The 111,745-nt window shown below is 55.9% G+C and overlaps 10 protein-coding genes, 1 long non-coding RNA gene and 1 other non-coding gene across 59 annotated transcripts; 5 read left to right on the top strand and 7 right to left on the bottom strand.

Annotated features, from left to right (window-relative positions):
• Positions 1–11,121: 11,121 nt before the first annotated feature.
• On the top strand, positions 11,122–14,446 carry SLC10A3 (solute carrier family 10 member 3). Of its 6 annotated transcripts, none has more exons than XM_016944591.3 (4): positions 11,150–11,215; positions 11,451–11,502; positions 12,675–13,173; positions 13,261–14,446. In XM_016944591.3, the coding sequence occupies exons 3-4, from the start codon at positions 12,817–12,819 to the stop codon at positions 14,248–14,250; spliced, it is 1,347 nt and encodes a 448-aa protein (XP_016800080.1). In that variant the 5' UTR covers positions 11,150–11,215; positions 11,451–11,502; positions 12,675–12,816; the 3' UTR covers positions 14,251–14,446. The 6 variants fall into 6 exon arrangements, with proteins under 6 accessions (XP_016800079.1, XP_016800080.1, XP_016800078.1 ...); XM_016944589.3 differs by having other exon boundaries at positions 11,170–11,215; positions 11,451–11,867; XM_016944590.3 differs by having other exon boundaries at positions 11,122–11,215; positions 12,675–14,446.
• A 640-nt stretch (positions 14,447–15,086) lies between these two features.
• UBL4A (ubiquitin like 4A) lies at positions 15,087–16,677 on the top strand. The gene is given in 4 exon segments (NM_001242421.2): positions 15,087–15,220; positions 15,424–15,529; positions 15,778–15,986; positions 16,108–16,677. Coding segments are annotated over 4 exon segments (474 nt in total). The 5' UTR covers positions 15,087–15,172; the 3' UTR covers positions 16,219–16,677.
• Positions 16,678–22,471: 5,794 nt separating this feature from the next.
• LAGE3 (L antigen family member 3) lies at positions 22,472–24,011 on the top strand. The gene is made up of 3 exons (XM_009439851.3): positions 22,472–23,055; positions 23,375–23,503; positions 23,728–24,011. The coding sequence occupies exons 1-3, from the start codon at positions 22,868–22,870 to the stop codon at positions 23,840–23,842; spliced, it is 432 nt and encodes a 143-aa protein (XP_009438126.2). The 5' UTR covers positions 22,472–22,867; the 3' UTR covers positions 23,843–24,011.
• A 4,144-nt stretch (positions 24,012–28,155) lies between these two features.
• PLXNA3 (plexin A3) lies at positions 28,156–43,564 on the bottom strand. 5 transcript variants are annotated; one of them, XM_016944582.3, is made up of 34 exons: positions 43,398–43,527; positions 41,019–41,639; positions 40,158–40,697; positions 39,490–39,672; positions 38,261–38,389; positions 38,090–38,190; positions 37,706–37,829; positions 37,467–37,623; positions 37,279–37,378; positions 36,911–37,025; positions 36,561–36,761; positions 36,258–36,354; positions 35,931–36,121; positions 35,698–35,843; positions 35,508–35,628; positions 35,266–35,402; positions 34,985–35,155; positions 34,628–34,721; positions 34,307–34,546; positions 34,090–34,233; positions 33,777–34,011; positions 33,554–33,696; positions 33,219–33,475; positions 33,049–33,115; positions 32,809–32,955; positions 32,563–32,722; positions 32,296–32,399; positions 31,994–32,090; positions 31,611–31,801; positions 31,186–31,355; positions 30,480–30,692; positions 30,159–30,309; positions 29,099–29,207; positions 28,156–28,740 (listed from the first exon to the last, which is right to left on the bottom strand). In XM_016944582.3, the coding sequence occupies exons 2-33, from the start codon at positions 41,610–41,612 to the stop codon at positions 29,112–29,114; spliced, it is 5,616 nt and encodes a 1,871-aa protein (XP_016800071.1). In that variant the 5' UTR covers positions 41,613–41,639; positions 43,398–43,527; the 3' UTR covers positions 28,156–28,740; positions 29,099–29,111. The 5 variants fall into 5 exon arrangements, with proteins under 5 accessions (XP_016800071.1, XP_016800073.1, XP_016800069.1 ...); XM_016944584.4 differs by having other exon boundaries at positions 28,156–29,207; positions 41,019–41,367; positions 43,398–43,564; XM_016944580.3 differs by having other exon boundaries at positions 28,156–29,207; positions 43,398–43,542.
• A 7,591-nt stretch (positions 43,565–51,155) lies between these two features.
• Positions 51,156–57,728, bottom strand: FAM50A (family with sequence similarity 50 member A). 4 transcript variants are annotated; one of them, XM_054676949.2, is made up of 13 exons: positions 57,475–57,728; positions 56,099–56,183; positions 55,905–56,004; positions 55,260–55,405; positions 53,252–53,328; positions 53,056–53,122; positions 52,858–52,919; positions 52,515–52,591; positions 52,075–52,129; positions 51,879–51,927; positions 51,711–51,781; positions 51,491–51,601; positions 51,156–51,386 (listed from the first exon to the last, which is right to left on the bottom strand). In XM_054676949.2, exons 1-13 carry the CDS (start codon positions 57,583–57,585, stop codon positions 51,378–51,380), a joined length of 1,020 nt encoding a protein of 339 aa, XP_054532924.1. In that variant the 5' UTR covers positions 57,586–57,728; the 3' UTR covers positions 51,156–51,377. The 4 variants fall into 4 exon arrangements, with proteins under 4 accessions (XP_054532924.1, XP_063660321.1, XP_054532922.1 ...); XM_063804251.1 differs by having other exon boundaries at positions 56,907–57,678; XM_054676947.2 differs by having other exon boundaries at positions 51,879–52,129; positions 57,475–57,712.
• Positions 57,729–59,155: 1,427 nt separating this feature from the next.
• On the bottom strand, positions 59,156–64,611 carry GDI1 (GDP dissociation inhibitor 1). Its single transcript, NM_001009061.1, has 11 exons — positions 64,567–64,611; positions 63,236–63,343; positions 63,002–63,101; positions 62,726–62,860; positions 61,725–61,923; positions 61,358–61,489; positions 60,669–60,768; positions 60,032–60,203; positions 59,572–59,716; positions 59,399–59,453; positions 59,156–59,308 (listed from the first exon to the last, which is right to left on the bottom strand). Exons 1-11 carry the CDS (start codon positions 64,609–64,611, stop codon positions 59,156–59,158), a joined length of 1,344 nt encoding a protein of 447 aa, NP_001009061.1.
• A 739-nt stretch (positions 64,612–65,350) lies between these two features.
• On the bottom strand, positions 65,351–73,198 carry ATP6AP1 (ATPase H+ transporting accessory protein 1). The gene is given in 10 exon segments (NM_001280373.1): positions 65,351–66,188; positions 66,365–66,596; positions 66,684–66,731; positions 67,424–67,662; positions 68,150–68,235; positions 68,899–68,939; positions 69,411–69,604; positions 69,966–70,040; positions 72,693–72,819; positions 73,014–73,198. Coding segments are annotated over 10 exon segments (1,401 nt in total). The 5' UTR covers positions 73,163–73,198; the 3' UTR covers positions 65,351–65,978.
• Positions 73,199–73,387: 189 nt separating this feature from the next.
• LOC101058714 (uncharacterized) lies at positions 73,388–77,486 on the top strand. Its single transcript, XR_676849.3, has 2 exons — positions 73,388–73,739; positions 77,245–77,486. It is a non-coding gene; the product is annotated as an uncharacterized LOC101058714 (long non-coding RNA).
• A 2,665-nt stretch (positions 77,487–80,151) lies between these two features.
• Positions 80,152–90,382, bottom strand: TAFAZZIN (tafazzin, phospholipid-lysophospholipid transacylase). Of its 28 annotated transcripts, XR_001713906.4 has the most exons (14): positions 89,927–90,359; positions 89,629–89,793; positions 88,626–88,671; positions 88,311–88,396; positions 87,688–87,777; positions 83,262–83,318; positions 82,241–82,321; positions 82,118–82,159; positions 81,771–81,833; positions 81,601–81,653; positions 81,130–81,207; positions 80,742–80,975; positions 80,576–80,621; positions 80,152–80,396 (listed from the first exon to the last, which is right to left on the bottom strand). XR_001713906.4 is itself a non-coding variant. In XM_024352951.3 (12 exons), the coding sequence occupies exons 1-12, from the start codon at positions 90,033–90,035 to the stop codon at positions 80,874–80,876; spliced, it is 972 nt and encodes a 323-aa protein (XP_024208719.1). In that variant the 5' UTR covers positions 90,036–90,359; the 3' UTR covers positions 80,152–80,873. The 28 variants fall into 28 exon arrangements, 13 of the variants coding, with proteins under 13 accessions (XP_024208719.1, XP_024208720.1, XP_024208722.1 ...); XR_001713904.4 differs by having other exon boundaries at positions 80,576–80,975; XR_001713905.4 differs by having other exon boundaries at positions 80,152–80,621.
• DNASE1L1 (deoxyribonuclease 1 like 1) lies at positions 89,765–100,172 on the top strand. Of its 6 annotated transcripts, none has more exons than XM_063804649.1 (11): positions 89,765–89,988; positions 90,523–90,762; positions 91,942–92,447; positions 92,743–92,827; positions 96,280–96,501; positions 96,852–96,940; positions 97,021–97,107; positions 98,310–98,410; positions 98,551–98,663; positions 98,742–98,990; positions 99,091–100,172. In XM_063804649.1, exons 5-11 carry the CDS (start codon positions 96,367–96,369, stop codon positions 99,223–99,225), a joined length of 909 nt encoding a protein of 302 aa, XP_063660719.1. In that variant the 5' UTR covers positions 89,765–89,988; positions 90,523–90,762; positions 91,942–92,447; positions 92,743–92,827; positions 96,280–96,366; the 3' UTR covers positions 99,226–100,172. The 6 variants fall into 6 exon arrangements, with proteins under 6 accessions (XP_063660719.1, XP_054532934.1, XP_016800067.1 ...); XM_063804650.1 differs by having other exon boundaries at positions 89,778–89,988; positions 90,523–90,698; XM_054676959.2 differs by lacking the exon at positions 90,523–90,762 and having other exon boundaries at positions 89,767–89,988; positions 91,009–92,447.
• Positions 100,173–100,890: 718 nt separating this feature from the next.
• Positions 100,891–103,569, bottom strand: RPL10 (ribosomal protein L10). Of its 4 annotated transcripts, NM_001279944.1 has the most exons (7): positions 103,550–103,567; positions 103,402–103,447; positions 102,548–102,606; positions 102,350–102,457; positions 102,002–102,140; positions 101,307–101,469; positions 101,016–101,227 (listed from the first exon to the last, which is right to left on the bottom strand). In NM_001279944.1, the coding sequence occupies exons 2-7, from the start codon at positions 103,422–103,424 to the stop codon at positions 101,075–101,077; spliced, it is 645 nt and encodes a 214-aa protein (NP_001266873.1). In that variant the 5' UTR covers positions 103,425–103,447; positions 103,550–103,567; the 3' UTR covers positions 101,016–101,074. The 4 variants fall into 4 exon arrangements, with proteins under 4 accessions (XP_009438122.2, NP_001266873.1, XP_009438119.2 ...); XM_009439844.5 differs by having other exon boundaries at positions 103,402–103,564; XM_009439847.5 differs by lacking the exon at positions 101,307–101,469 and having other exon boundaries at positions 100,891–101,227; positions 103,402–103,569.
• On the bottom strand, positions 101,518–101,652 carry LOC112207190 (small nucleolar RNA SNORA70). Its single transcript, XR_002941646.1, has one exon. It is a non-coding gene; the product is annotated as a small nucleolar RNA SNORA70 (small nucleolar RNA).
• Positions 103,570–111,745: the final 8,176 nt, after the last annotated feature.

Genomic DNA, 111,745 nt, shown 5'->3' with positions numbered 1-111,745 from the left:
TGGGATCACAGGCATGCGCTACCACGCCTGGCTCATTTTTGTGTTTTTAGTAGAGACAGGGTTTTACCTTGTTGGCCAGGCTGCTCTTGAACTCCTGACCTCAGGTGATCCACCCGCCTCAGCCTCCCAAAGTGCTAGGATTATAGGCGTGAGCCACCGCACCCAGCTGAGCAACTTAACCCTAACCCTGTCCAATCTCATACTGAGGTCACCCTTGTTATCGATCCTTGTAGCCAAGGAGAATTCTCTCAAAACAATTAGGTGATCCTCTTCACTTTTCCTTGAAAAACCTTTGCCTTCTTTTGCCTCCCTGTATATGCACACAGTTTACCATACAGTTTAGCATGGCACATGCATTCCCACTGCAACGCATTCCAGAATAAATATCATTTTCTCTCAGAGAGCCTGTCTGTTATTTAGGATGACATAACTAGAGTCAGAAGTGGGACCTACAGCTGGGCGTGGTGGCTCACACCTGTCATCCCAGCACTTGAGAGTCCAAGGCAGGAGGATCACTTGAGCGCAGGAATTTGACACCATCCTGGGCAACACAGCAAGACCCTGTCTCTAAAAAAAAAAAAAAAAAATTAATTAGCCAGGTGTGGTGGTGCACACCTGTAGTCCCAGCTACTAGGGAGGCTGAGGTGGGAGGATGGCTTGAGCCCAGGGGTCAAGGCTATCTCAGAAAAAAAAAAAAAAGAAAGAAAGAAAGAAAAAAGAAAAGAAAAGAAAAAAAAATAAGTGAGACCTGAAACAAAATCACCTTCAAAAGGAATTGGGGCTGGGCACGGTGGCTCATGCCTGTTATCCCAGCACTTTTGGAGGCCAAGACAGGAGGATTATTTGAGCCCAGGAATTCAAGGCCAGCCTGGGAAACAGAGTGAGACCCTGTTTCAAAAAAATAAAATTAAAATAAAAAATAAAATTAAATAAATAAAACTAAAACACTGGTATGTAGAGGCGCCTAACTTCTCCATCTGCTTTTCTTTTCTTCCTCCTCTCTGCTGACTCTGTTGGCTTTTTCTTCTTCTTCTTCTTCTTTTTTTTTTTTGAGGCGGAGTCTTGCTCTGTCACCAGGCTGGCACGATCTCGGCAACCTCTGCCTCCCGGGTTCAAGGAATTCCGCTGCCTTAGCGTCCCGAGTAGCTGGGACTACAGGCATGCGCCACCATGCCTGGCTAATTTTTTGTATTTTATCATGTTGGCCAGGATGGTCTCGATCTCCCGACCTCATGATCTGCCTGCCTCGGCCTCCCAAAGTGCTGGGATTACAGGTGTGAGCCACCGCACCTGGCCTTCTTCTTTTTTTTTTTTTTTTTTTTTTTTTTTGAGACAGGGTCTCACTCTGCCACCCAGGCTGGAGTGCAGTGGTGCAGTCTCAGCTCACTGCAGCCTCAACCTCCTGGGCTCAAGCGATCCTCCCACCTCAGCCTCCCAAGGAGTTGGGAACACAGGCACCTGCCACCACGCCTGGCTAATTTTTGTAGAGATGGGGTTTCATCATGTTGTTCAGGCTGGTCTCTATCTCCTGAGCTCACATGATCCACTCATCTTGGCCTCTCAAAGTGCTAGAATTACAGGCGTGGCCACCGTGCCCAGCCAGCTTCTTCACTTGTATTAAGATAATTGTATTAAGATAATTTCACCCTGGGCAACCTGATCAGACCTCAACCCTACATTAAAAATACAAAAAGGTAGCTAGCGTGAAGGCACACACCTGTGGTCCCAGCTATTCAGGAGGCTGAGGTGGGAGGATCACTTGAGCCTGGAAGTTCAAGGCTGCGTTGAGCCGTGACACACTACTGCACTCTAGCCTGGGCGATGGAGTGAGATCTTGTCTCAAAAAAATAAAAATAAAAAAAGATAATCTAACATTGGTGATTTCAAAAGCTGTTTATAACTTTTCCTTAGGGCATTTCAGCCAAGAAAAAGAAAAAAAAAGGGTGCTTTCAAATTACAACAGCTCCATGGCAACCAAAAACCTAGCCTTGTACACTTAGGAGTCATTCCTTTCAGAAACATCTATGGAGGTTTGCCTAGCTGACAATTGCTTAGGGTGACGGAACAGTTAATTAAAAGATTGATAGTCTAAAAAGGAAAGAACTAGATCAATGTTTGCGAAAGTTAGGTTCTCAGATCAAACAGGTCAAACTCTTGAGCACACAGCAATCACATAAGGTATCTCTGTCCAGCATAAAAATTTGGCTTTGTCTGTCATGTACAATCCAGAAAAAGCTGAGGAAAAAAAACAACTGTAAATATCTTTTTGAAAAGTGCCTCTCCACCTGTGCTGACTAATCAAGCAAACCAGATTGGCCACTGGAAATTCTGTTTTTCTCATACAATTCAGCCAGTCCTAACTGAAATGTGAACATTTGAATATTTAACCTCTAAACTCATTTGATACGGAATAAAAGGATTTTTAAAAGATATTTTAAATCAAACTGCTGTAGACACTGCTTTACCCAAAATTTTGATCTTCAGCCTTCATAAGATTACCTATGGGGTCAAATAATGCTCAGCCACACGAACAGGTCTCATTTTGTCAGAAATTGGATCCAACTGTCCTTTTATAAACTGGCAAGCGTATATTACTATATTGTACTGTCTCATGACAAAAATTTCAAAATGAAAGCTAGGGAATCTGTTTATATGTAATCATGTGTCCGTACGTTTTCACATTCTGTGTAATATTTTCTACCAAAATATATGAAAAATATCTAATTAATTAAAGGGAAAAATTAAAAGCATTAATTATTTTATCAAAAATACAGTAATTAGGTGGGCATGGTGAGTCACGCCTGTAATCTCAGCACTTTAGAAGGCTGAGACAGGTGATGACTTAAGCCCAGGAGTTCTAAAACTAGCCTGGGCAGGCAGGGCGCGGTGCTTCACGCCTGTAATCCCAGCACTTTGGGAGGCCAAGGCGGGCGGATCACGAGGTCAGGAGTTTGAGACCAGCCTGCCCAACATGGTGAAACCCCATCTCTACTAAAAATACAAAAATTAGTCTCTACTAAAAATACAAAAGGTACAAAAGTTAAAAAAAAAAAAACTAGCCTGGGCAACATAAGGAGACCCCCATCTCTACAAAAAAAAAATAGCCAGTGTGGTAGTGCGCACCTGTATGCCCAGCTACTCAGGGAGCTCATGTAGGAGGAGAGGATTGCTTGAGCCCAGGAGGTTGAGACTGTAGTGAGCCATGATGGCACCACTGCACTCCAGCCTGGGCGACAGAGTGAGACCCTGTCTCAAAAACAGTGGCTCATGCTTGTAATCCCAGCTACTTGGGAGGTGGAAGCATGAGAATTGCTTTAACCTGGGAGGTGGGGGTTGCAGTGAGCTGAGATTGCACCACTGCACTCCAGCCTGGGCAACAGAGCGAGACTCTGTCTCAAAAAAAATCTGTAGCTGGGACTACAGGTGTGCGCCACCATGCCTGGCTATTTTTTTTTTTTTTTTTTTTTTTTTTTTTGTATTTTTAGTAGAGACGGGGTTTCACCGTGTTAGCCAGGATGGTCTCGATCTCCTGACCTCGTGATCCGCCCGTCTTGGCCTCCCAGAAAAAGTTGTTTCTAAAGGAAAAACACTAAAATATGCCTGCTATTAGATTGCAGCCCTTTGCATTGTTTCTTATCTACATGAAGACGGGACTAGACCCCAAATCCTCCTAATTTCCTCTAATATTTGGCTAAAACTCTCCAACTAAGAAAAAAACCTGTTATGTTGCTAAAGGCCTTGAAGCTGAAGCTGGAAAACTTGGTATAAATATCCAGGGACAAGTCTCATGCCTGATGTATGGGTCACACAGGAAGTTCTCCAAACCACCTGATGCCATAACCAGAGACATTCAAACTGCAAACCAGAACAAGAAGTTGAGCGCTTCGGCTGGGCGCGGTGGCTTCAGGCCTGTCATCCCAGCACTTTGGGAGGCCGAGGTGGGCAGATCACTTGGGGTCAGGAGTTCAAGACCAGTCTGGCCAACATGGTGAAACCCCATCTCTACCAAAAATATTTTTTAAAAATTAGCTGGCTGTGGTGGCACGCACCTGTAATCCCGGCTACTCGGGAGGCTGAGGCAGGAGAATTGCTTGAACCTGGGAGTTGGAGGTTGCAGTAAGCCAAGATCATGCTGCTGCACTCCAGCCTGGGCGACAGAGCGAGACTCCATCTCAAAAAAAAAAGAAGTTGAGAGCTTCACCCATCAAAATGAAAATCTTGTCACTCTTAATTTTTCCTTTCTTATGTCTGCCTTTTCGTTGACAGGATAATGGTGTAATTGAAATTGCACAATCAATAGCTTCTGTCAGTAACCTCACAGAACCTGACCTAAGAGATCCTTCAGCATCTATTGGTTAAATCAGGAAATATCTGTTCTATTGCTAATAGCACATGCTGAACCTGGATAAATTCCCCTGGGGAACTTGAGGCCCCATATACACGAAATTACAAAACATAGGTTATAACAGGTCACATAGGTTATAATGGGTCTCAGCTAATTCCCCATGGTCATTTGATTTATTCACTTGATTGCCTTTAAGCCTAGGTTCATAGCTCAAAACTATTATGAAAACTGAGGGTATCATATTACTACTAATATTAATTTGTATTTTCCTTTTAACAATTTGTACTTGTTACTTGTGAAACTTCTGCAGAAGTACAGCTGCTAACAGAGTATGCTGGCACGGGGCTTCCAGATGATGGCCAAAAGACCACAGAACAGAAAAAATAGAATTTAACGATGGACTTCAGGTAGACTTAGTCTGAGTGCAACTCTCTCCAAATTTCCATTGTTGCTCAGATGTGCCTAAAGGGGTTGTGACACTGACTCTTAGTTGTCAATCACTCCCTCTTATCTGGAACCAGACCAACAACCCAGGACAGGTCCATCCCAGCACTGAGGGACAATCCAAACCTACTGCTTTTGAAGAAAGATCACGATCAAAAAGGGGAAATGTGAAAGTTGCCAGAAGCAAAATGGAGTCACTTGTATTAAAAACAAAACAGGTGCAGTGGCTCACGCCTGTAATCCCAGCACTTTGGGAGGCTGAGGTGGGTGGATCACTTGAGGTCAGGAGTTTGAGACCATCCTGGCCAACATGGTAAAACCCTGTCTCTAGTAAAAATACAAAAATTAGCCAGGCATGGTGATGCAGGCCTGTAGTCCCAGCTACTCAGGAGGTTGAGGTGGGAGAATTGCTGGAACCTGGGAGACGGAGGTTGCAGTGAGCCAAGATCGCACCACTGCACTCCAGCCTGGGTGACAAAGTGAGACTCTGTCTCATTAAAAAAAAACAAAAACAAAAACAAAAAAAACCCTGCCAGGTGTGGTGGCACATGCCTGTAGTCCTAGCTACTCAGGAGGCTGCAGCAGGAGAATTGCTTGAGCCCAGGAGTTCTGGGCTGTAGTATGCCAGGCCGATCAGGTGTCCACAAAAAGCTCAGCATCAGTATCCTGGGAATGGAGGACCACTAGGTTGTCTAGGGAGGAATGAACCAGCCCAGGCTGGAAATGGAGCAGGTTAAAACTTCCATGCTAGGCCAGGTGCGGTGGCTCACCCCTGTAGTCTAGCACTTTGGGAGGCTGTCATGGGAGGATCCCTTGAGCCTAGGAGTTCAAGATGAGCCTGAGCAACATAGGGAGACCCTGTCTCTACGAAAAATTTTTAAAAATTAGCCAGGCATGGTAGTACACACCTGTATTCCTAGCTACTGGGGAGGCTGAGGCAGGAGGACCACTTGAGCCCAGGATTTCTGGGCTGTGGTATGCTATTCTGATCTGGTGTCTTCACTAAACTCAGCATCAATATGGTAATCTCCTGGGAGCAGGAGACCACCAGGTTTCCTAAGGAAGAGTGAACCAGCCCAGCTCAGAAACAGAGCAAATAAAAACTCCCATGCTGATCAGTAGTAGGATCGCTCCGTGAAAAGCCACTGCACTTCCAGCCAGGGTCACATAGCAAGACCCCACCTTAAAAAAAAAAAAAAAAAAAAACCTGAAAACCGGAGCTGGGGAAGGCCATGAAGGGAAGGTTCTCATGTGTGATGCCTGATAGCAAAACCCATCATGAGACTGCAAAAACTATAACCCTGTACAACGGCTATCATCACCATAGTGATATAGTTTTTGCAGTCTCATCACCTTACACACAGAAAATACTTCTGTGAACACATCTACCCAGCAACTGCCTGTCAAAATTTGGACTGATGCCACCTTTGTTATTAATCCTTGTAGCCAAGAATAATTACCTGAAAACAATTATGTAATTCTAATTTTTTCTTTAAAAACTTTTCTCAGCCGGGCACGGTGGTTCACACCTGTAATCCCAGCACTTTGGGAGGCTGAGGAAGGCGGATCACCTGAGGTCGGGAGTTCAAGACCAGTCTGACCAACATAGTGAAACCCCGTCTCTACTAAAAATACAAAATCAGCCGGGCGTGGTGGCGGGCGCCTGTAATCCCAGCTACTCAGGAGGCTGAGGCAGGAGAATCGCTTGAATCCAGGAGGCGGAGGTTGCAGTGAGCTGAGATCACGCCATTGCACTCCAGCCTGGGCAACAAGAGCCAAACTCCATCTCAAAAACAAACAAACAAACAAACAAACAAAAAACACCTTTGTCAGCCTGCTGCAATGGCTCATGTTTGTAATCCCAGCACTTTGGAAGGCCGAGACAGGAGAATTGCTTAAGCCCAGGAGTTTGGGACCAGTGTAAGGCAACATGGTTAAACCCCATCTCTACAAAAAATGCAAAAAAAATTAGCCAGGCATGGTGGCACATGCCTGTAGTCCCAGCTACTCGAGGGGGCTGAAGTGGAAGGGTCACCTGAGTCCAGGAGGTGAAGGCTGCAGTTAGCCAGTATCACACCACTGCACTCCACCCTGGGCAACAGAGTGAGACCCTACCTTAAAAAACAACAACAAAACCCTTTTTCTCCCTTCGCCTCCCTGAATATACACAGTTTACTATGGCACACACATTCCCATTGCAGTACCCATTCCAAATAAATACCATTTTCTTTTAGTCTCCCTCTCTGTGACTTAGGATGGCATTCCCAATACTTCAGTACAAGTTCCTGGGGACTAACCCTCACTGGTCCAGACTGGATTATGGCATGATGTCTGCCCACTCTGAGTGGCTGGCTGGTTATACCTGGTTATGTGCCCACTCCAGGGCCCAGCGTTGGGGTCATCCACATGCAAACCATGTGTACTGAGAGTGGAGGAGGGATGGTTCCCCCAAAGAAAACTAAGGTGCTGCAACCTGATGCTGGGCAGGCAAAAGTGACAGGTGTCATTACACTTCCCTGTGGATACTCAATGTACCTCATACTTACACTAGCATATGCCTTCCATGCCTTTTTAAATTTTTTTAAAAATCTGTTTATGTAGAAATAGGGTCTTCCCATGATGCCCGGGCTGGTCTCAAACTCCTGGGCTCAAGCAATCTTCCCTCCTCAGCCTCCCAAAATGCTGGGATTACAGGTATGAGCCACCTCACCTGGCCTCTTTATTTATCAAATACTGTTTCTGGGCCAGGCACGGTGGCTTATGCCTGTAATCCCAGCACTTTGGGAGGCCGAGGTGGGTGGATCACCTGAGGTCAGGAGTTTGAGACCAGCCTGGCCAACATGGTGAAACCCCACCTCTACTAAAAATACAAAAATTAGCTGGGTGTGGTGGTACATACCTGTAATCCCAGCTACTTGGGAGGCTGAGGTAGGAGAATCACTTGAACCCGGGAGGCAGAGGTTGCAGTGAGCCAAGACTGTGCCACTGCATTCCAGCCCGGGCAATAGAGTGAGACTCTGTCTCAAAAAAAAAAAAAAAAAAATCCTGTTTCTAGAGGTCCCTGCCTCAAGAGCAGAGGTAGGCATGCCTCTCAGGGTCACCACTGTGACCTTATTACATAATACCTGGCAGGCCTCCCATCTGAAATGTGTTGATGTTGTTTCAGCTGTTGCTATCATTTGTTCCATCTGTTTTTTCGGTCCAGATGACTTCTCTTTGGGCACTAGATAACCTCACCTCTTCCTCCTTCTCTTCTAGGGTAAATTATTATTATTATTACTATTATTATTATTATTATTATTTTGAGTCAAGGTCTCACTTTGTTGCCCAGGCTGGAGTGCAGTGGTGCCATCTCAGCTCACTGCAGCCTCCATCTCCCGGGGTTCAAGCGACCCTCCCACATCAGCCTTCCGAGTAGCTGGGAGTACAGGTACATGCCACCATGCCAGGCTAATTTTTGTATTTTTTGTAGAGACGGGGTTTTGCCATGTTGCCCAGGCTGGTCTTGAACTCCTGAGCTCAAGTGATCCACCCGCCTCGGTCTCCCAAAGTGCTGAGATAACAGGCGTGAGCCACCCGCACCCTAGGGTAAATTACTGATTCCCTAAACCAACTAGGAACATTGTCTTGCCTTTAATTTTGCTATTCCCTTTTCCTGCAGACAAAGCCACCAAATTCTTCATGTCAGATATCCCACCTGCCCACTTGGGCTTTTCAGGGAAGGCTGAAGTGATTGACAATAACAGACAGCAGTCTTCTGACTGCATTTGCTCTCATTGACACCTGGCAAAAACAAGAATTGGTGGCTGCCAAGTGGCTAGTTCCAGGTGAATTTTACTGACAGCGTCAGGCAGGCCCAACAGCACAGGCAAGTGGAATACAAAAATTCCCTTTTCCTTCAAGAAGGACACAACGTTTTGGTTTTCCTTCTTTGGCTTTTCCAGCTGACTCCTTTCTCCCTCTGGCCAATTTTACCCCATCCTCAGACAATCCCTACCCTTACTGCCGTTTTCCAAATTGCAATCTTCAGCCCCAGCATGTGCCTAGTCCAGCCCTTTCACCTGTCCTAGTCTAAATACTGTCTACTTCCATCAGGACCCTTCAACCCCATTTGAAAGGGACAGAACAACCTTTCCAGAACACCAAGTACAAACACACAAATCGCTTCTGCCTTAGTGATCCCTGGAGGCTAAACAATGGCTGAGAGCTATGGCTGCAAATGTTTTTGATCATCCACACATCAAACCCTTGGAGCAACCCTCAGCATATGTATATTTGCTCATATTATGCACACATACTAACTTGAACTTTGTAAAACACACACAAAAATCAATTTTTTTTTTTTTGAGATGGGAGTCTCACTCTGTTGCCCAGGCTGGAGGAGAGTGGCGCGATCTCGGCTCACTGCAACCTCCCCCCACCCGGGGTTCAAGAGATTGTCCTGCCTCAGCCTCCCAGATAGCTGGGACTACAGACACCCACCACCACGCCCGGCTAATTTGTTTGTATTTTTAGTAGAGATGGGGTCTCACCGTGTTAGCCAGGATGGTCTCAATCTCCTGACCTCGTGATCCGCCTGCCTCGGCCTCCCAAAGTGCTGGGATTACAGGCATTAGCCACCGCACCCGGCCAAAAAAACTTTTTAAGCTGGGCATGGTGGCATGCTCCTGTAGTCCCAGCTACTTGGGATACTGAGGTGGGAAGATCGCTTGAGCCCAGGGGTTCGAGGCTGCAGTGATTATGATGGCACTACTGCATTCCAGCCTGGGTAACAGAGCGAGACCCTGTCTCTAAATAAATAAATAAAGTTTTAAAATAAATTTAAATGTCAATAAATTTATTAAAAGTATATTATTTGGCTGGGCACGGTGGCTCACACCTGTAATCCCAGCACTTAGGGAGGCTGAGGCGGGTGGATCGTTTGAGGTCACGAATTTGAGACCAGCCTGGCCAACATGGCAAACCCTGTCTCTACTAAAAAATATAAAAATTAGCCGGGTGGTAGTGGCGCACGCCTGTAATCCCAGCTACTCAGGAGGCTGAGGCAGGAGAATCGCTTGAATCCGGGAGGCGGAGGTTGCAGTCAGCCGAGCTTGTGCCACTGCACTCCAGCCTAGGCGACAGAGCGAGACCCTGTCTCAAAAATAAATAAATAAATAATAAAAACAAATGTATATCATTCATTTGAAACATTAGAGACGTGGATGGTTTTGTTCTGTTCTGTTTCCACATCTGCAACCATGCGTCTTGTGCACCTACCCGGGGCAAATACCTCCGACTCCATCACAGTCTTGACAAGAGGTTGAAGTGTGCAGATTGATTCCAGTTGCACCAATAAGCTTTGGGAACATATGATCCCCCCCCACTCTGTACTGTCTTCTGTACTGCCTTCCGACCTTCTTTCTACACATTCCCATCATATTTTTCCCCAACTTTCTGCCTTCTTTCTCTTCCTTTACCACAAAGCCTCTGCACCTTGCTAGTGGCGCCAAAGTTTGGAAAAGCAGACAAGTCCACTTAATGTTCCACAGTATAGAAATTGGCGTACGCCGGGCGCAGTGGCTCACGCCTGTAATCCCAGAACTTTGCGAGGCCGAGGCGGGTGGCTCACGAGGTCAGGAGTTCGAGACCAACCTGGCCAACATGGTGAAACCCCGTCTCTACTAAAAATACAAAAATTAGCCGGGCGCGGGGGCGGGCGCCTGTAATCTTAGCTACGCGGGAGGCTTAGAGAGGAGAATGGCTTGAACCCGGGAGGCGGAGGTTGCAGGGAGGCGGAGGTTGCAGTGAGCCGAGATCGCGCCACTGCACTCCGGGCTGGGTGACAGAGCAAGACTCAGTCTCAGAAAATAAATACATAAAATAGAAATAGGCGCTCGGTCAATACTTGAACGAAAGGAGGAACTCCGCACAGAGCCTGGCGTCCAGGTCGGTCAAACTCAACCCTGGGGCCCCAGGGCTGGGCACCTTGAGCGGCAACGTGGCCAAAACCCTAACCCCGGGCTCCCAGCCCTAGCAGCAGCCCACGGGCGTCCCAGCCCTGCTAACGTCTAACCCTCTGTCCCATTGCCTTTAGAGGTCGCAGCGTAATCGGGAATGCCTGGGGCTCCCTCCCAGAGCGGGTCGCCCCAGCGATCATAACAGGTTCAGATGCGCTGCCAAGCGATTGGTCCAGGCAGCGCCAAGGGCCGACCAGCTCACCCGCACCGCGCCCGCGCCGGCGCGTCACTCCCAGAGACGTCACAACCGGTCGGAGCCCGGCGAGCAGCCGGAGTTGAGCCGGACGCTGAGGGGGGGGGGCGGGGCCCTGACGCGCGGGGCGGGGAAGGGAGGGGCTTCGGTGGGGCGGGGCCCTGACAGGCCGAGCTCGCGGGCGTCTGCCGGCCAGGCAGACGCTGCAGCTAAGCTGCGCGGTGGCTGTGGCAGGTGAGAGCCTCCGGAAGGGAGGCGGCCTCTGGCCCCGACCCTGCTCCGCGATCGCCCACTCGGGCGCCCGGCCGGGCCTGGCAGGGAAGGGCCGCCGCCGCCGCCGCGCGTTTGCGAGGCCTGGCGGGGCCGCGGGGCCCAGGAATGGCGTAAGGGGCCCCCCGAGACTCCGAGACGGCCCGAGCGGGTCGCCGGCTGTGGGACGGCGGCGTGCCCTTCCTTTCCTCCCTCCCAGGTTCGCGCCCGAGCTCTGCTAGCCACCCGTCCGACAACTTCCGGACTCCCAGGTAGGGAGGAGCCCCTGTTAGCACTGCCAGTTACCCCGAACACTTGGCCGTTTTGGAAGGGCCGGGACTCCCTCCCCTGCCTTGTGGGTGCATCTGCTCAAACTCTGTCGGCCCCTCAAGCAGAAATGGTGTGGGATCTGGGCCAAACCCTTCTTGGAGTGACTCAGAGCCGCCAGCCCTACTGGAGGGATGGGGCATGGGGTGGATGGCCCCTAGCCTTTCCCTTCTGAACTGGTTTGTATCACCCCGGTGGCTTCAGTCCTGGTGCCTTCATCTTAGCTCCTGTACTTTGCCTCTCCCACCCCACTGGTTTTCCTGCCTCCCTCTTCAGAGGTAAGACACATGGCTGGACCAAGGCCTCCAGGGTAAGTGACCCGAACTTCAAGCCAGCAGAGGCCATGTCATCCTAAGCTAGGGATAGGGGAGGCTCGCCGGGATGAACCTTTGGCTTAACCTAACCTCTGCTCCCTACTTCAGCCTCACCCCAGTCTCAGATGACGGGAGGCCAATGCCAAAGACGGATAGGATCTATAGAGGCAGCCTCTTCTAGGACTGGGACACAACAGTGCATGAGGCAACTGACAGGGGTGATGTAAAGCTGTTGTGTCTCCATCCTGGTTGCCCCAGTTCTAGGAGGTGACGTGACACTACGGTGGTCGCTGCCCAGATTGAGAAGTGGAAGGGGGTGTTGCTGGCCGCTAGAAACGCTCATAATTCCACTGAGTTTGAGGCTCTGGTAGGGGCGCATGTGGGCATGGGAAGGAGCCCTGCACTCTGAGCACAGCCTCTCAGATGTAACGCAGTGGCTCTGGGAGCTCAAAGTCTCAGCCCAGTGGGAGCTCTGACAAAAGGAGGAGAAACCCCCCCAGTAGACATGTGGCTCTGTCTGATCCACTCCTGCTGCCCCTTCTGGCAACTTCCCTGGGGAGGGAGGACCTGCTTCCCAGCAGGACCTTCATCGAGTCACTGTAGGGGCAGGTAGAGCGGGCCAGGGAGCCACAGCTGAATGGCACTCAAGGGCCATCACTAGGCATTGCCTCTCCCTTCCTGAGTGTGGGGCAAGGGTCCCTGCTGAGTTTTACTCTTAGCAGTGGGCTTCCAGATCCCCATGCTCCTGGGTTCTTGACTGCACACCCTCACCAGCTGCCTCTCTGTGTCCCTTACCTCCTCAGGGAGAGCCCTGCCATCAAGGAAGACAGCACAGGACTGGGACCCACCCATGAACCCTTCTCAGGACAACCCAACAGCACCAGTGGGGATGTTCTCCTAAGCCGCAGAGGGCCTGGGCACGCCATCCGTCCTCCAGGAAGAGCCATGGTGTTAATGCAGGACAAGGGCAGCTCTCAGCAGTGGCCTGGTCTGGGGGGCGAGGGTGGTGGCACAGGTCCCTTAAGCATGCTCAGGGCTGCCCTGCTGCTCATCAGCCTGCCGTGGGGGGCCCGAGGGACAGCCAGCACCAGCCTCAGCACTGCTGGGGGTCACACCGTGCCACCGACTGGGGGCCGCTACTTGAGCATTGGAGATGGCTCTGTGATGGAGTTTGAGTTTCCTGAGGAGAGTGAGGGCATCATCGTGATCTCCAGCCAGTACCCAGGCCAGGCCAACAGGACGGCGCCTGGCCCCATGCTCAGGGTCACCTCCCTGGACACAGAGGTGCTGACCATCAAGAACGTGAGTGCTATAACCTGGGGAGGCGGGGGTGGCTTTGTGGTGAGCATCCACTCAGGCCTGGCTGGGCTGGCCCCACTCCACATCCAGCTCGTGGACGCCCATGAGGCCCCACCCACACTGATTGAGGAGCGGAGAGACTTCTGCATCAAGGTCTCACCTGCTGAAGACACCCCTGCCACCCTCAGCGCCGACCTGGCCCACTTCTCGGAAAACCCAATCCTCTACCTGCTCCTGCCTCTTATCTTTGTCAACAAGTGTTCGTTTGGGTGCAAAGTGGAACTCCAGGTTCTGAAGGGGCTCATGCAGAGCCCCCAGCCCATGCTGCTGGGCCTCCTGGGCCAGTTTCTGGTCATGCCCTTGTACGCTTTCCTCATGGCCAAGGTCTTCATGCTGCCCAAGGTCCTGGCTCTGGGCCTCATCATCACCTGCTCGTCGCCTGGCGGCGGGGGGAGCTACCTCTTCAGCCTCCTTCTTGGAGGGGACGTCACCCTGGCCATCTCCATGACTTTCATCTCTACGGTGGCTGCCACTGGCTTCTTGCCTCTGTCTTCGGCCATCTACAGCCGCCTGCTCAGCATCCATGAGACACTCCACGTGCCCATCTCCAAGATCCTGGGGACCCTGCTGTTCATCGCCATCCCCATAGCCGTGGGCGTGCTGATCAAGTCCAAGCTCCCCAAGTTCTCCCAGCTGCTGCTGCAGGTCATCAAGCCCTTCAGCTTTGTGCTCCTCCTGGGCGGCCTCTTCCTGGCCTATCGCATGGGGGTCTTCATCCTGGCAGGCATCCGGCTACCCATCGTACTGGTGGGTATCACGGTGCCCCTGGTTGGCCTGTTGGTGGGCTACTGCCTAGCCACGTGTCTGAAGCTGCCAGTGGCCCAGCGGCGGACGGTCAGCATTGAGGTAGGGGTGCAGAACAGCCTGCTGGCCTTGGCCATGCTGCAGCTATCCCTCCGCCGCCTTCAAGCTGACTATGCCTCCCAGGCCCCCTTCATTGTGGCGCTGAGCGGCACCTCCGAGATGCTGGCCTTGGTCATCGGCCACTTCATCTACAGCAGCCTGTTCCCAGTTCCCTGAGGCCTCTGGGTCAAGCTTTCATGAGCCCCAGCCCCCATACTCCACCAAAGTTCTCACGCACTATGCACTCAGAAAAATCCAGGCTTATTTTTTTTACTGATTTTTTATTCTCCAGCTTTCAGTGCCAAAGAGGCCATGCTGAGTTAGGTAGGTGGGCGCTGCCCAGAAAATATATTTCAATAAAAGAGAGAAGCAAGCTTGGGTCCCTTCTACTCTTTGCCCTTTGGGGCCTGGGCGTGGGGGTAGAAAGAGTGTGCTGGGTAAGTGTGGACCAGGGTGGAGGGCCAGCTTGGGTGACACGGTGACCCCTGCATAGGCTTTCCCTATCAGCCCTCCCCGGGGGTGTCCCCACTCTGGGAGAGGTGGGAGGATGAGGGCAGAGGCGTAGCCCCCCTGCCCCCTCTCAAGCTCAGTGGAGCGTTTCGCAGCCAGACCAGAAAGGAGGAGGTAGAAAGCCACCAGACAGGGGGCGGGGGCGGGCCGTCTGTGGGTATGCAGGGCCAGGCGCCGCCAGCAGTCCTGGCGCGTGGGGTGGTCCAGGCAGTCCGCGGGGGCGAGCGTACCTTCTGGCCCTCCCTTCTCCATGTCCCAGCTCCCAGATGACGCCAACCTGGCCCGACTGGTTCCTGCTCCCAACTCCCCCGCGTCGTTGCTTTGGGAGGGGTCCGCCGGCCAGGGCGGTCGATGCGCGCGTGCTAGGCGGGACCCCGGGGGGACTCCTCCCGGGGCGCAATTGGGCCGGGGGGCGGGGCCGGGGCGTGGACGGGGCAGGAGGGCGGGGCCGGGAAGCGCGGGCGGCGGGCGCGCCCCTCTCGCTGCTTCCGGCGGCGGCGGGCGGTTCCAGCGCGCGCCCGGGGCGGCGGCGCGCGGCGGGGGGTGGTTGGGGTGCGCGCCGGCCCGAGTGGACGCCGTCGCGACCGCCATGCAGCTGACGGTGAAGGCGCTGCAGGGCCGCGAGTGCAGCCTGCAGGTAGGGTCCCCGGGCCGGGCCGCCGGGTCCGGCGCGCTCTCTCGCCCGCTCCTGGCAGGGGGACCGGCAGGGCCGAGGGCGGGCACGGGGCGGCCGGGCCGAGGGCTGGGAGCCGGGAGAACTGCCCTCGGGAGCGGACGCGTGGGCTTCGCCGTATGGGGGCCGCGGGCTCAACCCTTGCCTCCCACCCTCCGCGCGGCCAGGTGCCAGAGGACGAGCTGGTGTCCACGCTGAAGCAGCTGGTCTCCGAGAAGCTGAACGTCCCAGTGCGCCAGCAGCGGCTGCTGTTCAAGGGCAAGGCCCTGGCAGGTACCCAGGGAGAGGAGACGCCCGGGGAGCCCCGCAGGAAGCGGGACCGGGGTGCGCGGGCCGAGGCCAGCAGCCGTGTGTCGGGTCGGGGTGCGGGCGCCAAGCGCCACATGACCCCAAGGGAGGCGGCCGCATGCCTCACAGCCGGATGCCGCAGCGCTCCGCTCCCGCCGCCCGAGGCGGCCTCGCGTCCCGGGCCACCCCCACGGCGGTGGAGGAGGAGGAACCCATCGATCTGTCTTTGGCAGATGGGAAACGACTCTCGGATTATAGCATCGGGCCCAACTCCAAGCTCAACCTAGTGGTCAAACCCCTGGAGAAGGTGCTACTAGAAGAAGGCGAGGCCCAGAGGCTGGCCGACTCCCCACCCCCGCAGGTCTGGCAGCTGATCTCCAAAGTCTTGGCCCGCCACTTCAGTGCGGCAGATGCCAGCAGGGTCCTGGAACAGCTACAGAGGGTGAGAAGGGTAACCCTGGGCATCCTCTTCAGGCCCAGTTGCTCCCAGCCCCTACCTCTGTTGCAGTGTATGGCCCCCCCGCACTGGCAGCCCCTGAATCTTCCTGCCCTTCTCTCTCCAGGATTACGAGAGGTCCCTGAGTCGCCTGACGCTGGACGACATCGAACGGTTGGCCAGCCGCTTCCTGCACCCTGAAGTGACTGAGACAATGGAGAAGGGCTTCTCCAAATAGAATTCTCGGAGCATGGGGAGGTGCCCAACGCCAGGCTACCGCTGCATGTCGCACTAAGTGTGTTCTCCTGTTGCGGTTGGGCTCATCATCATCGTAGCTGGCATGTACCTGGCTCTGGCCAGGTGCTAGGCACTCCTCACAGCTTGACCTGGGTTTGCTTCCACACCCTCAGAAGAGGAGAGCCGGCACAGCAGAGGCACCGGCGATGAAGTGGCACAGCCCCAGTCGGAATCCAGCGGCTTCTGAAAGTGCCTTGGTGTGAGAAGGAGGAAGGGGCCGCTTGGAGAGCTGGGCTCTCGCGTGTCATGTTTAGCCCACTGAGAATATACCCTCAGGTGACTCCCTCCCGATCCTGAAAGGGAAAGCAGCTGTCACCTGACTTCTGGCGGGTCCAACATAGCCCTCAGCTTACCTCTGCAGGAGGCCAAGTGACAGCCAGCCCTGGAACCCCCCGACCCCCGCAGCTGCTGCAGCCAGTGTGCCAGTGTGCGTTCGACAAATGGAAAAGCAGATTGGGGCCAGGGAGTCAGCAAGGCACCCCAGCTCTGTGATGTGACTTTGGGCGAGTCTCAGTGCCACTTGGTCCCCAGCCATGGACTCTATACAGTGAGGGCCACTCACCGACCTGAGTCAGTGTCCTCTGTCTCACAGGGCCCCTCTCCCTTCTGTTCAGTAAACAAACTGAAGCCAAAAATGAAGCCGTGGCCAAGTGTGACCCAGAGATGGGGTGTCCTGGCCCTTAGTGACACAGCTCCTCTCTGGGGCACCCTATCTGCTTGTCTCGTCCAGGAAGCGTTAGGGCTGATGGGTGACTCAGCAAGGCAGTGTCAGAGCTGGGACTGGGCGTAGGCCTTTGTCCTCGTCCCCAGCACTGGCCTCCCCGTGGAAGATGAACACATCCCAGCCACCTGTGTACAGGGGCTCACTTTGTGTGCTCCTTGTTGCCTGAGAGGAAACCTTGGGGTGCCAGGGTGGGGGCAGAAGCATGGGCTGGGTTCCGGTTCATCCTCCTCCACCCTGCCGTGTGTGCGGGCACAAGAGGACATCTAACCACCTGCTCCTTGGAGGAGGCCCCCAGGGGTGGTAGAGGCTGGAAGGAAGCCACATCAGGAGGACGCCACTCCGGCCCTTCACCCTTGCCAAGTGAGCTGCTCACAGTGTGGTCAGGGCTGCTCATGCTGGAGGCCCTCCTGCCTGGGCCTTGTGGGGCAAATATTGGGTCCCCAGGCTGGAAAGATGGACAGAGGCCCAATGGGTGAAGGCTTTGAAGAGCACACAGAAGCCCCTGGCCCCCCACGAGAGCTGGAGAGCCATGTATATGGCTTCAAAGCCACCTACGGCAGGGACACACTTGTGAGCATGTGTGGCCTGCAGTTCAGGTGATACATTTACCAGTGTTCTTGTTTGTGTGGTGCCAGGAGATTGATTTTGGAAAAAGTGAAATAACATTAAAGGTGAATGTGAGGCTTCTACTTTTATCCAAAAGGAGCTATATTAGCTAGGCTGTTTCTGATATCCAATCATTGGTTTAACAATAAAGGCAATTTGTTTAATCAGTTAACGGAAATTTCTTGGCTTATGAAAGTGAAAGTCCAGTGGTATTGGCATTGGCAGCAGGTGAGCGATTTCATCCAGTGTCTTCTGCCTCCCTCTGCGTTGGTATCTGCTACATCCCAGGCCACCACCTCCGAGGATGAAAAGATGGCTGCCTGCAGCTTCCACGGAATCCCTCCCTCACTGCCAGAGCAGCATCTTCTCTGTGTACCACCTCTGCTGTCTCAGATGCCCCCAGCAAATAAACACTCTTCTCGTTGGTCAGAACTGGATTGTGCGTCCAATCATTTTGGTTGGGGTAGGGGGTAATTCTCCGTCAGGGCTGGCTCCCTGGAGCTAGGCATGGGGCCACTTCCCTGGACACACATGGGCTATGCAAGGGACAGAAGGCTCTGGGGGAGGGCTGGATGAATGGATATCCTCAATGGTGGCCGCAAATGGCAGCTGTCCACTACAGGGGCCATGCATGTGTCAGATCAGAGCCACCTTGCAGGTAGTGGAGGAGAGGGCTGGAGGCATCAAGATCACACAGGGAAAGCGTTTTCTGAGGCTTGGGTTAGGGAAAGCACCAGAGAGAGGAAACACTGCAGGGATGGGAGACAGGAAGTGGGGGGATCGTTAGAGGACACTGGGGATTCTGCATGAAGATGGAGCAGCCACAGGCTGCAGCCCCCCCAATGCTGAGATCCTTTAACAGGGGTCAGAATGTTTACTGCAGGTGCTGCGCCCCTCTGAGCCAATTGTCCGCCCTGAGAGGTAGCACCGAGTCATCCACTGCCCCCTGCCCGGTGAAGGGCCCTGAGACCCACCACCTGCCCCTCAGGGAGGGGCCTCGGGACAGTATCTGAGTCCTGCGGCCATGGTGTGACTACAATGACATCAGGAGATAGCAGCATGAGTGAAGGGCCCAGCTGGGATGAGGTGCTTTTGGTGTCGTTTCCCAAGGGCCCACGGGAGGAAGAGCGGCCTCAGAGGACAGCAGCATTTGCCTTGGGGTGGGGAGGTTCCCTGGCAATGGATTAGCTGTGCCCACAGTTTGCTGGCACTTTGCAGGTGTCCCATGTGAGCCTCACCAGCTCCAATAGATCTGCCCGGGCCTGGTACTCCCAGGAGTAGATGCAGCAGAGGTGGCCAGCCTTGAGCCTCCCAGCCCTGAAAAGCCTTCAGGAGAGATGAGAGACACACAGCAACTGCCCTGTCCTCCTCCAGGGCCCAGCTGGAGCGGCCTGCATACACCTTCAGGGCCCCACTGAATGGCCGGCAGTCCTCATTCCTCACCCTCTTCTGCCTTTGCTCTCCCGCTGTTTCCACCGCTTGCTCCTTCTCAGGCTCTCTTGCTGGTTCTTCACACACACCCCACCCCTCAATGTTGGTGCCCCAGGGCTCTGTCCCTGAGCCCCTTCTCTTCCCTCTGTATCACTCCTCGGGGAGCTCATCCAGCTTGCTTTCTATTTCTGTGCCTCACTGCCATGTCTATGTCTCATCCCGGCCCTCTCTCCTGAGCTCCAGCCCATGTCTTCCAGACAGCGCCTGACTTTGCTGCAGACGACACCCTGCTCATCACTGAGTGCCCCCCTGTGTCCCAGGTGCTGGCAACCCTGAGACTGGAAGACACAGTCCCTTCCCTCTTGGCACTCACGTCCAGCACTGGCCGGCTCCTCAGCACACACGTGTTCTCCATGGCCCGGCTGGAGGACTGGCAATGCCACTCAGCCAGGCTTCTGAGGGAGCAGGAGGCCATCTTTGCCTCTCCCAACTAGCCATTCTCCATAGGCAATCAGGCAAGAATATTTTTGGAAGCATCCAGGGCAGCTGCTACTGTATCCTTTCCTCCTCTGACCACACTCACCCCCAGCCCCTCATCAGGCAGCTGGCAGGGTCAGGCTGCCCCACTGTTGAGGACGCTCAGTTTGATCACGTGATCCGGGTGGCTGCTGCCAGATCTCTCCCCTGTAAAGACGCAGTTTCCCTTCCTGATTCACAAGTAATTTGGGGTAATATTTGGGGACTTTGTGAATATCCTGTCCCCAACAACCTTTCAGCTAATGCTTTTGCCATCCAGTGACAATCCTTGCCTGAATCGATTTTTTTTTTTTTTTGTGAGACGGAGCCTCACTCTGTCACCCAGGCTGGAGTGCAATGGCGTGGTCTCGGCTCACTGCAATCTCCGCCTCCTGGGTTCAAGAGATTCTCCCGCCTCAGCCTCCTGAGTAGCTGAGACTACAGATGCGTGCCACCACAGCCGGCTAATTTTTTTTGTACTTTTAGTAGAGATGGGATTTCACTGTGTTGGCCAGGCTGGTCTCGAACTCCTGACCTCGCAATCCACTCGCCTCGGCCTCCCAAAGTGCTGGAATTACAGGCGTGAGCCACTGCACCTGGCCATCCTGAATCAATTATTAAGTTAATAACAATTAATTATTACATTGGTGGTTGCAAAAATGGTAATTTTCTGATAGTTTTTTCTACAGCTATTACTTGCCATTTCCCTATAAAAACCTTTCCTTTATCTCTGCTTTCTTTCCTGAATATCATGGACTTTTTTGTTTGTTTGTTTGATTGAGACAGAGTCTCAATCTGTTACTTGTGCAGAGTGCAGTGGCTAGATCATAGCTCACTGTAGCCTTGACTTCCTGGGCTCAAGCAATCCTCCTGCGTCAGCCTCTCTGGTAGCTGGGACCGCAGGCACACACTGTCACAGCCGGCTAATTTTTTTTTTTTTTTTTTTTGAGACAGAGTTTTGCTCTTGTTGCCCAGGCTGGAGTGCAGTGGTGCGATCTGGGCTCACCACAACCTCCACCTCCCGGGTTCAAGCCATTCTCCTGTCTCAGCCTCCCAAATAGCTGGGATAACAAGCTCCTGCCACCACAACTGGCTAATTTTTGTATTTTTAGTAGAGATGGGGTTTCACCATGTTGGTCAGGCTGGTCTGGAACTCCTGACCTCAAGTGATCTGCCTGCCTTGGCCTCCCAAAGTGCTGGGATTACAGGCATGAGCCACTGCGCCCAGCCCCATGCAATTTAAATTAGAAATTAAAAAGTCATTCTGCGGTGTGGTGAATAGGTTGTAGAGGGGAAAGTGTAAAAGAGAATCAGCCAGGAAGCTGTTGAGGGAGGTCAAGGAAAGATGCTGGCTTCCACGGCAGACTAGCAGTGGAGAGCGAGAAGTGGGCTGATGTGGAACCTATTTCAGAGGGAAACCCAACAGGATTTGCTGATACAGTTCAGTGTTTAATCCTTCCTTATGACTGCAAAGGAGGAAAATAGGTTGTCCAAACATGACAAACACTGTTGGAAATTTTATGTCACTTTATTTATTCATTTTTTATTTTTATTATTTTTCTTTTTGAGACAGTCTCCCTCTGTCGCCCAGGCTGGAGTGCAGTGGCGTGATGTCGGCTCACCACAACCTCCACCTCCCGGGTTCAAGTGATTCTTCTGTCCCAGCCTCCCGAATAGCTGGGACTACAGGCGCACACCACGACACGCAGCTAATTTTTGTTATTTTTAGTACGGCCGGGGGTTTCACCATGTTGGCCAGGATGATGTTGAACTCCTGACTTCAAGTGATCCACCCGCCTCGGCCTCCCAAAGTGCTGGGATTATAGGCGTGAGCCACCGTGCCCGGACTGCTGTCACTTTAAATACTTTTTTTTTAATTGTAAATGTCATAAAAGACCACTTCGGAAAAATTGGAGGGAAAACACAAAAAGGAAATTAAAGTCACCCACCATACTATTAGCAGAGATCATGAGGATTTACCTGACGCTGTATTGTTCTAGGATTTCTCTACATATGTAGAGTAAGAGACTAAGTTGGCATTTTCTTTTATTTTTTGAGGCGGGGTCTGGCTCTATCAACCAGGCTGGAGTGCGGTGGGGCGATCACGGCTAACTGCAGCCTCTGCCTCCCGGGCTCAGGCTGTCCTCCCATCTCAGCCTCCCTAGTAGCTGGGACCACAGGTGTGCACCATCACACCCAGCTAATTTTTGTATTTTTTGTAGAGGCAGGGTTTCACTATGTTGCCCAGGCTGGTGTCGAACTCCCGGGCTCAAGCAATCAACCCTCCTCAGCCTGCAAGAAGCTATGACTACAGGCACGCTCCACCACTCCCAGCTAACTTTTAAAATTTATTTTTGTATTTTTTGTAGAGACGGGGTCTCACTATGTTGCCCATGTTTGTCTTGAACTCCTGGGCTCAAGTGATCCTCCTCCCTTGGCCTTCCAAAGTGCTGGGATTCCAAGCGGGGGCCACTTTGCCTGGCCTAAACTGGCATTTTCATACTCATAGTTGTGCAGTCTGAGTTTTCACGTTATATTAGACCTAGACCCACGGCCAGTACTTTTCATTCAAGGCCCTGGCATTTTTCGCCTCCGTGCAGGCCTTCTGCTGACAGGCTCCCCGCTCTGCACAGCCCACCCGCTCTAAAATGCTTCCTCTAAAATGCACATCCGATGCTTCACAGTCCATGGTGAAGCCCCGTTGGCTGGGCACTGGGCTTGAGGGCAAGAGCAGTATCCTTGGGGGTTACCCGACCCTGCCACCCTCCCTCTGCGCATCGCAACATGGACGTTGTGCCACATCTCCTGGGGATCTCGGGTCCAGGTAAGAAACGGGGCGGGAAGCCGTCCAGGCACCGCAGGGCCTCACTGGGGCCTCCAGGGACAAGGGGGAAGGCCCCGCCAGCGCAGGCGCGCTAAGGTCACAAGGCGCGCTTAGGGGCGGAGCCTCGCGGGGTGCGCCTCTGGGATAGGCGACCACGGTGTCTTCAAAAGCCCCGTCAGGGCTGGCTTCCTGGGGCCGGACCGACTGTGGGTCAGTTTGCACCAGCGCTCTGGAATCGAGTTACGCGCGAAGGGGCAGAGTTTCTGGAGGAAACCGCAGCCTCTCAACCGCTGACCGGGCCTCAGAAGGCCCCCGGCAGGGCCGCTTGGCGGGAACTGACCACGCGCCAGTCAGGCTCTCCAGGGACCTGCGCAGGCGCGTGTGGGCGGAGTCGTGCGCAGGGGGCGGGGCTTCGGGAAGGAGCCACAGAGAGGGCGGGGCGTAGGACCTGCGCTTCCGGGGTGGAGTCGGAGCGGCGCGGCGGCGGTCATGCGGGACGCGGATGCAGACGCAGGCGGAGGCGCTGACGGCGGGGATGGCCGGGGTGGCCACAGCTGCCGCGGGGGTGTGGACACAGCTGCAGCTCCGGCCGGTGGAGCTCCCCCAGCGCACGCGCCAGGTCCGGGCAGAGACGCCGCGTCTGCGGCCAGGGGGTCACGAATGCGGCCGCACATATTGTATCCTTTCCGAGCTGGGGGCTGCTTGCGGCGGAGCGAGGGCTGGACTCGGGGAGAAGGAAAGGAGGGCGGGCGGGCGGGGGGCCGACGGAAAGGGTAGCAGGGGGGACCGGGGCTGGCGTATACGGTCAGAGGTGGTCGGAGGAGGGGAAGAAATTGAAATGGAGGGAGAAGCTCTGCTAACGGTGGCCTGGGCGAGGTAAGGAGTGAAGGGGGTGACGCTAGGCAGGGTGACCTGAGAGGGGGCTTCAGAGGAGCAAGAAGGCCTGAGACATAGGCAAAATCGGATCAGATGGCACCTTAACCGAATGACCGCCAGCACCCTCAGCGTGCCTTTCCCGACCCCCTTGGAGGCGGAAATCGCCCATGGGTCCCTGGCACCAGATGCCGAGCCCCACCAAAGGGTGGTTGGGAAGGATCTCACAGTGAGTGGCAGGATCCTGGTCGTGTAAGTTCTGAAAGGGACGGGGTTGGGGGAGGCGGCCGATGGAGACATGGGGGACATCCAAGGATGAGCCCTAAGGAGCGCCAGGTGCGCTGGGCCGGTCTCTGCCTGAGGGGCTGTGTAATGGCAGGGCTCCCAAGGGTTTGCTATATTGGGTGCCTGAGGGGCAGAGCGAGGGACCAGGAGTTGCCACCTCCAATTTGATTTTCTTTTCCCCTCACTTTTAGCCGCTGGAAAGCTGAAGACTGTCGCCTGCTCCGAATTTCCGTCATCAACTTTCTTGACCAGCTTTCCCTGGTGGTGCGGACCATGCAGCGCTTTGGGCCCCCCGTTTCCCGCTAAGCCTGGCCTGGGCAAATGGAGCGAGGTCCCACTTTGCGTCTCCTTGTAGGCAGTGCGTCCATCCTTCCCTAGGGCAGGAATTCCCACAGTTGCTACTTTCCTGGGAGGGCCTCATGTTTTATCTGGTTCTTAAATGTTTGTTACTACAGAAAATAAAACTGCGCTACTATTCCAAGTCTGAGTTTATTTGCAGCTGAGGCACCTCCCAATATTCTTGTTGTGCTTGGGTTGCTGGGGTGGGGGTGGGGGGGTTCTAGAATTCAGATATTCAAGGATTACGAGGAAATTGAAGACAATTTAGGAAATGGAAGAAAATGAAAATCAATTGGGTTCTGTCATTCAGGATTAACTACTGTCAACATTTTGGAATACTTCCTCAGTTTTACAGTTGCACTTACATAGTAAATGTGTAACTGTAATATACACCACAAAATATTTGCAAGTTTAGTGTTAAATTTTTTTCCTGATTTTTAAATCTAACAAACATGAGCTTTTTTCCTCTAACGATCAGTGAAGAAAGTGCTGGGGCAATTGACTAGTGTCTGGGGCAAGGAGTTGGCTCCCTGGAAAATACAGTGTCTCCAGCCTTAGGGCTCTTTTATAGATTCTGTCAGATTTTCTGAGAGTGAAAAGGAAGAGGTACAACTGCTTTTATTCTCAGAAAACAAGGAAATGGTTTGATCCTTTTGAGTCTTGCTTTGAAGATGTGCGTGTGGGACCAGAGCAGCTCTTAACTGTAGGCTTGTTTCCCTCTATGGAAGCAACAAACACCATTCTGGGCACCCTGGCCAGTGCTGCCTAGGTGAACATGAGCTTCTCTATCCTGGTGGGTGGGGACAGCTGCTAGTCCCTGTCCTGCTTGCACACTGGAGTTACCGTTCATCCTCTCCTGCTGGGGTGATGGCCTTCCCTGGTCTTGGGTAGCTTCCTCACACGCCTGTGCTCACCAGTAGTCGTAGTCCGCTGCACACTGGAACGGGAGCCTCTGTGGATATCCAGGGTTCTTTCCCTGTGCAGCTCTCTTCTCTCTGGTTCTCCGCCCTGCAAACTCCAGCTGCTGGGACGCTCTGAATCAGTTTCAACTCCTAAAGTCCGGGTGTCTGCCAGGCTCCACCAGGAAACTCCACACAGGACACTGGGCCAGTCGCATGGCTTCCCTTGTTTCCCAGCTCCCACACGTCGCTGTCCCTCACTGGCCCACAGCCAGTTTTTTTATACTCTGCATTCCATATATTTTGTCTGGTTTGGCGTGTTCTTTCATTTGGCATGACATATCCAGTCCCTATTACTCCATATGGAGGAACAGTTTCCCTTTGTAGAATCTGGGGAGCTCTGCCAGTGGTGACGGTGGCACTGGCCTTCAGCTTATGAAGATGACACTTTCCTCTCTCCCTCTCTTTTGCTCTCAATTCCTTTCTTCCTTTCTTAATATTTTTTAGACATTAATTATTGACGAATAGTTGACAACTTAGATCTTTCACTTTTTTTTTTTTTTTTTTTTTTGAGACAGAGTTTCACTCTTCTTGCCCAGGCTGGAGTGCAATGGTGCGATCTTGGCTCACCGCAACCTCCACTTCCCGGGTTCAAGCGAATTCTCCTGCCTCAGCCTCCCAAGTAGCTAGAATTACAGGCATGCACCACCACGCCCAGCTAATTTTGTATTTTTAGTAGACACGGGGTTTCTCCATGTTGGTGAGGCTGGTCTCGAACTCCCGACCTCAGGTGGTCCACCCGCCTCAGCCTCCCAAAGTGCTGGGATTACAGGCATGAGCCACCGCGCCCAGCCGATCTTTTATTTTTTAATTATTTTTTTTTTGATACAGGGTCTGGCTCTGTCACCTAGGCTGGCACAATCACAGCTCACTGCAGCCTTGTTCCCCAGCACCTCAGCCTCCTGAGTAACTGGGACCACAGGCATGCACCACCATGCCTGGCTAGTTTTTTATTTTTTGTAGAGAGGGGATCTCGCTTTGTTGCCCAGGCTGGTCCTGAACTCCTGGGCTCAAGTGATCTTCCCGCCTGGGCCTCCAAAAGTGCTGGGATGACAAGTGCGAGCCACCACACCTGGCCCCAATTTAGCTCTGTTTCCCTTCCTCTTCCTCTCATGATGCTTCTGGTAGATTCCATCCATTTCTGAGGGATTTCCCCTGAGGTTAAAACTGCCTTGTTTTCCTGTGGCTTAGCTGTCATTATCATATGATGGTAGTATTTTCAACCATCTCCCTTATCGTCTGTCCTCTGTCCAGATGGTTCTGTCTGGGCCGACGGCACAGCTGTCATCCCGCAACTTCTCTTTATCCTGGGCTACAATCCAGTCCTGCCTCACACGTCCTTCTCTTTATTATTTTACTCCTTATTTGTGCAGTTGGTTGTTATGTGGACTTGTCTAGTTTTGGTAAACACCTACGGTCCTATAACCACCACCACTGTCTGGCACCGTGGCCCCACAGCTGGACGGCTGGAGCTGGCAGCTTTTAAACCCAACTCAGGTGGCTGTCCAAGCCACCCTATTTAAAATTGCATCTCAAAAAAAAAACAAAAACAAAAAAAGAAGAAAGGCCAGGAACAGTGGCTCATGCCTGTAATCCCAGCACTTTGGGAGGCTGAGGCGGGTGGATCACCTGAGGTCGGGAGCTCGAGACCAGCCTGACCAACATGGAGAAACCCTGTCTCTACTAAAAATACAAAATTAGCTGGGCGTGGTGGCACATGCCTGTAATCCCAGCTACTCAGGAGGCTGAGGCAGGAGAATCACTTGAACCCGGGAGGCGGAGGTTGCGGTGAGCCAAGATTGTACCATTGTACTCCAGCCTGGGCAACGAGAGTGAAACTCTGTCTCAAAAAAAAAAAAAAAAAAAAAATTGCATCTCACTTGGCTGGGCACAGTGGCTCACAACTGTAATCCCAGAATTTTGGGAGGCCAAAACAGGAGGATCACTTGAGCCCAGGAGGTTCAAAACCAGCAAGACTCCATCTCTACTAAAGAAAAAAAAAAACAAAAAAAACAGCTGGGTATGGTGGCAAGCACTTGTAATCCTAGCTACTCAGAAGGCTGAGGCAGGAAGATCACTTGAGCCCAGGACATCAAGGCTGCAGTGAGTTGATTTTGCCACTGCACTCCAGCGTGGGCAACAGGGCAAGATCCCGTCTCCAAAAAAAAAAAAAAAAAAAAGGCCAGGCATGGTGGCTCACGCCTGTAATCCCAGCACTTTGGGAGGCTGAGGCAGGTGGATCACGAGGTCAGGAGATCGAGACCATCCTGGCTAACACAGTAAAACCCCGTCTCTACTAAAAATACAAAAAATTAGCCGGGCGTGGTGGTGGGCGCCTGTAGTTCCAGCTATTCGGGAGGCTGAGGCAGGAGAATGGCGTGAACCTGGGAGGCGGAGCTTGCAGTGAGCCGAGATCATGCCACTGCACTCCAGCCTGGGTGACAGAGCGACACTCCGTCAAAGAAAAAAAAAAAACATAAAAAGTAAAAATAAGATTCCATCTCACCTGGCCGGGCACAGTGGCTCATGCCTGTAATCCCAATACTTTGGGAGGCTGAGGGGTGAGGATCACTTGAGACCAGGAATTCAAGACCAGCCTGAACAACATAGCGGCAACCTATCTCAAAAAAAAAAAAAAAAAAAAAAAAAAGCCTGGCATAGTAGAGTGCACTAATACACCCAGCTATTCAGGAGGCTGAGGTGGGAGGATCACTTGAGCCCAGGAGTTTGAGACTGCACTGAGCTGTGATCTTGCCACTGCACTCCAGCCTGGGCAACACAGCTACACTCTGTCTCAAAAAAAAATAAATAAATAAATTGCATGTCACCTTCTCCCCACCTGCATTACTTAACAGGCCTGGGAGTAAGACTTTGGTAGGTGCACCATGATGGGTGCCACAACCTCGACAGTATGCAACTGTCAGGTTTTGAAGGAGCTGGCTGCAGCTGAAACCGCCGGAGGGTTCTAAACAGTGAGGCAACATGATCCACCTTATATCATAACAGGATCTCTCTGCCTCCCACGCTGAGAACAGGCTGAAGAGAGCCAGGGCAGAAGCAGGGAGACTGGCATCCAGGCAGAGATAGACGATGGCACGGGAGAGCTGGGTGGGGGTGGTGGAAGGGAGGAGAATCTATCTACCTTGAATCTGTCTTGAAGATAGAGCCACCGGGGTTTGCTGATGGGTCGGGCATGGCCCTGAACCTCCCCAAACCCTCTGGGACCCTGCAAGGAGTGGTCCTTTCTCCCATAATGGGGCTCCAGCTCATGCAGCATCCACAGGTCTACTGACCTGCCCCAAGGACAGAGCCCCACATGGATGGCATTTCCCCAACATTTAATCAGGAAAAAACATTCCATGAACAAAGAAAAACTCATGCAACCAAAGAGGAGAGAACGGGGGGTCTGGGACTGTGAGACAGGGCCAGATTCCTCAGAGGAGGCAGAAGACACAGAGTAGTAAGGCACGGCCGCCTTGGCCCCACAGGGCGTGCACTGGACGGAGCGGGCGCTGAATGGGGCGGCTGAAGGAGTCGGAGCAGGTGCAGACAACACTGAGGACGTTTGGCAGTAGGCTCAGGAGGAGGAGTGTTCTAGGGCCCCCAGGCCCAAGTCAGGCCCTGGCACAAGCCTGAGTCCAGCCCTCCAGGTGCTCAGAGAGAATAGGGCCCCGAGATGCTTGAGGGGGACCCTGTGGTCCAGCGTGGCACAGCCACAATTCTGAGGAAGCTTTGGAGGCCTCACCCCAAGTGCTGCTGGTACCGTGACCCCGCCTTGGAATGGGTGGGGTCAGCCATGGCAAGGGTGAGGTGCCAGAGGCCAGACCGAGGCTGATAATGCTACACAAAGGAGCCCAGACGGGTGGCAGGGCCCAGGACAGCTCAAGAAGAGGCAGGTGAGTGAGGCTGGCGACATCCGGTGGGGGACACATATTTACAGATGGAGACAGAGGCGAAGTTCGATTCAATAAATAGGCAGAGGGATATAAATAGCAGGGAGGGTGGGACTGTCCCAACACCTGGGCACAGGGCAGGAGGGTGGGGGTATTGCTGCTGCTGGGGTGGGGGCTCGCCCTGTCACCCCTCCCCCTGCAGGGCCCAAAGCAAGGCACTAATGAAGGGGGCCTGGGTGTGCCGGGGGCATCGTGGCCAGGGTGACCTGCCCCACGATACCCAATCCAGGGCTCAGCCCGGGGACCCAGGCTTGAGCCAGCCATTCCCCTGGATGGGAGGACGGCACAGGACTAAGAAGCCCCCTCCTCACCGATTCCACCACCTTAGCTGTCGCTGGACACGAGGCTGATGATCTGTTCCAGTTTCTGCCGCAACTTATGCTTCCGACAAGAGGCATCTCGGTCCAGAGCCGTGAGAATCTGGGGGAGAGGAGTCCCCTGGAGCTGGGCTCTGTAGGGGGCGCAGCTCCTGCCATGCAAAGTCCCCACTTCCCAGCTGGGCTCCTCCCTCCCACACGCCTCATCCCTCCGTCCTCCCCCGCAGCCCCTGTACAAACCCACCAGCTCTCCCCAGCCCCAAATGCCCCTCCGACGACAGCACTTTCTCCTCCTCCTCTCCACAGCTAGGGTGCGGCCTGTCCCTAGAGTGACCTGGACTCTGGATTCGCCGTGCTGGATTCCCCCTCCCATTACCTCCTAGCCCAAGCCTCCCTCGCGCCAGGACCCCGTGACCCTCGCCAGACCCAGTGAGTGTTCTGCAGGTCACCATCCTTCACCAGCAGCAGCACTGGAAGATGGAGCCGGCCACTGCCACTCCCTGACCTGTGAGGGGTCCTCACTGGCTCAGGTTGCCAGACCCCACCAGGCGCTCTCAGGCATCCTCCCCGCTGGCTGCTGCACCTCCCCTCCCCTCCCCTCTTTGTGTCCTGGGGCCCTGGGCTCAGTGCTTGGGCCGCTTCTCCCTCCACACCCACTTGTGGCTTCCCTGTGAGCTCATCCAGGCTCAGGGCTTTAAATGCCATCCACAGGCTCGCAAATGTGTCCAGCCCAGACTCCATCCTAAAGTCCACACCTCTATGTCCTCCTGCCTCTGGCTATTTCTCATCACAAAGCCTGACCCATCCCTTCCAGTGCTCAGGCCCTTTAACTTTTGCCCAGTGGCCACTTTGTACCCAGCCAGTGGCTTATCTCCTGGGTCCCTCAAATTCCAGCATCTACCTGTGATCCCAGAGAGCATCACCTGTGCCGGCCCCAGGCCCTGGTCAGGGGAGAGACCGTGAACAATCCCCAACCCCCACCAACCCTCCTGCCTTTGTCACTGGCTGCACCTTCAGGACCAAGTAACTGGGAGTCTGTGGGGATGACACACACCTCCTGGCGGTACTTGGTGACGTAGAAATACAGCTCGCTGAGCGCACTCAGGACGCTGAAGTCGCTGGCGTGGAGGCGGGACTGCTCCACCAGGTAGGCATCCATGTCCTGGTCGCTGATGGATGCCATCTTTGCAATGTCTCGATAATACCTGTTGGGACCCTGAGTATGTCACTCAGGCGATATCACAAAAACTAGAACCCCTGCCCTCACTGCCCGGCCAGCCCCCGGGCTTCCTGCCTGTAGCTGGCCTGCCTCGCACAGGCAGCCCAGGGAGGGGCAGGTCCTGCCCTCTGCCACCCACAGCAGGGTGGAGCCCACCTCTCCACCCAGCTCTTGTAGTTGGGGATGTCCTTGGCGTAGAGCAGTTTGTTGGAGGGCGAGTCCTTCCCCAGGCGGTGCTCGGATGTAGAGCAGGAGTCCATGAAGGTCTGGGCTACCACCGACAGGCAGGCATCCGTGATGCTGTTCTTGTGGATGTCGAACACGAACTGTGGGTTCTTGATCACATTCACCCAGAAGCGCAGCGGCAGGCTGTGGACAACAGAGGGACGTGCGCCTGAGGCTCCCTAGTTAGCCCCAAGGGGCCCCTCCCATGTGCACATCTCTTTCCTGTCAGGCCGGCTCACATCTTGTCCAGAGGTGGTGAGAGCAACACATTTAGGGTGAACGGCCTTTCCTCTAAGTCTCTGCTGAACTTCTGTTCTCAATAGGGCTCAACCCCCTCCGCAGCTTCTCCTGTCACCGCTCTCACCACCTGTGACCGACCACCAGCATCTCTACCTGGTGCAAGACCCCAGAGGACAAAGGCCTCACCACCACCATCCCACCCACCCAGGCAGTCCAGCTCCAGAACTGGACGCAACAGGCCCCTTGGCTTGATGGCACCATCAGTGTCAACCCCAGGCCAGGCCTCATTCCCTCCTGCCTGGATGCTACTCCAGGCCCTGGGTCTCAGCAGAGCCACCAGCGTCTTCCGCCCACCAGTCTCCAGACAGGCTGCTGGCAGCCCAGCACGGGGTGATACCAGTTGCTCTTCCAGGTGTGGCGCACGTCGGGGTCGCTGATCTGGCGCTGGTCCGCCTGCTCATCCAGGAAGTCGAACATGTACTTGATGGCCAGGGGCAGGGCCGAGCCCCGGTGGGCTGTGCTGAACACTGTCTCAAAGAGGTCATCCACGAACTTCTGCAGTGTGCCCTGTGTGGGGCAGAGAGGTCACAGGCTATGAGGGAGCCAGGTCGGGATGTCCCCAGAGCAGGACAGATGGAGGCAGAAAGGCTTGGCAAAGAGAGGGGCTTCCCTACAGGGCCAGTGGCCTCTCAGACAGACATGGCCTTTATCTAAGGCTCAGAGTTCCCACAGCAAAGACCCGAAGAAAGGCCCACTGGAAGCAAATGATCCATGGCCCCCTCCCCTGTAAGGCCGGGACAACCTCTGGGCTGAGGCCCACACCTTGGTGGCCAGCAGCCGTGTCAGGTAGATCTCGGAGACCATCTTGCTGCCACGGTCCCCCTCGCGATGGTCGGCATGGTCGTGGTTTTTCACCAGGTGCCACAATTTGGTGCCCGTCTCCTGGTCAGGCGTAATCATGGGTGCCCGTGAGCGGAGGCTATCAGGGCTGCTGGCCGTGCGGAGCAAGCTCTCTGGAGCAGAGAATGCATGTGACCCTTAGGCCACCACCTGGCCCCTGCCCCACTCTCCCGGGAGCTCAGCAGCATGTGGGGACCCATCTGCCCTCGCTGGCCGACCCTCCGTCTACACTCCACAGAATCGATGGCACTTGGAAGTGGGGGTTCCCTCGAAGGGCACACGGCCACCACACTGAGGACACCTACCGTAGCGGCTGAGGGAGCGGGTGAAGGTGAAGGAGTTGGCCATGTTATAGGCAGACACTTGTTTGGGCACCAATGCCACCAAGGAACCGTCTGTCACCTGGAGGCCCCAGAGACAGAGGGGGGCAGTGCAGGAAGCTGAGAAGCCAAGGCGCCCCCACCCACCCACACCCAGGAGGGGAGCCCACGAGCCCAGGGAGAAGGGCGAGGGGAGCCAGGGCCACTGCTCCCGTGTCCTGCTGCAGCTCAAGGCAGGGTCCTGGCTCCCAGGTGGCCCTGGGGAGGAATGGGCCCCAACCCCTCACCTGGTAGTGGGCCAGTGAGTTGAGCCTCTTCCAGTCACACTCGATCTTGGTGGTGACATCCTCATCCTGGAGGATGATGCGAGTCATGCGGCCCTGGCGCCACTCTGTGGGCCACAGACAGCCCTTAAGATTATGCTGGCAGCCCCCAAGTGCCTGGCCCACTCCTCTTAGGAAACAGGGTTCAGGTGGGGAGCGGGAGAGCCCACGGAGGTCACACGGCACAGGAGGGTATGAGTGGGAGCCAGGAGGAGAGGGTGGGGACCTCACCCAGGTCCATGTCCTCAGCTTTGGGACGCTGGGAGTACGGAATGCCCTTGTACACAGTGTCCAGCAGCTTATCTTTGGCCTGGGTGATGCTGTCACAGTTGAGAACCTTCACTGGGACCTGGGCGCTGCCCTCGTTCTCCGGACACACGCAGTGAAGGGTCTGAGGGGAAAGCGGACTCCAGTGTCAGTCTGGGGCGAGGCCTCTCTCTGCGCCCCCACCTCTGGCCCGCCTAGCCCTGCGCTCACCAGTGTCTTGTAGTCGATCTGCTGACGGATGAGCTTGTCCTCGCTCAGGGAGTATCGTGCCTCGCCCGTGATGGCATCAATGGGGCCCTTCTCCATCTGCTGCTTGATGGCACAGTAAAGCAGGAAGAGAGGCTCCCCAGCACACTCCTGCAGCCAGGGACAGGTGCACAGCTGGCTGCCTGCCTGACCACTGGCCGGTCCTCTGCCACCACCTCCCTGCCGCCCGCCCACCTGGCGCACCTTCAGAAACTTATGCAGCAGGAACGTGAACCAGTTGGTAAGCATCTTCTCAGCCACTGACTCTGTCCTAGGGCAAGAGAAGGGGGCTCGGGCCTGGCAGGGGTGGGGCTTGGACAGGGGGCAGGCCCAGGCAGGACAAAGGTGTGGCCTGGATAGAGCGAGGCAGGTACCTGCGTAGCAGCAGCTTGGGGTGGTTCTTGCTCTCGAGGTTCTTCTCGATGAGGTCGGCCAGCAGTTGCTTGAGCAGCCCCGTGGCATAGTCGAGCCGGCTCTGCAGGGCCACCATGGTGAGCGAGGCCACGGTGCCGCGGTCGCGCATGGAGAAGCTGCTCTGGGCCTCCAGCGTGTGGATGAAGGTAAGCACGAACGCGCGGCTGTGCAGCAGCTGCCCGAAGAGGCGCAGGGCCTTCTCCACGTTGGGTGGCGTCTGTGGGGAGCAGGAGGTCTCAGAGGGTGGGGGCGGCCCTGAAGGGAATGGTGGGGGGCAGGCCAGGCAGAGGCTCACATCCAGCTCCTTGAGCACCGGGTGGGCCTCGATGCCCGGGAAGAGCACGCGCACGGCGTAAGTCCGGTAGTCCAGGAAGGGGATCTGCACCTCGTCCATGTGGTTAGTCAGCTCATTGATGTCCGTCTGCAGCTCTGCAAAAGCTGGGGGGTGGAGAGAGGGAATGAGTGGGCAGGAGGGAGGTCCCCAGCTTCCACACCACATCCCGCCCCGCCTCAGGCACCTTCCTTGCACTCCAGGGCCACACGGGACTCCAGGTTGTCCATCTGCAGCTGCAGACGCTTGAGGGTACGGTCCGCGTCCTGAGTCTTGCGCTTGTAGGCCACCAGCACGGCCGTGATGGCCAGCAGCAGGAGCCCGCCCCCCGCCGCCAGCCCCATCATGGCCGGTAGGGTCAGCGCCCGCTCTGCCGAGATGTGCAGGGTGCCCAGCCAGAACTCCAGGCCACCCACCAGCACCTGTGGGGACAGGCCTGAGGTGAGCTGACCACCACGCCCACCCTGGGCTGCCCAGGGGGTCTCCCCATCCCCACCTACCATGACAGGCTGCCGGCCAGTCTGGCTGGGTGAGTCGCACAGGAGTTGTGTGTCCGAGACAGTGAGTGAACACGGCTGGCCTCCTATCAGCACAGTGTAGTTGAGGCGGGAGCTGCCGGCTGCCGCGGGAATCAGGTTCTTGCCCTGGGGGTGGAGGATAGCTTCAGCCCAGGACTCTCCACTTTCCCGCCCCTCCCCGCCCCCACCCCGCCCGCACCTTCAGCACCACGTGGGAGCCCGGTTTGACGTCCAGCACGCCAGAGGGCCCCAGCGGCTCAAAGCTGGGATCAGGGTAGTAGGTAAAGGAGGAGCGGTTGAGGGAGCGGGCCGTTTGCACGTGGTCCAGCAGGAAGCCAAACTCATCAGGGTGCTCGCCTTGCGCCCGAGGCTGGGGCCGCCCAAGAAAGATGCCGGGGGCCTTACACAGCATGGCAGTGTCGTTGATCACTTGGCATGTCTGTGGGGACAAAGGTGGACAGCCAGGCACGTGAAGCCATGGGCTGCAGGGTCGGGGTGGGGCGGGGCAGCTGGTACTCACATTGGTGGTCTCAATGCCGCGGTACTTGGCACGGACCCGGGGCTCCTGGACCGTCAGCAGGTGGGTCCCACTCACAGTGATGGCAGTGCTTCCACTAGGGACAGGGCAGGGGCCTCAGGCTCCCTCCTCCAGTGCACCCACCCAGCCCTGGAGAGTGATCAAGGCTGCCATGGCAGCCCAGGCCTTCCCTGACCCTGGATCGCCTAGTGGGTGCCGGGTACTGTGCAGCCAGGACAGTTCCACCCCCTCCACCAATGAGGGCCTAGGCTCCAGGAGGGGCCCCACTGGAGCTCAGAGACCACCCAGTCCCTGAGCCCTCTGGACACTGCCAGGCTCCCCAGTCCCCCAGGGTCTTACTTGATGATGCTCCAGGTGGGCTCAAGGCGGGTGACGGTGGGGTCCTGAGTGTAGGTGTAGATGACCCCGGGGCTGGAGATGTTAGCCCGGTCAATGGCAAGTGTGATGGGGGCCTGGCTGGGGCCCAGGGTGGAGACAGGTGAGATGCACACGATCGCCTTGGCATCTCTCCTACATTGGCAAGCAGGGTGCTTGGAGCGGGTGGCCCAGGGCCCTCAGCCACCCGTCCCCACGGCCCCCCACACGATGCCCAACCCAAAGCTGGCAGGGCCCCGGCCCACCTTACAAACTGGCACTCGCTGTCCCTCACAGTCACTGTGACCCTGCTGCCAGCATCCAGAGAGCTGCCTGAGATGGTAAGCCGTGTGCCCCCGGACGCCGGGCCACGGCTGGGACTCACTTGGTCAAACGTTGGGGTCTGCGGGAGAAGCTGCCCTGAGGGGAGGAGCCGGGCCCGGCTGCTCCACACGCCCCTTGCGGGAGAGAGAAGGGACGGGAAGGGGTAGGGCCGGCAGCCACGCACCACAAAGCTGTAGACCTGCTCCGACTGCGTGCGGAAGTCGGCTGAACAGTCACCCACACACAGCTCCACGGGCCCCGGCGGCGGGCTGGGCACCAGCGACTCCTCCATCTCACACACGATCCTAGGGCTCAGAGAGCGTCAGGGCCGGCCAGGCCACATACGGCCCGGGCACCCACACAGCCGCACTCACCTCTCAGCACTGATGTACTCGGCTGGAATGGAGTTGCAACGCACGCCAGCCACCCGCAGGCCCACCTCTCGGGACAAGAGGCCCAGGTTCTCACCCACGATGGTGACCCGGGTGCCTCCTTCCTTGGGCCCCACGAGAGGGTGGATCTGTGGAGCAGGATGGGCAGTGAGAGAGTTGGCTCAGACTCCCAGGGGCCCTGTTGGCAGTGGGCAGGGGCGGTGAGGGAGGCTGACCTGCGTGATGCGGGGGTGGCTGCACCGGGTGCCCTTCTGGCTCAGGTGCATCCAGTTGGTCTTCGGGGCCGGGCAGTGGGTCCGCAGCTGGCACCTGTGCTCTGAGATGCACCAGCCACAGTTGAAGCGGGGATCAGCCTTGAGGCAGAGGCCACAGCTGGGCCGCTGCGCCCAGCACTTGTACAGGAGGGCTGCAGGCACAGAAGGCACTGCTGACGGAGCAGGCAGCGGCAGAAAAGTGGAAAGTGGGGAGCACTAGGGCCCCCAGACCCGACCCCAGCAGTGCCGATTGCCTTAGGAGGGAAGCTCCCTGGCCCATGCCTTCACCTCGGAAGCTGGGAGGCTTGTCTATGGGGAAGTCTCCATCCCAGACCACGGAGAAGTCCAGCTCGGTGTCACCATGCTCATCACCTTCATAGGAGTACTGGAGAAAAGGAACCCATGGGACCCCAGATAAGATGTGCAGAACCCCTACCCAAGATTTTTGCCAGCTGCCCCCCTCCTCCAGGTACAGGAATCCCTAGCAGGAGACTCAGACAGTTCCCTGCCAGGGAGCTGGGCATAGACAAGAACGATCCACACCACGCCACAGCCCAGACCCCGAAGGGGAGGCAGCGGGTGGGACCTCACCGAGGCGTTCTGGCACTGCACACTGCTGCTGTTGAAGCGCACGGCAGGCACCCGCTGCTGCCGCCCCTGCACCCGCACCACGCACTCATAGTTCTTCTGGCCCGACTGCGGCTGAGGTAGGTTCTTAGCCCGCAAGGTAAGAGGCTGCATGACCCCAACGGGGATCAGGAGGTCCCCACTGGGCAGGATCTCAGGGCAGCCCTGCGGGGAAAGCGCCTGTCAGCTGCACACAGGGCCACCCTTCTCCAGGCCCAGCCTGGAGAAGGCTCAAAGAAACCGAGAACGCATAGAAGCCGGTGGCCCCGCCCGCACCGCAGAGCCCAGCCCCTCACATGCGGCGCCCGCCTCACCTCAGGGCTGTGGACCCTGCCCTCCTGGAAGGAGCACTCGTGGGGGCGGCTGGTACACGTGTGGCGGTACTTACACCAGTGGCAGGGGTAAGGGCTGCCAACACAGGACATGCACCTGGGGGGGGAAGTGGCTTCAGAAATAACAGAGGAGGCTGCACTGCCCCTCACTGCTCCCCAGTAGGACACATCGGGAACTGAAGGAAGAAGGCAGCCATATCAGGGGACAGAGAGATGTGGGGATGTCAGGGGCTATCAGGGCCTGACAGTTAGCCCCTGATGCCCCAGAAACAGCTGCCCTGAAGGTGTCGCCTGTCCCAGAGGTCCCCTCTATCCCCAGGGGTAGGGACGGGTGCTGGCCAGGTACTCACGACTGGAGAACGCTGCAGTTGTAGAAGACAAAGTCAGCACCGGCAAACCTCACGCCTGTCTCCTTGGAGAGAAGCTGCAGCCGCACGGTGCGGGTGGCCCCTGCAGCAGTCCCGGGTTGGCCGTGAACTCGCTGGGGGTAGGGAGAGGCCCCACCCTGCCCCATCCTGGGCAGCCCCAACCCACTGACCATGCCCCCTGGTAAGAGCTCGGAGCTCCTGGAGGGAGGGTGAGGGGCAGAGCAGTTCACCGGAGGGCAGCAGGACCGCCTCGTTCTCCGCCGCCGCCTCGAAGGCGCAGCTCACGCCCGCGCTGAGGTCTGGTACGTTGTGCAGGGTGACGGTCAGCTGGGGGAAGCAGAGGGCTCAGGGCAGGGCGGACTCCCAGCACACATGTGCACACCCAGCCGGGCACCCCCAAGCTGCTCACCTGCACCCCAGGTGACGTCACTGACACATTGTTGGGCCGGACCCGCACCTGGACACACTTGCTCAGCTCCTCAGCAAAGCCGTGTGGGGCAGAGGCGCCCAGACAGGCCCCTTCGCGGCAGCACCTGCACGGGGTCGGGCCAGAGCCTGTCCCGCCACTGCCCCGGGAGGGCCCAGGCCTGTCCAGCTCATAGTGCCAGGCAACAGCGAGCCTTGGCCGCGTCCCCTGGGGCCCGAGGGACGTCACTCGGGGTGGAGGTTCCACTCATTAGCTGGAGACAGTGGAGGAGGGCGGGGGGAGGCCGCAAGGGCACGGCTGGGTGTGGCTGGCTCCCCCTGGCCAGTGAGGCCCTCCAACTCCCCGAGCAGGGGCCCCTGCCCTCACCTGTGTCGCAGCACACACCAACCACAGTGCGGGTCCCCGGAGCCCAGGCAGGCTGCGCAGCTCTGGTACTGCTCACAGGTCTCCACCGGGAGCTGGCTCACCTGGGGACAGCCACATCAGCACCCAGCCCACCCCCGCCCCACCACCCACCGCCACCCACCACAGGCCCACCTGCTTCTCACTCAGGAGATAGATGTGCCGGTGGTCCGGGCTGAAGAGCAGGTCTCGGAGGATGGGGCTGCCATCCACCACGGGGACTGTCTCATACAGGTGGGCATCCTGGAAGCCATCGACCCGCACCTGAGCCACAAGACCAGCCTGATGCCACCACAGCCTCCTGCACCTGGAACACTGTCTTCTCCAGCCAAAGACTTTGGAGGTTGTGGCTGAGCTGACGTCAGGACCTGGTGGGGTTCAACACTCACACCCACAGCCCAAAGGCCAAAAAAAGGAGGGTGCAGACGCCAGAAAATGCCCTCAGCAAACAGAAGGACAGAGTGATTCGTGTTGCCCAAGGTCAGGGGATGCAGGGGAGGGGAAGAGCTAGAAGATGGCATTGATTAGGAGAATGAGGTAGTGGCGATGGTTGTGCCACTCTGCAGCTCCACAGAAACCCACTGAACTGTGCACTTTAAAATGGGTGAATTGGATAGTACGCGTTCAACAAAGCTGCTACAAAGGAAAAGAGGGTCCCAGGAACAGAGCACGTGGGCCAGAAGAGTTCATCATCCTTCTCCACAAACCCTTCCCTGCGCCCCCAGACCAACTCTTGCCCTCCTGGGGGATGGCACTGCATCTACGAGGCAAGCAGGATGAGAGCACTGCAGTCCCCCGACTCCTACCTATTCAACACGTACCTGAGTGCCCAGAAGTTCATCTCCCCCTTCATGCCAAGCTACCCCCAGATCCCCAATGGAAGTAGCTGCAGCCCCAGGGCCCATGGGTAGGAGGGGAAGGATGGGAAGTAGTGAGCCAAGGAGAGGGCAGGGGCAAGTGGGTCTGTCTCAGGCATAGGGAGACTCGAGGGGCAAGGCATTTGCTCCCTTGTTCATTCAACAGAGGACCCAGCAATGCCGGCTCAGCCCCAGGCCTGCTCTCGTGGCAGGCAGACTCCACAATAGGTCTGTTCTCTGTCCCCAGAGCCATACGAAGCTGGCAATTCAGTCCACAGTGGGAACTGGCAATGGTGAGGGTGGGCGGCCGAGGGGCCACCCGAGGAGCGGGGCCACCCGAGGAGCAGGGCCAGGCGCCTGGGACCCAGCCAGGGAAATCTCCCTCCCTGCACCAGCCGTGTCCTCTCCTGTCCTGTCCTCAGAGCTCTGCCGTGTGTTCCCACCACCAGCCTTGTCCCATATCTGAGACTGTCCCCACCCCTACATGCCCAGGGCTCTGGGGGCCACCTTCTTCAAGCTGCCGCTGCGCGTGCCAATGAAGACCACAGAGTGCTGGCGGTAGGTGTAGGCGGCCACGCTGGCCATGCCGTCGGTGCTGTCGGCCAGCAGGGGCAGCCCCTCGATCACATGCAGGCCTCCCAGAGGCTGGTTCAACACCAGCCCACAGAAGTTGCCGTTGATCTGCATGGGCTGGTGAAACAGAGGAGGAACCCGTGAGAGTCAAAGCTCCCAGGCGCAAGATGGAGGCCGGCAGTTCCTGTGTCCCAGAAGAGAGCGGGATCTAGAACCCGGTCCCCTCCAGCCAGGACTGACTGCTCGCCCTAGGGTGCTCCAGGAAATTGGTGGCTGCGGAGGGAGACAGAGGAGGGACAGCAGGGAACGAGGAGCGAAGCCTGGGCCCACAAGAGTCTTGTTGGCTCACGACAAGGGGCAACCGGGAGACGGAGCAAGGAGGAACGAGCTGGGAACGGAAGCAGAAGTGGGGCACTGGGCAGGCCAGAGAGAGGCAAGGAGAGGGCAGGGACCCCTGGGAGGGAGAAACAGATGGGAGGGCAAAGGTGCCACTCCCAGGGCCATGGCAAAGCCTGGGACAGGATGACTGGCCGTGAGCCCACGCTGGGCATGGTAGACCTGGGACAGGGCAGAGGACCAGTGTGGGGTGATGAGGGGCTCACGGTGTTGATGCAGGGCAGCTCCTTGTTCAGCAGCCAGGGCAGAGCCAGAGTGCCCTCCCCACGATAGCAGGACTGGATGCGGCGCCGGATGTGGGCATTGATGTTGCTGAGGGTGAAGAGGCAGAGGATGGTCTGCCGGGGTGGGCTGGCCCGGTTCTTCTGGCCCTGAGAGAAGATCGTGAAGAGGATGTCCTCATCAGCCGGCACGCCCAGGGCCTGGGCCAGCAGCAGGCCAGGCTTGGCCAGGTGGGCGCTCTGCACCAAGCGGTACTCCATGCCGCGCCAGGAGCAGCCGATGGGGAATTCCACGTATGAGTAGAACTCTGAGTCTCCCGCGCACATGCGCACGATCTTGGACGTGAAAAATTTCTCGCCCGCTGTGTCCAGCAGCGTCTGCTGGGTGTCCAGCTGCAGCGTCAGGAAGTACACGAAGGAGGCGCTGACGAAGCCGTAGATGTAGTAGATGTCAAAGGCAGGGTACAAGGACAGCGTGTCTGAGGGGATCTTGATCTGGGAGGAGACAAACTCATCCTGGTACACCTGGGGAGCAGGGGGAGGAGACAGCATCGGGTGAGGCCCTGGGCCAACATCACGGGCCACCGCCAGCTTCCCTCTGCATCCCCCTCCCGCCTGGATGATCACAGAGGTCCAGGCCAGAAAGGCTGCAGAGGGCAGGGTGACCAGCCTCCCTGCACACAGGGGACCCCCGCAACCTGGGTTCAGGCTGTCATCCCACCCTCCGCAACCTGTCTGCATCCCAGACACTGAGGAGCCGAAAGTCCCCTCTCAGAAAGAACAGGGCTCTTCTGGGAGGCAGAGCCAGGACTGGGTGGAGGAAGGAGAGAAGGAAGGCTCACGCACGAGACTGAACATGTCCGCGCTGTCTTCATCACTGATGAGCTTGCGGGAGCTCAAGGTGGGGAAGTACTCCGACTTGCCGTCGACAGCAGTGCCCACAAACAGCTTGCTGGGCCCCTGGCCCTGCTCCACAATGACACCAGCCATGGAGTCGGGCTCCTGGGCCCCCGACAGGTAGTGCTCCTTGCGGTGGTGCGGCTCACCCAGCTTGAAGAGGTCGTCCAGACGCAGGAACTGGCAGATGCCCTGCCAGATGCTGCCGCAGGCCACCAGGCGGCGGGCCGCATAGTCTATGAGCAGCAGCTTGTTGATGTTGTCCACGGGGGCCAGGCGGTGGGCACACACGCGCATGCTGGGGGGCGGGTAGCAGCGAGCGTTGTCCTCGACGGGCCCCGTGACATGGGCCCGCAGCTCAGTCAGGTTGGGGGCCAGCTTAAAGACTCGGTTCACTGCGCCCACGAACACCTCCCCAGTCACCCGGTGCACAGCCAGGTGGGTAAGCGTGGTGTCTGTCACCACGAAGGCACGGAAGGGCCTGTTGCCCAGGGCCCCCCCCACGGCAAGGAAGAGCAGCAGGAGGAGGCAGACAGAGGGCATGGCCGGCAGCCGCGCCTGGGGACAGGCCTAGGGAGAGACGGTGTGTGGGAGTCAGAGGCCTCGAGCCACAGAGGGCTGGGCCATTCACCCACCACCCCGCCAAAGCCCCAGATGGCCACCGTGACAGGGAGAGAGGAGGGGCCTCCGCCAGGGCGCATGAGTGAGCAGCCAGCGAGGGCAGGCTTGGGGGCCATCAATCGTCCCTCAGCCCCCATGCTGGAAAGGAGCCAGGAGGCCTCGCCTCAGCTGGGCCACACCCAAGGGGGTAGCAGAGCAGATGCTGGGAAAGGCCAGGCAGGAGGCCCTCTGGAACTGAGACCCCAGATGCCACATCTCAGAGCCCGGGGCAACCAACAGCAAAGAACAGCAAGCCCCAGGCCTCTGGGCTGCCCCCAACGCCTGAGCTGAGGGGAGAGGGAGGCAGGCACAGAATAATCGCAAGCTGGGGGAGAGGGGCAGGGCCAGGAACACCACCTGGAGTGGCACTGCCACCAGGAGCCCTGGGACAGAGGTCTGGGGAATGGAGGCCTGATGCAGGATCCAGCACCACCATGTCCCCTGCAGGGGCCCCAGCTGCCTCCCCGACAAGGGCCTCAGCTGGCCATCCAGGAGCCCGCTGTCTGGCCTCCCCGATGCAACACAAAGCCAAGTCGCGCCTGCCCCTCAGCCACGCACCCAGACACACATCAGTCAAGCTCTGCTCAGCCACAGCCTGCATGGCTCCCCCTCCAGACCCAGGGGTTCACTGGAGAAGGGAATGTACAGGGGGCCCTACCTGCCGTTTGGAGTCCCAGGAGCCTTACAAAAGGAGGAGCAATGTCCCCAAATACAGTCAAGGCCTTGGAGAGACAGGGCAGGAGCCACAGGGACAGTGCTGGGACTGGCACTTAGCCCCCAGGCCACACCCAGTCAGCCCCAGGCTGCTAAGACAGCAGAGCAGTGTCGTGGCAGCCAACAGGGCAGGGCTCAGCGCTACCCTCTCAGTGCCAGAGCCCCCGGGGGAGATAGGAGGTACCCAGCTTGAGGGCGGGAGGCGGGGGGGGGGGAGCGGGGGGCGGTGCAGGGAACCAAACCAAGGAGGCACAGGAGAGAGAAAGGAAAAATAAGGCATTTGCCAGGAACAAGCAGCAGGCCCAGCTTGAAACTGCAAAGTTTCAGCTCAGATTGATCACCTCTCCAGAGCTCTTTTGTCAGCTGGACCCCTCATGCAACAGCCGGAGAAGAAAGGAAGGCCAAAGAAAAGAGAGGCCACATCCTGTCTTCACCTCCTCTACACCCCGGGAACACAAGCCTAGGAACAGGCTGGGGACAGGTCGGGAGGGAGACCTGGGGAGGCAGTTTCAGGCCCAGCCCCCACCTGTAAGTGGCAACCTCGGGCATCACAGGTACAGCTGGGCCAGCAGAGAGCCTGAGGAAGGGGCAGCCCCACGCAGAGACGGGGGTCCAGCGGCCGCCCCCCCACACCCCCCACCGTGCTGCTGGTCCAGTTTGCCCGGGCCCCATCAGGGCACCCCTCGGCGGACTCGCGGAGCCCTTAGCGGGAGGGAAGTACAGCGTTGATCCTCCGAGGGGCCGCTCCCCTGCGACAAAGGGTCCTCTTTGGGCAGGGTGTTGGTCTTGGGTAGGCGTCCCCACCACGCGGGGCACAAGGAGTCGGGCAGGCCGGCGCCGACGGGCAGGGATAGGGCCTGACCCCCACAGGCCGAGCCGGACCCCCGGGCTGCCGGAGCCCCGGGCCCCGAGCTATTTGGCCCCGCACGGACGGCGAAGATGACGGCCACCTACCTGTCCCTCCGCTGGCTCCGGGTGGCCGCCCTCTGGCCACGTGGACGCGCCCCCGAGCCCCACCGCGGCCCCGCTCGCACGTCCCCACGGCCTCGCCCCGCGCCCCGGGCCCCACGCGCGCAGCCGCCGCCGCCGCCCACACACTGGGCTGGCCCGGGGGCCGCCGGAGCCTTTTAAACCCGGACCGTACCACCGCGCGGGGCGGGGGCGCCCGGGGACGCCCGGCCGAGGGGGACGCGGCGGCAGGGGACGCAGGCGGGGCCGCTGCTCCCCGGGGCCAGGGACCTCGCGCGCAGCCCTGACCCCCGCGACCTGAAGGGGGACCCGCCCGGCCAGCCGACCCCCTTCGCTCGATGGCCGCGTCCGCGGCGCGCGCCTCCCCCGCGCCCCGGCTCCCCGCCCGCCGCCTCGGGCGACCCCGGAACCCGCGCGCGCCCGCGCCACACCCCCTCGGGCCTGGGGCGCGCGTCCGCCTCGCCCCACCCTGGCGCTCGGAGACGCGCCCGGGGTCACCTGCCACCGGGGCGCGGCCTCGCTGGTCCCGGCCTCTCAGGTGCACCCCCGCCGAGGAGTCGCGTCCCCAGCTCAAGACACGCCCCCGACGGTCTCTAACCCGGAGGGCCTGCGGGACAGCCGTCCAAACCAGCCCCTTCCCCGGCGACCCTGAACCAAGGGCTTTCTTCCTTCCCTTGCTTTCTTTTTCCTTTTCTTTTTTTGTTTTGTTTTGACACAGGGTCTCGCTCTGTCACCCGGGCTGGAGTGCAGTGGTGAGATCATAGCTCACTGCAGCCTCGACCGCCCCAGGCTCAAACGATGCTCCCGCCTCAGCCTCCCAAAGTGCTGGGACTACAGGTGTGAGCCACCGCGCCCCGCTAAGGTTTTCTTTTTCATTTCCCTGATGACTAATGGTGTTCAGCATCTTTTCATGTGCTTGCTGGCCTTTTGTATATGATCTCTGAAGAAATGTCTATTCAAGTCATTTGCCCACTTTTATTAAACACATATATGGAGAGATAGATAGATAGACAGATTTTTCCCCCCAAGTTGAGGTCGCGCTCTATCACCCAGACTGCAGTGTAGCGGCATTGGATCATGGCTCACTGCAGCCTCGACTTCCTGGGCTCAAGGGATCCTCCTGCCTCAGCCTCCCAGGTAGCTGGGACCACAGGCAAGTGCCACCACGCCTGGCTAACTTTTCCTATTCTTGTAGAGAGAGACAGGGTCTTGCTACACTGCCCAGGCTAGTCTTGAACTCCTGGGCTTAAGTAATCCTCCTGCCTCAGCCTTCCAAAGTACTGGGATATGCTGGGTGCAGTGACTCAAGCCTGTAATCCCAGCATTTTGGAAGGCTGAAGTGAGCGGATCACCTGAGGTCAGGAGTTCGAGACCAGCCTGGCCAACATGGCGAAACCCCATCTCTACAAAAAATACAAAAATTAGCCTGACATGGTGTCATATGCCTGTAGTCCCAGCTACCCAGGAGGCTGAGGCAGGAGAATTTTTTTTTTTTTTTTTTTTGAGACAAAGTCTTGCTCTGTCGCCCAGGCTGGAGTGCAGTGGCGTGGCCTCGGCTCACTGCAAGCTCCGCCTCCCGGGTTCACGCCATTCTCCTGTCTCAGCCTCCCAAGTAGCTGGGACTACAGGCACTCGCCACCATGCCCGGCTAATTTTTTTGTATTTTTGGTAGAGACTAGGTTTCACCGTGTTAGCCAGGATGGTCTCGATCTCCTGACCTTGTGATCCGCCCATCTCGGCCTCCCAAAGTGCTGGGATTACAGGCGTGAGCCACCGCGCCCGGCCGAGAATCTCTTGAACCTGGGAGGGGGAGGTTGCAGTGAGCCAAGATCGTGCCATTGCACTCCAGCCTGGGAGATAGAGCAAGACTCTGTCTAAAAAAAAAAAAAAGCACTGAGATTATAGGCATGAGCCACCATGCCTGGCCCTCAACTGACTTTAAGTAAAAGAGATCACCCTTGATAATGTGTGTGGGCCTCATCCATTTAGTTGGATGGCTTTAAGAGCAAAACCCGAGGTTTCCTGGAGAAGCAGAAATTCTGCCTCAAGACTGTAACACAGGCCAGGCGCGGTGGCTCATGTCTGTCATCCCAGCACTTTGGGAGGCCAAGGCAGGCGGATCGCCTGAGGTCAGGAGTGCGAGACCAGCCTGACCAACATGATGAAACCCCGTCTCTACTAAAAATACAAAAATTAGTTGGGCATGGTGGCGGGCATCTGTAATCCCAGCTACTCGGGAAGCTGAGGCAGGAGAATCGCTTGAACCCAGGAGGCAGTGGTTGCAGTGAGCTGATATCATGCCACTGCACCCCAGCCTGGGCGACAAGAGTGAGACTCCATCTCAACAACAACAACAACAACAAGACTGTAACACAGAAATTCTCCGAGTTTCCAGCCCGTCAGTCTGTCCTACAAATTTCACGCCAACTTGTCAGCCCCGACAATTGTGTGAACCAAATCCTTAAAATAAACTGTGTGTGTGTGTCCTGTTGGTTGTTTCTCTGGAGAACCATGACTAATACAGATGTCTTTCCATTTTTTAGGTCTTCTTGAATTTCTTTCAATGATGTTTTGTAGTTTTCAGTGTACAAATCTCATGCTTCTTTAAAAAAAATCTATTAATAAGTATTTTATTCTTTTTTGACACTGTTATAAATGGAATTATTTTCTTAATTTCATTTTGGATTGTGTATAGAAATACAATTGATTGGCCAGGTGTGGTGGCTCATGCCTGCAATTCAAGCACTTTGGGAGGCAGAGGTGGGCGGATCACTTGAGATCAGGAATTCGAGACCAGCCTGGCCAAGATGACAAAACCCCATCTCTACTAAAAATACGAAAATTGGCCAGGCATGGTGGCGGGCACCTGTAATCCCAGTTACTCGGGAGGCTGAGGAGGGGGGCAATCGCTTGAACCCAAGAGGCAGAGGTTGCAGTGAGCCAAGATCATGCCATTGCACTCCAGCCTAGGCAACAGAGAGCAAGACTCTATCTCAAAAAACTTAAAAAAATTGATTTTTGTATAATGATCTTTTTGGAGACAATGTCTCACTTTGTCACCCAGGCTGGAGTGCAGTGGTATGAACACCACTCACTGCAGCCTCGCCTTCCCAGGCTCAAGCAATCTTCCCACCTCAGCCTCCCAAGTAGCTAGGACTACAGGTGCATGCCACCACGCCAGGCTAATTTTTGAATTTTTTGTAGAGACAGGGTTTCACCATGTTGCCCAGGCTGGTCTCCACCTCCTGGGCTCAAGTGATCCGCCCACCTCAGCCTCCCAAGTAGCTGGGACTACAGGCGTGTGCCACCACACCCAGCTAATCTTTGTATTTGCTATACACACAGAGTCTCACTATGTTGCCCAGCTGGTCTCGAACTCCTGGGCTCAAACAATCCACCTGCCTAGGCCTCCCAAAGTGCTGGGATTACAGGCGTGAGCCACTGTGCCTGGCCTTAGTCCCATCTTTGTCATCTCATCCATTGGCTTGACCGGACGAGCAGGTGTTACCCTTTGATTCCCTTGGTGATCTTTCTAGTTCCAGAGCATCAGCCATGTCTGTCTTGACAGCTCTGCAATTTCTCACTCCATCCTCTCAAGCTCTCCTGTGAACTCCAGGCTCCAGGTTCATAGATCCAAATCTCTGCTTGGATCTAATAGGCATCTCAACATACCATTTCCACAAGCGAAGCCTTCATTGTTCACCCCAGACTTGCTTCTCTTCCCATGCCCCGCATCTTAGTAAAGTTTCTTCCTCTTGCTCAGGCCAAAGTGGAGTTCTTGACTCCTCTCTTTCTCTCAAACTCCATGTCCTATTCGTCAGCAAATCTTGTTGGCTTTCCCCCCAAAATCTATCCAGAAGCTGATATTCTGTCCCCACCCTGGTCCAAGCCACCAGCCTCTCATCAGGATGGCTGTGGTGGCCTCCTCACTGGCCTCCCATGCTTGCCCTCCCCCAGTCCCTTTGCCACACTGCTACAAGAGTGACTGGAAAACTTAAGTCAAGATTATGTCTTGCTCCTGGTAAAAGCCTCCAATCACTTCCTTTATAACACTGACTTCCAGAAGACCTTCTAACTACGACCTCAAACCCAGAAGGCATAGAAGACAAAAGAGTCCAGCTAGCTAAAAATAAACTTCTCGTGTCTAAAAAACACCATCAAATTAATGAAAAACGAGGAAAAGTATTTGCACTGTATAACACAAAGGGGTACTCTCTCTCATACATGGAAGGTACCTAGGATTCTACATATTATTTATTTATTTATTTGAGACAGAGTTTCGCTCTGTCACCCAGGCTGGAGTACAGTGGTACGATCTCGGCTCACTGCAACCTCCGCCTCCTGAGTTCACGCTATTCTCCTGCCTCAGCTTCCTGAGCAGCTGAGATTACAGGCGCCCACCACCACGCCCAGCTAATTTTTGTATTTTTAGTAGAGACGGGGTGTCACCATGTTGGCCAGGCTGGTCTCGAACTCCTGACCTCAGGTGATCTGCCCGCCTCGGCCTCCCAAAGTGCTGGGATTACAGGCGGGAGCCACTGCACCTGACCGATTTCTAGATAAAAAAAGACCAACAAGAGGCCAAGGCAGGAGGATCGCTTGAGCCCAAGATTTCAAAACCAGCCTGGGCAACATAGTGAGATCCTGTCTCTATTAAAAAAAAAAAAACAAAAAACAAAGAAGACCAACAATACAATTAATGGGCAAATGCCAGGAATAGACAGTTTGCAGGAGAAATAAAATGCACATAGTTTTGAAACATGTGAAAAGAGAAATACAAATTAAAAACCACACTAAGGTCAAACAAAAACTTGTACGCGAATGTTCATAGCAGCATTATTTACAATAATAGCCGAAAGGTAGGAACACCTGAAATGCCCATCCACGGATGAATAGATAAACAAGATGTGGTGTACACAGATAATGGACTACGACTCAGTTAGTTATAAAAAGTAAGCCATGAACCTCAAAAACATGATGCTAAGAAAAACAAGCCAGACACAAAAGGTCATGTATTGTATGATTCCATTGATGTGAAGCTTCCAGAACAGTCCAATCCATTGAAATGGTAGATTAGCAGCTGCCAGGGCCTGGGGAGTGGGGGAATGGGGAGAGACTGCTGAATAACCAACCACGGGGTCTCCTTTTGGGGATGAAAATGTTCCAGTAGAGAGAGGCAATGGTCACACAACAATGTGAATGTACCAAATGCCACCAAATTGTAAACTTTAAAATGGTTAATGGCTACTTTTCTGTTATGTGAATTTTTCCTCAGTTGAAAAAATTAAAAACACAAAGAAGAAACAAAACCCCATGCTGAGAAACCATGTCTCCATCTCAGCTTGGCATGCGTCTCCTGGCGGCGAGTGAGGGCACTGTGTGGGCAAGGCTGGGGGAGCCGGCCCTCATCCTGCCCATGAGGCTGCCAAGTGGGCAGGCCCTAAGGAGTGGAGCTGGCCAATATCTGCCATGCCGACTCTGCAGCTGAAGAGAGAATGAGGGTCTCTATGCACCCATGTGGAAAGATGCCGAGTATTGGGATATATCGCTAATGGACACTATATCACACGGTGTCGAACAGCATGCAAGCGCAATACCTTTCATGCGAGAAAGGTGAGGGCCAGGAGGGGCAGCCGTAGGAGCTTGTCTTTGTCTAGAGAAAGAGAACAGGTAAGCAGGCAGTGAAGAAAAGCACATCTCTGTTGGGGACATTGCAGGAACTGGCTTCCATGCTGACATGGGAACCGCCTGAATACATGACTTCTGCTGGACAGTGAAGATGAGGGAAAAAGGTAGCTTCCCCTTGTTCCAGCCCAGCTCACCTTTTTTCTTTTTTCTTTTTTTTTTTTGAGACGGCGTTTCACTCTTGTCATCCAGGCTGGAATGTGGTGCCGTGATTTCGGCCCACTGCAACATCCGCCTCCCGGGTTCAAGCGATTCTCCTGCTTCAGCCTCCTGAGTAGCTGAGATAACAGGCACCTGCCACCACGCCCAGCTAATTTTTGTATTTTTAGTAGAGACGGGGTTTCACCATGTTGGTCAGGCTGGTCTCGAACTCACGACCTCAAGTGATCCACCCGCCTCAGCCTCCCAAAGTGCTGGCATTACAGGCATGAGCCACTGCACCCGGCCTCCAGCTCACTTTTGACCCAGACTTGGTGTTCCCTCTGCCTGGAACACTCCCTCCCGCATCGGAATGGCTGACTTCTTGTCATTTGGATGTCAGCTTAAATGTCTCCACGCCACAAAGGCCAGTTCATGTTGTTCTACATTTTGTTTTGTTTGTTTCCCTCTCTGTTTTCTACACACACAGCCCCCAGGAACGAGGCCCGGGTGAGCAAAGTGGGTGACCACCCCTGGCACACACTGATCCTTGGTGACCTTATCTGGTTCCAGAGCATCAAATAGCCTACTCAGCCAAACACAGTGGCTCACACCTGCAATCCCAGCAATTTGGGAGGCTGAGGTGGCAGGATCACTTGAGCCCAGCAGTTCGAGACCAGCCTGGGCAACAGAGCAAGATCCCATGTCTACAAAAAAAAATTTTTTTTAATTCTGTTCCAATTTTCACGTACATAAAAATAAAAATAGCTGGGCATTGTGGTGCACACCTGTAGTCCCAGCTACTCAGGAGGCTGAGGCGGGAGGATCACTTGAGCCCAGGAGGTGGGGGCTGCAGCGAGCTGAGATTGCACCACTGCACTCCAGCCTGGGAGACAGAGCAAGACCCAGTCTCAAAAAAAAAAAAAGAAAGAGGAAAGGAAGGAGAGGAGAGGAGAGGGGAGGGGAGGGGAGGGGAGGGGAGGGGAGGGGAGGGGAGAAAGAAGGAAGGAAGGAAGGAAGAAGGAAGGAAGGAAGGAAGGAGGGAAGGAAAAGAAAAGAAAGAAAACATTAGTCTACTCTCATCTCTATTCCTAGTGACGCCAGGTGGCTACTTCCCGGCCACGCTGAATGAGACACTGGGCCTCTGCACTATCGGGCACCATCATCAGATCTCCACATTTGCCAGGGCTATCCCCTGCCCTTTCTTCTTGGCTTCAGGCCAGGGGAGGAAACAGGGAGCTGTCAGCTGGCCTTCCTCAGCCTCCTGGAGCCAGGCCTGCCTGCCTCAGCTTAGCCAAGTGGAACTTGGGGAACCAGCTACTGAGGTGGCAGAGTAGGGGTCCTGGACCTACCCCCGATCTGGATCCTGCCCCAAGGGCTGTCTGAGCAGGGCTAGCTAGGGCAGGGCAGGCAAGTGTCGAGCACAGGGCACCACAGCAGAACGACTGTGCTGGGACGGCCCACAGCAAGGAAGGCAGGATGGGTTTTCGTGGCCACAGGACGGCCACGTCCCCTACGGGAAACTCAACAGGAGCCCAAGGGCCTGGGAGAGAGGCCTGGGGAGGAACCCCCTTCCCACCCACCAGAGCCACCACTGCCCAAGAACAGGTGCCCACGGTCAAGAAGCACAGTGCCACAAAGACACCTCAGGGATGGTGGGGCTGCCACGGTGACAGACTCCCCAGGCACGTATGACACGTCCAGAACAGGTCAATCCATGGAGACAGAAAGCACATGAGAGCCTGGTGGGGGGATGTGAGGGGAGGAGCCTGCCCATGGCCACAGGGCCTTTGGAGGGATGAGAATGTCCTGGAAGCAGACCAGGGTGATGACTACACAACATGGCAAATGTGCTAAATGCCACCAAATTGTACAGTTTTAAATGGTCAAAATGACAAATGAATTTGGTCCGAACACAAATGGTTTCTCACGATGCAGGCGCTCCAGCTCTGACACGTGCACTTCTTTATTGGAAAAGAATAAAGCAGTCACTGATGTGGCAGGGGCAGGACACGAGCAGCTGCCGTCCTCCTCCCAGCGTGCCTGGCATGGTCGCAGGGGAGCGGGTGCCTGGAGTCCCGGTGACACCACGGGGCACACTGAGGGAGCTGAGGAGCCAGGGCCGCGCAGCCTCCTGGATGCTCAGCGGATCTGGTGTGAGGACAAGGTGGGCAGAGGAGACAAGGAAGGCGAGGGGTGAGCAGGGGCTGGCTGCCATCCCCAACTTGGAGGGGTCCCTGCCAGCCCCTCCTCACCGTGTACTTGTCCCACTTCTTTTCAGGGTCATAGGGTTCCCAGCGGCTGGCGGGAAAGATGTGCTTGTTCTTCTCGTACCAGCTCCTCAGCACCACCTTGCCTGCGTGGGACTAAGGGAGGAAGAGGGCACAGGGCCGCCTGCTGACCTCCCCTTCCCTTGGCTTCTCCTCCATAGCCCAGGGACACCCGTTCCCCCTCACATGGCCCCCTACGCTGTACCTCATCCTTCTCCACAGTGGCGTCACTGAGCAACCGCACATCGTCATGAACATCAAAGTTGAAGAGTGGTCCTGCAGGGGAGAAGTGACAGCCCAATGTCCCGCTGCTGCCCCAGTGACAACATCGGCGGCAAGGTGCTATGGGGGCGGCTGGGTCGGCGGCACTCACCACTCTTCCCCCGTGCCTTGGTGACGATGAAGTCGTAGAAGCTGTGATGCTGGGAGCCAAGGGCAGGAAAGCGGCGTCTTGATGGTCCATCTCGGCCCCTCCCCACACTCCCCGCCTGCGCACACTGCCCCCACCAGCCTGAGCCAAAGCCCAGGGCGCTGCACCCACTGCGGGTACTGGGGCTGAAGGGACTCACGTGAGGGATGATCAAGTCCTCCTTGATGTACATGAGCTGCTCCACCCCTGCAGACCTGAGGGAGGAAGGCAGGAGGGCGTGGGCAAGAGGACAGCACCCCTGCCCAGGGAGGGAGGAGACAGCCAGCGCAGGAGAGCCCATGCTGGGGCTGGGAAGCAGCGGCCCGTTGGCTCTGAGGGAAGCTCCATGGTTTAGTGAGCACAGGACTGGCGCCCAGCACCCTCCACCTTTGGGCTAAGGAACCAAGGCAGGCCGCTCTCAGCAAAGCTCTCTCTGGTGGGAGGGAAGGGAAGAGGAGCCTGACCCCCTCTTTTGGGAGGAGAGTGCCCAGCATGCTGCTTGCTTGCCCAGACAGCGCCCACATCACACTGGGTGTCTGGCACCCGGGCTGGAGCCACAGGTGCCACACACACCACCGTGCACACACGCACACCTCACACCTCAGCTCACTGAAGTCTTTCCGAAGGATCTCGAGCGCCTTCTGCAGGAACTGCTGCATGGTGTTGCCCTTTCTCATCTGTATCCGGGAATCCAGGAATTGGCAAGGGAAGGCGGAAGCCTGCAGAAGGGCTCTCAACAAGGCAGAGGCCCAGAGGGCCCTGCCAGACACTGCAGAGCCTCAGCCAGGCCTGGGCCTCACTCCCCAGACAGGGGGCCAGGCCCTGGAGCCAGTTATCCTCAGGATCCCTGGGGCTTCCCAAGTCAGGAAGGTCAGTTCCTTCCCACGGAACCTGAGGGAGGCTGGGCCCATGGTGAGCAGGAAGCAGGCTGCACGCTGCCTACCTTGACTGTCCGCCGGTGCCCAGAGCCATCCCAGTAGCTGAAGGTGATCTCGATCTCCTCACCTACAAGGCAGAGCTGCCTCTTGGTCTCCAGCCCCACTAAGAGCAGCCTTGGGGCTCAGCGCACCACCCAGGAGACTGTGGACAGGGAAGCTGGCTTGGGCCCAGGCCCCTCGCATCTGACTCCACAAACACTCACTCTTGATCTTCTCCTGCTTGGCTTCCCACTCCTGCCGCAGCTCTTCTCGAAGCCGATTCTCCTCCTCCTGGGAGAGGGAGCAGGCAGACGGGTGAGGCCCAGGGCTGCTCAGGGTGCACGCAGAGCCTGGCTCCCTAAGCAAGGGTCTCCACCAGGGCTGGAGTCGAGGCCGGGGTCAGGGCCAGGCAGCCTTTACCTCACGGTCTCGATCAGGCAAGAAGCTTGTGTCAACGTCTGGGTTCTTCCCCAGTTTTCTCTTCTTTGTGGTGATCTCTGGAACAAAAGGAAGCCGAATATCATAGCATTATTATAAAAATGATTTTGATATGGCCGACGCCCAGGGTCCCCCAAGCATACCTTGAGAACAGTCGATCTAGAAGACAAGCCTAGGGCGGGCACAGAGGCTCACGCTTGTCAACCCAACACTTGGGGAGGATGAGGCAGAAGGATCGCTTGAGCCCAGGAGGTGGAGACCAGCATGGGCAACATAGCAAGACCTCATCTCTACTAAAACTCAAAAAAATCAGCCGGGTGTGGTGGCGCACCTGTAGTCCCAGCTACTCAGAAGGCTGAGGTGGGAGGATCGCTTGAGCCTGCAAGGTCGGGGCTGCAGTGAGCTGTGATCAAACCACTGCACTCTAGCCTGGGCAACAGAGTGAGACCTCATCTCAAAAAAAAAAAAAAAAAAGAAAGAAAGAAAAAAAAGAAAAGAACAACAAAAAAAGACAAATCTAAACTCTTTAGCCTGATGCTCAAGGGCAGAGATTCTAGAGCCTGGGGTCTTGTGGCTGGGCCCCCTAAACGGAACCTGTGGAGGGAGGGAAGAGCCCACCAAGCAGTGTTTTATAAAAGCCCCAGTGACACACAGTGAGGGTGACAACCTTTCCCCCAGGCCTGCACTGTCCACGCCAGTAGCTCCCAAGTTCGAGACCAGCTTGGGCAACATGGCGAGATTCCGTCTCTACAAAAAGTACAAAAATACAAAGCGCCTGTAGTCCCAGCTACTCAAGTGGCTGAGGTGGGAGGGTCCCTTGAGTCCAGGAGGTCAAGGCTGAAGTAAGCTGTGATCGCCCCTCTGCACTCCAGCCTGGGCCACAGGGAGACACTGTCTCAAAAACAACAACAACCAAAACAAAAACACAAACACAAACCAGTAGCTCCCGCTGCACACAGCACCCCAGCATTGCAGCTAGTGCGCCTGCCGCAATGGTGATATTTTGGATACGCTGGGTTAAATATAATGTCATACTAAAATCCTGCTTGTTTCTTTTTCTATGTTTTACTGTGGCTGCTGGAACATGGAACCCAAATGGCAGGTGGCTGGCAGGTTCTTCCTCCCCACAATCCTGCACTCCCCTCAAAGCCATGGCACCCAGCCTGTTACCACAGCCACACAGCACCATCCCCTACCTCGCTTCTCTCCCTCTGCCATTCCCTGGGTGACACAATTTCCAGAACTGCCACCACACCCTCCAGGGGCCCGTGACACAACTTGCTCCCAATCTTCAAACGTTTTGAAAAGCTCTTTCCTGCTGGGCTTCTGGCATGTACTTTCTCGTCGCCCCTCCTGCCTCTCTGGCGAATGCAACTCCCCTCATCCTTAGGGCCTAACTCAACCCTCCCCTCCTTCCTTGACCCCTGGGTTAGCCCGGTGGGCCCCGAGCAGAGCAGTAACCCTGAGTAGTGTCTTCAGTGCATGGTGACCCGTGACTTCCACCAGGAGAGGGACAGCACCCTATGTGCCCTGGCCAGGCACAGCACAGGTGTGTGGCACACGTGGAGGCCAGGCTGGCTTTACCCTCACTCCCCAGCCATCCTGAGCTTTCCCTGACAGCCCCTTGTTCTCACAGCTGAGACCTGCAGTGTCTGACTAGTAGCCCCGGAATTTCTGTGGCTGTATACATTTACGCTGAAACAAATCAAACAGAATTAACCATTTAGTGCCCCAGTCATACGAGCCACCTGGGGCAAGTGGCTACCATATTGGGTGGCACAGACTCTAACATTTCCATCATCACAGAAAATGTGCCCAGCCAGCCTGGTCTAGACCAGCCTCTTCCCTCCCCGGTCTACTGTGCGTGGTGCCTCAAGAGGGCAGCTTTTGGAGCCATCTTGACAGGGCATCAGCTTTGCTGACAGCCTCTCACATTGGGGACCCCTCCCCAGGGGCTGCGGGCGGGGCTCCGACTCAAGCCAGCCCTCACCTTCCCTTTCCATCTCCTCCTCATACATGGCCGCCTCCTCTTCCTCCTCGCCTCCCTCTTCTTCCTCCTCCAGGGTGAAGGACAGGCTGGAGATCTTCCGCTTGGCTTCCTTCTTACGCTCCTTCTCTCGAAGCTTCTCCAGCTTCCTAGCGAGGTGCAGGTGGCCCCATCACACATCATGTCCTTCCCGACCCTGACCCAGCCCCTTCCTTGACCCAGAGCCACCTGTGTGCCCTATGTGGGGCCTGCCCAGCCCAGGCTGGGTCCCCATTGCCCCAGACGGGTCCTGCTGTCCTGGATCACTTTGAGCTCATGGGCGAGGGCTCTGTTACAAACAGCAAGCACAGAGGGCCACAGGGGCTGCAGAACAGAGAGCAATGGGGAGAACGCAGGCTGCTCAGGCACCGGATGCTGGGAAAGGGCCCACTGCATTTAGAGGGTCAGAAAGAAGACAAGCCGCCATGGTGAAAAGACGTGAGCGTGGACCCGAGGAGGCGGGAGAGAGAAATGCAAATCGCAAGCTAGATGCTACCCCTGTCCCAAAGCTGGAGACAGGGTCCCCCCCAGGGTGCAAAAAGAGCCCGACCAGCCACGGGACCCCGTAAGCACTAGCTCCATGTCGAGGGCTGCGGCGACAGGACCCACATCTGCAGCTCCTTGGACTGCTCCTTCTTGGCCAGCTGCTTCTCCCGCTCCTTCACCAGAGCCTCCTGCTTGGCCTTCATGTCATTCAGGGTCACGAGACCTTTGAAGCAAGGAGGCACAAGGGGCAAGGTAGTCGCAGGGCCAGCGGAAGAGTGGCCCGGGGCCCGGGTGAGGGGCACCCGCACCCCGCTCACCCACGGTGCTGGACTTGAGCTCTGCCTCCACCGCGTCGTAGTGCGCAGAGAACTTCTTGTCAATGTTGGATTTCATGATGTTCTCCTGCGGGGAGTGACAGCCACCATGAGAACCACCCCTCACTGTGGAAATGGCAGGCTGGCCATCAGGGACCTGCGTTATAGTCCAAATCTGCCCCTGTGCCCTTGTCGATGGAAGGTTCCATGAGGCTGGGCAGGGCTCTTCAAATGCTAAGAGTGCCAAATGGGGCTGTTTCCATCCCTGAGCTGCTCTGGCTCTTCAGGTCTCCTGCTGGGGATCACAGGTCCCTCAGTAGCCTGAAGCCACCGACCCTACTGACCTTTGGCCTTTTTCATCTCCAGCCTTTAAGCTGAAGCTTCCGAGACCCAAGCCAAGGGTTATGAGGAGAGGGCAAACAAGAACAGAGTGGTTGAGGGGCCTGGCCCCTCCCTGAGTGATTTTCCTCCCTCCAGGCCCCAGAATGTCATCAACAGCTTCCCAGGAGGCCTCTCTTTGGCCCCAGCCCCAACCCACTTGGTACCATGTCAAGCCCTCGCTGACCAGTGGCCTCCCAAGAAGGTGGCTGGCAGAGAAATACACCTTCTGCTTGCTGGGCACCCTGGCTCAGACAGTGCGGCCAGGGCATGAGGACTTGGTGTTTCAAGGCTCCTCTGGCCAGGCTTCCCCAGTTCCCCAGGCAGGAGCCTGCTCTCCCCTGGAGCCCCGAGTCCTGATGAGTGAGTCTCCCCAAAAGGATCAAGCTCCTCCACGCTCCTTCCCTGACCACCACCATCACGGGCCACTCACGGAAGCAGTGGGTGAACCGCTGGCACCCGGGAGGGTCGTGCCTGCCTCACAGGTGCAAGGGGTTCTGGAAAGAGCCTCCTGGCCAGTGGACTAGCCAGGTCTGGCTCAGGCCTCCCCGCGCCTCTCCAGGGGGAGACGAACCGCCCTGCCCGGTGTCCATAGGACCAGGGCAGAGGCCTGGCTCTGAGGGCCGAGGGGGCAGAGGCCTGGCTCTGAGGGCCGAGGGGCCAGAGCCAGGACGCTGGGTGCCCAGGCGAGGCGACGAGAGGCCCGTCCCCGCCGTGCCTCCCAACAGAAACACTGGCTCGGCTCCCTCCTGCCGGAGGCCGGTCATCAGCTAGTGGCCTCAGCCTCGGAGAACGCCCGGCTCCAGGCCCATTTCACAGATGAGACTGTCGCCGGCTTGCTTCTGTGCCCTGCTGGAAGTCAGAGAGCCAGGGGCCTGCCCCGGCGCGCCGCCCGCGCTCCGTGGCCACCGCCCCAGGGCTTCCAGGGCCGGCCGGAGCGTGGCGCGGGGCCGCCAGGGGACCTGGGCAGCGCGCATGCTCCGAGGCTCCCCGGCTCGCACCTCCGCGATTCGCTGCTTCATCTGCTCCATCTGCTCGCGCTGCTTCTCCCGCTTCTTCATCAGGTGCATGGCGCGGCCGGCCTCGCTCGCGGCGCCCTTGTATTGAGCCATGGCAGCGGCAGCGGCGGCGGCAGCGGCGGCGGCGGCGGCGGCGGCGGCGGCGGCGACAGCGACAGCGGCAGCGGCGGTGGCGGCCGAACAGTCAGCTGACGCCCGCGCCGTGACGTCAGCCACCAGGAGACGCACGGATGCCCCGCCCCGCCGCGCGCCAGCAGGCCCGGAGCGTGACCACCGCCCGCCCCGCCCCGCCCCGCCGGAGACCGCCCCTGGTCCTGCGTGGACTCCCGCCCCAGCCCCCACCGCCGGCTCCTGTGGACCCCGGAGGCTGAATTCCCCAGCCCCTCGCGCTGCCTCGACGTTAACCCGAGCCAAGGCTGGGCCCCGGTCCCTCTAATTCCTCCTGTTGACCCCAACGCTGGTCCCCTTGCTGCCCTAGTTCCCCCGCATTAAGCCGAAAACTGGCACCCGTCTCCCTGCTTCACTTAGAATCCCATCCAAGGCTGGCCCCTGGTCCCCTCTGCCCTCTCCTTTCAAGCCAGAGGCCAGGACCCCCGCTCCCTCTGCTTCCTCCACGTTGACACCCGCCCTCCACCACACTCCCCCTGCATCGAGCACTGAGGGCTGCAGTCCTGGTGCCAGCATCAACTCACTGGGTAGCCTTAAGCTTTAAGTCAATTTGGCCCCAGTGTGCTCTGGGTGAGGAATTCCCTGGTGAAGAATGCCACCTTTTACAGTCCAGAGTGAAGCTAAGCCAGAGCCCCAACCCAGGCAGCCAAAGCCCTGCCAGGTACCCAGCTTTTGGGAGATAACCATCAAGATCCAGAGATTCAGGTTTCAACCGTTTTATTGGGAGGTTTTGTTTTCTGTGAAATACACTAGAGGGTGGGGAAGGGGACACATTCACTTTGCAAGATAAGGGTTTCCCACCACTAAAGGAAAGGCATGGGGCAGGGCACACTGGGGTTTGGGTCCGTTTTCCCACCTCCTTCTGCTTTGCTCACTTTTCTTTTCTCTCAGCAAGTACCACAGAACACAAAGACAAGAAACAAAACAGCAAATCAACCTCCAACGGGGCCATGCCCAAGCCTTCCCCACTCCCCCAGGCTGGGCAAGGGCTGGGAGGGGCTGGGACAGCTCACTCTACAGCCCTCAGGCCACACGGGAAGGCTGCAGGCTCAGAAAGGGTGGGTCAAAGTTAATAAATTAGAATAAATTAGGGGGGAGGAATGCAACTTTGTGCTGGGAGGGCCCCTTCTCTCCAACACGCAAGAGTTGGTGGGGGGGAGGTGGGGGCATCTCCAAAGGCCACTACAGTGGGGGTAAGAGCGGTGGGGGCAGAAGTCACCTTTTCCTCCACGTCTTCCCAAACAGAGCAGAAGAATTAGGGGTGGGGGGAAGAGACACACACAAGGAGAGGAACCCTCTTTTCCTAGGATAAGGAAGGGCCAAGAAAGAGGATGCCATCCAACCCCCCATCTCCCAAGCCATCGCTAGGGTTAAGGATTTGGTCAGTGGATCAATGAGGTGGGTGATGGGAACGTGGTGGGGGAAGCAGAGGATGCTGGAGCCCTCGAGGAGAACAGACACAGGCTGGGGCAGCAGCGGCTGGGGGCGGCCACAATCACTGCTCAGCTTCTCCAAAGACGTCGTTCTGTTTGCGCTTCATGTTCTCAAAGTCAAAGGCCGTGCCAGCCATGCGTTTGTAGATGTCTTTGATGTCGTTGCAGGTTGTCTCAAAGTGTGTGGTGGCATCGTAGGAGCAGGAACAGAACACCTGGAAACAGCCAGAGCCCAGCGCCCAGGGTGAGTCAGGCAGGTGTCCTGGGCGGGCAGCCAGGAGCCAGGGCTGGGACGAGCTGCTTACCTGGCTCTCACAACCATCATCAATGGGCTCATACAAGTCACTGATAGCCACAAACCTGAGGGGCAGACAGAGGGGAGGGGACAGGCCTCACAATGGGCCATGCCCTTCCTGGTCCCCAAGCCCAGCTGCTGGGCTCCCTCCCTCTCCCCCTTGGGCTCAGCCCAGTCCCTCACTTCTGGTCTATGGGCTCCAACAGCTCCAGAGCCGGCTCCACCTCCTTTTCAGGGTCCGTGGTCTCCACAGTAGTGCTGGCAATAGCTATGTACTTGCCCTGGGCCGCCACGTTGTGTGCATAGGAGATCATGCACACGTAGATGTCTGGCCACAGGAAGAGCTCCGTCAACTCAGGCCAGAGGCGCTGGCCATACGCAGAGAGGGGTTCCAGTGGCTGGACACAAGTCTGGCCCGACTGCCCCTCCCCAGCCCCGCAGAGCAGGTAGCATCCAAGCCGCCACCCTCCCAGAGGGAAAGAGTCCAGGCCACCCAAACCCTAGGGCTCCAAGTTGTGGTGGCTACAATGTGGCTCAAATTTTTTCCAGAGAGGTAAGGCAGGGAGCTCCCACACTGATGGGGAGAAAAAGAGTAACCCCAAAGAGAACACCCTAGAGGAAGCTGTACCAGCGCCCGGCCTACCTGACTTCCTGTTGACCTGGTTCTGGGGGATGATTATTTGGCAGGAGTTGGCGTCGTTGGTGTTCTTGATGGGGTGGCTAAGGATACAGATGATGCGGATAACCTGGCCAGCCTTCCGCACACGGTCCGGGATGTAGCTGGGGTCACAGATCAGCTGCTTGCAGCGGGCCACCTGAGAAGGCACCAGAAGTCCTCGCCCCTGTCACATCCCTCCCTTAGGTAGACGTGGGGCTGCGCTCACAGCAAGGGCAGGCAGCTCTGGCAGACAAGACGCTCCTCGGAGCCATCACTACTGCCCCTCCTGAATGCATGGCCCTACCCTGCCGCTCAGATAGGTGGGCCTTGACGCACGGGCTGGGTGCCTGCCCCCACCCCCGCCCCCACCCCACCCCCACCCCCGCCCCCACCCCACCCCCCAGAGGCACTGTGATCAAGAACACTTTCTGCACCACAGACATGGCATGTGGCCTCTGAAAGAGACCTCTCACCCACAGTCATGATTCTGAAGACTTCTGGACCCCCAGTTCCCAGCTCCAAGATCCTTGGGGCTGTGCAGCAGGAGACTCGACAGCACAGAGAAAGTGACCAAGCCCCGCCTCAACCATGGGACTGCACTGCATGCACGGGAAGGGCTCACCTCTCCCTCAGACTTCACGCCCACCACCTTGCCGTTCTCCATGATGATGTCATCCACAGGTTTGTTCAGCATATATGTCCCCCCATAGATGGCACTCAATCTGTGGTGAGAGCAGCTCCGGTGAAGGCCCCTCCCAGGAGAAACGGGGACCAATTCCACTGCACCCTTCCTCCACCAAAGTGCAAAGAAGGCTGCCCCAGGCAGGCAGCAGGCAGGAGACGCCGGGATTCATCCCAGCTCTGTCACTGCCGTGAACGCTGGCCCCATCTCCGCGGGCTCTTTCCTCTCTGGAGCTTCTGCTCAGAATACACTGCCAAGGGCCAGCGGGAGGGGGCATGAGGGATCAGTGCTCCGCACCAAGACAGCCTGAGGGACCAGAATGGACTCTCTGGAGATAGGTCAGCTCCCAGCTAAGCCCTGACTCAAGGTTCTGGGACCCTGGGCCCAGTCCTGGTGCTGCCGGGAACTGAGCAAGTCACATTTGTGGAGATTCGTTTTTTCAAGTGTGGAGACTTCTGTACTTCAGTGCACTGGGGTTGTGCCCTCATCACCCAAGGATGGAGTGAAGTAAATGAAGAGCACGAATTGGAAAGGAGGAAATACTACCAAGAAAATGCTCAAGGGGGCCATCTCCACTCCTGGCCCTAGTCCTACTCAGCTATGCCAACTGAAAAAACCCATGTCCTCACCTTGCAAAACCCTGGGGCAGCTCGCCCAAGCCGTAGAGCGGGTATAAATACGGGCTCTTGCCATACCGGGCCAGGGACTCACTGTACAACTTGATGCGGTTGACGGTCTCAAGGCAGGGCTGGTCCAGGTAGCTGGGGGAATAGCAGCACCCCTGACTTACCCCCACCCAGGTACCAGGCCAGTCTTCCCACCACCCTGAATGGCCTGGGGAAGATGAGGATCAAATGCAAGGGGGAAATGGAAAGGGTGATAGGTGAGCCGGTGGCTGAGTACAAGAGACATGCGGGGCAGGGGGACAGCAGGCAGGTGTGGGAAGGGCGGGGGCGGGCCGGGCGAGGGGGCTACCACCACCCAGCTTCCCCTCACTCATCAGTGCGGTAGAGCGCCAGGGCATGGCCAGTGAAATCGATGACATCCTGGCCCAGATCAAACTTCCGGTAGACGTCACGCATGCTGGTAGTCTGGGGGTCAACGCCCTCAAAGGTCTTGGGGTCATTCTCATCGAAGTTTGCCACAAACACCAGGAACTTGCGGAAGCGCCGTTTCTCAAACATGCCCATCAGATCTAAGGAACGCGGCGGGAGGAGGTTCTGCACCAATGCAGCACAAAACTCTCCATCCCAGCAGGGCAGGCACCCCCACTCACAGCCCAGCTGTCCTGTGATCTTAGGTTAACCTCTCCACCCTTTTTAGCCTCAGTTTCCCCACCTGGATGAAGAGGGGATTGGCCTGGATGGGCTCTAAGGGCCTTCCTGGCTCAGACACTTGGCAATTTCTCGGGGATTCAGTGGAGGCCCTGCCAAAGGCTCAAGTTTTTGTTTTTTTTTTTGAGATGGAGTCTCCCTCTATCGCCCAGGCTGGAGTGCAGTGGTGTGATCTCGGCTCACCACAACCTCCGCCTCCCGGGTGCAAACCATTCTCTTGCCTCAGCCTCCCGAGTAGCTGGGATTACAGGTGCATGCCACCACACACCCAGCTAATTTTTCGTATTTTGAGATGAGACAGGGTTTCACCATGTTGGCCAGGCTGGTCTTGAACCCCTGACCTCGTGATCCACCCGCCTAGGCCTCCTAAAGTGCTGGGATTACAGGCGTGAGCCACCGCACCTGGCCAGGCTCAAGTCTTTCAAAAGGAGCCCCGTTCCCCTCCACATCACATCCCTGCTGTGTGAGGACCTCCCTCCTGGCAGCCAGCCGTGCAGCATGACATGGGGCAGAGGGAATACAGAGTGAAGGGCCTCTCTGGTCCTTCACGGGAAATGTGACTTTGGACAAGGGGGTGCCTTATTCTGGACAGCCACCCATCCCAAAGACAGTTGGCTTCCCTGCCACCCCATGATTTCTCTGGCTCAGGGGGCCCACACTCACTGGAAGCCAAGGCCTCAGTCTCAGTGGACGGCACTTTGTAGATCTTGCCCCCCTTGTAGACAAAGCTGCCCTCCACCACCTTGAAGTCCAGGTAGCGAGTCACCTCTGTATACAGTAGCATCTTTACCAGCTGCCCTGTGGGGGTGCACAAGGGCAACATCAGCACGGCTCTCTCCAGAGGCTCTAGCTGGTCTGGCTGTGCCTCCTCTGGAGCCTGACCGTCCTCGGGTCTTCCCTATCACCCCCGACCTGCAATACCTCCTTCCTGTCCCTCACCGTTAGCCATGAGGAATTTGGGAATCAGGTCAACGTTCCAGTCTCGGCCTCGGCCCATCGACTCAGGGGGCCCCTCCAGCAACTGAAAACGCTTATACAGCTGTAAGCAGAAGGGAGAGAGAGAGACACCTCAGGGACCACCTCCTCCTGCTCCAGGCACCTGGGGAGCTACTTCCACCCTGTGCCGCTATGTGGGAGGTTAACAGGGATAGGCTTGGGCCTGGGCAGCCTCACCTCCTCCAGGGGTGTGATGGAGGAGCTCTCGCCCCCGTAGTAGGGGTTCCGGTCCATGTGCAGCACCTTCTTCCCGTTCACAGACATGATGCCCGACAGGATGCATTCCTGGGGGAGGGTGACACCATCCGCTGCACTCCCACCTGCCTCCGCTCCTACCAGCAGACCTGATTTGTTCCCCACCCAAACCTGCCTCAGTGGACAGCTCCTTCCACCCACCATCCCCACTGGCTAGTTGCCTCGCCTAAAATTGGGGTGATGGCTTCATACGACCACACTCTCCATTGCAACCTTGCTGGGCAAAGGAGTCCCGTCCCCCTCACAAGGCGGAGAGTGAAATAACGGAGGCTTTGAGGGAGGCAGGGCATCCAGCAGACACAGGATGGCCTTCCAGTACCAACACGCCGAGAGGCATCTACCTACGCAGAGCCGCACAAAAAGGCCGATAAAACACAATAAGGCACAGAGGAGACCCAGCTGGACTGCAAAGGACACTCGAAAGGGAGAAAAAGAAAGGCTTAGCACAGTCCTTGAAATTGTAGGCCCCACCCTGGACTGCTCTTTCTTCAAATAGCAGGAGCCCCTGCCGCTGAGGAGGGGCATCTGGGCCTGGACCGAGGAAGAAGAGTCTCTGAGGGGAGTAGGCCAACGGGGTTTTCGGGGAAAGGGGGAAGATAAACACCCTCACCAGTCACTGTCACTAGCCCAAGGACAAAGGCTGCAGATGCTACCCAGCCTGAGGTCTCCATGGGCAACCGAGGTGGGGTTGCGGGAATGTGCTTACTGCCCCCACTGCTGTTCCTTCTGGAACATTCCCTGGATCCCCTGGCCCCAGAAGACGATAAGGAGGCGGGCTGAGGGCCCACTCTGGCGAGGCCCCCTGACCCCAGGTCCTTCTACTTCATCCCCACCGGGATTAGCGCAAGATGGGAAGGGACGCTGAGAGGCAACGCTAGGCGGGCAATGGGTGCGGGCGACGGGTGGATGCCGTGATGGGTGGGGGCGATGGGTGGGCGGGGTCGGGGGCATCGGGCCGAGTGGGGGTGCGTTTTCCGGTCCAGCGGGCAGGGGTAGGGAAGATGGGAGGGCGCCGGGGGTCGGACCCGGGTAGCCCAGGAGGCGGCCAGGAAGGGGGCCTCTTCGGGGAGATGGGGTCATGGCAACGAGCAGAGGCGACGTCGCGGGGGGAGCAGCGGGGTGGGCACGGCGCCGGCTTTTCGGGGAGCGGAGCGCAGAAGATGGCAGTGACAGGAGGATGGGCCGGCGGCCGCATCATCGCGGGGGATGGCGAGGGCACGACGCAGGGCCAGGGGCGCCGGGGCCGCACTTACGGTGAGGCCGGTCCCCAGCACGATCACATCGTATTCCTCGTCCATGGTCAGGCCTCGGTGCCAGCGCCCGCTCGGCTCCTCCTCCTCCTTCACCGCAGCAGTCGCCGCCGCCACCGCCGCCGCCGCCACCACCGCACTGGACCAAAGATGGCGGCGCGTCGGCCGTCGCCCGACCCCTCCGCCGCGTCAAAGAGTCCCGCCTCTTCCCGCGCCCCGCCGCACCCGGCAGGGGCCACCGCCTCCCCGGCTCGCCTCCCGGGAGGGCTGCCAGGGCCCGGGCCACAGCACCAGCGCGGCTCCGCGGGCGACGCTGCTCGCCGAGAGTCTAGAGAGGCGCGGGGCGGGGCGGGCGGGGCGGGCCGGCGGCCGGTGCTGCGGCCCGGGAAGAATCCGTGCGCGGGAGCTGCGCGCGCCCCGCCCCACCCGCCGCGCCCCGCCCCTCCCCGCCCCGCGCGCGCCCGCCCACCTCCCCTACCCCCGCCCACCCCCCCGGGAGTCTCGGCGCGGCCCCGCGGCCGGGCGCGCGCCGCTGCGGCAGCCGGGGGCGGCCCCCTCAGGACGCGAAGGCTGCCATTGTCACGACGGCCTCCTGAGACGCCGAAGCGCACCGGGACTCGGCCCGACCGCCCCTCCCTACCCTCAGCGGTTAGGGCCCAGCTTGCTGAAGCCCCTCCCGGTCTCCGCGGATGCCTCTTCGCCTCCCCCTCGCCAGGCTCCATCCTCCCGCATCCCTCCGGCGAGCACGCGCCTAAAGCCCAGCGCAGAAATGAGCGACAAGAGGCCCAACGCATGGCGATCCGCGTTTATTTTATTAGGAAGGAAACAACCAAGCACCCCATGCTCCTGCCAGGCACTCCCGGTGGGAACATGCCAAACAGCCGGCGATCGCACCCAGCCCACCTGTCGTGGAGGTCCCTTCCTTCTCAGGCCACAGAAATAAACCCGTGTACTGCTTATTGTTAGCACAACATCACCAGAAAACGATAACGACAGCCAAGCAGGACAGACAGTTAAGTAGTACTTCTACACCCCCAAACTCAGGGAGCCCTATAACCTTAAAGAGGGAGCATTTGCTACACAAAAGCACTATCCACAGCCAGGGATGATGTAGACACAAGAATAAATAAGGAGAAAGGAGACCCTAGAATTCATGTCCCTTACGCCTCACAGCGACGAAGCCTGGGAAGCTGGTTGGTCTAGCATCTACGCAGAATATGTACACCTTGTTGGGAGAGATGGGGGCAGCCCAAAAAAGCTCCTCAGCGGGCTGAAGAGGGAGCAAGATGGGCTGAGGGGAGCTTGGAGTTCATGCTGCAGTAGGAAGAGGGAAGCTCTTCAGTCCAGTGCGCTGCAGGGTGGGAAAGCAACAACACGGACACCGTCCCACCCTCAACCCCCCCACTGGCACAGGGTCACACAATCTGGGTCAAAGAAATAGTGGGGCCCTTGTGGTCATCAAAGCGATCCATGGTCTTGAGGCTGAGGATCATGTGCAGGCCATAGGTGAAGATGAAGAGCATGAACAGGGAGGTGAGCAGCCCCATCCAGATGCCGGGGGAGAAGAAGCTGGCACAGTCGCTGGCGTAGGAGAACTGCTCCCCCGTTACGTTGAAAGCCTGGATCTGGCAGACACACAGACACGGGTCAGAAAGGACCGTTGGGAGGCCCAGCAAGAACTGGGACAGGGGCAGCGCAGGGACAGGACTCTCAACTACATGCCCAAGCCCAAGCCTCTCTTCGTCTCTCAACCACTAGCCTGGGCTCCCCCACCTGAAGCTGGGCCACGCCCGCTCCATACCTGGAAGTCCTGAAGCATCATCTGCCAGGGGGAGGGCTGCGTGCGGGCCACGAGGAGACTACCCTTCTTGCTCAGGCTGCTGACATACTCGCAGTGGAAGGAGTAGATGCTGGGCCCTGTGACCTGGGAAGCATTGAAGTAGGCGACGGAGCCATTGCTGTGGACTTCGAGGTGCTCCATGGTAAACCAGTGCCGGGCAGACACTGGGTAGAGGCGGTTGGCCAGAATGAACCTGGGGAAGGTGGCAGGGATGTCAGGTGAGCTGGGGAGGCTGGGGCCACACCAGCCCACCCATACCTCAACCACCCCCAGGACTCACTTGAATGTCACTGTGGTACCAAAGAGTCGTTCATAGGTCAGTGAGAGCCTGTGGGGCCGGAGAAAGAGGCGCACTCTGAGGCTCTGGGAGGGCCTTTGGCATCTTAGAGGAACAAGTTCCTCAGCTCTGCTCCTACCTAAGCTGCCTTGGGTCCTTGCAGCCACCTGAAGAAGCAGTGTCCCCACTTGACAGATAGGAAAACTGAGGATCCAGTCACATTGCAAGGTCAGAACAGAGCTGGAAGCCAGGACCCAGGTCCCCCTTGCCACCAGCATGGGGGTCCTTCCTCTGGTTCCCCTGAGCTCACTGCCCCTCCTTTTACTCCCTCTTAGGGTCACTAAGGTGCCTGGGCTGGGCTTTGGGGGCGAGAGCAAACAGAAGGGCATGGTTGCCCCATAAATGGCTCAGGTAGCTGGCCTGGTATTTGCCCACACAAAGTCCCAGAGGTTTTGCTCAAGGGGGAGGTGACAGGTTCCCAGGTAACCTTGAGGTGTTAACAACCAAGGTCCCAACCAAAGACTCGCAAGCATGGGGAGGCAGAAGTCTGAGCAACTCCCCCTCCAACAGCACCCCATGCCATGACACCTCCTACATCCTCACGCTGCCCAGACCCCAACCAGACCATGGCCATCCCCACCCCAACACACAGACCTGACCCTGGCTCCCTGCCCCACCTGCGACCCACAGTGATGGGAAGGTCACCTGTGGTGGCACAGTCCTCCCCAGCCTAGTGCCCTTGCCTGGCAAAGGAGTCATTCCAGAAGGAGCCAGTCAGGTTGAGTTCCTGCACCCCAAAGGTGAGGGGAGTCAGGTCCTCCCACTGGTCCTTGTACGCCACAGAGAAGTTTTGGGCCCAGAACAGGATCCGGGGAGCGGTGTCATTGTAACTCACAGGAGGATGGATCACAGGTGATACTGGCTGTTTTTGTAGCAGCTGGCGACCTAGCCCTCCGGCCACCACGGCTACATCACGGGCCACCTGCAGAAACACCCAACCAGCCTTCTTTCAGCAGCCCTGGGAGAGTGTCACACTCGAACCCAATTGTCGTGCCCTCCCTCCCCTCCCAACAGGACACCCTGTCCACTATCTCAAAGTCCCATCAGCCAGAGGAGACCTTTCCTCCAGGAAGCCTTCCCTGATGCCCCCTAAACCCTGATGACATTCCTAGTCCCTCAAACTTAGGGTCATTTAGACTTAGTGTCCAAGTCTGCCACCCACAAGCCTCACAGGACGAGATGGAAAGCTGCCCCTGGAATGGGGAGGCAGGACTTGAGTGCTCATCCTAGCCCTGCCCCCAGAGTCAGCCACTCCAAATAGTCACACCACAGGGGTTCTGTGCCTGATGCTTCCCCTATGCTGGGCCTCCTGGGCAGCCTACCTGTGGCATACACTCCCCACCTCCAAGCAGACTCACCACACTGCCTCTCCCTGCACGCCCCAGAGCCCTTGCCGGAAGGGCACATACCCTGGAAGGGCGGACCGCTGTGAGGGCCGCTGTGTATGGGACATCTTCGGACTTGAGTGTGCTCAGGACCTGCCCGATGACCTCATCTGAGGGTCAACAAGGAGAGCAGAGACTCAGGTCACCAGGCACCCTGCATAAAGAAACACTCCCCACTGTCTGCTTTAGAAACCTTCTAGACCATCTGAAAGTGGTGTTTTTACTTTCCACTGAGGATCCTTAGGAGCAGCTACTTCTCATCCCACCCCCATTCCCAGCCTCCCCCAGAGACAACTGTGGCTTCAGTCATCGATTCCCTAATGCCAAGCCCTACCTATGTGACATAAGAAAATACATATCAATACAGAAAACTCCACATCCACCCATGAAAGGTTCACGACTGCCTTTCCATGGGGAGTGACTGTCCTTTATTGCAAATAGATGAGTCCCCAGAATTGTTTTTCCAAATGTCTGCAGTCTTATTAAACCCATAACTCTAGGATTCACGCTGCCTGCACAGAAACTGGCTCCACAGCCTCCAGCACAGAGAGCCGCCCCCCTCTGCCAAGTGGGGTCTGGCTGGACAGGGTCTTCTGTCAGGTGGTCCCTGGCTGGTCCTGGGAGCCAGCATTTCCCTGCTCCACTGCCAGCTGCCCCGAGAAGCAGGCGGGCCACCCTGGGAGTGAGGAGGCCGAGGAACTGCAGGCCAGCTCTCTCTGTGGCCCCCACCCAAGGGCTAGATGAGGACGTGCATCCTCCCTGATTCTACTCACCGTTGCCTGTGAGGACCTCCCTGGGTGCCATCAGACCAGAGCTATGGAAGACAAACAGAGCGCCAGAGTCCTCAGGCGGCCTGGACCTGCACTGCCCACTACCCTTCCCCGACCCCAGCTTCTCCTCCCCACTAGCCCCACGCACCAAGCCTGCACACTCTTACCTCAGTGCCCCCTCCTGGAAGCCCATCCCACCCCGAGGCTTCTCAGTCACACTCAAGTCCTGGCCACCTGCTCTGTGACAAGGGCCTGGCTAGGTGAGAAGGCTCTCCACCCGCAGGGCTCACATCTGCCTCATCTCTGGAGGCCCAGCTCAGTGCTAGGCACCAACTCCTGAGTCACAGAAGAGGCCCTCCCCTCCTCTTCTGGCCACACAGGGCACCTTCTGGAAGGGCTGTGAGGGGGTGGGGAGTACTGGCATCTTTAGCCAAACGGTGCCACCACATGCCATAGCCCAGGGCCTTGCTGCTCTCTGGGCCCCGAGGCTGGTGGCTGGGCCATGTGGGCAGTACCTGGCTGTGTAGGGCAGGCGAATGAGCAGCAGAGCAGGGAGGCTGGCGTTGAGCTTCAGCTCCCGCAGGGTGGCCAGGTCCACATGCAAGGGGCTGGCCCCGAGCTTCTCCTGCAGGTAAGTGGTCAGAGTGCTGACTGCATACCAGTCGACGGCAGGAAGCACCAGTGAGGAGGGGGCCAGGTCCAGGGCATTCTGGGGACAGGGGAGAGGCAAAAGGTGAGTTAGCCAGGGGCCAGTGGGCCTGGCCCAGCCCCCCACACCTCTCTGGCAGCTCTCCTCTGGCAAGCCATACCCATAAAGGCTCACCAAGAAAATGGCCCACACCCCAGCCCCTGACATTCAGGCCCCAGGCCTTTCTACCCCAAAGCCAGCGTCTCTGCTCCCTAAGAGTATGAGGTGGCTTTTGTTGTTGTTGTTGTTTTTGGGGGGGATGGTTGACCCAGAAGAGACTCAGACCCAAGTAACCCTGATATGAGGTCAGAGTACAGTTCTTATGCTGGGAGAAGGAGCACAGAATGTCCCCCATGGCCCCTGGCTGGGAGAGGACTCTCACCTCTAGGTTAGAAAAGGCGCTGTCCTGCTTGTTTCCAAACACACCGCCATATGCTGTGAAATCCTCAATGCTCAGCTAATAGGGAAATAGGGGAGACATCTGAGGAGGTTTGGCAAGTGATGGGGGCCAAGGCAGGGGACAGCCACCTTCCCCGTGCATTCTCAGGGCCAGCAAAGTCTCACTGAGAGTCAGGTTCAGTATGGTGGAGCGCAACTGTGTGTTGGTGGGGGTGGGGTGGGAGACTCACCTCTTCCCTCCAGCACTCTCAGGGCAGGGTGAGAAGACATGGAAGGCAGTCATGGGGTGGGGAGATCTGCAGGCAGCTGACTTGTGGTAACTCAGGAGTAGGAGTCAGCTGCCTTGCCCGCCCTACAGACAAGAGGAACTGGGGAGGGAACAGGGAAGCTGCGGGGAGGGGGTGGGGCAGCCAAGAGCATTTGTGGCAGGCCTCCCAGCCAGAGAAAAGGAGAGTCGGCTATGTCCAGTCTGGACAGGACCCTCCCCCCACCTGCTTTTGGCGGAAGGGGAGAGGTGAAGATCTCAGAACACGCTGGAGGAAGCATTGAGCATTGAAGTCTTTTGAGCTCTTAGGACCACAGTGGCCCCGACCCCATCCCTTTTTCTCCACAACCTACAGATGTCCTTTGTCCTTTTGCTCCTACCCTCCACTCCCATCCCCAGCTTCCTCTGGCCCTTCCCAGTTAGGCCCTGAGGAGATTTTAATCAGCTTCCCTAACCTGTTTGGTATACACACTCGCCCAGCCTCCCCTCCCTTGTGGGCAGGACCTTGCTGCTGTTTGGCCACCGGGGTTCTCAGTCGGAAAGCCCAGGAACTGCTGGTGGGTCCTGTGGGCTTTCTTTAATTGAGAAATCACACCACTCCCTGCTCCACGTTACCCAAGGCTTTCTCACACATTTCGAACTGCAACTGACCTTCCCCCTCATGGCCTACAAGGTCCTACTTCATCGCCTAGCCACCTGCAAACCATCTCCTACATCTCCTACCCCTTTCTCTCACTCACTGTGCTCCAGCCACACCAGCTCTTCCTTGAGCTGGCCAAGAGCACACCTCGCCCAGGACCCTCGCATTTGCTGTTCCAGGAATGTCCTTCCCCAAACGGCTCCCTCCCTCCATTAAGATCGCTGCTCATATATCACCTCCTCAATGAGGCCTGGCCTGACCACTCTTATCTAAAATAGCATCCCAGTCACTCTGTCCCCTTAGCCTGCTTCCTTCCCTAAAGGCCGTAACACTGACATCGTATCCTATACCGACTTAGTATTTACTGGCCACCCTCACAAGAATGTCAGCTTCCTGAGGGTGGGGGCTTGGGTTCTTCTGCTCACTGCCATATCCCCAACACTTCACAATACCTGGCACATAGTAGGCTTTCCATATTGGGCAAATGAATGAATGGGTGAATGCCCTAAGACTGGGGGATCCTGGCTAGATGTTTTATGTGGATTATAAGAATTCCCCCTCACAGGCCGGGCACAGTGGCTCACGCCTGTAATCCCAGCAGTTTGGGAGGCTGAGGCGGGTGGATCACGAGGTCAGGAGTTGAAGACCAGCCTGGCCAACATGGTGAAACCCCATCTCTACTAAAAATACAAAAAAATACAAAAATTAGCTGGGTGTAGTGGCGGGCGCCCTGTAATCCTAGCTACTCGGGAGGCTGAGGCAGAGAACTGCTTGAACCCGGGAGGCGGAGGGTGCAGTGAGCTGAGCTGACGTTGCACCACTGCATTCCAGCCTGGGCAACAGAGCGAGACTCCGTGTCAAAAAAAAAAAAAAAGATTTCCCACTCACAGCCCTCTGATATAGGTGGTGTCTTCATTTTACAGATGTAGAAACTGTCATTCACAAAGATTATTTCATGCCTCCAATGGCTGGTTACATGGTAGAACTAGGACTCAGTTCCTGTTTGACTATATTATTTACCACCTCCTGAAAAGACTTCAGGCCACCACCATCTGCCCACACAGCAACCAAGGGAGACTACAAGGGCAATGAGCCATACAGGCCACCAACAAGGGAGGGCCTAGCAGAGACTTGCTATCTTAGAGTCATCTCATGGTCTCCACGCCTGCTTTTGGGGTAAAGATCCTGGATGGGAAGGAAAACAGCATGCGGGTTATGAGCTCCAATTGGGAGGGAGGATTGGCAGACTCAGGCTGGAACCAAAGTGGTATCTATCAACTGTAGTGAAACATTGTATCTCGACAAACCTTACTTTCCTTGGCAGTGAAACCAAGATAATGACATCAGTGTAGCAAGTGCCTACAAAGCACTAAACAGGTGAGCATTTTCCAATTATCATTATTATGATCATCGCAGCTAGAATTACAACTCTGCCACCCATTAGCTGTATGAGCTTGGACAAGTCACTTAACCTCCAGCCGCAGTCTTCTCATCTATAAACAAACAGGGACGATAATCCCCACCCACCATATTGGACTAAGTCAGATATCCAAAGTGCTTGGTACTCAGTAGGTACCTGGCCTCTGATCCGTCGCTTCCTCCAATCAAGTTGGTGCCATTTCCAAGGCTGTCGCCATGCCCACTGAAGCGTTTACTACAGGCCTTCCCATGAGACGACCCACACCTCCCTACAGTTGGGACAAGGTCACTGAAGCTTCCCTTGGGGAATGGGCGTCAGTGTCATGGGGGGAAGGGGCCTGGCTGCCTCCCGATGACCGGGGGAGAGTGGGCTGGGGCGGGCGCACCTTGTCCTGCAGGAACAGCAGCACATTCCTGGGACCCAGCTCCAGGGCGGGATCTAAGTAGGTAGAGAGCTGCAAGTCGCTGGTGATGTGGCCTTCATGAGTGTCGGCCGCAGGAGCCCACAAGTCCCTGGCAGGGGACAGAAGAGGTGCTGTCAGACGGGGGCGCATGTGGACTGGAGCTCTGTCGCCGGCAGATTCGCTGCGAGCCCCCGAGCAAGGAACAGTCCACCTCCGGGCCTCACCACCCCTCGCCTAGGACAGCGCCGGAGTCGGGCGAGGGCGCCTCAGCCGCCACAGCGCATCCCACCCCGGCCCGCTCACCGGTCACTCGACCACAGCACCAGCGGGACCTGCTGCTCCGCCGCCGCCGCCGCCGCCGCCGCCGCCAACGACAAAAACACCGGCAGCCACGGCATCCGCCAGAGCGCCTGGGCGCACCGCGGCCCCATCCGCACTCGAGCCGTCGCCATGGCCGCCATCACAGCCTCAGCCTCCACTGCCTCAGCGGCCTCGACAGCCGCAGATCAGGTGACCGTTGCCCCCGCCCGAGCCCCGCCTCGCACCTCCATTGGCCCCAGCGCGGGCCGACCGGCAGGGCCGCAGGTAATTGGACCAAGTGCATGCCACTCGCGGCCACTCCTTCTCACTGGTTGGCTGTACGTGTCTCCAGGCACTCACGCTCCGAGTGGGAAAGGGGATGGGGCCCAGCTAGACCGACTAGGACGAGACAAGAGGGACAGGGAGGCTTCGCGGAACCCTACGTCCACCCGACGCGTTCGCCCGTCCGTTTTTATTTTTATTTTTATTTTGGTTTTTTTGTTGTTGTTCTCTTCTTTTGTCTTTTTTTTTTCTTTAGAGACGGGGTCTCGCTATGTTGGCCAGGCTGGTCTCGAGTCCCCGGGCTCAAGCGATCCTCCCGCCTCAGCCTCCGGAAAAGTGGGACTACAGGCGCGCATCGCCGCACCCGGCCAATCCCTGTTTTAATCCTTTTCCTTAAAATTGCAAAAGTGGTGTCTTTTTCCTGCAGATGGACCCTCCCTGATACAGGTGAGAGGAGACTGTAATCCCTTAGAACGAGGAGTGAAGCGGGCTCAGGATAGCATCTAGGGGAACACCCAGCACTTACATTGGGCAGGAGGAGAAGGGTCCAGAAAAGAGATCGGACAAGGAGCAATCAAAGAGGAAGGAGAAAACCCAGAGCGAAGCGTGGCATCAAAGACACCCTAACGGGCCGGGTGCTGTGGCTCACGCCTGTAATCCCAGCACTTTGGGAGCCCGAGGCGGGCGAATCATGAGGTCAAGAGATCGAGACCATCCTGCACAACATGGTGAAACCCCATCTCTACTGAAAATACAAAAATTAGCTGGGCATGGTGGCGCACGCCTGTAGTCCCAGTTACACGGGAGGCTGAAGCAGGAGAATCACTTGAACCCGCGAGGCGGAGGTTGCAGTGAGCCGAGATCACGCCACTGCACTCCATCCTGTTCGACAGAGTGAGAGTCCATCTCAAAAAAAAAAAAAAAGATTGTAGTCATGATTGTCACATGTGATTCAGACTAGGACTAGGATAGTGGCAGTTGAGCTGGAGAGAGGAAGTGGGTCTGACGATACAGTCAAAGAAGATTGTAGCTTTTGGGTCTCTCTGAGTTGGGGACTGGGAGACGAGGTCACTTGGGGGCTCACTGAGTTTCGGGTGCTTAGGGAAACCCCCAAGTGGCCATTTCCAGGCCTTAACTAGCTGAGGAGAGAGGTTTTCACTGGAGCTTCACTGTATCCCAGGAGAATCCAGCAAACTTAAAAAGGAAAGCATGTCTATTATGTTTCTGTTACTTTTGTTACATAGTTTCAAGGCAAATACTTCCTCTGGAATGCGGAAGGCAATCTTGCCTCCGCCAGGACTCTGTTGCTGAGCTGCTTCCATGCTTAGGGAAGAAACCCACCTGTGGCTGCTTTTATTCTTCCCTGCATTGCTAGGGGTCCCTGGAGTGATGGCCCTGGAGGCTTCCTGAAGCACCTGCTATGGGCCAGGCACCTGGACTCTGCCCCGGAAGTTGACAGTTTAGTCTAGAGGACATGCAGGACAGCAGGTCATGATACAGGGTCATGAATGTTCCAAAGGTTGAGACATGGGACTGGGAGGGATGTAAGGAGAGGGGCACCCATGAAGCTGCTCCCACCAGGAGGCGATACCTAAACTGAACCAATCACCAAATGTTGACAGCACCAATGAGCACCTTCTGTCTGGGGACTTCATCTTTAGGGTAAAAGCATTTTGTTCATTGAAATCCTGGCTGGGCGTAGTGGCTCACGCCTGTAATCCCAACACTGGGAGGCTGAGGCGGGCAGATAACCTGAGGTCAAGAGTTTGAGACCAGCCTAGCAAACACCGCAAAACCCCGTCTCTACTAAAAATACAAAAATTAGCTGGGCGTGGTGGCGGGCACCTGTAGTCCCAGCTACTCAGGAGGCTGAGACAGGACAATTGCTTGAACCTGGGAGGCGGAGGTTGCAGTGAGCCGAGATCGTGCCATTGCACTCCAGCCTGAGCAACAAGAGCGAAACTCCATCTCAAAAAAAAGAAAAAAAAAAGGGCCGGGCACTTTGGCTCATGCCTGTAATCCCAGCACTTTGGGAGGCCGAGGCGGGCGGATCACGAGGTCAGGAGATCAAGACCATCCTGGCTAACACGGTGAAACCCCATCTCTACTAAAAATATGAAAAATTAGCCAGGCATGGTGGCGGGCGCCTGTAGTCCCAGCTACTGGGGAGGCTGAGGCAGGAGAATGGCGTGAACCCGGGAGACGGGGCTTGCAGTGAGCCGAGATCGTGCCACTGCACTCCAGCCTGGGCGACAGAGCGAGACTCTGTCTCAAAAAAAAAAAAAGCACTTCTATGGTGAAACATAACCCAAAAAAGAAAAGAAGTAGGCCAGGCGCATTGGCTCACGCCTGTAATCCCAGCACTTTGGGAGGCCAAGGCGGGCGGATCACCTGAGGGCAGGAGTTCGAGACCAGCCTGGCCAACATGGTGAAACCCCGTCTCTATTAAAAATACAAAATAATTAGCCGGGCATGGTGGCATGCGCCTGTAATCCCAGCTACTCGGGAGGCTGAGGCAGGAGAATCGCTTGAACCCAGGAGGCAGAGGTTGCAGTGACCAGAGATCATGCCATTGTACTCCATCCAGCCTGGGTGACAGAGCGAAACTCTGTCTCAAAAAAAAAAAAAAAAAAAAAAACCCACAAAATAAAGATGTACAGTGTAATGCTTATCAAAGCAGACAGTTCCATGGCATCACCCAGGTCAAGAATTTGAATATCATTGCCCCGAAAGCCCCTCTCATACCCTTACTATCACTTCCCAATGTGACCATGAACTTGATTCTTAGGCTAATCACTTTGGTCTTTATAGTTTGACCAGTTAAGCATGCATTCCTAAAAATGATGGGATGTGTTGTTTTGGCTGTTTTGAGGCTTTAAATAAAGGAAATTATTCAGTATAATATTTTTCCCTCCTCCACTCTTTTTTTTTTTTTTTTTTGGAGACAGAGTTTGGCTCTTGTTGCCCAGGCTGGAGTGCAATAGCGCCATCTCGGGTCACTGCAACCTTCGGATTCAAGCAATTCTCCTGCCTCAGCCTCCCGAGTAGCTAGGATTACAGGCATGTGCCACCACGCCCGGCTAATTTTTTGTATTTAGTAGAGACGGGATTTCACCATGTTGGTCAGGCTGGTCTTGAACTCCTAACCTCAGGTGACCCACCCACCTTGGCCTCCCAAAGTGCTGAGATTACAGGTGTGAGTCACCACACTCAGCCTTCTCCTCCACTCTGAAGGGAAGTATTATTTTGTGTCTAGATTCTTTGCTCAACATTGGCAGATTAATGCATAGTGCTGGGATGTTACTATGCATGTAACAATGTTGCTGCATAGTATTCCCCCGGATGAATACGTCACCATTGATTGTGTCCTTAAACTGTTGACATTTGGTTGGTTTCCCATTTGGGCTGTTATGGCTAATGCTGCTGTGAACAATTATGTATACGTCTTTCTTTTTCTTCTTCTTTTTTTTTTTTTTTGAGACGGAGTCTCGCTCTGTCACCTAGGCTGGAGTGCAGTGGCGTGATCTCAGCTCACTGCAAGCTCCGCCTTCCGGGTTCACGCCAGTCTCCTGCCTCAGCCCCCTGAGTAGCTGGGACTACAGGTGCCCACCCCCATGCCCAGCTAATTTTTTGTATTTTTAGTAGAGACGGGGTTTCACTGTGTTAGCCAGGATGGTCTCTATCTCCTGACCTCAAGATCTGCCCGCCTCAGCCTGAGTGCTTGGATTATGGGCGTGAGCCACTGCGCCCAGCCGATGTATGTGTCTTTTGTTAAACATAGATGTTCATTTCAATAGGTATATAACTAGGTGGGGAATTGCTAGGTCATAGAGTATATGCACTGGGTTGAGTAGTGTCCCCATAAAAGTCATTGCAGACAGAATCAAGTTAAGGTGAGGTTATACTGCATAAGGGTGACCCCTAGTTCAATCAATGCATGGTGTTTTTAAAGGAGGAGAAAAAGAGACAGACACAGGGAGGAGAGCACCGCATGCAGCTGAAGGCAGAGATTGGAATGACACCTCTGCAAGCCAAAGAACACGGAGCATCGCTGGGAACCACCGGAAGAAGCCAGAAGACAGGCCTGGAGCTGACTTTCCCTCACAGCCCCAGAAGGAACCCACCCTGGTGCCACCTTGATTTCGGACTTCTGGCCTTCAGAACTGGGAGAGAATAAATTTCTGTTGCTTTAAACTTCCCAGTCTCTGGCACTTTGTTACTGCAGCCACAGGAAACCCATACCGTGCACACTCTGCCTTTTGTGTTTCCTCTTCTGTGAAATGCCTTTTTTTTTTCTTTTTTTTTCTTTTTTTTTGAGATGGAATTTCGCTCTTGTTGTCCAGGCTGGAGTGCAATGGCACAATCTTGGCTCACTGAAGCCTCTGCTTCCCAGGTTTCAGTGATTCTTCCGCCTCAGCCTCCTGAGTAGCTGGGATTACAGGCACCCACCAACATGCCCAGCTAATTTTTTTTTTTTTTTTGTAGAGATGGGGGTTTCACCATGTTGTCCAGGCTGGTCTCAAACTCCTGGCCTCAGGTGATCCGCCCATCTCGGCCTCCCAAAGTGCTGGGATTACAGGTGTGAGCCACCACGCCCGGCCTTAACCACTCTTAACTGTACAGTTCAGTGGCATTAAGTACGTTCACACTGTTGTACAGTCATCACCACCATCCATCTTCAGAACTCTTTTCATCTTCCCAAACTAAAGCTCTGTCCCCATTATACAATTTCCCATTCCCCCATCCTCCCAGGCCCTGGAAACCAACCTTCTACTTTTTGACTCTGGATCTGAAGCCGGTAAGTACATCATATAAGTGGAATCATATAATATGCAGCCTTTTGTTTCCGGCTTATTGCAGTTAACATAATGTTTCTTGAAAATCCTTTGAGAGTATCCATTTGATAGCATGTATCAAAATATTCCTTTTTCTTTTATTTTTAATTTTTTTTTTTTTTTTTGAGACGGAGTCTCGCTCTGTTGCCCAGGCTGGAGTGCAGTGGCACGATCTCGGCTCACTGCGAGCTCCACCTCCTGGGTTTACGCCATTATCCTGCCTCAGCCTCCAGCTGGGACTACAGGCACCTGCCACCACGCCTGGCTAATTTTTTTTTTTTTTGTATTTTTAGTAGAGATGGGGTTTCACCGTGTTAGCCAGGATGGTCTCGATCTCCTGACCTTGTGATCTGCCTGCCTCGGCCTCCCAAAGTGCTGGATTACAGGCGTGAGCCACTGTGCCTGGTGTGTTTTTTTGTTTGTTTATTTGTTTGTTTGTTTTTTGAGATGAAGTCTCCCTCTATCGCCCAGGCTGGAGTCCAGTGGCACAATCTCAGCTCATTGCAACCTCTGCCTCTTGGGTTCAAGTGATTCTCCTGCCTCAGCCTCCTGAGTAGCTGGGATTACAGGTGTGCGCCATCACGCCGGCTAATTTTTTGGGGGTTTTTTGTTTGTTTTTGAGACGGAGTCTCACTCTGTCGACCAGGCTGGAGTGCAGTGGTGTGATCTTGGCTCACTGCAAGCTCCGCCTCCCGGGTTCACGCCATTCTCCTGCCTCAGCCTCCAGAGTAGCTGGGACTACAGGCACCCGCCACCATGCCTGGCTAATTTTTTTGTATTTTTAGTAGAGACGGGGTTTCACCATGTTAGCCAGGATGGTCTCGATCTCCTGACCTCGTGATCTGCCTGCCTCGGCCTCCCAAAGTGCTTGGATTACAGGTGTGAGCCACCATGCCCAGCCTTTTTTTTTTTTTTTTTGAGATGGAGTTTCGCTGTTGTTTCCCAGGCTGGAGTGCAATGGCTCGATCTCGGCTCACCGCAACCTCCGCCTCCCAGGTTCAAGCGATTCTTCTGCCTCAGCCTTCCCAAGTAGCTGGGATTACAGGCATGCGCTACCATGCCCTGCTAATTTTGTATTTTTAGTAGAGACGGGGTTTCTCCATGTTGGTCAGGCTGGTCTCAAACTCCCGACCTCAGGTGATCTGCCTGCCTCGGCCTCCTAAAGTGTTGGGATTACAGGTGTGAGCCACTGCGACTGGCCTAATTTTTGTATTTTAGTAGAGATGGGGTTTCACCATGTTGGCCAGGTTGGTCTCGAACTCCTGACTTCAAATGATCCGCCCACCTTGGCTTCCTAAAGTGTTGGGATTACAGGCGTGAGCCATGGTGCCCAGCTGCTTCTATCTATATTTAATTACAAGTGTTTGTTTTTTCCCAGGTAATTTTTTCCCTTTTTGGTCATTTTTTTAAAAACCTTTTATTTTGAAATAATTAGGCACCAACACTGCTGAAAGACCTGGTTGTCTGAATCTTCTCTTGTTGCTGGCTCATCTTTGGTGGTTCTATATTTTCTTTCTTTCCACGTTTCTGTTATAGTATTTTTAATACTGTGTCTACCTACGCCACCACCCTGGATTTGCCTTTGCTCCCACCCAGGACCCCCAGCTCCATCTGGGCAACCCCAATCCTACCTCCTGATCACAGCGTGCACTGCTCATGGCTGGCTACTTGCTGGGCTCTTCAGAGCTCCTCTCCCACCTATGATGCAGCCCAGGTAGGATCCAATTGATTCTCCACACTTGGGGCTCTCTGAAGTGTGGCCCCAATCTACCTGGCTAGCTTTGGGTTTTGAAGCAAGTTCATTAGCCTCACTCCACCTCCTTGGCAAAATGAGGAGATTAATCCCTATTTCTGCAATGTTGTTACAGGGATTACAGACAATAACTGAAGCCTTAAGTGACTGGTGCAGAAGAGGTTGATGCCCATCTGCTCAAGTGTGCTCCATGTCCCCAGGGCACTAAGGGTTCAGCCTTTCTGTCCAGCAGTCACTTCCCATTTTCACCCCTACAGAGAGGCCAGAGACATTTTACAACAAGCCAACACATATGCTTTATGGTTCTGTTTCAAAAACATGAAAACCCAGGCCCTAGGATTCAAGTGACGTTGAGAGGCAGAAAGGATGGAGAAGTTGTTGGCCCCAGCATGGGGGCAAGCAGCCAGACCTCAGGCCCTCACTCTAGGCTCCACGTGGCTGGGCTTGACTTCTGGCCAAGGGCTGCTCTTCCCGCCTGCGGCCCACCTGAGGCCAGACCTTGCCTGAGGAAAGGGCCTGTGGTAGGGGGGAAGCTCAGGCAGAAGGAAGACGTGGCCAACGGCCATCCCTGAGAAGGCAGTGAGCAGCTCCTGGTTCGGCAAGGGCGGTGGGTAGGAGCCAGGCCGAGGAGTCTTAGGGTCCCCTCTCCACAGCTCTGGTGGGCCCCCCGCTCCCCTAGCCAACTGGTTGCTCACCTGCCTTCTATGCTCCCTCCTGAAGCCAGCCCCTGGGAGAGAACATCTGAAGGCAAGAAGGAAAGAGAGCCCTGTCTAAGCTTCTTCCTCCCTGCTTGGCCAAGTGGGAGAAGCAGCTGAGGTCCTTTGTGTAACTGAGGAAGCACGGAGGAGCTGGAATGCCTACCAGCTCGGAGAGGGCACTTGAGAGGGTCTATGAACAAATCTGTCTAAAAGCCACGTTTGAGCTAAAAGCATCAGTCCATCCCTCAGCCCCAGCTCTGTGCAGGCCAAGAATCCAGAAGGCAGCAAGCAAGGCCTATCTCCCAGGCTGGAGGTGGTTGTGGAGCTGCTCTGCCTGAGTCTTCAGATGCTGGAATTCCTCTTGAATGAAGTCCGTCAGGGCTTTCCGCATCTCCACCTGAGGGAAAGGACCAGGGATGGCCTGCACCCCTCGGGAAGCTTGGCCAAGGTGCCCTGGGAGGGTGACGGGATGGACAGGGTGGAGGCACCCTGCTGGAAGCCAGCAGCAGGGGGTCCGGGGACAGCTACGGGGGACCCAGGAGGAAACTCACAGCCGACTTGTTCTCCGCCCGGAGCCGCTCGAGTACAGGCAGGGCACTGAAGGGCTTCCCGATCAGCACGGTGATTTTCTGTGGGGTGGCCGCCAAGAGTGATGAGGAGCAGTAGGAGTGCCCACAGCCCCAGCCCAAGCAACCCGGGAGCCAGAAGCTAAGCCCCGGCCCTGCTGTGCCACACACTCCCCAGGGGCCACTCTTCCTCTAAAACAAGGTCCTGGTCCTGGGTCCTGTGCTGTAGATGACCTGTCCTGTCCTGACCCCACAGCCCACCTCTGCCCCAGCCTGACTTCCTCTGCTCTCATTTTAATGTCTCAGTGCCAGGAAGTCCCTGTCTATGTTCCACTCTGTCCCCTGCTGTAGCCTCATGCTCAGCTCCTCCTGCAGCTGGCCTCCATAGTGCTGAGTGGGAGACACGGGGCAGACAGCAGACAGGCAGACAGCCAAAGGTCAGCAGTCCCCACCCACCTGTCCAAAGCGGGGGAAGTAGGGCGGACTGTTAGGAAGGACGTCATTCATTCCTGCAGCACAGTGGACAGAAGGCCAGACGTGGGGTGGAGCAGGGCAGCCTGGGACCAGAGGGAGTCCCAGGCCCCCCACCCCAGATGCCATCTCTCTGTCCCCGTCCCCAGGCTCACCGACATGCCACAGGGGCAGGATGATGGGGTTGAGATGACACTCAGCAATCAGGCGCCCGATTCCTGCCCAGTGGGGAGGTAGAAATGTTAGCATAAGCTGGGCCCTGAGCCAAGCTTCTGTGCCAGCCTCTGGCCACTGCCACCCCCGACATCCTCCAGTTCAATTCAGCTCCCTTGGGCAAGCCCCTGCGAGAGGCAGGCCTAGTCTCAGCACCTGTCCCCTTCCTGGCGTTACAACACGCCCATCTACCCCCATACAACCCAGCCCGAGGGGGCGGGAGCCAGGGGCCCACAGGGCCATCTCTGGGCCGGGAGGATGGCTGTGGCCAGAGACCAGCAGCCCTTACCCCACTTGAAACGCAGGAATTCGGAACTCATGTTCACTTTCCCTGGTGAGAGAGCACAGAGGCGAAGCTTGGGAGCCCATCCCGCTCATACTGGGGGGGCTCGACCCAGTCAGCCCTGCTGACCTTCTGGGAAGATATGCACCCAGTCCCCATGGTTGAGCTTCTCCAAAATGAAGTCCATCCCCTTCTGGTAGACGCCATCTCCTGCAAGGAAAAGGCCTCTCCCTATCAGTAACCATTCTCGGGGGCGTGGGGTGACAGGTTAGCTTACCCTCAACACTCTCCAAACCTCAATGAAACAGGCCCTTCTCCCTGGGGCCCATGTGTTGGGGACTATCCCCCTCAGTCCCTGCTTGCTGGGAAAGCCCCAGCAGATTAGGGACTTCCCATCCCCCACTGCGCCATCCACAGACGCCCTCCAATGACCGTCTCCAGGGCCTGCATGGCACTTGGGCACGCTGTGGGGCTTCCTTCCTAATATCTTCTAAACCCCTATGTGCCAGGCAGCATCAGCTCAAGTCATCTCCTACCGAGATTCTGACCTGGCAATTCCTCCATCTACCTATGACCCCCATCTTCAGTGGCTCACCAGCTGGGCCGCTTCAGCCACATACTCCTGCACGCTCTCAAAGATCCCCAGGTCAGCGCACCACCTGCCCTCCCTCCCCAGCCAGGCCCTGGCTGCCAGCCGACCGCTCTCGGAGCCTCATGCGTTCCTTTCTCTTTGAAGGTGCCCCTCCTGGGCTGATCCTACCATGTGCCAGCTGCTAGAGAAACCAAGTGCATTTGTGATTTCCAACCTCGCTTAGGCCCCAGATTCTGGGCAACAACCCTTTGCTGGGATCTCAGCCGCTTGTCACAGCCACTCCTCACAGGGCACCTGCCTGAGGCCTCAGCCTCCACCATTCCTCCCCCCTGCTGACCCCTTCTTCTCAGGGCACCCCGGGAAACTAGACCCTCCCTTATAGGGAGGTCTCTTGGGAAAGGGAGAACATTCATTTGAACACACATCAAGAGCTTGGGAAAAACTCAAACTTGCTAGACTGAAAAACAGTGGAGTCAAACTGCTCCTGGTCTAGCAACTTTCCACATTGGAGATAACCCTGAGACCATGGCACTGGACCCAAGAGAAGGAAATGCAAACCTCCTTCCTTCTGAAGCCAATGTTGGCTGCTGCGTGCTGGCTGGAAGCCTGGGGACGCTTGGAGACAGTAAGTACACATCAACGTTGGTGATGGAAAAGTAATCACATGGCAGACAAAAGAGGAAAGAGGTGGAGAGGTTGAAGGAATGGGGTATAGCAGATATCCTCATCTTATAAAGTGGGGAGTAAAGAAGCCCTATCACAGAGCGAGAGACAGACATTGGGAATACCTCTGGCAATGAACTTTGTTCTCTGCAAGGCCGATTCTTTGGAAGGTGCTAGTTAGGGATCCAGGAATCTCAACCCAACCCAAACAGTGCCCTGACCCAGCAGCCCACTTGGGCTAGAGGGAGGGGGTGATGACCCACTGGAGTTTCCCTACTTGGGACGCAGCATGTGTAATAGTACAGGGGAGTCTTCATAGGTACTGGCCCCTTCTCTACTAAAACCCACTGACGCAACCTATCCATTGAGCTTGAAACTGGAATTTAAAAAATAATAATAATATGCTTTTGGAGCAAGACTTCATCATTTGTAGCTTTTGCAAATGCTACTACTGCTCACTTGTGTCACTTGTGTCAAATCACTTTGATACTTAAATACCATATTAAAATCTACGCTTGGAGAAAAAGGGAATTTTTTGGAACACAGAAGCCAAGTGTGCCAAATACTGCCTTTGCCTTAATGACATATTATTAGTTCTTTGCTGAAGGAACTAAAGAGGCAGGGACGAGGGGTGAATCAGCAGAGTCCCCATCTCTCAGAGCAGGTTGGGATAAACGATGCCACGGTCATTTGCCAAGACACTGTGGCCTCTGCTTGTTCCTTTACAGAGACAGAAGTTCCTTTACAGAGAGAGAAGTAGCCTCCAAAAGCAGCAGAAAGAGAAACCGCTCCAGGGGGCTGCTTCTGAGGAGTGGGGCTAGGGAGGTGAGGGGCAGGCACTGCAGCTTTCCATTAAAAGCCCCTCTTTGTTATTTGCTGTTACTTTATTGGGTTTTACCACATTCTACTTTGACCAGCTAGAAATAATAAACCCCTCCTTGACCTCTAATATCCTTTGGTTACCCTTCCGTCTCTTTTTCCTCCCAACTGAACCTCTGGGAGGAGTTGCCGCCCCTGCGGTCTCCATTCCCCCCCTGTGGTCTCCATTCCCCCCCAACTGCAGCACCACCAGCCCTCAGGCCATAATAATCTGGCTCTGGCAGCTGTCACTGCATGGAAACGCTTCTCCAGCATCACCTGCTGCTTCCATGGTGCCACAGGCGCCTGGTTTGCTTTTCTCTCTGGCCATGGCTCCCTGCCATCTTGGTGGCTTCTCTCTCCCTCTGTGCCATCCTGGGCCTCTGCCCTCTCTCTGAAGACTGTCACTCTGTATTCGTGACTTTGTGGTTTTTGTGGTTGAATTCCCAGTATCTTTATTCCTGATACTTTTTTTTTTTTTTTTTTTTGAGACGGAGTCTCGCTCTGTCGCCCAGGCTGGAGTGCAGTGGCGCAATCTCAGCTCACTGCAAGCTCCGTCTCCCAGGTTCACGCCACTCTCCTGCCTCAGCCTCCTGAATAGCTGGGACTACAGGTGCCTGCCACCATGCGCAGCTAATTTTTTATATTTTTAGTAGAGACGGGGTTTCACCATGTTGGCCAGGCTGGTCTTGAACTCCTGACCTCAAATGATCCACCCGCCTCAGCCTCCCAAAGAGCTGGGATTACAGGCGTGAGCCACTGCACCCAGCCCCCTGATCATTCTTCTAAGTTCCAGAACTGCACACCCCACTGCCTCTGGGACTGCTCTCCTTCCACAGGTGAGGGGCTCCTCAGATGCAGCACAAGCAAAACAGGACTCACCCTCTCCCCTCCCAGCCCCCGCACTGCTTTCCCTTTGCACCCTTCTCCCCGTGGCTCAGCTCCAACACCTGGTGTCATCTTTGAGTTCTCTTCCTCACCCCACCTACACTTAATCTATCAACAAGTCCAGAGTACATCCCAAAGAAGTCCCCTTCTCCGGTTCTCCAACGTGACACTTGGGAGGCCCAGCCACAATCATCTGCTGCTGGAGCTACTGTGACAGCCCTGAACTGGGCTCCTCATGTCCACCTAGCCCTGCTGCAGCCACATTGCAACTAGAATGGTATCTCTTTTTTTTTTTTTTGAGACGGAGTCTCGCTCTGTCACCCAGGCTGGAGTGCAGTGGCGCGATCTCTGCTCATAGCAAGCTCTGCCTCCCGGGTTCACGCCATTCTCCTGCCTCAAGCTCCGCCTCCCGGGTTTGTGCCATTCTCCTGCCTCAGCCTCCCGAGTAGCTGGGACTACAGGCACCTGCCATCATGCCCAGCTAATTTTGTGTTTTTAGTAGAGACGGGGTTTCATCCTGTTAGCCAGGATGGTCTCCATCTCCTGACCTCGTGATCCACCCGCCTCGGCCTCCCAAAGTGGTGGGATTACAGGCGTGAGCCACCGCGCCCAGCCTCGGCTAATTTTTATATTTTTAGTAGAGACGGGGTTTCGCCATGTTGGTCAGGCTGGTCTCAAACTCCTGACCTCAGGTGAACCACCCGCCTCGGCCTCGCAAAGTACTGGGATTACAGGCATGAGCCACCGCGCCCGGCAGATGCTATCTCTTAACCACAGATACAAGCATGTCACCACCTGGATGAGAGAGCACAGTCAAATACAAAAATATTTCTTTTTTTTTTTTTTGAGACCAGGTCTCCCTCTGTGGCCCAGGCTGGAGTGCAGTGGCATGATCTCAGCTCACTGCAACCTCCGCCTCCTGGGTTCAAGCGATTCTCCCACCCCAGCCTCCCGAGTAGCTGAGATTACAGGCGTGCGCCACCACATCCAGCTAATTTTTGTATTTTTAGTAGACAGGGTTTCGCCACATTAGCCAGGCTGGTCTCAAACTCCTGACCTCAGGTGATCCACCCACCTCAGCCTCCCAAAGCACTGGGATTACAGGCGTGAGCCACCCCACCTGGCTATCTAATCTATCTAATCAATCTATCTATCTTATCTATGTATGTATGTATCTATCTATCTATCTATCTATGTATCTATCTATCTATCTATCTACCTAGGTACCTACCTACCTATCTACCCACCTACCTACCCACCTACCTATCTATCTACCTATCCACCTACCTATCTATCTACCTACCTACCTACCTATCTACCTATCTATCTATACCTGGGGTCTCACTATATTGCTCAGGCTGGCCTCAAATTCCTGGGCTGGGTTGGGCACAATGGCTCATGCCTGTGATCCCAGCACTTTGAGAGGCTGAGGCGGGAGGATCGCTTGAGTCTAGGAGTTCAAGACCAGCCCTGGCAATGTAGTAAGACCCCCAACTCTACCGAAAAAAAAGAATTAGCTGGGCACACTCCTTAGTCCCAGCTGCTCAGGAGGCTGAGGTGACAGGATCCCTTGAACCCAGGAAACAGAAGCTGCAGTGAGCCATCATCACGCCACGGCACTCCAGCCTGGACAACAGAAACAGACATTGTCTCAAGGAAAAAAAAAATCGAGGGCTCAAGTGATCCTCCCACCTCAGCCTCCTGAGGAGCTGGGACTGTAGGCATGCACCAATGCAGCCAGCTAATTCAAAATTCTTTTTTTTTTTTTTTTTCAGACGGAGTTTCGCTCTTATTGCCCAGGCTGGAGTGCAATGGCAGGATCTCAGCTCACCACAACCTCCACCTCCCGGGTTCAAGCAATGCTCCCGTCTCAGTCTCCCAAGTAGCTGAGATTACAGGCACACACCACCACGCCCGGCTAATTTTTGTATTTTTAGTAGAGACGGGGTTTCACCATGTTGGTTAGGCTGGTCTCGAATTGCTGACCTCGTGATCCGCCCGCCTCGGCCTCCCAGAGTGCTGGGATTACAGGCAGGAGCCACCATGGCCGGCACTTTTTTTTTTTTTTTTTTTTGATACGGAGTCTTACTCTGTCACCCAGGCTGGAGTGCAGTGGCGCGATCTCGGCTCACTGCAAGCTCCACCTCCCGGGTTCACGCCATTCTCCTGCCTCAGCCTCCCGAGTAGCTGGGACTACAGGCGCCCACTACCACGCCCAGCTAATTTTTTGTATTTTTAGTAGAGACGGGGTTTCACTGTGTTAGCCAGGATGGTCTCGATCTCCTGACCTCGTGATCCGCTGGCCTCAGCCTCCCAAAGTGCTGGGATTACAGGCGTGAGCCACCGCGCCCAGCCAGAATCCAAAATTCTTAATAGGATTATTCTAGAACCTTCATATTCTACATACAACTCATATTTTCTACCTTTCTTTTGTTTAAAATATTTTTATTTTTAAAGAGACAGGGTCTTACTATGTTGCCCAGGCTGGTCTCAAACTCCTGGGCTTGAGTGATCCTCTCACCTCGACCTCACAAAGTGCTGGGATGACAAGTGTGAACCGCTATGCCTGGCTTACCTTTCTCTCTTCTTTTTCCAGCACCTGGCATGTGCCTGCCTGTGTCTAGAACACCTTTCCCCTCATTCTCTGCTTGGAAAAATTCTGCTCCTGCAGAGGAAGGAGCAATCTGGATTCAAATCCTGGCTTTGCCACCTCCTACCCCATGACCTTGGGCCAGCAGCTTAATCTCTGTGATCCTCCCTGTCTGGAGAATAGGGATCAAAATGGCCCCTATCCCCTGGGGTTCTCACCCCACAAGCCTGTTTGTTCTCCTAGAAGCAAAACCCTCTGGCCTGCAGGTACATGCTACTGCCACCATGGACCAATGACAACGCACTGTTCTCAATGAGTCTCTTAGTGACATCCCTGAGAGAAGGGGGTATGGATAATGCCTCCTTGAATTCTAATGCCAAGGCTCCAGGTCCACACGATCCCTGGGCAGTTGCAGAGAGTTGAGGACTCTCCAAGGACCCATCCCTCCTCCCACAGCCTCTGTCCCCTCTGCTGGCATGTGATGGAGCTGGGCCTCATGTTGGCTCCCGGGATGCCTACCCCCATAGGTCCCTCCAAAACAGAGACACTGGCCACCAGCTTTCCTGCCCCAGAAGTGCCTCCCTGCACTCGCTGGAGGAGCAGCTCACCTCGGCACACAGGCACACACTTGCCCAAGCTGAAGAAGTGGGAGTGTAGCTCCTTGGTGAAGCAGATGTCTGCAGCTGCAGGGGTCCTAAGCAGGGACAGATGCAATTAGTCCTGCCCCCTGCACCCGGCTCCACCACCCTGCCCCCAGCATCAGCATGCAGAAGGGAGGCACAGGGGAGGGCCTGCGGGGCCCCACCCCATGCCCTGCCTGGACTGCTGGACGCCACCTCCTGGGCAGAGCAGGAGGAGGGCAAATCTGGGCAGAGGCAGGTGGGGCCGGCCCGGCCCACTTCGAGGGGCCCATTCCTCCTCACCAACGCATCAACTTCAGGTTCCAGATGTGGCGGAGTTTCAGGATCCCTAGAGGACAGGAAAGGCTTCATGCCCCAACTTCCCATATCCCCAGGGAGTGCCCTTCCTTCACCCCATCTCAGGGAATGAGGGACAGCAGCAGTACCATTTCCCTACAGCCCAAAGTGGCATCTTTCAGACCCTTAGGCCAGATCATTCAGTTCTCCCTGGCTCCTCCCTCTCCCCCACCCTCCACATCTTACTAATCACTGCACCTGGACTGCCTACCTCCCCAACATACTTGGACAATGCCCATTCTTCTATACTTCTCCCTGTACTGTCACTGCAACCAGCCCAGTCTAGGCTAGTGGATGGCTCCAAGTCCTCCTTCCTGGCCTCCCAGGATCCACCTGTGACATCTATAGGCCTTTCTCCACCCAGCAGCCAGGGTGAGCTCTGAAGGGCTCCAGTGTGGCTAGGTGGCTCCCCATGAACTCTAGGACAGTCTAAGCCCTCTGTTCAGGAGTGGAAGCCCCGGGCACCCCTCCACCCGGCCATCTGGTTACCAGAGCCAAGCAACTTCCTGTAAAGTCAGCAGAGCAGGAACCTCTAGGTGTGGCAACCAGGCTCCTAAATAGGGCTGAACGGTACACGCCCAGCCAGGGGCAAACCTGAAGCCAGGACACTGGGCTTCCAGTCCCTGGCCCAGAACTTCCTCACAGGATATCCTATGTCCAACCCCCAAATTTTTCCCAAGACTGTGGGGCCCTGGATGGTTTAGAGAACAGAGGGTTCTGGAGGCCTGACGTTAAAGGAGCTGTAAGATATGCCCTGTGGCCGTTCCTTGGTCCTGCTCCATGCCCAAGGCCCTCTCCAAATCATGCTCCCTCAGGGATGCTGCAGGAGCCACAAATCCAAGTCTCAGCCCTGGGGCAGAACACCCGGAAATCGGAGGGCCAGGGCTCCATGAAAAGGCAGCGAGAAGGGGTTTGTTCTGACGAGGCTGGGCCCGTCCCGAATCCTCGCCTTTCCTCCCGCTGCCCAGCACACTGGCCCGGGTACCCCAGAGATGAGGGTCGTCCATGCAGGACTGGTGATTGGACACGGTGATGAGGGGCGTGGCCGGGCCTCGGTTCTCGATGAGCTCGTACAGCACCTCCTTGTTGTGCACGGTCAGGTGGTTCATGTACTCTGGCGGGGAAGGAGAGGTCAGGCGCTCAGGGCTCGCCCGCTAGGTCGGGGCCGCGGCGTCCCCCACCCTAAGTCCCACCTCCGGCCGGGCATGGGTACCCGGGCGGGCCTGCCTCGGCCTGGGCCCACTCACTGGTCCAGAAGCAGCTGTAGGTGCCCACCAAGCCCATGACGACGCTGCTGGCCAGGGTCCAGGTGAGCGGCGGCACCGCGGGGAACGGCCACTTCACGTGCAGAGGCATCCCCACCCGGCCCGCGGCCGGCGCTCCCAGCGCCCCGGGCCGGCCTGTGGGGCGCCTCTAGGTCTGCGACCTCGACCGCTCGAGACACTGGCCCCTGACTGGCCCGCGCACGGACGGACAGGGGACGCGGCGCAACAGGGGACTGGACCGAGGTCCCTTCGCAGGTCAGGCCGGAGCAGCGCCCGGCCCAGCTCTCTCGTCACTGGGGAGCGGTCGCCGGGGTCACAGGCCGTGGGCGCGCTGCGGAACGGGAGGAAACGGGAAGGCGGGCGCTGGCACCCCGGCCCGGTGCAACCGCCGGAAAGCGAACCTGCGCCGGTGCCCAGCCCGACCGACTGTCGCAAAGCGCGCACGGGCCGCTTGACGGCAGCGAGGCCAGCCCCGGGGCGGCGGGAAGTGGCCGTCACCCCGTGGGGCTCCCGCTTCCCGGCAGCCTCCTGCGCTCGCCTTTTGTCTCTCTAGTGTTTCTGTTTTTTGTTTGACACAGGGTCCAGCCAGACCCAGGCTGGAGTGCAGTGATGGGATCATGGCTCACTACAGCCTCGATCTCCCAGACTCAAGCGATTCTCCTGCCTCAGCCTGCCGAGTAGCTGGGACCACAGGCGCCCGCCATCACACTCTGATCCACCCGCCTCGGCCTCCCAAAGTGTTGGGATTACAGCCGTGAGCCACCCCGCCCAGCCACATATACAATTTTACATAGTTACAGTACTACATGATACTATGTGTATGTAGCAATGTATAATCTACTGTATGGCAAAATATACAATATATACAGCAATATATACAAACATATTGTGTATCATATGTAATACAAGAAACAGTATTTTATACCATCTGATACAGTCACAATGTCAGCTACTACCTCTAGTTCTGAAACATATTCATGACCTGGAAAGAAAGCCCCCTATGCATTAAGCAGCCAGTTTTTTATTTTTATTTTATATTTATTTATTTATTATTTTTTTTTTAGGAGTCTCGCTCTGTCGCCAGACTGGAGTGCAGTGGCACAATCTCGGCTCACTGCAACCTCTGCCTCCCGGGTTCAAGCTGTTCTCCTGCCTCAGCCTCCTGAGTAGCTGGGACTACAGGCGCAGGTCGCCACGCCCGGCTAATTTTTTTTTTTTTTTTTTGTATTTTAGTAGAGATGGGGTTTCACCATGTTGCCCAGGTTGGTCTCGAACTCCTGAGCTCAGGCAGTCCACCCACCTCAGCCTCCCAAAGTGCTAGGATTACAGGCATGGGCCACCACACCCGGCAGTTTTTTATTTTTATTTTTATTTATTTTTATTTTTGAGACAGAGTCTTGCTCTGTTGCCCAGGCTGGAGTGCAGTGACGAGATCTCAGCTCATTGCAACCTCTGCCTCCCAGGTTCAAGCGATTCCTGAGTAACTGGGATTACAGGCGCAAGCCACCACACCTGGCTAATTTTTGTATTTTTGGTAGAGGCTGGGTTTCTTCATGTTGGTCAGGCTGGTCTCGAACTCCCGGCCTCAGGTGATCCGCCCGCCTCTCCTCCCAAAGTGTGAGTCATCCTACCTGGCCTGTTTTTTATTTTTAAACCATAATTTATTGATTTTTTTTTTTTGAGATGGAGTCTCGCACTGTCACCCGGGCTGGAGTGCGAGTGCAGTGGTGTGATCTTGGCTCACTGCAAGCTCCACCTTCCAGGCTCAAGCAATTCTCCTGCCTCAGCCTCCTGAGTAGCTGGGATTACAGGCGCCCACCACCACGCCAGGCTAATTTTTTGTATTTTTAGTAGAAACGGGTTTCATTATGTTGGCCAGGCTGGTCTTGAACGCCTGACCTCGTATCCACCCGCCTCAGCCTCCCAAAGTGCTGGGATTACAAGCATGAGCCACCACGCCCAGCCCATAATTTATTGATTTTTTAAAATTTGTCCAGCCTTCTATCACCACGTCGAACCCATTAGCTACAGCCATCCCATGAGAAGCTGAGTGGATTCAGCCCCACCTCCTGCTCACAGACCCTGTCCGAGCACCTCATTCGTCCCAACAGCGTCACTGCAGGACCCCCAGGACGTTGGACTGCCAGCTCCCTGGGTCTCCTCCTCTCTGGGGCAGATCCTCAGTCCTCCCTTGACTTCACGACTATGGCCAGATCATGTGTGGACTGTCCCTCTCTTTGGGTCTCCAGAGCGCTTGCATCAAACACCCCTAACTCAGAAGTGTGCAGCCACACTGGGACTCAGAACCCAACAACAGGGACAGAAGACTCACGCCCTTGGGGTGCCCGGTCTCGTGGCATCAGGCATGACTTCCAGCTCCTGCGCCTTCCCCAGCAACTGCTGACTGGGGACCCAGACCGGGAGCTGAGCGACGGGCCTGGCGAGCGAAGCTCGGGGTCTCACTCAGGCACCAGCCCCTCCTTGCCCCAGGCCCTTGGCACAGGTAACTGCTCATTAAGGGACTGCTGCTGCTCAGCCGCGGAGACAGCTGGCCTGCCAGGCTTGAGTGACTCACAGGTCTGTCATGTCCCGCTGGCCTGGGAAGGCGGGGTCTGGGTGGGAAGGTGGGCGGGCAGGTCAGCAGTTCCCAGGCCCGGTGCTCGTCCTCCTTGTTGGCGGCCGGGCGGAGACGGGGCGGGCCTGCCTGTTGGCAAGGGTGGGGCGTCCGGCCCAGCCAGGCCCTTCCTGGCCGGGTGGCTCAGGAACACAGCCTCTTCCTCTTTTTTTTCCCCTCCTAGCCCTATTCAGGCAGGAGCTGCTCTTCTGGGGTATCGCGATCCACTTAAGGATGAGGCAGACTTGGTGACAAGCTGGTCTGAGCAGGTATGGGAGCCCCCTGGGGAGACGGAAGAAGGGAGGAAGTTGCCTTCTGCCTGGGGAGGGTTTGGGAGGGAGAGGGAAGCCTAGGGCTCCCACCAAGGCTGATATTGACAGCCAGGCTTTGGGGCTGAAGCCAGGAACCGTCGCTCTCTCTGGTTCTTACTGGTAGCCCTCATGGGGGTCCCTGACGCCAGAGCCTCCAAGGCTGCCTGTGCCAGCCCAGGGCTGCCCACATGCCCATGTATATCCCAGAATAGGCACCAGGGTAGGGAACCCAAACTAGCATGAGTGACAGAGCAGGTGGTCAGGGAGAAACAGACATCAAACCCAGCCAGGAGAGAGACACCGCAACAGAGAGACAGAGAAGGGAAACCAGAGACGAGAGGGAAAGTGAGACAGAGACAGACAGAGCCTCAGAGAGGCAGGAAGTGAGCCCGAAGGGAAGGTGACAGGTTGATAGAGAAAAGCAGGCAGACAGAGCAGAGGAACTCATGCCTCAGGATGCAAAAGCCACATGGACAGGGCGTGGAGCAAGGAGCCGAGCCCTGCAAGGTCAGGTGAGTGTGAGACAAAGATAAACTGAGAGAGGGGGGCTCCAGCTGGTGAGATGAACAAGAAGGGCTCCCCAGTGGTGGCAGGGGCATGGGAAAGAGTCCCCATCACAGGTTGCAATGGGGATGATTTGGCCATATCTGAGACCTTTTAAAATGCACACACCCTTCACTGCCGGGAGTTTATCTTAAAGAGAACATCTCACAAGTGGGGAGACAGAGATGAACGAAGATGTTCCTGTAGTTGCTAATGGAGGCGAAAAGCACTGGGGTCTTGGAACAACATGGTGAAACCCCATCTCTCCAAACAAATTTTAAAAATTAGCTTGGTAGCCGGGCGCGGTGGCTCACACCTGTAATTCCAGCACTTTGGGAGGCTGAGGTGGGAGGATTACTTGAGGTCAGGAGTTTGAGACCAGCCTGGCCAACATGGTGAAACCCTGTCTCTACTAAAAGTACAAAAATTAGCCGGGTGTGGCGGCACGCGCCTGTAATCCTAGCTACTCGGGAGGCTGAGGCAGGATAATCTCTTGAGCCTGGGAGACAGAGGTTGAAGTGAACTGAGATCGAGCCACTGCACTCCAGCCTGGGAGACAGAGTGAGACTCCATCTCAAAAAAAGAAAAAAAAAAATTAGCTTGGTGTGGCAGCATGCACCTGTAGTCCCATCTACTCGGAAGGCTGAGGTGAGAGCATCACTTGAGCCTGGAAGGTGGAGGTTGCAGTGAGCTGAGATCACATTACTGCCCTCCAGCCTGAGCAACAGAATGAGACTATCAAAAAAAAAAAAAAAAGGGGGGGGGCCGGGCGCAGTGGCTCACGCCTGTAGCCCCAACTACTCAGGAGGCTGAGGCAGGAGAATCACTTGAACCCGGAAGGCAGAGGTTGCAGTGAGCCAAGATCACGCCACTGCACTCCAGCCTGGTGACAGAGCAAGACTCCATCTCAAAAAAAAAAAAAAAAAAAAAAAAAAGGTAGACTAGGCCAGGCGCAGTGGGTCAGGCCTATAATATCCCAGCACTGGCTGGGCGCAGTGGCTCACACCTGTAATCCCAGCACTTTGGGAGGCCAAGGCCGGCTGGTCACCTGAAGTCAGGAGTTCGAGACCATCCTGGCCAAGATGGTGAAACCCTGTCTCTACTAAAAAATATAAAAATTAGCTGGGCGTGGTGGTGGGTGCCTGTAATCCCAGCTACTCGGGAGGCTGAGGCAGGGAGTTGCTTGAACCCAGGAGGCTGAGGTTGCAGTAAGCCGAGATCACGCCACTGCTCTCCAGTCTGGGCGACAGAGTGAGACTCTGTCTCAAAAAAAAAAAAAAAAAAAAAATCCCAGCACTTTGGGAGGCTGAGGTAGGAAGATCACTTGAGTCCAGCAGTTTGAGACCAGCCTGGGAAACATAGAATTCAGGAGGCTGCAGTGAGCTGTGATGGCACCATTGCACTCCAGTCTGGGCGACAGAGCAAGACTTTGTCCCAAATAAATAAACAATAAAAGAATAAGCTTGACCGCTTGTGCACTGTTGGCGAGAACGTAAAATGGTGCAGTCACCATGGAGACCAATATGACAGTTCCTCAGAAAATTAAAACTAGAACTACCATATGATCCAGCAATTCCACTTCTGGGTATATACCCAAAAGAACTGAAAGCAGGGGCTGGGCGCTCTGGCTCACGCCTGTAATCCCAGCACTTTGAGAGGCCGAGGTGGGCAGATCACGAGGTCAAGAGATGCATGAGGCTGCGGCACCAGGGCTCATTCCTGCAATCCCAGCACTTTAGGAGGCTGAGGCAGGAGAATTGCTTGAGCCCAGGAGTTCAAGACCAGCCTGGGCAACATAGTGAGACCTTGTCTCTATTTAAAAAAAAAAAAAAAAAAAAAAAAAAAAGGACACGGTGGCTCACACCTGTAATCCCAGCACTTTGGGAGGCCAAGGTGGGCAGCTCACCTGAGGTCAGGAGTTCGAGACCAGCCTGACCAACATGAAGAAACCCCGTCTCTACTAAAAATACAAAATTAGCTGGGCGTGGTGGAGCCTGCCTGTAGTCCCAGCTATTTGGGAGGCTGAGGCAGGAGAATCACTTGAACCTGGGAGGCAGAGGTTGCAGTAAGCCGAGATCGCACCATTGCACTCCAGCCCGGGCAGCAAGAGCGAAACTCCGTCTCAAAAAAAAAAAAAAAAAAAAAAAAACCAGATGGATGGATGAATGAATGAATGAACAAAATGTGGTCTACCCAGATGCCTAGACAATGGAATATGATTCAGCCATGAAAAGGAAAGAAATTCTACAGCCGGGTGCGGTGGCTCACGCCTGTAATCCCAGCATTTTGGGAGGCCGAGGCGGGCAGATCACGAGGTCAGGAGATCAAGACCATTCTGGCTAACATGGTGAAACCCCATCTCTACTAAAAATACAAAAAATTAGCCGGGCGTGTGGCAGGCGCCTGTAGTCCCAGCTACTCGGGAGGCTGAGGCAGGGGAATGGCGTGAACCCAGGAGGCGGAGCTTGCAGTGAGCTGTGTTTGCGCCACTGCACTCCAGCCTGGGCGACAGAGTGAGACTCCATCTCAAAAAAAAAAAAAAAAAAATTCTGACATATGCTCCAACATGAATGATCCTTGAGGACATTTTGCTCAGTGAAATGAGCCAGTCACAAAAAGACAAATACTGTAGGATTTCACTTTTTTTTTGAGACGGAGTCTTATTGTCGCCCAGGCTGGAGTGCAGTGGTGCGATCTTGGCTTGATCTTCACAGAGCAAGACTCTGTCTCAAAAACAATTTTTTTTTTTTGGAGACAGAGTCTCACTCTGTCACCCAGGCTGGAGTGCAGTGGTATGATCTCGGGAGGTCACTGGGAGGCTGGTGCTGGGCAGCAGCTAGTGCCACTTTCTCTGTTCCATATTTCAGCGCTTCCAGAGCCAGAACTGAGCCCAGTGAGAGCGCACCCTGGGGCAGCCTGGATTCCTGGGGTGTCCCCGGCAGCCACACACAGCCATGCACTACCCAACTGCACTCCTCTTCCTCATCCTGGCCAATGGGGCCCAGGCCTTTCGCATCTGCGCCTTCAATGCCCAGCGGCTGACGCTGGCCAAGGTGGCCAGGGAGCAGGTGATGGACACCTTAGTTCGGGTAAGTTCATCACTTCAGGGAAGCCGTGCCCCTAACCACCATGACCCAAAGCCCCCAGCCCTGCCTGACCAGGGGTATGTTCTAGAGAAGAGGGGAGAAGAAGAGGTGTGGCACGGAGATGCAGCGCAGGCGTTTGCCTGCTGCTGGCCTCAGTCTCCTCCTCTGTGAAACAGGTGACATGTGGGTGGGATGAGTCTTTTCCTGGGGCATTTCCAGTCCCACTGCTTTCTGTGGGCTGCAGCCAGTGAGCCTTAACACTCTTGGCCAGAACAGTGCCAGTCCCCTGGGCCCACTGCCTCCTCTCAGGGCAGTTGGCACTGAGTCAGGCTGGCCTTCCTGATGTCCCACAGATACTGGCTCGCTGTGACATCATGGTGCTGCAGGAGGTGGTGGACTCTTCTGGCAGCGCCATCCCCCTCCTGCTTCGAGAACTCAATCGGTGAGGAAGATTCTGTGGGTCTAATCAGGGGCACACCCAGAGGCTTGAGGCCCTGACCCCGCCTCCCCTTTTCTTGGCAGATTTGATGGCTCTGGGCCCTACAGCACCCTGAGCAGCCCCCAGCTGGGGCGCAGCACCTACATGGAGACGTATGTGTATTTCTATCGGTGAGCACGGAGCTGGCAGCGCAGCAGGGTGGGGGGCGGTCCTTGGCCCTAATGTGAGGTAGGCTCATTAGTCCCCGGGGCCACAGGCCCCCCATCCTGGGACAGCCTCACCTGCTTTGCATGCTTTCTCTTCTCAACACCTTTTATTCTGGGCTCTTCCCATCCTCGACCCCCGCCGGAGTGTCCATAGAGCAGGAGGCCTTCCTTCTATAAGCACAAATGTGGGGTCCCTCCTCCTCTCTCCTGTGGGAGCTGCTGGGTCTCAGGGTGTGGCTGGCCCCCTCTATGAAAGTGGCCAGCAAGGGCTGCAGCTCCTGGGAAGAGGCTCCGTGGGGACCACTTATGGGCCTTGGGTAGACCCGATCTTCTAAGTCCCTGGGAGGACAGGCTGGCAGGGAGCCCTTTGGAGTCAGGATCCAGAGGGCAAGGGAGGCTGCAGGAAAGGAGAACTGATTCTCTATATAAATAAAATGATATGACATCTGGTATGTGCTCCAAAATTACTGGGTAGGCAGGGTACAGTGGCTCATGCCTGTAATCCCAACGCTTTGGGAGGCTGAAGCAGCAGGATCACTTGAACCCAAGACTTCAAGGCTGCAGTGAGCTATGATTGTGCCAGTGCACTGCAGCCTGAGCAAGAGTGAGACCATGTCTCAAAAAAAAAAAAAAAAAGAAAAGAATGACATCAAAGTGTCCAAATGTCAAAATGTACTATACCCAGTCCGTGGAATATTATTCAGCCAGAAAGAGGAATGAAGCACAGACGTGCCACAGCATATGGACGAACACAGAAAACATTGATGAGCTGATTTCATTCATATGAAATATCCAGAATAGGCAAATGTACAAGATAGAGAACACATTAATGGTTGCAGGGGCTGGGGGGAGGGGAGAATGGAGAGTAACTGGTAATGGATGTTATGTTTTTATTAGGGGTAATGGATACCAATGTTTTAAAATTGATTGTAGCAATAGTTGCACAGCCTTATGAATGTACAAAAGAACCGTGTTGTATACTTGAAGCAGGTGAATTTTATGGCATATGAATTATGTCTGATTTTTGAAAGTTCTAGAGACAGGTTGGGAGGGCTGTGCCCACATTGCCGCTGTTAGTGGAGGGCCCCTCCCTGAGCGCCGTTTGGCACTTGCAAGCCAAAATCAAAGACGTGGGGCCACTGCTGCCCATCCCTTTGTCCTCCCAGGTCACACAAAACACAGGTCCTGAGTTCCTACGTGTACAACGATGAGGATGACGTCTTTGCCCGGGAGCCATTTGTGGCCCAGTTCTCTTTGCCCAGCAATGGTAGGAAGGGAAGGGTGGGCTTGGTATGTGGGAGCAGAAGGGGAGTTCTGGCTGGCTCCACTGGGGGCTTCCTCACCCAGACGGGCTAGGGGGAGAAGGTCCAGGAGTGGATGGCAGCCCTCGGTCCCTGGGCCTTGCAGTCCTTCCCAGCCTGGTGTTGGTCCCGCTGCACACCACTCCTAAGGCCGTAGAGAAGGAGCTGAACGCCCTCTACGATGTGTTTCTGGAGGTCTCCCAGCACTGGCAGAGCAAGGTAGGCCTGGGCAGTTTGTACAGGAGGGACAAGGATAGGGCGGCCCAGCGGCCAGCCTGATGGCTGCTGTGTCTCTAGGACGTGATCCTGCTCGGGGACTTCAATGCTGACTGTGCTTCACTGACCAAAAAGCGCCTGGACAAGCTGGAGCTGCGGACTGAGCCAGGCTTCCACTGGGTGATTGCCGACGGGGAGGACACCACAGTGCGGGCCAGCACCCACTGCACCTATGACCGCATCGTGCTGCACGGGGAGCGCTGCCGGAGTCTGCTGCACACTGCGGCTGCCTTTGACTTCCCCACGAGCTTCCAGCTCACCGAGGAGGAGGTGAAGGGAAGGGGCTGGCATGAGGAGGGAGGGCAGCAGCAGGGTCACAGGGAAGCCCCTCGGCCCCGGGCACTGACACTGCCCCACCACCCATTCCCAGGCCCTCAACATCAGTGACCACTACCCCGTGGAGGTGGAGCTGAAGCTGAGCCAGGCGCACAGCGTCCAGCCTCTCAGCCTCACTGTTCTGTTGCTGCTATCACTCCTGTCCCCTCAGCTGTGCCCTGCCGCCTGAGCGTCCCCCTACCCCCCCAGGGCCTGCTGCCTTTTGGGACTTAAACCCCAGCCTCCCCCGTCCATCCAGCCCTGGGGCTGGGGGGCTTCAACTACAGTTGCCCTGTGACTGTAGTCCACCCCTGCCTGCCTTGTTTGATTTGGCTCTTGTTCTTTGGTTGGGCTTGTGCCTAGATTAGGAGAGGAAGCCAGGGGCCCTGCACTCATGCCACCTGCCAGGTAGTGTAGTATCAGGAGTGGAGACAAAGTGGGCTCTGGGTTGGGGTAGGGGAAGGGAGGGCTCAGAAAGAGGAATCAAGATGTTGTATGACAAGAAGGAAAGTTACTGAGAACAAAAACCCAGATTGGTGAGATAGGACACTTGTGCAGCAGATACGCCAATGGGCCGTGTTTATTGTGGATTGGTAAGAATCACCAGGAAACCATTAAGCCCCAATAGCTACAAGGAGGGTGGTTAATCTGCTATATCAAACTCCTTCCCTGAAACCAGCAAACACCGGGAAACATTTCGGTTCATTGTAATCCGGTGAACAATGCAGTCAGGCCTGTTATAACCGCTGAGCAGCCACACTCGCACCTCCTGGGTGCTGTAGTCTGTGTTGGCACAGGCTTCTGCATGCCTGGTAAAGTCCAGCCAAGGCTGGTCAAGGCAACATCTCCACACAGAAAATCTGCACCAGTTATGTAAGCTAAAAAGCTGTGTGAACCCAGGTGCCCCGGAAAGGGGCTGCAGGACACAGCAAAATGCCAGCAGCGTGCCGGACCCCTCCCTTCCATCCTCCTCTCCAAAGAACAGAGGTCAGGAAAAACACTGGCTGGGACGCTAGAAGGGTCATGTGTTAACTATAATCACATTTATGGTTTGGAACCTCACCCCAAGGTAAAAAAAAAATAAAAGGTATTCCCAGGTATGTTTGGCAAAATAAAGGTAATTAAAAACCTAAGAAATGGCTGTAAACTGAGATTACAAAAAACCAGAGGCCTTTTGGGAGCCACAGGCTGGGGGCTGGGGCCAACATACCCCAGCTCTGGGACCAAAAGCCTTTGGAGTTCTGTCCCTGGATACAGATGCTCAGGCCACCCACCTAGCACTCCTCTCATTTTTGCTGCTCCCCCAAAAGCCAGCGCTGTTCTACAATAGTTCAGGTCAGACATCTAAGATCCCCAGGCCAAACCATGCCACACACGTGTCTGTTCCGAGGTCTTTTTGTTACAAATGACCAAAGGTTAGCCTAGACCTTTGGTCAGGTGGTGAAGGCCCTGGGAATGCAGGCTCTAGAAGGGGTGGGGGCATGGGGCCTAGGAGGTTGCTAGAGATAGGAAATGGGGCAAATCGCAGGTGACATCAGCAGTACCTGGATGACTCCCACCAAGGAGGAATGGCCAAACCAGATGGGTGAGAACAAGCCCAATGTGATGCACACCTACCCTTGCTAAATAAACGCTGCTGGTCAGCCTCTAGCCCACAAGCCCCTCTTGGTCCGCATGTGTTGTAATAAGCAACACAACTGTAGGCTGACCCCAGCCTGGGATTGCAAGGCTTTGCTGCAGCTGTGCTTCATGAAAAGCACTTCAGTGTTTTTCAACCTACTGCCTAGGACCTGGGGAGGTCCAAGTCAAGCTCCAGAGTAGACAACTGACATAAGGCCACCAGTCCCAGCCCTTTGCAGGGTTTGCTGCCTCATGAGCAGGGCTGAGTTGTCAACCTGTTTCTGAAGTGAAAGGGCAATGACCCAAAGGTTCCCAGAGGAAGTTCCTTCCCCGTCAAGAATGTAGATACAAAGACATAGGTGGACAGGAAGTAGAATTTATTGGTGAGTATTAAGAGGGGGGCAGCACATTGGAAGCCCTCATGAGTGCAGGGCCCGCCACTTGTCCAGAGGGCCACGATTGGGGATGTACTTGACCCCACAGCCATCTGGGATGAGCCGCTTTTCAGCCACCATGTCTTCAAATTCATCAGCATTGAACTTGGTGAAGCCCCACTTCTTTGAGATGTGGATCTACGGAGCAATGGAAAGAACTGAGTCAGGAGGCCTGGGGCAAAGAAAGGTGGGAGAAGGGGGCTGCAGCACTACATACCTTCTGGCGGCCAGGAAACTTGAACTTGGCCCTGCGCAGGGCCTCAATCACATGCTCCTTGTTCTGCAGCTTGGTGCGGATGGACATGATAACTTGGCCAATGTGAACCCTGGCCACAGTGCCCTGGGGCTTTCCAAAGGCACCTCGCATGCCTGTTTGGAGCCTACATTGGGGTAGTGCAAGGTCAGAAACACGAACATCCACCGGAAAGGCCTGTCTCCAAGGTCCCTTAGAGCAACCCATACAACCAACAGGCTGCGTACACTACCAAGGAAGCTGCTGTGTGCAGCCATTGCACACTGGGTCCCCATGAGGAAAGGAACTCAGTCGGCTTAATTGGCTGCGGAGCATCCCAAGAACCACTGAAAAGGCGCCACTGGGCTCCTCTGCCAGCTTCAGCTACCTGCTGGCAAGATGGTTGTCATTCAGCTAAAAGCAAGAAGAGCTACTCCCATCACCAGTGTTTCCCCTAACCTGTGGGGAAGAGCTTGCTAAGACTTACTCATGCTTTGTTTGTATCTGCAACAGTCCACAGGAAGGGGTCCTGAGTGACCACTGAAAGTCACTTGCCAGCCTGGCTTTTCTAGTAGCCATAGTGGCTGAGTCACTGGGGCCACCTCTATGCTCTGATAAAATAATGCAAGCCTAATAATGTAGAGACTCCAACTGCCTTAAAAGGCCCAGACCAAGCTCACCTGTCAGCCCCAGCACAGGACAACATCTTGTTGATGCGGATGACGTGGAAGGGGTGGAGCCGCACCCGGATATGGAAGCCATCTTTGCCACAACTTTTTACCATGTACTTATTCGCACAAATTCGGGCAGCCTCCAGGGCTAGGTAGGGAGAAGAAAAGCAGCAAAGTGAGAGAAGATAATAGAGAAACATTCACCACGACTATCTCCAGCTCGGGGGAATTGTGTTGGCTGAGTTTTGTAAGGCTCATGTTTCATCAACTCCCAATTCCAGTGCAGGTGTATGTGGGTGGGGTTGAGGGAGCACGGAGGAAGGACTGGGGGGTGACGAACAAAGAATCCTGCCTTACCTTCAGAGGACAGCTGCTCATATTCATCTGACACCATGTGGCCACAAAGCGGAAACTCATCCACTTTTGCCTTTTTCCGCCCCAGGTCAAAAATGCGAATCTTGGCATCTAAAAGGATTGGGTAAGTATGCAGGGGGTGTCACAGACGGACGCTGAGTCCGCAGAGCCAACCAGTGCAGGGGCTCTTCCACTACTTACCAGGGACACCTCGGCAGAAGCGAGACTTTGGGTACGGCTTGTTCTTACAATACCGGTAACTGCAGGGGAGTGAAAAAACACAGGTTAGGTGAGGTTCACAGAAAGCCCAACAGGCACTTTGCCCCTCAAGGAACAACCCAAACGAGGGACGGGAAAAGGGTGGGGAATGCACGTCCACTTCTAAACCGTTTCCATTCGGGGAAATAAACTACAAAGCAACAGTTGGCTGCTGCAACACAGAGAACACCCAAGACTAGAAACAACAGCCACCATCTTCCGTTACTTTGTCTTACGCTTCCTATAAACACTTTGCAACAAACTTTCCTAGTTAAAAATTCTCTCTTCAAGACACTGCGTACTACAAAATCGCCGCATTATCACTGCACAGCTCAGGTCACCCAATTTAAGACTTTCGGGCACGTGGCACTAAATCCACCTCCGAGCCGAGTGGAAATGCGTCTGGCGCCCCCTGTAGGACACAGGAGGCGGCCGCACCCGTTTTTCCCGGACTGCCCTTCACGTCCGACAACGCACGCGGCACGTCGCCCGGAAATAAGACAGAGAACGCACACAAAGGCCCCAAGAGCGTATCGAGCGCCCGAAAATGCGGTGAGCTTGCAGGACACAGGCAGAGATATGAGGGAACCGTCGCTTCCACACCGACACGGGAAAGAAGGAACAGACAGTAATATTGCTGACTAAAAAATAGCCGGGAGGTGTAAAACATAGGGTCAGTTCCCAAGACAGGGCCGCCGCACGGGGAAGGCTCCACCCCACAATTGTTTTCAGCGGCCATAGGCACTTCTTTCCCCGCCCGTTTCCCAGCAGTGAAAGTACACGGATTCAAGACTCACCAACGGGCGGGGCGGCGGCCCATGGCGACACCAGGATCTTCAGTGGCTGCAACGAAAAAGAGAGAGTCGGAACGGAAGACCAGAACAGACCTAAAAGGTGTGAGAACCAGCAACGGCACTGCAAGAGACGACAACTGCGCTTACTCACCACACCGAAAGGAAAGAGGCGCTCCTCCGCCTGCGCATGGCTTATATACGCGGTCTGTCTGCGCGCGTAAGAACCATAGAGTCCTGGCGAAGACGGGTGGACGCTCTGTCAGACGTCATGACCATAGACGCAGCCGCTCTTGGCGCTTGCGCTCGGGCGTAGCCCGGCACATGCGCAGATCAGAGAGGTGACCGGGTACCAGGGCCGCGGGTGGCCAGCTGACGAATGGGGCTTCGCCACATGGTCGCGAGAAGCCCGCTTCCGGCTGGCCATCTTGGGCGTAGAACTCTTGCCCTAGGCTTTGCCGTTAACTGTGACAGACGTATATTTCTGAGAGTGGAAAAAAGGAAAGTACCCTAGGTGGGCCTCCCGGCGACCGCGAGAGTGTCCCTGAGCTTGCACGGGTCTCGGACACGCGCTCCGTGCCTCCTTCTAGGCTAGAGGCCCCGGCGGTGAAGCGCCATACGGGGATCTGGGCCCGCGTTCCTTTGTCAACCCGGGAGGCCGGAGGGGGAGACCCATTCCCCTACCGGAGAGGCTGGACCAGGCCTTGCTGGGAGCCATGCCCCGTATCCCCGTTTCCTGGAGACCCAGGGTTCGCACATTGCCGCGGGGAAGAGGTCGAGGAGAAATCTCCACGGAGACTCACGGCCTGGGAAACCCCGGGGCATCTCTAGCCCCGCTCCGCCCACCCTGACCCGCACCGTCCCGACCAGCTGCGTCTCGGGCGCCGCCTCCCATGAGCCGCTGTCGCCTGGGCACCGCCCCACCTCGCCCTTCCCACTCCACTGTGCTCAAGAGTCCCTCCGGGTGCGTCTGGGGGTCGTGGGGAAGCAGGGCCGCCCCCACCCGCCCACGGGGCAGCATCCGGGGAGAGGTGCGCAGAGCAGGCGGGCGTCCTGGGGGAAGTGGCATCTGGAGGTATCTGTCCACCATTCTGCAGGTGGGGCGCGGTGGGGTAACAAAGTCTTCCCGTCCTTTGACAGGAAGGACGGGAGGAAATCCTGCTCGAGCGCACCTGTTTTCCAGGATGATATGTCGCTTTTATAAATGGCTGCAGGTCCCTTTGAGAAAAGCTTGGGACGATTTCTGGGGTGCACTTGCAGCAATGGTGCAAGGTCCTTCCCAGGGGAACCTAGCCTCCCTTTCCATCATGGGACTCTGGATCCCGGCGGTGACTTAGGTCTGGAAACTGGGTTCGAGGCTGTAACACCACTGGGGCAGTACAAGTCAGGAATTGCGGCGGAGTGCCGTGGCTCACGCCTGTGATCTCAGCACTTTGAGGGGCGGAGGTGGGCGGATCACTTGAGCCCAGGAATTTGAGACCTGGACAACATGGCGAAAAACCGCCTCTACAAAAATTAAAAACTAAAAATTGGCTGGGCGCAGTGGCTCACGCCTGTAATTCCAGCACTTTGGGAGGCCGAGGCGGGCGGATCATGAGATCAGCAGATCGAGACCAGCCTGGCCAACATGGTGAAACCCCGTCTCTACTAAAAATACAAAAATTAGCCGGGCATGCTGGCTGGTGCCTGTAATCCCAGCTGCTTCGGAGGCTGAGGCAGGAGAATCGCTTGAACCCGGGAGGCGGAGGTTGCAGTGAGCCGAGACCACGCCATTGCACTCCAGCCTGGGTGACAGAGCGAGACTCCGTCTCAGAAAAAAAAAAAAAAAAAAAAAAAATATATATATATATATATATATATATTTAAAAATTAGCCAGGCGTGGCGGCACACTCTAATCCCAGCTGAGGTGGGAGGATCGCTTGAGCTCAGGAGGCAGAGATGGCAGTGAGCTGAGATCACACCACTGTACTCCAGCCTGGGCAACAGAGCAAGACTGTCTCAAAAAAATTCGTGTATGGCTGGGCGCCCTGGCTCACGCCTGTAATCCGAGCGCTTTGGGAGGCCGAGGCGGGCGGATTACCTGAGGTCAGGAGTTCAAGGCCAACCTGGCCAACATGGTGAAACCCTGTCTACTAAAAATACAAAAATGAGCTGGGTGTGGTGGCACACACCTGTAATACTAGCTACTTGGGAGGCTGAGGCAGGAGAATTGCTTGAGCCCGGAAGACAGAGGTTGCAGTGAGCCGAGATCATGCCACTGCACTCCAGCCTAGTCTACAGAGAGAAACTATCTCAGAAAATAATAATAATAATAATCTGCCTACAGGGCGGGTGCAGTGGCTCACGCCTATAATCCCAGCACTTTGGGAGGCTGAGGTGGGTGGATCAATTGAGGTCAGGAGTTGGAGACCAGCCTGGCCAACAGGGTGAAACCACGTCTCTACTAAAAATATTAAAAAATTAGCTGGGCATGGTGGCGCATGCCTGTAATCTCAGCTACTCGGGAGGCTGAGGCAGGAGAATCTGGCTTGAACCTGGGAGGTGGAGGTTTGAGTGAGCCAAGATCACACCACTGCACTCCAGCCTGGGACCACAGAGCAAGACTCATCTGTCTCAGAAAAAAAAGAAAAAAGAAATTGCACCTACAGTCTCCTCACTCTCTAGTGGGCGTTAAAATGAACTTTCTGTAGCCAGTTTGGGCAGACGGAGGATACAGCCTAATCCTGGGTGCCCTAGTAGGTCGTGCAGGCTGTTCTCTGCACAAGGACATCTTCCTGGGGAGCGAGAGGGCGGAAATCCCTCCCGTGTCCTCGCCTCCAGCCGAGTACCTGCCCCGAGAGCAGAGTGCCTCTTGCTGATCCGCACATAAGCCTGCAGGGGTGGGTGGGGGCCCTGGAGCCCAGACAGGCACCAAGGAATCTTGCAGCCCTACAAGGTGAGGACGGGGGAACTGTTGGAGTTCCACCTGTTGGCTCCTCTCCCTCCTGACCTTCCCACGGGAATCCTTCCAACCGTTGGCTCAAAGAAATTGAAGTGGGTTTCTCCATTGCTACCCTCGCCATCTAGGACTCCACTGTCTTTTTTTTTTTCTGAGATGGAGTTTCGCTCTTATTGCCCAGGCTGGAGTGCAATGGCACGATCTTGGCCCACCGCAACCTCTGCCTCCCGGGTTCGAGCGATTCTCCTGCCTCAGCCTCCCGAGTAGCTGGGATCACAGGCATGTGCCACCATGCCTGGCTTATTTTGTATTTTTAGTAGAGACAGGGTTTCTCCATGTGGGTCAGGCTGGTCTCAAACTCCTGACCTCAGGTGATCTGCCCGCCTCAGCCTCCCAATGTGCTGGAATTACAGGTGTGAGCCACCACGCCCAGCTTTTTTTTTTTTTTTTAATTGAGACAGGGTCTTGCTCTGTTGCCCAGACTGGAATGCAGTGGCATGATCAACACTCACTGCAGCCTCGAACTCCTGGGCTCCAGAGATGCTCCTGCCTCAGCCTCCCAATCGGCTGGGACTACAGGCACACGTCACCATGCCTGGATAACTTTTTTTTTCTTTTGTAGAGATGGGGCCTTATTAGGTTGCCCAGACTGGTCTTGAACTGCTGGAGCCAAGTGATCCTCCTGCCTTAACCCTAACCCAAAGTGCGGGGATTACAGGCAGGAGCCAACGTGCTTGGCCAGACTCCATGGTCTCTTACCTGGACCAGGACGATGGCCCCACCCAGGCCCTCAGAACTGTGGGATGAGGTGTTTGCTTCTGGCTCACCCACGAGAAAGAAACTCCCGGAAGGAAGGGACCGTGTCTGGAGCGCTCCAACTCCAGGCCCCAGACTGCAGGTATCCCTTGCCAACAGAGCTGAGGCCAGCAGGGGAAACCATTCCTGCCGCCTGGACTAAGAATGAGATCCTCTTGAAAAAAGCAATGCTGAGAAGTGGGCTCTTCCCATCACGCCACCAGAGTCCCAGGAAGCCAGGGATGTGGGTGTCTAATGGTCCGGGACAAGATGATGGGAAACTTCACATGGAGAAGAAAATGCCCAAGAATGACTGAAACTGTCTGCAAGGTCCTGCTGAGGGAGCTGGCAGGTGCACCAGGTATGGCGAGATGCAAAGCAAGGAGCCCACTGCATTGTTCCCTGGAAGGACAAGTGCAGAGGAGACCACAGATGCCTGCGCATTTAGCGGGAGTATGGCAGTGCCATCATGGGGGAAAGGCTGTGTGACAAATGGTATGGAGGAGACTGACTGTCCCTTAGAAAATGGGAAAGGAGCCAGGCGCGGTGGCTCACGCCTGTCATCCCAGCACTTTGGGAGGCCGAGGCGGGGGGATTACTTGAGGTCAGGAGTTCAAGACCAGCCTGGCCAACATGGTGAAACCCCGTCTCTACTAAAAATGCAAAAACTAGCTGGGCGTCGTGGCTCACGCCTGTAATCCCAGCTACTCGGTAGGCTGAGGTGGGAGAATTGCTTAAACCCAGGAGGTGAATGTTGCAGTGAGCCGAGATTGTGCCACTGCACTCCAGCCTGGGTGACAGAGTGAGACTCTTTCAAAAAAAAAAAAAAAAAAAAGAACAGAACAAACATAAGAAAATGAAGCATCAGTGTTCTTGAACCCAGCAATCCTACCCCTTGATACGTCAGCAAGAGCAATTCTCCCTTCTCGCTAAGGCCACATTCCGTGCCATGGCCTTCGTGGCATGGTTTGTGGCACACCAGGAGCTGAAGCCCTGGGGTTGCATCACTCAGGGTGGGAATGATCAAATGTGTTGCATCCAAGCTCTGAAATCCTCTGCAGGAGCACAGGAGTCAACTGTATGTCTCCAGGGCCACAGACAAAGAGCTGAGAAACCCTGTTGAATGACGGAAGCAGTCAGCAGAATAGGAATGCAGCACAGGGACAGTTACGGTGGGCAAAACCATACACACAAAAAGTCCACAGGTGCAGGGCAGTGGCTCACGCCTGTCATCCAAGCACTTTGGGAGGCCGAGACGGGCAGATCGCTTGAAGCCAGAAATAGGAGACCAACCTGGGCAACAGGGTGAGACCTCGTCTCTACAAAAAAATAAAATTAGCTGGCGTGGTGGCACATGCCTGTAGTCCTAGTTACTCCAGAAGCTGAGGTGGGAGGATCACTTGAGTCTGGGACATCAAGGCTGCCGTGAGCTATGATCACACCACTGCACTCCAGCCTGGGTGACAAAGCGAGGCCCTGTCTCAGAAAACTAAAATACAATTGAACAAACACATTCCAAATGACACCACATTTTAAATGACCCCTTTGGGAGGGAGGGGAACAGGACTAGGAAACAGGGAAGAAGGAAAAAGCGAAAAGCTACAGTTCTCCCATCTAATTTTCAGCTACCTAAAAAGCTGTTAGCCCAAAAGGTGCTGGTGAGGCTGTGGTGTAAACGCTGAGGGTACAATGCGAGGGACGGACAGTATCAAAGGTAGGGTCTTTTGGGGAGGCAATTCCCTAGTGTCTCTTACAATTTTAAATGCAGGCCACACAAGGTGGGACACATCTGTAAAACCAGCACTTTGAGAGGCCAAGGAGGGAGGACTTGAGCCCAGGGGTTCAAGACCAGCCTGGGCAACACAGTGAGACCCTGTCTGTACAAAAAGAAGTTTTCTAAAAAAAGCCAGGGATGGTGGCACACACTTGTGGTCCCAGCAGCTCAGGAGGCTGAAATAGGAAGATCACTTGAGCCCAGGAGGTTGAGGCGGTGGTGAGCTGTGATCGAGCCACTCCACTCCAGCCTGAGCGAGAGACTGAGATCCTGTCTCAAAAAAAAAAAAAAAAATTTTTTTTTAATGTACATATATCTCGACCCAGCAATTCCACTTACAGGTAATTATTCTAGAGAGAGATGGATGCACGTTCAAGGCTGTGTTCATAGTAAATGCAAGGTAGAAATAATAATGCTTTAAAAGTACATCAAATGGAGGCCCGGTGCAGTGGCACATGCCTGTAATCCCAGCTACTCGGGAGGCTGAGGCAGGAGAATCACTTGAGCCCAGGAGGTGGAGGTTGTGGTGAGCTGAGATCACGCCATTGCACTCCAGCCTGGGCAACATGAGTGAAACTCTCTGTCTCAAAAAAAGAAAAAAAAAAGTTTAAAGTACATCAGGCCGGGCGCGGTGGCTCATGCCTGTAATCCCAGCACTTTGGGAGGCCGAGGCTGGTGCATCACTGAGGTCAGGAATTTGAGACCAGCCTGACCAACCCAGGTGAGAGGTGAGAGGATCCCTTCGGCCTGGGAGGCAAAGGTTGCAATGAGCCGAGATGGTGCCACTGCACTCAGCCTGGGCGACAACAGTGAGACTCTATCTCAAAAACAAAAAAGTTGAAATTATAAAAAAGCTAAAACAAACAAAACAAAATCACTACAAAACGTGTAGCATAACGGTTTTTTTTGTTTTTGTTTTTGAGACGGAGTCTCACTGTGTCACCCAGGCTGGAGTGCAGTGGTGCCATCTCGGCTTGCTGCAACCTTCACCTCCCGGGTTCAAGCGATTCTTCTGCCTCAGCCTCCCGAGTAGCTGGGACTACAGGCACACGCCACCACGCCCAGCTAATTTTTGTATTTTTAGTAGAAACGAGGTTTCACCATATTAGCCAGGCTGGTCTCGAACTCCTGACCTCGTGATCCACGCGCCTCAGCCTCCCAAAGTGCTGGGATTACAGGCGCGAGCCACCGCGTCCGGCCGCATAATGGGTCTTAACTTGGTTAATTATGTGGGTGATTGCACAGAAAAATAGTATAAATAACTTTATGCTTTTTTATACATGGGATAACTTACTTCAAGTTGTTTCAAAAACTATTTTTTTTTTTTTTTTTTTTTGAGACAGAATCTTGCTCTATCACCCAGGCTGGAGTGCCGTGGTGCGATCTCGGCTCAGTGCAACCTCTGCCTCCTGGGTTCAAGCGATTCTCCTGCCTCAGCCTCCTGAGTAGTTGGGATTATAGGCGAGGGCGCCACCACGCCCGGCTAATTTTGTATTTTTATTAGAGACAGAGTTTCACTATGTTGGTCAGGCTGGTCTCAAACTCCTGACCTCAAACGATCCACCCGCCTCGGCCTCCCAAAGTGCTGGGATCACAGGCGTGAGCCACCGCGCCCGGCCTCAAACACCTCTCAATGATTCGCTTGAGTATGTGTAAAGTGATGCACAGGCCACCCTGAAGACCTTGGTGGTTTCTATTGAAACTACACATCAAGCCGGGCGCGGCGGCCGGTGCCCGGTGCCCAGAATCCCAGCACTTTGTGAGGCTGGGGTGGATCACCTGAGCCCAGGAATCCCAGACCAACCTGGGCGAAAAAGCGAGACCCCATCTCTACAAAAAGTAAAAAATTAGCCGGACATGGTGGTGGCGTGCGCCTGTAGTCCCAGCTACACGGAAGGCTGAGGCTGGAGGTTGAAGCCCTCGCTGGGGTGGAGAGGTCAAGGCTGTAGTGAGCCCTCATCGCGCCACTGCACTCCAGACTGGGCGCAGAGTGAGACCCCGACTCAAAAAGAAAGAAAAGGAAAGAAAGAAGGAAAGAAAGGAAGAAAGAAAGAGAATTACAAATAAAGCTACACATCCACTTCTACACTTCTGCGTGGACTCGAGCGTTCAAGATGGGCGTGGCAACCCGATGACAGGAAACCCTACACGGGCGTGCTCCCAGCAGGCTCCTCCGTGAGGGCCACCAGCCACGGGAAACCACGACCTTGTCCCTCACCAGCAAAAGCTCAGCCTGCGGCTCCGCGAGCGTGGACCGTTCCGTGGCCATGAGCGGGAAGAACCACGGGCCCCCGCCAAGGGCTGGGATGGATCTCGCGGGCGGGAGGCGGAGGGTACTCGGCCCACCCCAGCGGAGGACACCGCGTGGGTCCGCTGAGATAACGCTCCGCGGTGATGGACTCCACGACTCCCGGAGCAGAGCCCTGGCTGCGCTGCACCGCGGGAGGGAGGGGCTGCGTCTACTGCGGGGCCACGAGAGGGAGGGGCCGGGGCCGGGGCGGGACAGGAACCCGCGCAAGCGCGGAAATGCCCACGGCCGCGCCCTCCCGCGCGCACCGCGGCGACACCCGGGCCGCCCTCGGAAGGCACGGACGTCGCGCCGCGCTCCCGGGGCGCTTCACTTGCGCCCACGGCCGACGCCCCGGCAGCGGCGGGCAGGTGCCACGACCTCTGGACGTTTCTCGCCCCTTCTCGGGAATGGAACGCTTAGAGAAGCGCAGGTCCACACCCAAAACACAAGGCGGCACTGTTGCATGTGCACCGGCGACTCTGCGGCCAGCGCCCTGGGTCTCGCCCCGGGAACGCCTAGGAGCCTGAGAGCGCCGCGCCACACCCGGCAGGG

Source organism: Pan troglodytes, chromosome X, assembly GCF_028858775.2.
Source record: "Pan troglodytes isolate AG18354 chromosome X, NHGRI_mPanTro3-v2.0_pri, whole genome shotgun sequence".
Classification (NCBI taxonomy): domain Eukaryota; kingdom Metazoa; phylum Chordata; class Mammalia; order Primates; family Hominidae; genus Pan; species Pan troglodytes.
Note: the sequence above shows the minus strand (reverse complement) of the source record. Positions and strands in the feature narration are given on the sequence as shown.

Bases quoted from the DNA above. Each gene is read 5' to 3' on its own strand.
- GDI1 (NM_001009061.1), bottom strand. From the start codon at position 64,611: ATGGACGAGGAATACGATGTGATCGTGCTGGGGACCGGCCTCACC. The intron at 63,344-64,566 runs GTAAGTGCGGCC...ACCCTCCCCCAG, and splicing joins TGCTGGGGACCGGCCTCACC to GAATGCATCCTGTCGGGCAT. The intron at 60,769-61,357 runs GTGAGGACATGG...CTCTCACCACAG, and splicing joins CTGCCCCAGGGTTTTGCAAG to ATTGAGTGCCATCTATGGGG.
- FAM50A (XM_054676947.2), bottom strand. From the start codon at position 57,585: ATGGCTCAATACAAGGGCGCCGCGAGCGAGGCCGGCCGCGCCATGCAC. The intron at 55,406-55,904 runs GTGGGTCCTGTC...GCACCTCGCTAG, and splicing joins CAGTCCAAGGAGCTGCAGAT to GAAGCTGGAGAAGCTTCGAG. The intron at 51,782-51,878 runs GTGAGTGCCGCC...TCTCCCCTGCAG, and splicing joins CAAGGCACGGGGGAAGAGTG to GACCACTCTTCAACTTTGAT.
- PLXNA3 (XM_016944580.3), bottom strand. From the start codon at position 41,612: ATGCCCTCTGTCTGCCTCCTCCTGCTGCTCTTCCTTGCCGTGGGGGGG. The intron at 37,026-37,278 runs GTGAGTACCTGG...TTCCCCCCCCAG, and splicing joins AACTGCAGCGTTCTCCAGTC to GTGCATGTCCTGTGTTGGCA. The intron at 31,802-31,993 runs GTAGGTGTCCTC...TCTCTGCTCCAG, and splicing joins CCGCTCCCTCAGCCGCTACG to AGAGCTTGCTCCGCACGGCC.
- DNASE1L1 (XM_063804649.1), top strand. From the start codon at position 96,367: ATGCACTACCCAACTGCACTCCTCTTCCTCATCCTGGCCAATGGGGCC. The intron at 98,664-98,741 runs GTAGGCCTGGGC...CTGTGTCTCTAG, and splicing joins CCCAGCACTGGCAGAGCAAG to GACGTGATCCTGCTCGGGGA. The intron at 98,991-99,090 runs GTGAAGGGAAGG...ACCCATTCCCAG, and splicing joins TCCAGCTCACCGAGGAGGAG to GCCCTCAACATCAGTGACCA.
- TAFAZZIN (XM_024352951.3), bottom strand. From the start codon at position 90,035: ATGCCTCTGCACGTGAAGTGGCCGTTCCCCGCGGTGCCGCCGCTCACC. The intron at 88,672-89,628 runs GCGAGGATTCGG...CCTGTCCTCTAG, and splicing joins GCTGGGCAGCGGGAGGAAAG to GGATCCTGAAACTCCGCCAC. The intron at 87,778-88,310 runs GTGAGCTGCTCC...CTTCCTCTGCAG, and splicing joins GTGTGTGCCTGTGTGCCGAG to GAGCAGAATTTTTCCAAGCA.
- RPL10 (XM_009439847.5), bottom strand. From the start codon at position 103,424: ATGGGCCGCCGCCCCGCCCGTTG. The intron at 102,458-102,547 runs GTAAGTAGTGGA...CAATCCTTTTAG, and splicing joins CTTCTGCCGAGGTGTCCCTG to ATGCCAAGATTCGCATTTTT. The intron at 102,141-102,349 runs GTAAGGCAGGAT...CTCCCTACCTAG, and splicing joins TGAGCAGCTGTCCTCTGAAG to CCCTGGAGGCTGCCCGAATT.
- SLC10A3 (XM_016944588.3), top strand. From the start codon at position 11,845: ATGGCTGGACCAAGGCCTCCAGG. The intron at 11,868-12,674 runs GTAAGTGACCCG...TTACCTCCTCAG, and splicing joins GCTGGACCAAGGCCTCCAGG to GGAGAGCCCTGCCATCAAGG.
- LAGE3 (XM_009439851.3), top strand. From the start codon at position 22,868: ATGCGGGACGCGGATGCAGACGCAGGCGGAGGCGCTGACGGCGGGGAT. The intron at 23,056-23,374 runs GTATCCTTTCCG...AATGACCGCCAG, and splicing joins CGAATGCGGCCGCACATATT to CACCCTCAGCGTGCCTTTCC. The intron at 23,504-23,727 runs GTAAGTTCTGAA...CCTCACTTTTAG, and splicing joins AGTGGCAGGATCCTGGTCGT to CCGCTGGAAAGCTGAAGACT.